Source organism: Mirounga leonina, unplaced genomic scaffold (assembly GCF_011800145.1).
Source record: "Mirounga leonina isolate KUSES-001 unplaced genomic scaffold, KU_Mleo_1.0 Mir_224, whole genome shotgun sequence".
NCBI lineage: Eukaryota > Metazoa > Chordata > Mammalia > Carnivora > Phocidae > Mirounga > Mirounga leonina.
Genome location: NW_023270615.1, coordinates 10,233,870 through 10,378,048, shown reverse-complemented (window position 1 = coordinate 10,378,048; position 144,179 = coordinate 10,233,870). Strand labels below are relative to the sequence as shown.

Sequence of the window (144,179 nt, the reverse complement as noted above, 5' to 3'; positions counted from 1 at the left end):
CATGGTCTTAACTGTCCAGAACTTTGGGGCTGCACACCCACCTGTGAAAAAGAAAGCAGAGTAACCAGGGTGCCCATCCTTGGTCTGGCATACCGTCGATGCTCCCCCCACCCAGTGCATCCTCTGAGAGTTCTCAGGTGCAGTCCTTGAGTCTCACAGTTCCAGAGTAGCGGGAAGTCTAGTCTCTCTTTCAGACTAGAATATGTCCTCAACAAAGGGCTAGTCCTCTCTTAGAAGGCTGTACCTTCTAGAAGCTAGGGAACACCACAACGCTGCCTGTAACCAGTTCTATCCAGTGGGCTGTGCCGTGGCAGGTGTGGGAAATGCAGAGAGACTTTCACTTTTCCCAGGAGAAGCCATATCACCACCCCATGTGGGCCTCCCCGGGGGGCGTGGGTGGACCTGGAGGTAGGGGTGGGGCTGGCCTTCCACCATCTAGCTTCCTGGGCCTTAGCAGCTCCTCAGCAGGGAGAGGACAAGAACCCACCCTCTGCGGGCTCCCTCAGCCAGGAGTTCTTCCTGCCCAAGTGGGCCTGGGGTCTCAGTGGCTCCGCTCTGTGGCTTCCTTCACATGGCTGCCCTGCTAGGCTCTGGTATAGCCCAGGGGGCTGGCTTGAGAGGAGACTGTTCCTGATTCTAGTCCTGCATCTTCATCCTGGTCAGCGCAGTCCATGCTGAGAATTTGAATAACCTAGTCTCAGGGGGTAGTGTGAGGGAGGGGATCTCAGTCCCTTCACTCCCCAGAAGTTTCCTGGGCTTCTTGCACAAATCTGCCAACTTTCCCTCGCCGTCTTCAAGCTCCTCACCATGAGAATCTCTATTTCAGAAAAAAAGAAAATTGTAATTAGGATGTCCTAGATTCCTGGATATGTGACTATGCAGGTAAGATGTATACTCATTAATATCAAAATAATTTCATTGCTTCTGCTCCGTGATTGATTGTTCCGTGGTAGCAAATTCAGATGCCACCAAGACAAGCGGCACATCTTCGATTAGGGCTAGTTTAAGGCAACAGAGCCCAGTAGGAACTCAGGGGGGACACTGTTCTCTCCAGGTATCGCCTTATTAATATAGGAGTCCAGGGTGGCCAGATTTTCTGGATTTTTAGAAATCTGGGTTTTCACATGAAATTTGATTTTTTTTTTTAAGATTTTATTTATTAGACACAGAGAGAGCACCAGCAGGGGGGTGGGGCGGGAAGAGCAGGCAGAGGGAGAGGGAGAAGTGGGCTCCCTGCAAGGAGCTGGACACAAGGCCCAATCCCAGGACCCCAGGATCACGACCTGAGCTAAAAGCAGATGCTTAACCTACTGAGCCACCCAGGTGCCCCCAAATTTGATTTATTTTACTTTATTTTATTTAAATTCAATTAATTGGCATATGGTGTATTATTAGTTTCAGAAGTAGAGTTCAGTGATTCATCAGTCTTACGTAACACCCAGTGCTCATTACATCACGTGCTGTCTTTAATGCCCATCACCCAGTTACCGCATCCCCCCATCTCCTCCCCTCCGCAACCCTCAGTTTGTTTCCTATGGTTAAGAGTCTCATGGTTTGTCCCTCTGATTTCATCTTGTTTTATTTTTCCCTCCCTCTCTTTATGCTCCTCTGTTTTGTTTCTTAAATTCCACATATGATAATTGTCTTTCTCTGATTGACTTACTTTGCTTAGCATAATACCCTCCAGTTCCATCCACGTCAATCCAAATGGCAAGATTTCATTCTTTTTGATGGCTAATATTCCATTGTATGTATGTTTGTGTGTATGTGTATATGTATATATCACATCTTCTTTATCCATTTATCTGTTGATGGACATCTTGGCTCTTTCCACAGTTTGGCTATTGTGGACATTGCTGCTATAAACATCGGGGTGCAGGTGCCCTTTTGGATTGCTACATTTGTATCTTTGGGGTAAATACCTAGTAGTGCAATTGCTGGGTCATAAGGTAGCTCTATTTTCAACTTTTTGAGGAACCTCCATACTGTTTTCCAGAGTGGATGCACCAGCTTGCATTCCCACCAACAGTGTAAGAGGGTTCCCCTTTCTCTATATCCTCACCACCATTTGCTGTTTCCTGACTTGCTCATTTTAGCCATTCTGACTGGTTTCACTCATATGTGGAATATAAGGAATAGTGCAGAGGACCATAGGGGAAGGGGGAGAAAACTGAATGGGAAGAAATCAGAGAGAGAGACAAACCATGAGAGACTCTGGGCTCCAGGAAACAAACAGAGGGATACAGAAGGGAGAGGGGGAAGGGGTGTTATTCTTGAAGTAGGGGGGAAGGGGTAACTAGGTGATGGGTATTAAGTCAGGCATGCGATGTGATGAGCACTGGGTGTTATATGCAACTAATGAATCGTTGAACACTGCATCAAAAACTAATGATGTACTATATGTTGACTAATTGAACGTAATAAAAAAATAAATTATAAAATATGGCTAGTACCCCCCCCAAAAAAGATAAAAACTTCTTCACAACAAAGGAAACAGTCAACAAAACTAAAAGGCAACCTACAGAATGGGAGAAGATATTTGCAAATGACATTCAGATAAAGGGCTGGTATCCAAGATCTACAAAGAACTTATCAAACTCAACACCCAGAGAACAAACAATCCAGTCAAGAAATGGGCAGAAGACATGAACAGACATTTCTCCAAAGAAGACATACAAATGGCCAACAGACACATGAAAAAATGCTCCACATCACTTGGCATCAGGGAAATACAAATCAAAACCATAACTGAGATACCACCTCACATCAAAATTTGATTTTTAAATACTGGCAGGAAAATGAATACAAAAAAAGCAAAACCTTGTGTGAAGGACTCCTAGTAATTGTTGGCTAGGTGATTCAATCCAGCGCTCCCTCTGGGGGAAAAAAAAAAAAAAGAGGCTGAAAGAAATATATACAAGCATTTTGGGAAAAGCATCAGTGACCAATGACCTAATAAGTTGGTAAGTCAAATAGGGAAAAGGTTGGAGCTCAGGGAAATGAGCCAGAGCATTCTCTATGGTAAGGTATTTGCCTGTCAAGGAGAGGTGCTAGGAGAAGCTGCTTTTGGCAAATTACATAAGGTGTGGGTGACAGGCCTCAGGTCCAGGTGGAAACCTGGTCTATTGCCATCTGTCCCTGCCACACAAAGGACTAATGGGGGGGGGCAGCTAAGAGGCACACTCATGTGGCAGATTGGTGTGGCTGAAGGAAAAATGGTTAGAGTTAAGAACTCACCCAAGGCAGAGATCCTGGCACACCTACCCCTGTTCTCCATTGTAAACTCAAAGGGAATCATCCCAAAAGTATACAGTACAGACTGCAGTCCAGAGCACTATAAATCCACAACTTTGAACAACAAGCTCCCTCCGAAGATGGAGGAAGCTATTCTAAGTCTCAAGTTATTTCTATAAGTAATTTTTCGAACAAAATAACCAGACCACTATGAAAGATGACAAGGCACTTGAAGAGACAAAGCGATGTGCACCAGAATCATTAGAAAATACAGAATAGAGGGTAAGCCACATGAAGGATACAGTGAGGTGTAACAGAGTTTAATTGGAATCTCGAGAGGAGGGACTGGGATATTGGTGAAACTGAAGGAGATTATAGCTGAAGATTTCCAGAACCAAAAGAAATCAACCCACTGGTTCTAGAAGCCCAAGCAGGATAAATAAATGCAAATTCACATCTAGACACGTCAGACTAAAATGGCAGAAAATCAAAGACAGCCAAAAAATATAAATCAAAGATACAGTTATCTGACTACTAATTTTTCAACAGCAACATTGCAAATCAGAAGACGAAAAGAACGGACAGTCAAGAAATGATCTTTCTAAAATGAGAGCAAAATAAAGACACTTAGACAAACAAAAACCGAGAGAATAGGCTGCTGTCAGACCCACACAAAAACAAGTTCTCAAGGACATCCTTCAGTTGGGAGGAATGAAAAGCAAAGAAAGGCTGAAAGGAAGGGTCGATTTGTATAAACATTGGCTGCATAAAACATTAATAAAAATGCCTTCCAGTGCTGAAAATATTTAGCATGTTCTAGTACTGAGAAGTGAAATTCACAGCCACAGTAGCTGTAAGCATCACAAGAGGAACCCTGGTTAAGGTGTACTAAGATGCTTGCGTAGCTGGGAGGAAAGTGAAGGCATAGATCATTATTAGACCTTGATAAGTCAAGGATTCCTCTTGCAATTTCTAGGTAACCATCACAAAGAATATAAAAGAAGAGGGTTTAGCTTCCAACCTAAGAGAGGAAAACACAGAGAACACAACTTAAAAAAAAAAAAAATCAGTCCAAGAGAAAAAAGAAAAACAGGTGAGTCAAAAAGCATATAAGATGGTAGATTTAAACACAAATATATTCATGCTTTCTTTCTTTTTTTTTTTTTTAAGATTTTATTTATTTATCTGAGAGAGAGAGAACGAGAGACAGAGAGCATGAGAGGGAGGAGGGTCAGAGGGAGAAGCAGACTCCCTGCCGAGCAGGGAGCCCGATGCGGGACTCGATCCTGGGACTCCAGGATCATGACCTGAGCCGAAGGCTGTCGCTTAACCAACTGAGCCACCCAGGCGCCCCTCATGCTTTCTTTAAATGCAGATGAAATAAATGCCCTGGGGAAAAGACAGAGTCTGGATTTTTTAAAAAGACAAAGAAAAGCTCATTACAAGAGACACATCTTAAAAAAAAAAAATAGAAAATTTGCAAGTTCAAAGATACATACAAATAAGCAGCTCTTTCTGCCCAGGGGTTCTGTCCTGTACTTTAATAAAAGGTATATACACATAATAACCAAAAATCTAGCTCTGTTTGTTTCAGATAAATGTTGAAAGTATTGCTAAAGATTAAGAGGAACTCTTTATAATGATCAAAGGTTTAATGCCCCCAGGTAGACCTAACAATCTTAAAACTGCAAAGCAAAAAATTGACAAAACCATAAGAAAAAATAGAGGAATCTACAACCCCCCTGGAATATTTTAACACCCCTCTTAGCAATTACTGGAACAAGTAGATACAAAAATTAATAAAACTATAGAATATTTGGACAACATGCCTGACTCAATGGGCATATGTAGATACCATACCAAATACCACTAACATATAAATTCTTTGCATGCCACAGGAACGCATCTAAAAATTAACTATATCCTGGGGAATGAAATAATCCAGAGTACTACCACAAGGGCAATTAAGATGAGAAAGTAATAACAGAATGGATAAGGAAAAGCATTTGGCAACATGCATTTTTATATCATCTATTCACGATAAAAATTTTGCCGCTAGGAATCCAGAGAGAGTCCTTTAACTGCAGAACAATCTGGGAGGTATGCTATGCATGCTGAATTTGACGAATTCATTTAGAGTTCAGATAGGCTGGGCCTCCAGAACTACAAGCATCAACTTTACATATAATTTGTGTGTGTAACTTTTATGTCCTTCCCGGTGATGGCTATGTTCCATAGTTCTTAAAAAGGTAGTTTTCTTTTTTTTTTTTAATATTTATTTGAGGAAGAGAGCACATAAGTCAGCGGGGGCTGGAGCGGCGGGGGGCGCAACAGAGGGAGAGGGAGAAGCAGGAAACCCACTGAGCAGGGAGCCTGATGCGGGGCTCAATCCCAGGACCCTGGGATCACGACCTGAGCCGAAGGCAAAGTTGCTTAACCGACTGAGCCACCCAGATGCCCCAAAAAGGCAGTTTTCAAATAGTGTACCTGGAACAGAGAAACTTTTAAGGCATGAAGACAAATTGTTTTTAAACTTTTTTGAAAATGAGAAGGTCAGTCTAGGGTACTGAGATACCCCGCACCTTTGCAATTAAAATCAAGGCACTGACTGGTTCGGAGCTTAGCTCTGCCCCTTGTCTGCTGTGTAACTTTGAGCAAGTTATGTAACATCTCTGAGCCTCTGTTTCCTCATCTGTAAAATGGGGATCATACCACTTACCTCATAGGCCTTTAAGAAGATTAACTCAAAACATGAATTAGAGTAGTGGTCTGAATGTAGTAGATACTCAGTCTCAGCTATTAAAAATTGTTCAGGGCACCTGGGTGGCTTAGTTGATTAAACATCTGACTCTTGATCTCAGCTCAGGTCTTGATCTTCGGGTCAAGTTCAAGCCACACATGGGGCTCCAGGCAGGGTGTGGAGACTACTTAAAAAAAAAATTGCTAAAGAAGAATCAAAACTTTAGAACCCAAGGCACAAACTATGGATGAAGGCAAAAGGAAGCATTTCTTCTTCCCAAGATTTTGGCAAAGCCAGTGAATCAATTCTCCATCTGGCTGTGGAGCCAACTCTGTTGCCTTTGACCTAAACCCAGCCGTGAAACATAACATTTTCTGGCTTCCAAGACTGCTGAGGCAAGAGCAGGCCTGAATTTGATGTTCGTGGGCTGAGGGCCATCCCTCCCACCCCCCACCACTCCAGCAACCCTCAGTTTGTTTCCTGAGATTAAGAATTCCTCATATCAGTGAGGTCATATGTTTTTCAGCTGTGTGGAAGCTGTGTATTTAGCAAGCAAAGCCTTGTGGCCACCTTCGGTGACAGAGCCCTGAATGCAGGGCTGGGGATGCTGCTGAGGGCCATGTTGTATCTCGTTTCAGTTTATGACAACCCTGTGAATCAGGAATTATTATTAGCCTCCCAATTTTAAGATGAGGCACAGAGAGATGAAGAACCTTGTCTAGTAAGTGTCAGAGCTGGAATTAAACCCACGCCTGACTGATTCATGCATTCAACCCACAAACTATGTGGTCTCCCATTCCACTTACGCCTGAGCTGCCTTTCCCCACCTAATGAATAGTCAAGCAATGGATCAGCCCAAAGCACTGTTGAGATTGCTTACCTTTTACTCTGGCCAGCTGTTATTGCTTAACAAATCACCTCCAAACTTAACAGCACACTACAACGATTTCCGCATGCACATGGTCCCTATAGGTCAGGAATTTGGTCATGGCGGAGTGGGATGGCTTACCCCTGCTCCATGATGTCTGGGGTCTTCCATGGGAAGACTAGAAGGTTTGAGAGGGACTTAAATGGCTGGGATCTGGAATCTTCTGGAGGCCTCTTCACTTTTTGGCCATGGGAGAGTCAGACTTCTTACACATAGCGTTGCTCAAGGCAATATGGAAAAGCTGCAGAACCTTCTGTGACCCAGGCTCAGAAGTCATATACCAGCACATCTGCAACTCTATTGGTTGAGCAAGCCTGCTAGGTTTCAAGGGAAGAAGGACTAGACCCCCACCTCTTAATGGGAAGAATTTCAAAGGATTTGAACCCATGTTTTAAAACTGCTACTTTGGAATCTTATCCTTCAAATTGGCTTCAGAATGTCAGATATAATAAAGATGGCCCCACACCTAAAAGCAAAAGATGGCTCAGCAGCATAGAGTTTCCAAGGCACATTCTTTTTCTTCCTACCTTCTGATTTGGAAATTGTTTTAGTTTTAGTTTTTTGTTTTAAAGATTTTATTTATTTATTTGACAGAGACAACAGCAAGAGAAGGAACACAAGCAGGGGAAGTGGGAGAGGGAGAAGCAGGCTTCCCGCAGAGCAGGGAGCCCGATGCAGGGCTCGATCCCAGGATCCTGGGATCATGACCTGAGCCGAAGGCAGATGCTTAATGACTGAGCCACCCAGGTGCCCCTGGAAATTGTTTTTGAAATTCTTTCCCCACTTCATTTTAGGGACTAGTGTTTTTATCCATCAGAATGGGATGGATAATGTCATGGTAACCAATAATTCCGAAATCTCAGTGTCTTAAAACCACCAGGGAAAACTAAGGTTTATTTCTTACTCACATTATATATTCACCACACCTTGGTGGTGCTCTCCTCCATGTTGCTTGTCGTCTAGGGTCCAGGCATCTGGAACATTGCTGGTTATTATAATCAGAAGAGATTTGACTGAAAGCGACCACATCTCCTCCACTTCTTTTTTATTATTATTATGTTAATCACCATACATCACATCATTAGTTTTTGATGTAGTGTTCCATGATTCATTGTTTGCGTATAACACCCAGTGCTCCATGCAGAACATGCCCTCTTTAATACCCACCACCAGGCTAACCCATCCTCCCACCCTCCTCCCCTCTAGAACCCTCAGTTTGTTTTTCAGAGTCCATCGTCTCTCATGGTTCATCTCTCCCTCCAATATCCCCCCCTTCATTCTTCCCCTCCTGCTATCTTCTTTTTTTTTTTTAACATATAATGTATTATTTGTTTCAGAGGTACAGATCTGTGACTCAACAGTCTTGCACAATTCACAGTGCTCACCATAGCACATATCCTCCCCAATGTCTATCACCCAGCCACCCCATCCCTCCCACTCCCCACCACTCCAGCAACCCTCAGTTTGTTTCCTGAGATTAAGAATTCCTCATATCAGTGAGGTCATATGATACATGTCTTTCTCTGATTGATTTATTTCGCTCAGCATCACACCCTCCAGTTCCATCCACGTCATTGCAAATGGTGAGATTTCATTCCTTTTGATAGCTGCATAATATTCCATTGTGTATATATACCACATCTTCTTTATCCATTCATCTGTCGATGGATATCTTGGCTCTTTCCACAGTTTGGCTACTGTGGACATTGCTGCTATAAACATTGGGGTGCACATACCCCTTTGGATCCCTACATTTGTATCTTTGGGGTAAATACCCAGTAGTGCAATTGCTGGATCATATGGTAGCTCTATTTTCAACTTTTTGAGGAACCTCCATACTGTTTTCCAGAGTGGCTGCACCAGCTTGCATTCCCACCAACAGTGTAGGAGGGTTCCCCTTTCTCCGCATCCCCGCCAACATCCGTCGTTTCCTGACTTGTTAATTTTAGCCATTCTGACTGGTGTGAAGTGGTATCTCATTGAGGTTTTGATTTGGATTTCCCTGATGCCGAGCGATATTGAGCACTTTTTCATGTGGCTGTTGGCCATTTGGATGTCTTCTTTGCAGAGATGTCTGTTCATGTGTTCTGCCCATTTCTTGATTGATCATTTGTTCTTTGGGTGTTGAGTTTGATAAGTTCTTTATAGATTTTGGATTTATCTGATATATCATTTGCAAATATCTTCTCCCATTCTGTTGGTTCTCTTTTGGTTTTGTTGACAGTTTCTTTTGCTGGGCAAAAGCTTTTTATCTTGATGAGGTCCCAATAGTTCATTTTGCCCTTGCTTCCCTTGCCTTTGACGATGTTTCTAGGAAGAAGTTGCTGCGGCTGAGGTCAAAGAGGTTGCTGCCTGTGTTCTCCTTTAGGATGTTGATAGAATCCTGTCTCACATTGAGGTCTTTCAACCGTTTGGAGTCTATTTTTGTGTGTGGTGTAAGGAAATGGTCCAGTTTCATTCTTCTGCATGTGGCTGTCCAATTTTCCCAACACTATTTGTTGAAGAGACTGTCTTTTTTCCACTGGACATTCTTTCCTGCTTTGTCGAAGATTAGTTGACCATAGAGGTGAGGGTCCATTTCTGGGCTCTCTATTCTGTTCCATTGATCTATGTGTCTGTTTTTGTGCCAGTACCATACTGTCTTGATGATGACAGCTTTGTAATAGAGCTGGAAGTCCGGAATTGTGATGCCACCAGCTTTGCTTTTCTTTTTCAACATTCCTCTGGCTATTCAGGGTCTTTTCTGGTTCCAAACAAATTTTAGGATTATATGTTCCATTTCTTTGAAAAAAGTGGATGGTATTTTGATGGGCATTGCATTGAATGTGTAGATTGCTCTAGGTAGCATTGACATCTTCACAATATTTGTTCTTCCAATCCATGAGCATGGAAAGTTTTTCCATTTCTTTGTGTCTTCCTCAATTTCTTTCATGAGTATTTTATAGTTTTCTGAGTACATCTCCTCCACTTTTAACCCAGTGGCTGGAAATTGTTAAAAGGCCCTACCTGGCCATAGAAGGACCTGGAAGCTCAGCCTTCTGTGTCAGGGAGGAGAGGAACACCAGGTACCAGTGTGTGCTCTAATGGGTACCAAAGTGACTGACTAATGCCATTAAAGAAATGGAGGTTACAGTTGTTATCATGAATAGTTTTTCTGAGCCTAGACCTGTGAGGGCTTTGGAACCAAATATTTGTTAACTAATCTTTTTGAAGTGTACAAATGTGAACTAGCTTGGGGGTGCCTGGGTGGCTCAGTCAGTTAAGCGTCTGCCTTTGGCTCAGGTCATGATCCCAGGGTCCTGGGATCGAGCCCCATGTCGGGCTCCCTGCTCAGTGGGGAGCTTCTCCCCCTCCCTCTGCCTGCTGCTCCCCCTGCTCATTCTCTATCTCCCTCTGTCAAATAAATAAATAAAATCTTAAAAAAAATGTAAGCTAGTTTGGATGAATGTGAATCAGTATGTGAATGTGTTCAGATTCTCTTACACAAACCAAATGTAAAAGTCCAGTGAACACCACACATCTGGGGATGTGGGGAGGCCAGTGGGGGGCTCCCAGCTGGCTGGGGTTTCATGATCCTGAAGTGCACCTTGAGGAAAAACCCACGACTACCTGTATCTAGGAATCACTGGTCTTTAGGGATACCCCCCATTGTCCTGGTACAGGTTGCATATTGGGCCCTGGGTTGTTGTGTAGCCATAAAGCCCAGATGCCCTTCCAGGGTGAAGAGGATGTAAGATATGGCTTGAGCACATCTTGAAGCCCAGTTGGGACCTTTCTGGTAATATACCCATAGATCTCTTCTCCATGTGAAGACACACTCAGGAGCAAAAGCCATGCTCAGAAGCAGCCCTGTGGATGTGTGTCACCCTCACACCCACACACCTCCTACCCACCACATGACTTAGAGCAGCCAGCTTCCTGTGACAGGGCATTCACCCCATGGCAAACCCTGGAGTCAGAAATTCAAATGGCAGGCAAATAACTCACCAGTGTGCATAGGACAGCCAGGCATAAAACAGGGAATTGTTGGTTAGAACTGGCGTGCCATCTAAAGGCAGTCAATTCATATATATATATATTTATACACACACACACACACACATTATGGGCTAGCAAAAATAAGAGATGGAAGAGGAGATTGGGTGGCCGTGGACTGCCACCTTGCATACCCCAGCGTGGCCTTGTGAGTGGCATGGCCGGTGCTCTGGGGTTAGCTCCATTCAGTTCCTGGTTTGGAGGATGACAGCGATGCTTACCCACCCCTGCCCCCACTGTGTGCCATGCCTGTTCTGAGTGTTTCCTGTTCATTAGCTCATTTCATCCTCACAGCTGCCCTGTGGGTCAAGGCCCCCTATTTTGTGTACAGAGCATGAAGGCTTATGGAGGGTAGGTGCCTTACAAGCTCGCACAGCTCGCAAGGAATAGGGCCCGGCCATTGGGCTTCAGAGCCCATGCTTGTAACCAACCTCTGGACTGCTCCTTCTAGAATAAGTAGCATGACACTTTTTAAGTGTGGTTTTCACACCTGGGTACACATCAGAATCACTTGAGCTTGCCGTGGCTCTACACTCCCTGACTGGTCCCCAGATGCACCAAGAGGACATCGCCATGATGGGAGCCCAGAGTAGCATCCATGATGCTTCTCCCCTCGTACTTAGGTAACAGTCTTCTGACCAACCTTTGGGGAATTTCTTTTGAAGCTTTTAACACATCTCTCAGGCGCAAGGCTTCCTGGGATCCAAATGCAGAAAGCCAGGCTGAACCTCATTATTGTTCCATCCCTAGGAACCATGTTTTTAAGAAGTAACTTATGACCTAGACCATGGCTTTTGGAAGTGGTTGAACAGAGGGACAAAGAGGAGGTGAATGCTTTCAAGGAGAGTCCTTTGAGCAACACCAACTGGACAGTGGTCCTTTTTTTTTTTTTTTTAACCCTGCTTTCCATCATGCGGTGTATTTTTGCTAACAATTCCGGGAGTGGCAGTAGCGGGGTGGGCAACCGTACTTTCCCTCTGAATTGGCAAGTGTGTTCCACATCAAGGAAACCTTTGAAGTCTGTTGTGAATATACCCAATGAAGAGAAATGTGGAAGACACAGTAGGGATGTCTGAGGAGGGTGGGCAGAAATTGTGGCGATCTGAACCAACTAGTCATTTCCCAGCCTGTCACAGTGTCTTTGATGGCAGAAAGGAGGCTTGAAAGGGAGAGGAGAGAGAAAGAGGGGGAGAGAAAGAGTGGCCAGGGGGCAGTTCTCTGAAATGTAAGTGGTCACATTTGCAGGTCGGTCTGTGTTTGCAGCACAGGATGAGGACGGGGCGCCAAGACTCTGCCTGATGCCTGTCATCGGTGCCAATAGATGCTGGCCAGTGGTTTGGCTCTGCCCCTTTAACCATCTCTGAAGATACTTCTGAGTCTGGAGCCAAATGGAGCTCACATGTGAACAAATAGGAAAATCAGCTTTGTGACTCCTCTGTTGTATTTTGGATTTGCAGTCTAGGGGCTGCCTTTCACCTCTTAAAGTCCACAGTCGCAGGAGTGGGGAGGGTGGTGGGGAAGGGGGCCGGGTCTGCCTGGTCAGTGTGGTTTCTAGTAGACTTGTCACTGTCATCCCAAAGGGCTCGTGTAATTTCCACTTTGATTGAACTTCTTTGGGAGTGTTTCATTAGCTGATATCTTGGGATGGCTCTCTGCCCCTCAGAGGAGAGCTTTTGTGGAGGCCGGGCTTCTGATGGTGACAAGATCGATGGTTCCCTCAGTGTCGGGCTCAAAATTCAGACCTACATGGTCATTTTTCACAGTCTCCATTTTGGCTAATTTTAGTTCTATTGTAGATCAAGACAGGTAGATGTGTTGCATGAAAAAGGAATTAAAGTCAGGGCCATGGTTGTACGGATTGTAATAAAGAGCAGAATGTTGCAGTGTTTAGCATTTCCACTTAATTTTTATTTATTTTTTTTAAATTTATTTTTATTTGTTTAAATTCAATTTAACATACAGTGTATCATTTGTTTCGGGGGTAGAGGTCAGTGATTCATCAGTTGCATACAACACCCAGGGCTCATCACTTCAAGTGCCCTCCTTAATGCCCATCACCCTTAATTTTTATCAGCAGAAACATTTGATTTTGTTTTCAGTAATAATTCCTGTTCTAGATGTTTCCCAAATGGGTTTAAAATAGCAGTCATTCTTCTTATCTAAAATCGGAGTTATTGTAGCCAGAGTGGCATCTAGCCTCTAGGGCACCCTTGTGCAAACTGTAAAAAGCGTCCAGGATGATGAGGCTGGTGGGTGGCATCTTAGTGGGAAGACAAAGGCACCCCTTCCTCTGGGAAGATACCGCCCCTCGCCATCTTCGAGATGGGCTTGGGATGGGTTTCCACCCCCACTTACCCCTATGGGCAGGAGCCCTTCTAAAGTGGGCTTGGGGATCACAGATCCCTGTCCTCGACTCTCTCTGTCACACTGTGTGAGTGTTCAGGATTTAAAAGGCACTATCATCAGAAAGTGTCTCCAATGCTCCGATGTATTGGAAACAAAGTCAGAGGATGACTCCAAGTTTATAATCCTAACAGGTACGAATTGCTCTACAACTCCTGGGATGCAAGAAATGTCACACTGCTCTGTTGTACAGATCAGACGGTCTCTAACTTGGTCACCCCAGCCTGAGTTGTCAGGAAGCTCAGCAGTGGCCATTTGGGGCTCCGTCCCTTTTCCGCAACATCGAAGACCGTGCAGAAGGGACAGAGGCCTGGAGAGGGTGCTCGCCATCCTGGGGAGAATGCGGGTTTCCTCAGCTGCTCTGTGACACCATGTCTGTGTGTTGTCCCCGCCATCTGTCTGAGGCATTGCTCTGGGCAGGGGCATGGGCTCTTTAACCCCGTGGTCCTTGCCACTGCCCACAGGCCTCCCTCCCTCCTCGGCATTGCTGATCCAAGGGGGCTCAGGTTTCCCACCATTTCCCGAACACAGAGTCCTTTTCCTCTCCTGTATTCCTGGGTTTGACAGCTTTCCTTTGCTTTCAGCTCTGGATGATGAAGCCTTCACCCCAGCCCTTGATCCACGTTAATACCTAGTGTTAATTAGAATCCCCCAAGAACCTAGTAACCCTTCCCAAGTGGAGAGGGGTTCCTGGTCTAAGAGACACGAAGCCTGGCCTCTCCCTTAGGTTGAGGAGCAGGCAGGTGGGGGAATTGATGGACAGTTTCATCTCTTCCTGCTGGATCTTCCTGATGAAGGGGTACAAACACAGGGTAGTTTCTCAGTAACCACACACTGCGTTAAACACTGGACAACTCACCTGATTACCTAATTTCCCAAACCCGCCATTTTCTTTAGCAACTCTTATGGGCAAGACACATATTGTAGGGAAACCAACATACGTAAGAAAACTCTGCCTTCCAGTAGCTTAGAGTTTAGTGGGAAGTGTGTAGAGGAAGAGAGAGCGGGGTAAAAACAACTCTACAAATTCCTCTAAGTGAAGATAAGAAGGAATCAGCCCAGAAGCAAGGGAGTGTCTGGAGAATGGAGGGAGCCTAGCTGGGTGGGGTGGGGTTGTCAGAAGATCTCAACCTGACAGATCGACCGTGTGGAAGTGGAGACGAGAGGCGGGTGGGCTGCCTCAATCTGGAAGGGGGGTGTCACAGTTTCAGGGGTGCAGCGGCGTGAGACAAGGGGCAGGCAGCGGACTGAGGAGGGCTCGTGGCAAGGAAGGGCAGCGTCATTTCCTGTGGCTGCTGTAACAGTCCCCCCAGACTGGGGGGTTCCAAACAATAGAAATGGATCTCTCCTGACGATGGACTCTGAAAAACAAACTGAGGGTTCTGGAGGGGAGGGGGGTGGGAGGATGGGTTAGCCTGGTGGTGGGTATTGAGGAGGGCACGTTCTGCATGGAGCACTGGGTGTTGTGCACAAACAATGAATCATGGAACACTTCATCTAAAACTAATGATGTAGGGGCGCCTGGATGGCTCAGTTGGTTAAGCGACTGCCTTCGGCTCAGGTCATGATCCTGGAGTCCCGGGATCGAGTCCCGCATCGGGCTCCCTCTGACCCTCCTCCCTCTCATGCTCTCTGTCTTTCATTCTCTCTCTCTCTCAAATAAATAAAATCTTAAAATAAATAAATAAAACTAATGATGTAATGTATGGGGATTAACATAAGAATAAAAAAAAATTATTGCAAAAAAAAAAAAAAAAGAAATGGATCTCTCCTGGCTCAGGGGGTACCATTCTGAAATCGTGGGGTCTGCAGGCTGGCAACCCCTCTGGAGGCTCTGGGACAGAACGCTTCTTGCCTCTTCCTCCTTCCGGCAGCTGCTGACGCCGTCGGACGTGGGGCTGCGTCACTTCCTCTTCCGGCCCCGCCTCCACTCGGCTCCTCTGTGCGTGTGTGTACGGGATCTCCCTCTGACTGTCTCTCGTGAGGACAGCCGTGATTGCATTTAGGGCCCAGCTGGATAATCCCGGAAAATCTCATCTCGAGGTCTTTAACTTGATCACATCTGCAAAGAAGGTCACATTTATAGACTCCAGGGACTTGGGCCTGACATATTGGGGGCTATTATTCTGCCCACCAGAGGGAGTGAGACCCAGCCGTCAAGGGCCTGACAGCCCTGCCGAGAGGGGCTGAGGTAGCCTTGGAGGGAGCATCCGGGACTCGGGAGGGAGCATCCGGGACTCGGGAGGGATCATCCGGGACTTTTACGTGAGGGCGTCGTGAATGAGTCTGGTCCGAAAAGCTCGGCGTAGTGAGGCCGAGAACAGGTAGGGGATGCGGGCGACTGTGTTGAGGGAGCAATGGGACGAGGAGCAGTGAGTGGATGGGGAGCCACGGTGGAAATATGAGCGATGGGTTTGAACGTGAGGGGAGAGAGAGAGACTCACCAAAGAGCACTTCCGGCCCAGCTGTTGGAGACATTAGGGGGATGCCCTGGTGCGGCCCTGAGCTGAGTTGGTGAGGAAATTAATTTGGGTTCGCAAGAAGTTCTGTTTTTATAAGGAAAGAAGCTTTTTCTCACTGGTGGTAAAAAGCTGGATTTGGGTGAGTTCACTGGATTAATGTAACTTTGTCTTAATTCGTTTTAAAATTTTGATTCGTTTTAGGACTCTCCGAGACCAAGGTTAGCTCAAGAAATCCAAGGTCCAGGAGACCAGACCCCGAGCAGAGTTACAGGCTCAGCCCCCTAGGCAGGAGGGAATGGACCTTTACTTGGGAGATTATTGGGATTCACACCATTCTTTTCTCTCTACCAACTCTTCATTATTTCCCTCTGCCCTCTGGTTTCTTTCTGCTTTCTTGCAACTTTCCGTCGTCTTTCTCAGAGTCCCTGTTTTCTTACAACCCCTGGATTACCATGGCGCCTTATACCCTCATGGCTAATCGATTATAACCTCGTGGTTAATTTAGCTCCCACTGCTAACTGGCTCATTGTTTCATTACCTATCAGTTTAACCGCTGAGGGAAAGAATCTGATCAGCTGGCTCAAGTTTTGTCCCTGGCCGTCTGGCAGTTGCTGGCCAGCCTCTGATGGCTGCCTAAAGGTCAGGGGCCCGCTCCTGGTCCAGTCAGCTGTGGCCAGGGGGTAGAATTGTGTGATGCAAGCAAGAAAACTGAGCCTGGGGCTGGAGCGAAGAAGCTAGACAGGTACAGGAATCAGCACGCCTTAGAGCAGTGGTTTGCAAAGTGTGGTCGCTGGATCCCCAACATCAGCACCACCTGCACCTTGTTAGAAACGCACGTTCTTGGGCCCTACCTCAGACCTCTTGGATCAGGAGCTCAGGGAGGGGATCAGCAGTCTGCGCTTCGACAGACCCTCCCGGTGATTCTGATGCGTGCTGAAGTTCGAAAACCACTGCCTTAAACGAAGCAAACAGCATATAGACTAAAACCAAATGTTGGGATGAAATCATGAGAGGAGGTCAGGCCGCTCAGTGGGGGTGTTGATGCAAGCTACCCTTAAGAATGAGGAGAAAGTGGCATTTGTTATAAATTCCTATTTTATTGGCACTAGAAGGTCTGTGTCTTCTGCTGGTGAGTGATCTGCCTTCTCCTGGGTGGTATTATCTGCCCCAAATGAGGAGCTAAGATGAGTACTATTATCCCGCACCCTTCTCCCCGCACCCACACTTCCCTGACCATCCGAATGCTCCCTCCTCCTCAAGGCCAGCCCAGCGCTGGGTTCCCTCCACAAATTCTGACAAATCTGGCTTAATAAATGATGGTGTTTCCAGTTAGGTTTTGTTTTTCTCCAAAAAATCCGTTAACTACTTACTTTGAGTCTTGGGATATTCAGATCATTTACACCTCTCCTGTCCATTGCTGGTCGGGGGGAGGTCATTTGGTTAGGGTTTGTTTTTATGGCCCTAATTTGCATGCACATGGATCAGAACCACCACCACAGCAACATAAAGTAAGAGGAGATGGGAGGAAGAGTGAAAGGAAAAACCCTCTCTGTGCTTCCAGGGAACACGAATAGGTTAAAACCTAATACAGGACCGGGCTTAGGGTGAGGTTAGCTAGATGCAAAATTTGAAGAGGCACTGAAACATGTCAGCAATCAAATGAAGTATTGCAGTGCAGTATTTTTAAAAATCAAAATCGATGCAGTTAAAACCTGTAATAAACAAAGCATCCAAATTTTAAGTCGAGACAGGCTCCTAATCCCTCTTTAGCCTGGTTGGCTTATTACCCGGAGATGGCAACAAATATCCTCCCAACTGTCCAAGATGGAGGAAGGACATTGGAGCCCGAGTGAGAGTGCTGTTGGATGGATACGCTGCCAACTCAGTTTGCCCCAAGAGGGGCACTCACCATTCCTTACTCTTGAGCAGAGAAAAGCTATGTCAAGTACTTCCTAGAAAGAAGATGCTACATTCCTAATTCATTCAAGTCTCAGTTTATTCTCTTTATTCACAAAGAGTGGTCTCGGAACGTCTAATACATTCATCTAACCAGCAATGCTCTCCTGTTCTTGGTCAGTGTAGATGGCTGGTCAGTCCTGTCTGACCCCTCCTCTGAGGTGGGACTTGCCTGGTGCAGTAGGTGACGGTCCCACTGTTCCCTCATCTCTCCTCCTTCACCCTTTTATCCACTCTGTTCCCCTCTCATTCCTTGTATTCTGGATTGTGGGATGGAAAGAGCAGTAGAGGAGGTGGTACTCTGTTCTTAGCTCAGCCACCAAACAGACATGGGCCTCTGGGCCCCTGGGCCCCTCATGGCTCCTGTCTGTGCTTCAGTTTCCTCGTCTGTAACAAGAGAATCTCAAAACTAGATCACCCCGTGTTCCTCTCTGCTTCTCAAGCTCTGTGCTTCCAGTTCTACCTCAGATATTTCACAGCCACAAGCTTCTGTTAACTCCTCGTCTCACTCCCGATTCTGAGGGCCTTTCCACTTGTCTCAGGATAATTCATCTCCCCTTGCTCCTTTCCATGATGGATGATGGATGATAGGAGAGAAGAGTCTGGGATTCCCATGTATCAAAGCTGTGATTTCTGGAGACAAACAGGACCGCAAAAATCCTGACACTGTTTTGCATTGTCATTATCTCTCTTGAATAGATTCCCATTCGTATTTCATCAGTAATGTTCACCTTTAATTTCTTTATAGTGAGCGGGAACTAAAAGACACTTGGGAAGCAATCTGAAGAAAGAATTTTCTAGACTTTTTTTTTTATTCCTCTCCAGTGTTTCACTGTATCTCACTCATATTAATTTCACAGGAGTAGCTAAGTGCCATTACCTAATTCTTTCCAGAACATTCAACTTAATTTTCATAGAAAGAACCCTTCCTGTGTATACTCATATCTCACTGGTTTACATGTAGTTTAAGTGCATATTCTGCAGAACTAGTGTAACTGGTGTTAACGTATTTAGGAACAAATTTAGCTGACTACTGATAAGCACATAACTCAGCTGCTGGAGGCAGAAGTAGGTGAGCATATTAGAAAGTGATGGACTGGTTCACAGACAGCTCCTGCGCTGTGGACATCAATCGGGATGTTTCACAGAAGAAATGGAAAGCAGAGCTTTATCATCCGAGTTCGGTGGAAATCCATTACAAGAACTTGGGCAGGGTTTACGGTATTGGTTAAAACTGTGCTTCCCTACCCTCTTGCCAATAGCTACCGTCACTTAAAGATGTAGAGTTGAAAGTCTTTGATGTTGAAATTCACAATGACATGAAACAAAACATGTCTTAATTTTTCAGTTCTTAAGTTTAAATTCGATTTCACTGCATTTTCTTAAATAGATGGGATAAAGTTTATCTTTATTTGCCCTCAAGGACCTCAGTTAAAGTGATTGATTTTTCACTTCATTCTTGTTCTCTGTCCTTATTTAATCTCCTTTATAGGTGTTAATGAAGAGTTATGTAGCCCAAAAAACCTGGGGGTGTGAGGAGAGGGAAGAGAAGACAGAAAAGGGAACGAAAGTTAATAATCTGATTTCCATACAAAATGGGTGCTTGGCTCCTCAAGGATCTAGATGCCCCTATATGGGCATCACTTGGAATATGGCCTTGCAAAATGTGCTAGTAAGAAATTTTTCTGGGCACCAGGAGGGTTATTAAAAGAACATAAAGCTTCCTATTTCTGTATATCATGTTCATGGATACGGAAGCGGAGGGAAGTGCACTTGGCTTGTGCACTTGTGATGAAATGGCTCAAGACTCTCATCTCCCTTCTAGCTTCCAAGATTATATTTGAGCTTCTCTGTCTGGTCATCTTCACAGAGTAAGATGATTTCACCCATTTAGCCATAAGTGTGTTAAATCTTGGACTTACCTCTAGAACAATCTTTCCAAAGCACAGCTCTGATAGTGTCACCCCTTAACTCAGACAACTCCAGCATGTCCCCTTGCCTAATGAATTAAATCCTCACACCTTGCCCTGGCATTTCCATCCCTCCAAACAAGGCTTGCTCACTTGTTACTCAGGACTGCCGTATGTCTACACTCCATTCAGGACACACGGGCCTGCTTGTGCTTGTCCTCGGACCCTGGGCCTCGGCTTGTGCTCTTGTTGTCTGCTTAGAATGCGTGCATTCCCTTCATCCCTGTACCTGTTAGGCTTAGGGGAGGGTTGCAAGTAGCAGAATCCCCCTCTCCCATCTCAAAAATGACAGGTTTTATTTTCCTCAACATGGTATCTTGGTTTCTTCCCTTTTGCTAGTATTTCCCAAACTTCTCTTCCATCAGTATCCCTGTATTAGTATTTGTCCTTTAAATGGACTTACATTGTTTTCACTTGAATCTGTTTATTTATTATAGAAAGTTTGCATCTATGTGAAAAAAAAAAAAACCCAGTATCCCTTTATAAATAAAATTGAATTCACAAAAGTGAATTCAATAAGATATACAGTGATATTACCTACCATCTAGGTAATGCTTGCCTGAGGCATGCTCTGTTTGGGTTCATGTATTAAAGATTGGCAGCCAACAGAGTTTCTCCTTGATGAAATTAAGAGGATGGAAGAAGAATGGAAAACAGGGTGACTTTCTCACTGTTTTGTAGGTAATGCCATGTCCACGAACCATCTAGAATAATCTCCCGTATCATCTGTGTGTATGTTTTCCACACTTTGGAAAACAGTGCCTCTCCTCTGTGAAATGATTAGCAGCTAGAGGGCAAGAAGTGATTCTCCTCTCCATGTCCTTTGCCTTTCTGAGAATCTACTCCTTAGGCTTCTAAACCCCCTCCTTCTGAGAGACACGGAGGCACCTAATGAACCACAGTGTTATTTGATGGGAAGAAAGGAGTAGATATTTCTGCAGCACTAGCCAATGGATTGGTCTGTCTTCTGTGAAACATCAAGATAGTAGGTTCTGCAGGCCTCTGGTCTTAGGCTGCAGAATGAGTGTGTTCCCTCAAACATGTGTGTACGTGTCTGGGCAGGGTGTACATGCTGTGGGGAGAGAGTGGGAGAGGAAGACTGTGGCGTTTTCTGAACTTCCTTAATTCACAAAGCTCTGAAATGCCCCAGTGCTCTGAGAGTTGAGTTGGTGGGTTCCTGTCTGAGATCGGTGTTTTTGGGGAGCTGGACAAAACTCTGGAGACCATCTCCTCCCCTAGCCACCCCCCACCGCACCCTACCCACTCTACTCTCCTTCTGTGGATGAGGAACCAGGGTTTAGGGAACAGGTATCCAGCCAGCAGGAGCTCTGTCTTTAAGCTGCAAATTGGAATTGAATCCAGATGCTTGTGACAGAAACCAATCACAGTGGCCCTCCTGTGACTGACGTGAGTTGTTCACAGACTTTTCCCCTCCTTTTCCAGGCTGTGCTGAGTCCTCTTATAGCCATCGCGCTGAAAATATCCCAGATTCATGAGAGAACCGGCCGGAGGGGCCCCACGGTCATCACCTGAATGGAGGAAAGATCAGTCACCAGGGCCAAAAGAGAGCGCTTGGCAGGAGACACTTCACCCACGCCTTCTTGCTACCTGTTTGTGCCTTTTATGACTTTGAAATACACACACACACACACACACACGATAATTTGCTGGTGGGTGGGGGAGGGGTGGGTGGGAAGAGAAAAAAAATCTGTTTTGTTTGGATTTGGGTCCGTTCCTCCAAATGCAACAGGGTCTTCAGTTGTCTGTTAAAGCTGCACTATCATTTGGTATCTATATTTTATCACACAAAGGACCCTCACCTTTTGAGAAAGAGTAAGTGGGCCGGGAAGGTGTCCATCATGGTGTTAGGTGAGGAAAGGTTCTAAACTCACGCACAGAGCGCAGTGCCAGAATTAGGCTCCCGCCATGCCACAGGTGCCGCTGGGCAGACCTAGGAAGACTCTCCTTGGCGTGGTGGAGGACTTAGCTTTTCATCCTGAGTCAGGTCTCCCAGGGGGAACATTGTGGGACTCCTCATGGCCTCTGGCCACCAGATGGCCCACTCCCCCTCCCTCCCATCCCCTGCCGAGTCCTGGTGCCACCTTCTCTGACATCGGAAGCATTCTACAGATCACCATGGCACACTTTCAAGGAAACACATCCAAGGGTGTTTACCTCTCTTGTTTTGTAAATAATACTATTCTAGCTCTTCAGCGGGCTGCATTCCTACAAATTCAGCCGTTCATTGTGCAGGTAGAAAGCCGTTTCTTGGCAAGACTCTGCAGATGAATGCCTAACATTTCACCGGCCCTCCCTTGACAACATCCCGTAGGGTCATACAGGGGTTTATATTCATTCCTCCTGGGAAGACAAAATACCACCATGTCTGCCATCTCTCTTTCCGCTCCCTTATCTCCCAGTAAGGGCCTGTTTTAAGAGGCCCTTACTGGGCCTGAGACACAGTTCAGATCTTACGGTGGCTCTACAAGGAGACCATGAAATGCTAGCAAAGTGGAGAACAGAGTGCTTGCTGGAAGAAGACCTTATTGGTGGTCGTTAAGGACCTGGTGAGATAGGGGTGGGGGAGGGCGGCACCCATGCCGGAAACCGGAAGTTCACAGCTGGCTCGCTTTGCCCAGGAGAAGGATACTGCAGCTCTAGCAGCCTCTGCCTGCACCCAGCCGGGACACTCGGTGCGTGGGACCTGTTTGCGTGTGTTTTGCTTCCTTGGGAACGACCCTCTCACTCACCCTGTCGTTAGCACAGATGACGTGGTGCACTTTGACTGTGAAGCAAGGGGCTTTTGCTGTAGTCAAGATGAGCGCAAGCAGGGAGACGTTCCTGGGAAGGGATTTGTGGCCACTTTCTATCTCTGCTTCTGTCAGAAACTTGCTCCGACATGTAGTAGCCAATAAAAAAGAAATTCCTGATTGCAACCTGACGCATGGATTGTGGATTTTTGCGTGTCTGTCTTGCCATGGGTGGTCACATTTTGATAAGTCTGTCTTTCAGAACACTGGCAAGGGCTGGCTTTCGTTGTTAGGACCTGGGAATTTATTACGTAAGTGGGACCAGAAAAGGCAGATGGCTCAAAACTGCCTTTGGGAGTCAGCAGAGACGAAATTGGCAACTGGTCTTTCATCGTAAGTATCTTCGTTTCATAATCACAGAGGGTGGCTTCGAGCAGAGATTCTAAAGTCATGGAATTTATCAGCCATGAATGTCATTTGCCTTAAAGCTTTACCTGGGGTCCATGGTGGCCATCCATTTACTACTCGGCTCTGTGTGCATCCACGCAGTTGGATGCGTTATAAAGCTTAGCTCCAGGTCAGAAAATAGGTATTTTTTTCTCAAGTTGCTGAATTTTGAATCATCTCTAGCTTCAAAGTTCAAATGTAAGGTAATCTTCATTTTAAAAATCTATTTTTTTTATTTCCAGCGTGTGCACCCAGCTGCCCAAGTATTCATTCATTCACTCATTCATTCAACAAATGGGCTGAACAACTACTCTCTGCAGAGTCCTGTTTGTGGTGCAGCGAGGAGATACACAAAACAGGATTCCTGCTTCTAGGAGTCTATAATGTGGACACGGGGGGCTAGGACATACATACGTGAAGAAGTGAGAGGACATGAATGTTCTACTAGAGGCACCAGCAATGTGCTATGGGAACACGCGGAGGGATTAGCTCTGAGATGGCAGGACACCAAGCACTTTATGGGTTTCCCGAAGAGTGGAGTTTCCTGAGACTTGTAATCATATATATGATTTCACGAGGGGTCCATGTAGCCAGAGCAAAGATGGAGTTGAGAGGTAGGATGGCTAGAGAGGATGCTTGCGTTGGGTCTCGGGAGAGAATGGCGCAGATGAGCGAGAGTGCAGGAAGCACAGAGGTAGAAAGAGCAGGTGGAGCACATGTTTGGGCCCAGCTATGGAAAGAAGCAGCTGCACGGCCACCGATTTTTACAGAGCTTTTTCTTAGGTTGCCCAAGGGAAGATCCTGTGGTGGCTCTGGGACACAGCCTTTCTCTCTGGAACCTGCTCAAATTCACGTTGCCAAGGTATTATTTCTTCTTTACGTAAAATCCAAGCTTCTCTTGCTGAGCTATGCCTGCAAGTCCTCTTGTCTTCTCCTCGGGAGAGGTGGAAGGCAGGAAGTCACTTTTCTGCATGTAATGGTCTTTATGTCTTGAAGCTCCAGCCACCAGTCTTTCTTAAGAGTAAATGACTGGAGAGGTCCGAGACTTTTGTGGGGACCACAGGAGACAATCCTAGAGGAGAGGGTGGATGGAGTGTGGCAACTGTCAGGCCACTCTTGTGATGGGCTAATACCGAGGGGTTCACTCGCGACACCATGTGCCCCCAGGACAATGACAAGCAACAGTGTCTACAATGCAGCGGTTCCCAACCAGAGCAGTGTTTGGAAATGTGTGTATACGTGCCAGGGAGGCATTTGAGGGGACGGGACCCCGGATTCTAAATACCCTACCAGGGGTCCGCCAGTCCCCTAGAACAAAAAATTGTTTTGCCTCATTCATGATTCTTGGGTTCATTAGCTGACCTTGAACATGGCAGGCAGCCATCATTAAAATGAGATGTTTATCCAGTATTCCTGATCCAAGGTGCAGCCTCTATCCACAGGATTCACGAACAAATAGTTTTTTATGGCATCTCAGGCTGAAGGGCTTGGACATGACCTGAAGGCTTTCTACACAGGAAGCCTCAGATCGATGACCAGTCCCACGGTGGCACAGTGGGCTGACGCTTGGCTGTGCTGAGCCAGTGTGCTCTGCAGATAATGTAGACATCCCCCGGGGAAGATGGTGTGCCGACTTCTGATTGGCCAGCTGTGGGTCAGTGTAAGGCATGGGATTTACTTTGGCAGTGATGGCCATCAGCCGTGGCAGGTGTGGGGAATTTGAAAAGCACCTGTGGGAGAGGGGAGTGCCCAACAGGTGACTCCATTTTATTGCTTGATCATGCATCGGGTAGTCTTGAAACACGTGGACACTGCCATCCCAGACACCTGCCTTGACAAGATTTCCCTCCCTGAGTGGAGAAGGGCTTGAGAAATCGTGCACCTTTCGAAATGATGTAACTGCCGGTAAATCAGTGTTTGGCCTTTCAACAGTTACAGACAGCAAGAGATGATCAGAGGTAGCAGAGCTTAGCGGATGCCTGTCCCACTCCCACCAGCTGGAGCCCTTATTGGTGGAAATGGCTCATGCAGTTGGCAGCCCACTTGGTATGTGAATCAGCCTAACCTGTCATGGAAAATTATAGAATATGATGAAGCTATGCATTATAAATCCACGTCTTTATCATTTTTTCATACTTTTAGCACCTAATAGGTGCCCTGCAATATGGGCGAGCTGGGGAGATACCTCACCGAAGACTCTGTGTTTAAGTAGAATCTTGAGGAATGGGTAGAACGGCCAGTAAAAGTACTTGTGAGTTTTGGAGTGGAGAGGTCAAAAATACACACGCTACATCTCGGATATGCAAAAGATGCAGCATAATGTATTCTATAACTGACCTTGTCATGCTCACCTTCTGGGGGATGGAGGGAGTACTTAGAGCCGCCACTCAGAAGAAGGTTATAAGATGAAAATAGTGGAGGAGCTGTCACCTCTGAGAATTTCCCATCATCGTTGACAGGTGAGCCTACCATTCCCGTGTGAGAGAAGGGAATGAGCAAAGAACTGTAGTGAATATTTGCCTCTTCTTCACTCTCTTACAATGTCTGTGCCCTCCTTGCCATTCAGGGAATCGTGGTTCTCCATCCATCACCTCTAATTGTACCATAAACTTAAGGAGGAAGACGGGATACAACTTACTCCTTGAGTAAGTACCTAGGGGTGGCCAGTGAATTCTTATTAAGCTCAACAGAACACTTTTGTTGTGACTTGCCCAGCGGGTTTTAATTGCTGGGCCTCTCAAAGATAGGATTTGTTTGGAGTGACACCCGTGTCCTTGATGCTGGCTTCAGAGTACATCCATTTTCAAAAAAGCAATAAATGTCTATTAGTAGTACTTCTTTTCAGAAAGCAGCTGGCTTATCTTCTGAATCAATAGTTGGTGTTCAGTGATGTTTGGGTTTTCAAAAAGAATGAACTCATCTGGATGGTTTGTTAGTTCTGCATGGAGAATCAAACTTTGACTTATGTTCCCCTATTGATTTTTTTTTTCTGATGCAAAACAGAGATGAAAGAGAGGGAAGTTTGAGTACAAAATTTACTGCAGTAAAGAGATCAAAACAATTTTCTTATGTAAACCAAAAATAACATGTTTCATATGACTACCAGAAGTTGGAAAAATCCATTTATGACCAATGCAAACTCTGGATGAAAGCCCAGTGACAGAGTTGGTTCAGGCCCCTGGATGTGTTCAGACCCCAGAGAAAATTTCAGGGTAACAGTCTCAGTAGAGGGATAGAAAGAGATGACAAGAGAGAAATAATAAATTGCATTGCTAAGAAATGGTCACCTTCCCATTGGACAGCCATGAGTGACCTTCATATCCAGTTATGCCCTTGAGGTCAAGGATTCAAATCCCAGATGCCCAAATGCATGTTTCATGTAAAAGGACCAGGATTTCCTTTCATGTGGCTTCCTGCGTATTTGTCAGGACATGCTTCATCTGTGCACTCGGCAAAAATGGGAAGAGGAGGCCATGGAGGCCCCATTCCATCTTGACAGCCCTTGAAAGCTCTTCATCCTTACCACCACTATTCAAACCCCCCTGTGCCCATTCACAGGGGGCTGCCTGTCACCAGTAGGAGCCACTATTCATCATCAATGGAATGATCAGAGAGAAGGAAACTGCACAAAGAGGTGGGGGCCAAGCTCCTAGGCAGAAAACATGGAGGGCGTATTTACATGTTAAAAGAGAACCTTATTATATGTCAACTATAGTGAAAAAATTTTAAGTCTTTTTTAAGTTAAAAAATATAAAAGAGAATGCTAGAGCAAGCTCTCTGGCTTCCCCAAGGGCTGTAAGGTATTGTACCAGTCCTGGGGCTCCACTTCCTGATGGGGCCCACTTTCTGAAGCTGGAGAGAAGTCCAGACTGCTCCGTGGGAGAAGGGAGCTAAGACAGGGCTAACCTAGCACAAATGTTTGAAGTAAATACACTCTCTCATGCCCCTCTACTGGAAACAACTGTATGCTATGGGCAAAGTTTCTCAATGCCTCAAAGTCTCAGTTTATGCATCTGTAAAATGGGACTAACCATTGCACTTATTTCTGAAGGGTATAATGAGGGCTAAACAAAAAGCACAAAACAGTTCCCAGCACAGAACCCGTCATATAAAAGACATTCCATAATTGTTAGATAACAATCCTAGCATAAATTCCTCACTTGATTGAGGAAGAAACTGAGGCCCAGACAGATGAAGATTCTTGTCCAAGCTCTAAAGCATCAGGCTGCCTCTCTTCCCACTGTCCTGCCACCCAACATGTCCTCGTGTGTTAAAACATGTAATAAAATATAATAAAGCTGAGGACGAATCAGTGGGTTTTTTAAAATAAATGTCCCAAGCCTAAAAATGCATATGGGTCTGTATCTTGAGACCCCAAAGAATTTTCTGTTAAGGATCAAAGTAGTACAATATAGTCTCTTTTCTTTCAGATTCTAGAGATTTGCAGGGGGGATTTGTTGAAATACACACGGATATTTTAATGCCTTTGAAGATTTATGTCAAAATCTATATTAATACAACTTATGGCTAGTACAGTTTTCCCCTCTGAATTCTGTGTCTTATGGATTTTTAAGTATTCTGTCTGTCCCACTTGAGTCTCCAAGAAACCTTGTCATCTCTGCTGTACAACCAACCCGTTTTTAAGATATTCATTGAAAATTTTGTTTGAGCCATTTTGAAAGGACATATTATAGTTGTTTTCCACGTAGAAGTAAAATACACATAATTAAAATTAAGTAATATGAAGTAACATTCATGGCTTCCAAGAGCACATCTCCCACAATGCGAATTACAGTGTCACTCTGGTAATATGGTAAATGGGGAGAACTGTGACACCAGCCAACAAAACCCACAAATTAAACCACAATGACCCTTCGTTTCCAGCCTGCTTTCCTTCTGCGATTGTTGGGTGATGTAGTGCCTGAAGGCGCCTGGCTGCCCCTCGAGCAGCACCTATTCCTTCCCCCCTGGTGCTGAGGTGTGGGAGGGGGTTGAGTGAGAGCCAAAAGCGGTCCCAAAGCCCACCTGGGCTGGGGTTAGTGCGAATCCTTTGAAATGTTGCCGGCTGCTGACCACACCCTTCCGGAGCCCTTTCAGGCCAAGCACATCGGTCGAACTGCATGGCTGTCATCCCCAGCATCTCCTCGGTGAGCACTCCTGGGGGTCCCGGAAGACACTTTCCCTCCCATAGTCCAGTGGCCACGTTTATTATCAGCAGCTGTAGCCCATGAAGGTGCATCCTGAGCACGAGGGAGTGTCCCCTGCTTCAGCATCTCTGGCTCTGCCTCTCAACATCCTGCAATGGTGTGGCTGCCGGCACCCCGCCTGCTACAGACTCCTCGTAGGAAGGTGGGGCCTCGGGGTGGGCATCCGTTGCATCCTCGAATTCAAGGCCCATCTCTGTGTACAGAGGTGGAGGAACATCCAAGGCGTCTCCCTCTGCAGGACAAGGTTGCTTCTCGGCATCAAGACTCTCTTCATATGCAGGAGGGTAGAAATCTGGCCTGGGGATCAAAATGCCACAAGCGTACATGTGTTATTTAAGTGGTTAACGCCAAAGAGGCATATGCCTGCCTCTCTCAAATCACATTGTGTGAAGTGAAACTGTTAAGAAACATTGATTTTGAAACAGATGTACTTCTTCCCTGGCATCACCAGTTTTAAAAAAATGTGCCGCTCTTCCAGCAAAACCCTCCTTATCAGCCATCAGATGTGTGCCTCTATAGTCCTGTTTTTCCCAGTGGGTTATTCCAAGCTATTCCCTCTCTCTCCCTCATGGGAACCAGGGACTCTCAGTGTGAGATCGTCACCAGGGGGAGGGATGCGGGGGGGCCTCAGCTGCTCAACTTCCCTACACCCAGTTAGTCCATCCATGACCTTGTCCCCATTCACACACACCACATTCGTGCTCACTGTCTCAAATCCTCCTAGCCAACAAAATAATGAACGAAAACCAATGTATAAACTTGTCAAATCACTGTTAAACACCTGAACCCAATGTAGCATTGTGTGTCAACTATAGTCTAATAAAACTTTTTAAAAACCCAGCTCTTTGCTGTCTCCTCAACTGTATCGGTTGCTTCTCTTTCTTCTCACTCTTTCAAGTCTCAGCGACTAGTTTCCAAAAATACATACTCGTTTCTCAAACCATTTCAACCAACAACTTCATGTAGATTTCACTGGCCCCCCTTTCCATGCCAAAAGGTCAATGGCGAAAGGAGCCATTCATGCCAAAGGTGATGTATTCATTGGTCATCTTGCCCAATGCTGCTAATTGCTAAATCATTCTGGCTTCTCCACCATGAATGGGACTGGGGGTGGTGTGAGGTGAGGAAGAGTGAAGGCGAGCTTGATTGAGTTGTGTATTTATAGAGCGAATCCCTCAGTGCCCACAGGGAGTGTTTATGGTGCGTAACCACAACAGAACAGAGCCCACCACTTGTAGCCACAGCTCCATGCCAAATATTACCAGGCGCAAAGCCAGATAGCTGAGGGAGTGGTCTACTGTACGGCATAAATCTCAGCCTTCACTCAGAATAGCCAAGGCAGTGTCACGGGGCACACGTGTAAAGACATTGAAGACAGAAAGGTGAGCTGTTTCCCTGGAGTGATCTGAAAGGCTCCAGGACGACTGCCACCTGCCCCCAAATCCCATCCGGCTCTTCCAGTCCCATCTGCCCCTCCCCCACCATTTCGCATTCCCAGTGCCCTGAGGTCCACCATTGCACGCTCATTTGCTCTGATACCTCAATATGGGTCCCCATTTTGAATGCATATGCTTCTGAGAAATGCAACTTTTTCTTGACTGACTTCCTGGCCATTCTGGGTAAGCTGGGCATCTATTAGATGCAGTAGGAAGAGACAGTTCAATGGGGTGTCACGATAGCCATATCATGGATCCCTTTGAAATAACTTGGCATGGTGTGATGTTAGTAAATTTAAGCTGCCTCCTGTAGGCAATCAGGTACTCTTCTTTTTGAAAAGATTTTATTTATTTATTTGACAGAGAGCACAAGCAGGGGGAGCGGCAGGCAGAGGGAAAGGGAGAAGCAGACTCCCCGCTGAGCAAGGAGCCTGACAGAGGGGTCAATCCCAGGACCCTGGGATCATGACCTGAGCCAAAGGCAGATGCTTAACCGACTGAACGACCCGGGCGTCCCTGCAATCAGTTACTCTTATCAGGAATTCACACTCTGGAGGCAACCATCTAACATTTGTACAAGAAAAAAAAAAGTCACTCAAGAAGCACCATCCGTGATCACTTTAGTTATTTTAATCTTTTATCAAACCCAGAGACCTTGCCAGTTAGTATAATAAACATTGGAAATGGGGTTTGGTTATTGTAATTAGTATTTTATTAATTAGCATAATAATGTCACAAATCAACCGTCATGGGTAAAATTATTTATGTTCAAGATACGTGGAGTAGCTAAGATATTTTAGATGAAGAGGGCAGAAGAATTTATAGAGTCTTACAGCCTGTGTCTTGAGGATGATGCCTGAAGTTTTATCCCTAAATGGTCCTGTGTTCAGCCAAGAATTAGGAGGGTTTGGTTGTCTGATACTGACCATAAGGTGAACTGAATTTTGTTTTATTGTAGTGAAATATATATAACATTAGATTTACCACTGTGTACAGATCAGTGTACAGATCAGTGGCATTCTGTACCTTATCCCTCTCCAGAACTTTTCCATCATCCCAAATTGAAACTCTGTACTCAGTAAACAATGAGTCCCCATTCCCTCCTCCCTGCTGACCCCAATAACCACTGTTTGCTTTTTGGCTATGAATGAATTTCACTGCTCTAGATATCTCATGTAAGTGGAATCGTACAGTATTTGTCTTTTTGTGAACGGCTTCTTTTACTTAGTATAATGTCTTCAGTGTTCATCCATGCTCTAGCATGTGTCAGAACGTCCTTCCTTTTTGTGGCCGGATAATATTCCATTGTATGGATAGACCACGCTTTGTTTATCCACTCGTCCACTGGCGGACAAACGGGTTGTCTCCATCTTTTGGCTATCATGAGGAATACTGGTGTATGAACCCTGGTGTACAACTATCTGTTCAAGTTCCCACTTTTAATTCTTTTGTCTACATACCCAGAAGTAGAATTGCTGGATCAAATGGTAATTCTGTATTTAACCTCCATGCCATTTTCCATAAAATGATTGCTCCATTTTACACTCCCACCAGCAGTGCACAAGGTTTTGGACTTTTTTTTTTTAAGATTTTATTTATTTATTTCAGACAGAGAGAGAGCCAGAAAGAGCACAAGCGGTGGGGGGAAGGAGGGTGGCAGAGGGAGAAGCAGACTCCCAGCTGATCAGGGAGCCCAATGCAGGGCTCAATCCCATGACCCTGAGATCATGACCAAAGGCAGACGCTTAGCCAACTGAGCCACTTGGTCTCCCCTAGGTTTTGGATTTTTGTATATTCTCGCTAACACTTGTTGTTTTCTGTTTTTATAAGTAAGAGCCATCATAATGGGTATGAGGTGGTAAAGTTAACTGAATTACCACTGGAATGTTAACTGCCTTGCCTTGAATAAATCTGTCATGCAAGGTGTGATCAGAACACCTAGAAAGACAGTAAGCTGGGACCTTACTGAGTTCATGAAGAGGTTGCAGGACTCATTCAGTGCCTGTTTGTTCATACAATGCCATTTGTATGGCAGAATTTGGTCTGGAACTTCCTTTCCTTATAACCTGGTAGCTGGATTATGGGCAATAACTCACCACAACCTGCCTCTAAGGACAGCTTCCATGATACAAAAAAAGAACCTAAGAGTTGGGCCCCTTCTATTGGCTTAGGTAGGTTTTCAATGTGGGGAGAAGTGGTTTTTCAGATCTAAATACCCTCTACTTCATGGTTTTCCCCAGAGGCAACACCATTCTTCCTAAGGACTAAGCCCAGAGTAATTTCCCGACAGGAAAACTTCAGTTGGAGACATACAGCCCTGCAGGACATGGGTATTTCTCCACAGTGGGATTAAGTTCATTCTGCTTTTCCAGAATCCGGCCCCATTGCAGCCTTCCTCATCCTCTGGCCTCCCCGTACATACCTGTCGACTGTGGCCAGGGGAAGTGCCCCATGAGAAAGTTGTCTTCTGAGCACATGGGAGAACACCCCTTTGCTTTCCCTTGCCTGGTGGTAGGTGCTCCAGAACATTCCACTCAGAAGGATCACAAACCCCAGTGGCAGAAGCATATAGGCCAGGATCAGGTTCCCTTGACAGTTGAATATCCATTCTGAGGAAATGAAGAAGGCCCCCAGGCAGATCATCAGGAAGCCCATCAGGAGGGCAAGGGCACAGAGAACGAGACTAGTTCTGTTCTGCATCCCTGCTCCTTTGGAACTCTTCCACTCCCCTGCTTCCTCGCTCAGAGAGAATGCTGTCATTAGCCAGCTCGAAGCTTTATATGCTCTGGGACCAACTGGCCTTTGGACAATTAAGTGAAGCAGGCACTTAGAGGCTATTCATTAACCATTGGAAGTTACCGTAATATCCTTGGAGGATTAACCTAAAAACACAGCATTGTGTAATGCAGGAAGGAGTGGCTTCTCATTGTGGGCTTGCTCTTCTGAGCTGGGTGGGACCCTTAGCCAACCCCAGTTATGTGAGGGAAGGTCTCTCATCCTTTGATTAAAAGGGCACTCATCTCATAATCCCCATGGTGGGTAATTCCCCACTAATGCTAGAGAAATTAGTGTTTTTTTATGAACTAGCTATCTTCTTTGTGGTTTGGCAAGGGATCCTTTCCTGATTTCTTCTTTCTCTGTACGAAAGACATTTTTAAAGCTCCTAACAAGTTCATCTTGCCTCTCTCAATGGAACTCTATTGCCTTCACCCTATGTTACTGGAAAAATTCCCAGAGAAAAGCCCATGGGGTGAACTCTCTGATTCCTTCTCTGTTGAAAAGGAAATGAGCATCCACAGGAGGAGGAAAGAGAATTCTGTAGATAAGGATTGTAATAGAGTTTCGGGAATTTGGGGTGGGGATTTCTGGGATGGTTGCAGAAGACGATGATCTGGGGGCGCCTGTGTGGCTCAGTTGGTTAAGCGTCTGCCTAGGGCTCAGGTCATGATCCTAGGGTCCTGGGATGGAACCCTGTGTTGGGCTCTGTTTTTAGGAGGGAGTCTGTTTCTCCCTCTGCCCCTTCCCCCAGCTCGTGCTTGCTCATGCTTGCTCGTGCTCTCTTTCTCTCAAATAAATAAATAAAAATCTTAAAAAAAAAAAAAAGCGATGATCTAGTGACTTCTCTGTTCCTGGTTTTGTATCTTTTCCATTGTTGGGCCCAGATGTTGAGATCCTAGAGTCATTTCTGGTTAACACATAGGTGTTCGATAAAAATTTTTGCTTATTGCTCAACTGCTGGCAACCATTCTTGGCTTACCTTTCCTGCTCTCACGAAAAGCACAGGTATTTAATGAAAGAGCGTTCCCTAAAATGTGTAGCATGTTTCCACCTCCAAGCAAAGCAAATCAACACATATGTGAGAAACACCACTTTTCAATCCCCACCCTCCCTCACACACACCTTAGAGTTGCATGAGGCACGCTAGCATATTAAAAGCTCTGACAAGTCCTACAAACCTTTCCCCCTCAGAAAACACATCTGAAGTGAAATTTGTTTTGGTAGCTGCCGCTAAAAAAATGTTCCCTGTCCTCTTCCCTGCACCATCTGCTTCTCTGCAGCATTGCCTCAAAAAAATCTTTACAGAACCACCTTCTGTTTCCTGTCTGGAATTTGTTTCCTTCATCTTGACTGTCTTTGGTTATAGACACCCTATTCCAGATCTGGTTCATGCCCTGATTCCTTCCCTTTTTTTATGTGATGTTTTGGCATGTCCCTGCCAAAATTCTCCAGGGACTCTGGGTCACTTTTGTGCAGAGAGATTATCTTCAGTCCCTCTTTGCCACTCCTCTACCCCACTACTCCATTGCTACTATTCCATTTACTTTCCCGATGGAAAAAGGAATTCTTTGTGCGGTGCCCTGGTGGTGCCATGTACACCCTTTAACCGTATCCCCACCATCTCTTTAACTCTACCTTCATGTTATGGGCTAAGAGAGAGAGAGACACTGGATCAAAAATGATATAAGGCACTTCCCTATTTCGCCTCCTAACCTCTACCTTTATTAGCTTCAATACTTACCCTGATCTACTTTCATCTAGTCTTGATATTATCCTTGCAATCTGAAAACAACCCTTTCTCCCTCCTTTTCCAATTGGTCTTGAGATTTTCAGATTTCTAAGATGGCCCCTGATGATCCCTCCCTGCCTTCTGGTATCTGTGTCCCCTGGAATGCGGGCTGGACATACTGAGAGTAGGCTAGATATAGTGACTTGATTCTAACCAATAGAATATGATGGGATGTCACTTCTGTGATTAGGTTGCAAAAGATTGTAACTTTGTCTCACTAGCAGACCCTTCCTATTGTCCTCATGGCTCATACCCTTTGAAGAAGGAAGCTGTCAGAGAGGCCCATACGACAAGGAACTAAGGGCAACTTGTGGCCAACAGCCAGTGAAGAACTGAGGACCTTAGTCCATCAGCCCTTGAAGAACCACTTCCTGCCAACTATCATGGGATCTTGAAATCAAATCCTTGCCCAGTTGAGCCTTGAGATGACTATACCCTAAGCGATAGCTTGCTTGAGAGACCTCGAAGTCAAAGACCCAGCTATGTCATGCCCAGATTCCTGTCCCACAGAAATTGTGAGATGATGGGTGTATGTTGTTTTAAGTTGCTATGTTTTGTGGCAATTTGTTAGGCAGCAATAGATAATCCAAACAGCTCCTTGGGACTTGGAAACCAAAGGGGACAATTGGGGTTAAGCGTTTGCGTAGTATCTGGCATATAGAACTCGTCCAGTGAAGGTCAGCTATAGTCATGCTCACCATTATTGTTATTGTCATTAATGCTGTAATTCCAAAGAGCTGAGAAAGACCCAGGATTTCCAACTGAAAGATCTGCACTAGGAGTTGGGCCCCAAGAGCAGGTAAGTGGAGGTAAGGAGTAAGGAGGGTAGCACTCTTGATGAGGACTGCCCACCCATAGGGTGGGGCTTCTTTGTTTTAAACCAAAACTGGAAGATGAACCAGACTGGGCATTATAATAGGTCGAGCCTAGTTCTTGTGATCACACAAGTATTTGAGCAAGTATCTCTGTTCTTTCCCTCCTCCAGTTCCAGTGAAGGATAACCAGTGCCCTACAGTTTGTCAGATGGGTTCTCCCCCTCCAGTACCCTTTATGGAGGTCATTACCTGTCATTCCAGAGCAGTGCTTTTTTTTTTTTAATCAGTGATGGTTTTTTGTTTGTTTTGGTGAGAAATTGGGTAGGAAAGAGCAAGATCCAGGAGCTAGCAGGAGGATGAAAAGACTTAGTTACTTTATATAAAATAAAGAGCAAGATCCTGGGCTCAGAATAGTTGAGGAGCTTATCTGGGATGAGGTGGGGCATCAAGGAGAAAGTACAGGAGGATCTGTAGTTTACGAAGAAAGTAGATGAGACAGGGAAAAATATCAATATGGAAATATGAAATATGGCTGGAAACCACGTGTCTCCATGATGGTTGAGACATCCTTGTGAAAGATTAATGTTGAAGTTACGTTTTCCTGTTTGTGTTATTATTATTAAATATATAAATTATTAAATAATTATATATATTTTTACTCTGACTCTGCCTCAGTCCTGAAGCACATGCATTACTGCTCTCTGAGCATGATTCCCCTTTGATGCCTCAAAAGTGGTGATAGTGACATAGCACAAACATTGAGGGAAAGTACCCTGGTCTTCATCAGTCTGAAAGGGGTAGAACCCCAAGCAGAAGGCCAGTTGTAATGACAGAAGAGAAAAGCAGGCCACATCCTCAGGGTTGGGGAAAAGTGAAAAGAATTCAGTAAAGAGCCGGTCCCACACCAAAACATCACCTTAAAGAGTCAGTTTCAGGACACCTTTGAGCCTTTGGCTGGGCTTCCTTAGGTTCTGCCTTACCTTCTAGGTCTACCTCGACCCCCAGGCCAATGTTCCTGTTCTTGTCCGCCTCACCACTCCCAGGGCTGAGTGTGAGAATGAGGGGCCAATAACAGTGATTTCATTTAAAGGTGGAGAAACTGAGAAAGAGGTTCCTTTTTTTTTTAAATTTTTATTGTTATGTTAATCACCATACATTACATCATTAGTTTTAGATGTAGTGTTCCCTGATTCATTGTTTGTGCATAACACCCAGTGCTCCATGCAGAACGTGCCCTCTTTAATACCCATCACCAGGCTAACCCATCCTCCCACGCCTCTCCCCTCCAGAACCCTCAGTTTGTTTTTCAGAATCCATCATCTCTCATGGTTCATCTCCCCCTCCGATTTCCGTCCCCTTCATCCTTCCCCCCCCTTTTTTTTCTTAACATATACTGCATTATTTGTTTCAGAGGTACAGATCTGAGATTCAATGGTCTTGCACAATTCACAGCGCTTACCAGAGCACATATCCTCCCCAGTGTCTATCACCTAGTCACCCCATCCCTCCCACCCTACCCCCCACTCCAGCAACCCTCAGTTTGTTTCCTGAGATTAAGAATTCCTCATATCAGTGAGGTCATACGATACATGTCTTTCTCTGTTTGACATATTTCGCTCAGCATAATACCCTCCAGTTGCATCCACGTCGTTGCAAATGGCAAGATCTCATTCCTTTTGATGGCTGCGTAATATTCCATTGTATATATATACCACATCTTCTTTGTCCATTCATCTGTCAATGGACATCTTGGCTCTTTCCACAGTTTGGCTAATGTGCACATTCCTGCTATAAACATCGGGGTGCACGTACCCCTTTGGATCCCTACATTTGTATCTTTGGGGTAAATACCCAGTAGTGCAATTGCTGGGTCGTAGGGTAGCTCTATTTTCAACTTTTTGAGGAACCTCCATACTGTTTTCCAGAGTGGCTGCACCAGCTTGCATTCCCACCAACAGTGTAGGAGGGTTCCCCGAGAAAGAGGTTTCTGAGTCACCTAAGTTCATATAGACAGCTCAGGACTGATAGGAAAAAGAATGTCCTGGAAAAGTATGGACAGAGGCCCACCTTCGATAGAGAAATATTCTGGGACCCAGTAGAAGCCAAGCCATAGTCCTGCTGTCCCAATGCCCCATCAAGAGATCCATCTAGGAAATGTCTTGCTTTTAAACCAGTTTATTTATTCATTATTATAATTCTTAAAAATTCACCAATCAGCAAAAGTGCCTGACTTGGCAATAGGCAGTAATATGTTATTTGGTTGACAGCCAAACTGTCTTGAAACATAATTACTCTTTCAACACTGTTCCTTTGAGCATGACTGACCCATGAGTGCTTCTGAACATTGAGTGCAGCCGAGTTCCAAGCACTGTTTTGCCTGAAACCTCCCCCTTCTTTCGGACTGCCCTGTGTAATGCGTAAATGCCTTGGAGGTTCTAACTGCACTCCAGCCTTTGTTCACTGGACACATGGGCCAGTGCCCTTCTCTTGAAAACAGAAAAATCGTATTGCTTTGGATGAGAAGCCAGTGGGGACTTTGGAAGGAAGCTAATGGTGTGTAGAAGCTGTTGCATAGGAGGGATCAAGAGCTGAGGGAGAGAGGCCAGATTCCAGAAGGTTACTTTGGTTTAGGAAGTGAGGCCTTGTGGGAGGTGGGGAAGGTGAGCATGTGCGTAACCAACCATGTCACCCCGGTCTACTTTCATGGTGGTGATTACTGAGTGATTTCTGGATTAGCCTTTCACACGTGTGGGTTCACTGAGCACTGGTCACTTCCTTCTCCTTGTTTTCTTTGCTTTTGAACCTTTCCCCCCACCTCTCTTTTTCTCCTCACTCACTCAGGAAGATTTACATGAAGGCATTTTTGGGTTGGCAGAGAATAAACAGCTTCTCAGAAAATGTGTGGCACCATGCGGTAAAGTGATATTAGACCAGCACATGAGGTTCATACTCACTGTGAAATGAACCTAGTGAGTCTCTAGGAAAGAGAACACCAAACAAGGCCAGGACTGGTGAGGGCTGTGAGGTACTCACTCAAAGTAAAAAATTTATGGGGTGCCAAAACACTTAGTAATCAAGATAAATCATATTTTTGAACAATGTTTTTAAAAAATCAAATTGGCAAACCATGGCTCATGAGCCGGCCACCTATTTCTGCAAGTGAAGTTTCAGTGAGGAAATTGAGTCATGTCTATGGACCAAGCAAGAAGACAAATTCCATTCTAGAAGGAGTTCAGCTTCCAACTTAATCCACAGATCAGCCAGAAAAGATGTAATTTCTTTGCAGATCTGTGGAAAACTGAAAAGAGACCATAGCCACTTTGGATCAGAGCAGAAGCTTAAGGCAGGGCAGAATTGGACGACCTGCTTTTCCATCACTTGGCGTGATGGTCAATGACTTGTAAATATGATATGGGTTCTGGGTTCCACCTCATGAAATTTTCTTTAATATTGAACTTCTGTTGCAAACAATGACAACCCAGCAGCAATGAGCATCCTCAGATTATTGTCTCTATCGACCATCCCACCAAAAAACCCAAACATCTTCGTAGAAGTGGCTGGTTCTAGGGCTCGGGCAGAAGACCCAGGAGATGTAATGTTGAACAGGAAAGCAAGGAAGTAAACGAGCACTCCAGAAGTTATGCCTAAGAGGTGCAGGAGCCACCTTGAAGGGGTCTCTGCTAGCTCAGGGTTTCTGATCCTCTGCACTATTCACATTTTGAGCCAAATAATCCTGTGCAGTAGGGACTCTCTTGTGCATGTGCAGTATTTAATAGCAACCCTGGCCACTGTCTACCCACCAGATACCTAGTCGTGGAAATCAATAATGTCTACAGGCATTGCTAAATGTCTCCTAGGGATCAAAATGGCCCTCGGTTGAGGAACACTGCACCAGCCCAAGATGAGACGATCTGAGCACCAAAATTTCAGAAACTGAAATAAATGGAAACAAATAAAATACACAGACATCCACAAGTTCATTATATCTCTTCAATACTAAACAACAGTCATCTCTGATTTTTTTTTTTTTTGTCATGTCCTATCTATTCCCTTTGTTCCCTCCTTTATCAACTCTTTAGATCCATGTGGGAGCTTTTGGAAATTTCTTTATCTCTCCACTGCCTTCTGGAAGAGCCCCTTAGCCAAATGTTCCAGCTCATTAGTTTAATATTCATCTGTGCCCATTTGGTTATTCAGCTCAGTTTTTAAGGAATGATGATTATATTTTTCATAATCTAGAAGCCTGAGTGTTTCTTTCACATGGCTGCTTTTCTATTTTATGGCTGCAGTAATCATCCCAGCGAATGAAAGCTCTCATGATAGGTGCCAACTTTAAGGGTGTGTTGAGTAGAATCTTGCAGGTGTGCAGGTAGATGATTTTGGTTTGGGAGGTTTCTCTGCCCAGCATGTGAGATCTAGGAACCTCTCATATCAGAAGCATCTCACACTCTCTTTTTCTTGTCACTTCTTCCCACTGTGATTCCTACTGTTGTATGTGTAGAGTTATCAAGTTCTGCTCTACTTCTCTGTCCAGAGTCAGCCCTTCTGATAGGACAGGCCCAGGTTCAATGTCTAAAGCAGTAATGAGGCTTTAACATGGAAGCAAACACCACTGTTTCCAGACGTTCGGCATATGAGGGACGTGGGCAGATCATGAAAGGCCCAGGAGTTCGTAATGCAATCTTTTAATTTATTGACCAGATAATGATTGACAGGGCCCCTCCCTACACTGTACCAGTTAACCCTGACCTTGAAGTTCCTCTAGTTAGTGTACAAATAGCTCTTACCTTTGTAGTATCCTTTTTATGACTTTTTTAAAGCTTTTATTGCTTTGTCCATTCAATTTTCTTTGTTGTGTTTTCCAAGAAATTGTCAAATTTTCTGATCTTCGATTGTAAGTTTTCTTGTTTGGCATTCCAGTGGAATTCAGGGAGGGAGGAAAAGTAGACAGGTGTGCTCAGTCTGCCAATCTGATCCCAAGTTTTTCTGAGTGTATAAGGACGTGAGTGGATATTATTTACAAAATTAGGATCAGGCTATCTATGTAATTTTGTATTTTACTATTTTTAGTAGAACAACATATGTTCTTGGAAACATTATTTTTCATGATTGCACATTTTTGTTTTGTTTTTTAAAGACTTGATTTATTTAGAGAGAGAGCACGTGTGTGTGAGTGGGGGGAGAGGCAGAGAAAGAAGGAAGAGAGAATCTCAAGCACACTCCATGCTGAGTGTGGAGCCTGACGCAGGGCTCGATCCCACAACCCTGAGATCATGACCTGAGCCAAAATCAAGCGTTAGGTGCTTAACCGACTGAGCCACCCAGGCACCCCGTCATGATTGCATGTTTTGAATGAGCCTTCATAGTTCATCAGGCTGGACTATAATTACTAATTTTCTTTATTTCTTCAGCACTGAATAATAAGGTCGTTAAGGACAGAGAAAAATGTCATCCTAAAGACTAACTGAGATATCTACCATGTAGTAGCTCTATTAGTGCTCCTAACTCAATCTGATTTTTTTGTCTTTCAGTTGAATAGGTCAGAACCAAAGCAGAGACTTGGGATAGGAGATGAAGGGAGACACAGGAAAGAAGGTTAGTTTGGAAGCAGAGAAGACTAATAGAGGCATTCTTGTCTTCTGACTTGATTTCCCCCTGTCCTACTTTTTGGTTCTAGTGCACAAGTGAATCCTAGTTGGGAAATACGGATGTTCAGCCTTTCCTTCCTCTTATCAAAGCCCTAGAAATAAGAACCTATTTTTGGAATACAGTGTTTCTTTCAGCACGTATCAAAATATGTATAAAGTATTTCGGAGGGGATGTGTTTCTACATTACAGGTTAACAAGTCTAAAGATGATGTGCATCTCTCCAAGTTGCTATTTACTGTCCCAGAAGGATGAGTCATTCTCTGTTTACACTGAGGGACTGAAGTTATGTCTGTTCACAGCCAGGAGTGTAATCAAGTTGTGAAAATGCCATGCCAGTAAGTTCTCAGGGGATTGTGACATGCAGAGTATTAGAAACCTTTATTTAAGTGTATTGGGATGAAGAGTTCAGTACACTTGAGCGAGTGTTGGAAATCAAGGCAAAAGACAACACTGTGTTCACAGAAAAGATTTGTCATCGACCCAGGATAATTTTTCAAATTTTATAAATATAACTGAGATTGTCACAAGCAGATGAGTCCCCTTTTCTATCCACAAAAACTGAAAAACAAATCCAGGGTCTTATTTCTCTCTCTCTTTTTTTTTTCAATATATCTATTTAATGTGAGTCACCAGTGTCTAGTACAGACTAGAAAAATGAATAATTCATTAAAACCAGTCCTATTTTTCAATGAGAAACTGAGATTTAATTATAAATTACTATCTCAACACATACAGTAGCCTCCCACACTTTTCCAAAAAAATCAATAAGGGCCCAAATTTGTTTATTTCTTGAAAGACGAGTGAAAGAAGGATGGAGGGACATCTTGCCCCTGGTCCATAGGAAGGGAATAACTTGGTTTAAATTGAAATATGTATAGTTTCTCACATTTCTCACTTTTCACATGGCTGGATGTGAAAAACATATCTAAAACAATTGTAATTGTAATGTGTTGAGTTCCACCATGTGCCAGGTACCATTCATTTATTATCTTTAATTCTCACAACAACATTGCAAGATAAATATATGCTCCCACTGGGATTGGAGGAGGCTGATTCTGCGGAGGACCAGCAGCCAAGGTCATTTAGAGCCAGTCTGCAAACCGACAGCTAGCTGGCTCCATATCCTATCTATATCCTATCTATCCTACCTAGATATCCTATCTATATCTATCTATATCCTATCTTCATCTTACCTTACTGATGCTTCTCTTGACAACTGACGTTAAGGCTGGCAATTTTACTTGGTTAGGTTACAATTGATAAAATTATGAACTGCTCTTTCTAATGGATTTTTAAAAAAATTATAGACTTGCGGTATTTATTGATCACCTACCATTTATAAGTGTATCACTCAGCATAGGCTAGGCTTTGCTTCATAATTTTTCTTCACAACCGGAGATGTCAGTGAGTTTAAATAATGAAAATTTATTTCTTGTTCACTCAACATGTCCATCATGGGTCAGCTGGGGCTCTGCTATAAGTTGACATTATCCCAGCAGAGGGAGGAGCTCTTCTCCAAAACATGCACAGTCACAACGGCCAAGAGAAAAGACAACGCTGAAGGGTCTTGCATTGGTCATTAGAATTTTGGCCCAAGGGGTCACACACTGCTTTACATACAACTCAGTGGTGACAATGGACTACATGTCTCTAACCAACCATAGGGGTCCAAGAAGGGCAAACCTACTAGGCCCAGAAGACTCTAATAGAAATAGTTAGTGAGCAGCACTAACTGTATCAACAGGTATGCAGCTAGGTGCTGGGAGGAACACAAAGAATAAGACATGGTCTTTGCTCTTAGAAAGCTTACTGTTGAGACAGGAAAAAAAAAAGCTACCTTAATGCAAAGAAGAGTAAGTGCCAAACTAGTAGAAGCATTGTGTGAGAGGAATATAGAGGAAAGAGTTCGTTTTTAATTGATTTAATTCCCTTGTTAATTTTAAGTGGCAAGAAGCCTTTGCAGGGAAGAATACAGATGAGCTTTAAAAGCTTGAAGGGTTTCAAAACATCGAAGGATATTTTAGGGAGAAAGCTATTCCAACTAAGGGAACTGCGTGAAAGGGGTTGGCATGTTCAAGCAAAGATGGGTATAGTGGTGGGAAAGGAGAGACAGGTGGGTAAGATGAGCAGTGAAATCAAGGACAGAAAAAGCCACTTGGAGGCAGATCGGGGAAGTGTCTGCGCCACATAAGGAAACTGTGCCTTTATACTGAGGTTGCTATATTTAATCAGAACCATCTCAGAGACTCTGAGATGAATCGATGTTGTCTCAAATGAATTGCCATCTTGACATATTCACCATTCTTAGAAGGGTACGTTCTCATGCCACTTAGAGTAAAATAATAACACTGTCAGAGCAGAGCGCCTGGTATGTAACAGGTGATCAATAAAGTTGGAGGAATGAATGAGGAGGAAGCAATTTGAGAAAGGCCTATGCATTAATCCTTTGACAGTCAAATTCTGAGTATCCCACCAATTTTTTTAAGTAGGCTCCACACCCAGCGTGGAGCCCATTGTGGGGCTTGAACTCACGACCCTGAGATCAAGACCTGAGCTGAGATCAAGAGTTGGAAGCTCAACCTACGGAACCACACAGGTGCCCCAACACCTATTTTTTTTAAACAAAGAATGAAAATTCCTGAAGAGAGCTGTTCGTTTTAAGCCTCAGTAAAGTGTCATCCAATTCTATATGCTTAATGCCTTCTCTGTCTTCCTTTCTTCACCTAAGGTATGTCGATTCTTTTAACATTTCCTTTTAGGTTCAATGCTCCAATTCTTTAACTAAATTTGTCTTTTCTCTGCAATTTTTTCTAGGCCCTCTGTGTGTCTCAGGATCTCAGAGCCTCCAATTCTGGACAAAGTCACTAAATGAGAGCTTGCCCCAACCCTTCAGATCTGCTGGGACCTCGGGGAGAGGGTTACCCCCACTGCTTGTAGGTAGGAGTTCTCATCTCAAGTCTACAATCCTATAGACTCAGTAAAAGGAACTATAGTAGGAAACAAACAAAATTTAAAAAACAAACAGAACCCACCAATCCTGCCTAGGGCTGTTCAAGAATATAGAACTTTCCAGCAGCCAAGGGACGTTGTCAGCCCTGGGCTAGGATTTTACACCTTACGGGAACAGAACAGGGTGACCTGAAGGAATAATATTGATGGCTTGAGTTGGTCACAGCCGGGAGCTCGCTGTGTTTATCCTAAAACACTGCTCTGCTTCCTTATGCAGAAAATAAAAAGAGGATCTGTTGGGTCAATTAAGCAAAACCTTGCAAAGCATGTGTCTGGGATTTGTGGCCTAAGAACAAGTGGTAGAAGGAATGAACAGACAGCAGGACAACAGGATGCAATCTGGTAGACACTGTAGGTCCTACTGCTGTCTCAGCCGGTGCTTCTCAAACTGCCGGTCCATGCGAGTCACCTGAGAATCTCGAGAACGTGGATATTCGGATTCAGCGGGTCTGGGGTGGGGCTTGCAATTCCGAAGCTCTAAAAGCTCCCAGGTGATGCCAATGTTGCTGGTCCCTCCTGAACCACACTTGAACTAGCAAGCAGTCTGGGTAACTGCTTCACCTAGCTTCTTCCTTGGTAGAGCCCTAAAGGTCAGGTGTTTACCCACGCTGTGTTCAGGGAGCGTAATCCCTCTGCAGCCTCACGGGATGAGCGTGAATTTGTTCATCAGCCTCAGCCCATCATGGTAATTGTACCCCCTAAGCCAGTGATTGGCTTGGGGCGAGTCATGTGAACCATCCTGGTCAACGAGATAAAAGGGAAGCCTGGGGTGGGGGAGAAGAGGAGGAAATGTTTCTTGCTCTGGTAAAGCGACCTAAGGTGGAAATTTGTCCCTTCCGGGCTCTGGAGGTTACCTGCTGAGGACGGGATTCTAGGAACTGCTGTATTCATCTTAGAAGTGTAACGGGGGATTTCCCTGGCCCCTTCCAGAACCTACCTCTTTGTTGGATCCTCTCTTTTTTCTAGACACCACCTACTCTAGTTGAGCCTTGAACAATAGAATCTGGCCAGGCTCTATTTTTGGATCCTCTTGTGTTCTCATCAGGCGTTGTCCTAATGAGAATTTTCAAACTGTAGAGTAGCAGCTGACAGGTCATTAAATCAACCCAGAAGCCTCTGACCTGCACTGGGAGAAAGAACAGAGTATCACAGAACATCACACAAGGCAGAGGTAAGAATTAGGGTAATTTTTGTTTGTGTGATAGGAAATGTATTTCTTATTGTAGGTCTTCTTCAGAAAGTTTGAGAGTCACAAGTCCTTGTGCTCTGACATATTGCTATGATTCTCAAATTTCTCTACCTCTGTTCCTATTTGTGTATCTTTACCGGTTCTAAACTTTTACCTTCCCCTGCCTACTCCACATGTGCTCTCAGAAAGCTCAGCAGTCCACAGTCCCTATGGTCACCCACCACCCACTCCAAACCTCCTCCCCCTCCTTGCTTCTTGCATCAGGAAAGGGCACTACCATCCACCCCCACCCAGGCAAACTGAACCTTGGGAGTCATTCTTGGCCCTTCACACCCAAAATACTCTGTCTCCAAATTTTGTTTATTCCACTCCTATGTCTCTTTCAAAAGGTATCTTTCAAGTATGGTTCCTGCTTCCCCATTAGTGCTAGGGTTTTGATCCAAAACACTGTCCTCTCCCTACCTAACTCGACCTTTCCATAGCCTCTTAGCCCTTTCCACTTTCCAATCTGTTCTGATGCTGGAGCCAGAGGGACCTATTAACCATGTCACTTCTCTGATAATTGAAGGGTGAAGCTACCAATCAATAACCCGGTGGGTTAGGAACTCCCTAACTGGTCCCTGAGCCATCTCCCTTGCGTGGTCCTCCCGCTTCCCATCCAGGGCTGCCCTCAACCTTTCCTACATACAGTATTGCCTCGTATTTGGGCCCCTGGGAATGCTTTTCCTTTCAGGAACTCTCTTCCATCATCTCTTAATGCATCAAACCTCCCTTATTTGTTGAAGTCTCAGAAGGCTGTTAACTCCTTAGGAGGTCCTTCTTTGGCTCCTGGATAAGAATAAGGTTCTTCCAGCATAAAGAGCAGCATAACTGGAATTGTTTACCTGTTCTAAGGTTCTAAGGTCTTTTTCTGCCTAAGACTATAAGCTTCATCAAGGCAAGGCCCGCATCTGCTTTATCTCTTTGCCCTGGAACCACAGCACCAAACCCAGTAGCTCGTATATGGCAATAGTTTCTTTTTTAAATAGATAAAAGAGGTGTTCGAGAAGACATTTCTTTGATTAATTATGAGGACCGCTTGTGATGTTCCAATTTTTTTTTTTTTTTTTTTTTAAGAACAACCGATTGCCAATTGAAATATTCTGGGAGGTTTGGACCTGTTTAATATTCCAAATAAGGGCTGGCAGCCCCAGCCGAAGGTCCTGTGTCTCACAGAAGCATACATATTCATAGAGAGTCTGATTTTTGCCATGCATCTGACAGTAAGACCCTGGCTAATCAGATTCCTACAGTGGTTCACTCTCAAGTTGACCTATCTGGGTATTATTCAGAACTCACATTCAGAGATGTGACTTTGTGATACCTGAAATAGTGTGATTCTCTCTCGTTTACACTGCCATTTGTCTTTTTTCTGTCCCTTCTGCTCCCCTGTCAGTGCCAGGCCTGCTAACAAGTCAGGCCCCTGATTTCTGATAGCGAAGCTCTGCTTACTTTGTCATGCCCTCCAACCCAGGATACCTCAGGATGTCCCCAGGGGATGCTACCCTAATCACCTTGGCCTTTCTTTGAAGTTGAGAATGAAAATGAGTTTCCTCCGGTTGCTCTTAAGTAATCTAGTTAAATATTACAGCGTGGTTGACCCCTGCCTCCCTACATCTCCCCCTGGACGTGATTCAGACTTGTGCTGACTGGCCTGCTGACCAGACAGACGTGGTCAAGCTGCAGAAGGGAGGTAGCAGGAAAAGAAAGGGACATACTTTACTTAAAAAAAAAAAAAAAAAAAAAAAAAACAATTGCTCGTGCCCAAAAGCCTTGGGACAGGCCATGGCGGTTCCCGTACTGCATCCTGCAGACTCGACCGAGGCCGGACCTCCCACAGGGCCCATCTCTTGTGCTCCAACCAGTGCAGTAGCCAGACTATGGGCTCCAGCCCGTGCAGGTGAGGAGGCACACGGCCGGTTCTCTTTCCTAACGAGCCTGTCAGGGTGTCAGGAAGGGGTGAAGTCTGGCGGCCCTTCACTCCCCACACCATGAGCTGAGACTCAGTCAGCACCTCCCAACACTTGAGGCCCCAGCCGGGCTCCACGGGGGGAAGCGTAGGTCACTGTGCTGCTGGTCCGTGCAGCCCTCGGTCCTGCATGAGGCTGTGGGGAGGCCTGTGCTCCTGGAGCAAGTTCAAGTTGTCGTCAAATCAAGTCCCCAGCTGTTTCCCTTGCTCTGTCCATGTAAGCTTTGGGGAGACAGAAAGGCCTGAGGGGGCTGCTGTGTCCTCTCAGCTTCGGGGAATGATCCCTGCTGTGGTGCTTGGAGGGGGTGGGAGGGCTGGGGGCAAGCTCCAGGGAAGTCTTCTTGCTCTTTTTTTTTTTTTTTAAAGATTTTATTTGTCAGGGGCGCCTGGGTGGCTCAGTCGTTAAGCGTCTGCCTTCGGCTCAGGTCATGATCCTAGGGTCCTGGGATCGAGCCCCGCATCGGGCTCCCTGCTCAGCCGGGAAGCCTGCTTCTCCCTCTCCCACTCCCCCTGCTTGTGTTCCCTCTCTCTCTCTCTCTCTCTCTGTCAAATAAATATATAAAATCTTTAAAAAAAAAAAAAAGATTTTATTTGTCAGAACGAGCGCACACAAGCGGGGGAGGGAGTGGGGGGGTGGCAGGCAGAGGGAGAAGCAGGCTCCCCCTGAACAAGGAGCCCGATGCGGGGCTCGATCCCAGGACCCTGGTATCATGACCTGAGCCGAAGGTAGACGCTTAACGACTGAGCCACCCAGGCGCCCTGGAAGTCCTTTTGCTCTTAATAACTACTTTGCTTCTGGGTACTATTTACTTTATTTCCACTTAATATTTCATACTCTCCCACTTACTCTCCCTCTTTTTGCTTGGTCCTTACTCTTCGGCTCTCATTCCTCTCCTCCCTTGTTCTAGTCGAATGCTTTTTGGTGAAATAAAGTGTTTCTCTGTCTTCACATGCTTCCTGAATGAGGGCCGTGCTCTATATATCAAACCAGAGCAGCCTTGGCTTATTTACATTGGGATCCCTGGGAACAGACACGGAGATGGAGAGCTGCACAGAGCAGGTTTCTAAGGAGTACCCTGGAAGGAAGTGCAGAAGGTGTCCTCAGGCAGGGGAGAAGCTGACCCACAAGGGGGCTACCACCCAGAGGTCTCAGCCAAGACTGCAGGGAGCTCTGGAGCTGGATGGCCTTCCAGAGGTATCCCACACAGAGGCCAGGGGCCAGGCTTCGGGAAGGGGATTATTCCCACATCAGGCAGATTGCTTCAGTGGAGGGGCTCCTGGGGGCTGGGAGCTGCCCATAAGTGGCTTTCCCAGCAGCTGCAGGGGGGTGCCCCAGCTCTGCCTCAGGGGCTACCCCTGTGTCTGCTACAAGGCTCCATCTGGTCTTCAGACACACGTCCTGGTTTTTCCCCACAAAAGTTGGGGGGGACTCAAAGTTGGGGGAATTTAATAAGGGGGATTCATGAGACAGTTGTTGGTGAGGCTGACAGAAAAAGGGATGTGTAGGTAGTAACTGCAGGAAGGAGCCCCCACTCCTGGAGCTGGAGGAAGGAGGGACCCAGTGGGGGTTATCAAAATCCAGAGGCTCGAAGAAGGGGGTCTGTGGAACAGGGGTCCCCTGAGAAAGCAAGCCCCAGCAGCTGTTGGTACTTTTGCAGGTGCAGCCAGGCTGAGTCTGGAGGGGGGAGGAGAGCAGGGATCCACCACCAGCTGTTGCTGCTGGGGTGAAGGGGGCAGTTGTGGTGAGGCTGGTGGTTCCAACAAGCCAGTTGGAGGCCTTGAGACCCTTGTGCCCTCCTCCTGCCATCCCCGGCGCCCTCTGGTGCCCCCTACTGGCAGAACCTGACACGAAGGCGGCGGACAAAGAAGACCCGCCCAGCACCACTCTGCAGAAAGCGGAAGGGTAGATAAGATCTTAATAACGGGCACATCTGGCAATTTGCTGTCCATGGTCGGGCACAGTACCCACCAAGGAGATGCACCTCAACCGCCTTTTTGAAAAGGGCCAGGTGCCCTCAGTGAGCCCGATCCCCACTAGCCAGTGTCTCGTTCCTTTACCTTCCCAGCCAGGTCCTGGTGGACATTTATTTGCCTGCTACCCTTGTATGAAAATACTGTTCTCCATGCCCACCCCACCCCACCCCCCATCCCAAAGATCAAGACCCTTTTTTGAGAAGGGATCCCAGAATGAGCATGAGATTTAATGTTGAAAACTTTTATTGTTTCCAGTACCACCTCCTGCTATTGTTTGTCCTGGGACTAAATTTCTCCTCTGTCTCCCTGCCCAGGCCACAGGCACCCTCTCTCGGCCCCTCTAGATGAGAGAGGTGTGAGGCCTTCCCATTCCTGATTTTTTTCTGAAACTTATATGCACCACTCCGCCCTGGGGTTTTAACCTGTCGCCCAGGCTCCTGTTTCGTTCCCCTCATCCTCATTCTCCTGTGAGGAGGGGGCTGAGAAGGCCAGGCCTTTTTCCACGCCAGGCAGCCCAGCAAGTTCTGTCTCTAGGGAATCAAGGGAATTTTGATTCTCTTGAGACAGAGCAAAGCCCTAAGTGGAACTATTCTCTTTGGTATGGATTTTTTTGGGGGGGGCGGGGAGAATTGATGTAATCAGGGTTTGGCAAAAAAGATCACATTTTTCTGGCCTTTAAGAAAGGCTACAACTGTTATAGCAAATTAGTAGATCGCATTGAAGCCAATACTTGTTTTGGAAATTAAGATCCTGGAGCCCAGCGTGGGGAACTAAGGGTTATAGGGCTTGAGTGTCTTGCAACTATGAGGGCCCTGGAGTGGCTGATTCAGGAGGAGACTGAGGGCACCGGGTGGGAGGAGCACAGTGTGGCCGGAGGGGCCTGGGTCTGGCTGCCTGTCACTGCTTATGGGCCTTGGGCAGGTTCCTACCACCCTGAGGCTCAGAGTCCTGACCTGTGACCTGAGGGGGGGAATGGATCCTGTGATCTCTCTTACTGTCCTACAGTTTTCAGATATTCAGATTTGAAGTTTCCTTCTCTCCTTACCCCCTACTTAGGACCCCCCAGCGGATGAGCAGATTCCTCATATCCTCAGCCCTCCAGCCATCACCTGTCATGACTGAATGTGATTTGTCACCTCACCCCCCAGCCTGCCCCGCCTCGGCTGAAGCAAGAACACGAGAGAGAGCCTGTGTGTGTGCTTACATCCAGCACAGAACTAAGGTATGTTAAGACATGACTTTTCTCTGCTCCCAAGAAGCGGCCGTTGACCATAATGATTTGAGTACCTACTGTGTGCTGGGCTTCCTGTATGTTATGTCTAAATCTCTGAGGCTTGTCTCATTTTGAGCTACAAAACTGAGGCTCAGGGCGCTGGGATGACCCAGGGACAAAATGGGGTTTGGAATCCAGAGTGCATCATAAGAAAATTACATTTAATAAGAAAATTATGTTTAAAAGTCTTTCATTCGTGAGGATTATGTTGAAGAGAAGGTTTCACTGTGGTATTAATGCTTATTTTAAGTTTTATTTTTTCTTCTTTGTTTTGTCTTTATATTTTGGTTTTGACGTATTTTTTAACACTTTTGTAACACCTTCTCTTCCCTCCCCACTTCCTCTTAACAAAGAGAGAGCAAATCTTTGACTTTGGCAGGCAAGAGAATCAAGCTAGAAGTTAATGACATTGTTTTGCATGTGTTGTATACATTTTCAGAGTTACCTCCTATTTATGGCAAGGGATACTGATTTCCCATTTACAGTTAGAGACATGGTTTCCTTTCGAAATAAACTCAAGTTAAACAAACTGCATCGGTATGCTTGGGTAGCTCCGTCGGTTAAGCGTCTGGCTCTTGATCTCAGCTCTGGTCTTGATCTCAGAGTCTTGAGTTCAAGCCCCACATTGGGCTCCACACTGGGCTTGGAGGCCACTTAAAACAAAAACAACAAAAACTTGCATCAAGTTAAAAATAGAAATACCTAATAATGAGGTGGTACTTGGTTATAACAAATAACATGAGGGCATGACCTTACATAACCTTTCTGAACATCTAGACGGTGTCTTTGTGATGCATCTGCATGACATTTAGAGCAGATTGCCATTTGCTTCCTGTGGGTCTCTGGAGGAAAGGCGCGCTGGGCAAGTCATGACAACCAGGGGCATCTAACTTTGAAATACACATTTATTGGTAAAAGCTGTGCCTAGTTTCCCACTGTTCTGTAAAATCGCAGAGTTTGGGGGAAATTTTACTGTAGTCTATGGTGATTAGCATGCAATTTCGCCTCTTTAATATTCAAATTGTTTATTACTATAAGGAGCTTACAGCCTTTGAAGTACTTTATTTTTATCACGCAAACCCTGCTGTCTCCTCCTCCACACACCCACAGGACACAGAGAGCGGCAGTCAAATGTTGGAGCCTTTACCAAGTACAAAGCTTATTACGAAAAGTCCAGGGACTTGTAGAGGACGTATCTTACTCTCGTGGGGCATAATGATGATGTGGTAAAGCTTTGGTGTCTTCTGAAACACCCAAACATCTGGAAATACAAAGTGGAATCTATGTGTAGAGGTGAACCTTTTAAAAGAGCTCATGGGGACTGATTTTGGTGTTATCGTGGAGTTTCAGGAGGAATTAACTTCCAACAAGCCACCATGTGATTTTGGAGGTTAATGGCTGGTGTGGGGTGTTGGTCGCAGGAGACTGAAATGAAGCTTCACCTGGGCTCTCAAGAATATCTGGTAGTCAAAGCAACTATTAGGTCTTCAGCATAGAAAGTAAAGGAGCATACTCCATGATACTTAAGGTTACAAGCATACCAAAAAGACCAGTATACAGAGACAGCTTAGTATTGCTCTTAGGGAATAATTGGCAACAGTAGAATTATGTAGGACAGCATGGTCTCCTGACCAGCATAGTCAGCATTCTCCAGGAAGACACTGTCAGGGCCCACCCCAGAACTACTGATTCTGGAACTCAGGGGAGAGGTCCCAGCGAGGTCCCACACAAGGTCCAGCTTGTGTTTTAACAAGCCTTTCAGGTGATTCTGATGCATACTGTAAGGTCAGTTTGCATTTTACACATTACATCTGTCTAAAAATACTTCTGCCACATGCTGACTGTAGACATAAGTAAACACAGAATGAGCATTAGCTCCTTTTTCCTTCTTCCCTTTGCATGCTGAAGAAAATAAATACAATCCTCTACTAGACTAAAGGAGGACAACTTTGCCATCCTGACTCCATTCTCTAGGGCAACCACAGTGTTCTAGAGCCCATGGCTTGACTCAGAATAAAGAATAAGAACATTGTGATTGTTATTTTAGCAGGTCAAGATGAAGGATCTGACACAGAAGAGGATTCCCGTGGAAAATGGTGGTCATGATGCTCGCCTAGACAGCTCATAGCTAGGCCCTGGGATGTGAAAGGGAGGACACACTGGAAGGCAAGCAGAGAGTGTGTCTATGTGTTAGTGATGGGGATGAGGCTGGGGGGTCCCCTTGCTTTGACAAGGGTGTTGCAAAGAGGTCAGGACTGAGCATGTACTCAGTTTAGCCATGGTTTTAACCCTTCATGGCTCTGCAACCCCTTCATTGGATGAAGCTCATTCTGTCTCTTCTCAACTCTGGGTCTCAATAAAATAAGAGAAAAGATACCATGGTGAGTTTAGCCTAGCCCCACAAAGGAAAGGGAGCCTGCTTTTCTTCCTCACCCTTGTGTCTCCAGGCCTGGAATACTGCCTACCTCATAGGTCATAAATATTTGAAAGTATCAGTGAGGCTGGTGGTAGAGTGTATTAAAAAGGTGAAAGGGCAGGAAAGAGCCGGAAGCTGACACTCCCTGTACAGTATCTTGGTCAATCCGAGGAAATCCAGGTAAGTGTGGAAGTTTGGCCGTCAGGGGTCAGGAGTTGGGCAGAACTGAACTTACACAGGATCAAGGGAAGAAAATGAGGTAAGGATAGTCTGGGAGTCCATAAATTATATATGAGCTATATGAACTACTAGTCAACAGTACTAAGTCCCAATTATGTCCAAGAGACACTTGTGATTTTGCAGCAGACAAAAATCCCTGTAATCTGGCTCCAGAGGGAATATTAATAATAGCTACTTAATGATTTAACAATATCAATTGGGGCACCTGGGTGGCTCAGTTGGTTGAGGATCTGGCTCTCTGCTCCGGTCTTCATTTTAGAATTGTAAGTTCAAGCCCTGCATTGGGTTCCATGCTGGGCATGAAACCTACAAAAAAACAATAAAATTAAAAATAATTAATGATTGCTTCCCATCTGCCAGGAAGTGTCAGCTTTCTCAGACTTCACCGTCTGAGGATGAGGAAATAGTTTGTGTGCTTCTATTCTTACACTGGATCTCACTTTTCCCAGGGTCATTCTTTAGACCTTGACTTTGAGGGGCACAAGCCTTGGGAGTGAGTAGAGTCAGAACTAAAGGTCTGGGATATTGCATTTCAACCTGGCTACTAATGTGTAGGCGAGTCACCTCCCCACTGAGCGCTGGTTACCAGAAGGCTGAACAACATGCGGCATTTAATGGAATAATAGATTTTGGTGCCGTGTTTATATGAATAATTAGTTGTAAAAAATAGCTTTAAAAGAAGGAATATCAAATGTTTTTATTTCGTGGTGTGTTGTCAGGAGAACATTAACAGTGAAGTATGCTATAAATTCTCTCAAAAACGACTTTTTAAAAAATAGTGCTGCTCAATTGACATGAATTTGGTTGAAAATTCCAGCCAGATGGTGATTACTAAAACAAACAAAAAACCTTACAGTTAAACAGACATACATTCTTGTGTAACAGTTTCCATAAAGAAGTTAAACGTATACATACAGAGAGAGATTCCAGCCAAAAGTGCCCATACCCCAACAGTTCTCCTAAATACCAAGTCTTTTCAGAAATTTTCAACTTTATCCAGGGGCTCTTACTGTTGCTCATACCTTCTACACCTAGAGTTTGCTATGCTAAACTTCATTTATTTAGTCATTAAGCTGGCAGAGGATTCCTAAATATCTGCACTGTTCTGGGTGCTGGGGCCACAGAAGCAAATAGGACACAGGACCGTTAATCATCCAGGGGGAAGACCTATCCTGAACAAGTACATCTCAAGCATTCAGAGTTGATCCAGAAAATAAGACCATATTTTCCGCTCACCTTAGGCAAAGGTCTACCTGGAGTACTCAGGTCCTGCATTTGGATTGACCCCTCCTTCCAGTGGCTGGGAGTCGAAGCATCCTTTCCATTCAAAACTATGAGCCCCATTCCAACCGCAGGGATGTGGGTCGGCCCTAAAGCCTGACAAGGCAATCCCCTTAGGGTCTGACTTGGAGGTTTTCATGAGAAGTACAGTCACAGTTGTGGATGGGCTCCCATCAGCCACACCATGCCCCATTCAGCTCCTATTCAGCGAGCTCTTTCTCACCCAGGAGTCCCAAAATCTTAGGGTCTAGTCTCACTTGGGGTCACCTTGAACCAGGAGAAGTTGGGGTCTGAGAGGTCCAGGTGTTGTAGGAGTCAGAATTTCCTGCTCTATCAAGGACTGTTTTAGCTATACTACAGTTGAGGAAGAATTGGAGCATTCCTCAGGGAGCTTCGTTCTATTTATAACATTGCTTCTATGGGAAAAAGTGTTCCAAGCGACAATCAATTTAAAACAGAATTCTGAGATCACGGCCTTTCCATTGCTGGAGGACTGCTGGTAACTGTTTCTTCACATGTAAAGATTACATTGAAGTTTTAAAAAAATTGCATCTAGAATAAACAAATAGAACAAGGAAAAAGCAGACGTTGATTCTTGCATTTTTTGGTGAGTTTTTAAATCAAGTGATTTTTTTAAGGAATGATGTTTATTTCAAAAGGTAACATTGATTACTGTTCACTGGCCACTGAACTAAAGTCTGTATGTGTATAGTCTCATGTAATCTTCACGATAACCCTCTGAGGTGTATAATAAAGAATCTGAGCCCATTTATGATGCTTAGCTGCTGACAGTCTTCAAGCCCCACCCTTCTGCCCCACATCTTGACGGACTTGTAAAGAAAGCTTGGGTGTTCCCTCCTTTTGCACTGGTTGGAAGTTGAAATCATGTAAACTCCATTTGCACGGGGAAATCCTCCCCTTAGACTCCAAAACCAGTGTCCTTTCCCTGCTCCCCTAAACCATTCTTGAACCTGCTTGGCTACCCGCCTAACCCTCCCCAGAATACCCCAGAAATTCTGTGACTTATAAACCTTTTTAGAGCCTCATGGAATCTGTGTGGCATCATCAGTCTCAACATCCAAACCACATTTTGGGTGGGGGTCCAGGAGGTGACCACAGCAGGTGGATACAGCATTCTCTGTTCTGCAGATGAGGACATTGAGCCTCAGAGATGAAATTGCTTGCCAGAGGTTATAGAACCAGATAATTGGGTCTTAACCAGTCTACTCTTGTCCTACTTCAGGTCAGATGAGTTTTACCTTTTGAAAATTAGTGTACAGGGGCACCTGGGTGGCTTAAGCATCTAACTCTTGGTTTCGGCTCAGGTCATGATCTCAGGGTCCCGGGATCGAGCCCCACATCGGGCTCCGGCAATTGGCAGGGAGTCTGCTTGAGGATTTTCTCCCTATCCCTCTGTCTCTCTCTTTCTCTCTCAAATAAATAAATCTTAAAAAAAAAAAAATTAGTGTACAGAGTTGCGTTAAGGGCTCATACCTCTTGATAATATTTAACACCTACCTGTCTCAAGCCCTTTTTATGCATTAACTCGTAGTGTCCTCTTACCCACTCTGGGAGCTAAATACCATTTATTATTATTATTATTATTATGTTATGTTAGTCACCATACAGTACCTCATTAGTTTTTGATGTAGTGTTCCCTGATTCATTGTTTTCGTATAACAACCAGTGCTCCATGTAATACGTGCCCTCCTTAATACCCATCACCGGGCTAACCCATCCCCCCACCACCCCTCCCCTCTAAAACCCTCAGTTTGTTTCTCGGAGTCCATAGTCTGTCATAGTTCGTCTTCCCCTCGGATTCCCCCCTTCATTTTTCCCTCCCTTCTCCTTATGTTCTCCATTCTATTCCTTATGTTCCACAAATAAGTGAAACCATATGATAATTGACTTTCTCTGCTTGACTTATTTCACGTAGCATAATCTCCTCCAGTCCCATCCATATTGATGTAAAAGTTGGGTATTCATCCTTTCTGATGGCTGAGTAATATTCCATTGTATATATGGACCACATCTTCTTTATCCAATTGTGTGTTGAGGGCATCTCGGCCAAATACCATTGTTATTCCCATTTTTGCAGATGAGGAAACTGCGTAATGGCACACTTCACTAACTTAGGCAAAATCAACCAACTGACTAATCAGTTCTTGGACTTGAACCCAGGCTTTGTGGCTCCGAACTGGTATTCTTAGCCACAGGGCTAGGATGCCTCTTACATGATGTACAAATAAAAAAGCTGATGATGAACCCAGGGTGCAAGGGTTGTATTCTTGCAACTGCTTAAGTGCAAGAGTGCTCTTGTTTAAAGGAAACCCTATATTAATGACACATTCACTAATTTCATTAGTGCTTTTATATTATCCATACATACTCCATCAGTACTGTAAACTTATAGAAGGAAAGCAAATAATTTGTTGTCTCTGACATCCCTCTCCCCTGCCCAATAACCAGGAGATTGCTTTTTAGACAAAGGGATCTCGACCAATGGCATTTAAATCGCTTAAAATCAGTGGGTGTTGCAGACAGAGTCCCTTTGGTTTCACCTCCAGCCTCCATACTGTGCTACGCGTCATTACAAATAGGCCAAGACTCTTCAGCTATTGCCATGGAAACTCTCTAGAATCCTTGTTCTCCGTCTTGTGCCATCTGTCTGAGTAAATGTATAGCAACAAAAATAATCTATAATTTTTCATAGGAAGGAGCCCCAAATTCACCAGGAAAGTATGTATTTTTAAACCATCTCCTTCCCCTCTAGGCGTTCCAACAACCTCTCTGCAGCTAATAAATTGTATGAAATTTTTCACGGTTGATTCACCCTACATGGCTACTAGCTCTAGAAACCCAGTTATTTGGAAGGGTAGGAAAAACTATGAATCAAAGAAAATCAACACAGATGACAACACTAAGGGTTGGCACAGATGAGAAAATTACTTCAGTCTCTGTACTGGAGGCAAGGTTTGCGAATTTTAAATCTTGGCCTTGACCTCATCTCCCTCAAAAGCCTTGGCCTAATAGCTAGTAAAATTTGCCCATGAACAAAGCTAGCTAATAATGGAGGGCTGTCAGGAGATAAAGGAGCCTCTGAAGGACTTTGAGGAATAAAACTTTACGTAACTTGTCAAATATGGTCACTCCTCTGAGGAAATAGATCAAAGCTAGAGGGTGAAGTGTGTGAGTTAGAAGGTACTTCATTCAGTTTGATGGTTTTCAATCTCCAAGGAACCCCTGAATTCCCTCTGATTTCCCTCTGGAGCTGCCAGAGGAAAAAGGTGAGTGCAATCATCCCTAGACTCATCTACCCAACTTTCCCAGAACACCTCTATATTTATTTGGTTTTCACCGGAGGATTCTCATAAAATTGATTCTAACAAATAGTCTGAGAAACTCCTGATATAGTCCCTCTTCTTCATTTTAGACTTGATGTCATAGAAAGCCAGAAGGGTACGTGATTCAGGTTTAGCCAAGAGTAGAACAGTTCTTGGAGTCCCCAGTCTAATCCTCTCTCGTTGGTCTTTTTGGCTGGAAATAGAATGTTAATGCACATCTGCCACTCAAAGATAGAGTTCTGAAATCTTTTCTCAATCCCCATCCTGAAATTTATTCTCTTGTTGACTAACTTCTTGCTTCTCTGATTTTATTTTCATCTGGCCAATAGCATTGGCTGCCTAGTACATATTTTTCCAACAAGATCCTCCTTGCTCTCCAGGTAGTTAAATAGTGTTTATTTCCTGAAAATTCCCAGTGCCCTATGTCTTGGGAGAAATAAAGCCTGCAGAAGCCTATCAGCAAGGTTCTAGGTCTTGATATCTCCAAGAAATGGTACTCCACTTCAGAGAAAACACTTTTTATTGATGGAGCAGGAAAATCCTAAAATCTCTCTTTGACAGAAGTTAAATAGCTAAATTCGTCAGGCCTCCCAGGAGAAAAAAAATAATAATAAAGGAGAAAAGCCTATGTTGTCTTTGTTAAATGGAATAGGCTGCAGGTGATAGCATTGGTACTGGAAGAGACCATGGAGATGTTGATTTCTCCTTCAGGAGAATCTATGGTTTCCAGTATCCTCCATCATCATCATCATCATCATCATCATCATCATCATCATCTTCAGCAAGGCTGCCATTTCTTGAGCACTTACTGTGGACCCAGCAACTGTGCTAAGCTCTTTACCAGCGCTGCCATTTAATCTCCATGATCTCTCTGGGTATTATTATTCCCCCGTTCTTCAGGTATGGAAATTAAGGTTCACAATGGTTGAATCAGTGCCCCAGTGTTGCACAGTTACATGGGACGTCACTCTGTCTTGTGTGGATGGTGACTCCCCGCCTCACGGAGCTGGTAAATGGCTGATCAAGGAATCACACCAGGACTGTCAGGATCCAAAGCCCAGGTTCTAATTGCTTATGCGAACATCTGCTTCAGAAATCCATACGTGTCCTCAGACTCTGTGAGTCTTGTATTGATAGTTGTTGATAATTTGTTGATAATTATGAGTCAAGAAGGAAGTAAGCTGGCTATTAATTAGAGGGTGTGGCTCAAATCCAAGACAAGTTCCCAAGGAAACTATTCATTGTGGATTTCTTTTTCCAGATATCAAATAGTTTTAGTTTCATGGTATAGGGTTTTTTGTTTTTTGTTTTTTTTTTTTTAGTTTGAAGCAATTTCAAACTTCGAGGAAAGTTGCATTAAGAGTGAAGAATTCCCAAACACTTGTTACCAGATTCAGCAATTATTCACATTTCCACATGTGCTTCTCTGGTTTGCGCTCTCTCTCTCTCTCTCTCTGTGCATCACATATACACCATATATAATTATACATGTATACATTTTAGTTGTCCTTCAAGTATGGTCCCTGGGAACCAAAATCACCTGAGTACTAGTTAGAAATGCAAATTTCTGGACCTTACCCCAGCATTGCTAAACCAGAAATCCTTGGGTGGCAAGTTTAATGGCCCTCTAGGGGATTCTGAAGTTCACCCAATTTGAGAACCACTGTCCTGTGGAAGAACATTTGGTGGGGAATTGTTCTAAGCACTTGCCCTTTTTCTCATAAAAGGAGAGAAGTTGGGAAAAGTTGGGAGGTGTAGCTTAGTTTTTCTAGGGTTGACCATGGCATTAAAAAAAACAAAACAAAACATTGTTGAGTTTTTCTCCAGCCCCTTGACTTGATTCATATGAAGGGACTCTATCGGCTAATAGAAGTTCTAGGACTTAGTGTTCTCATAAAGCTTCAAATAGGACTTTCCAAATTATTGCCTGGAATGGATTCATTTCTGTGTACTTAATCCCTCTGAAACTGTTCTTTCCTGCTCATACAAAAGAGATCTTACAGAAATACAAATATAATCATTATAGAGAGGCTTAATTATATATAAATTATATATATGATTATATATATGATTATATAAATGATGCTCACCAAAGTGGTTTATTGTAATTTTTGAGGATGAGAGTTTGAGTTGAATCTCCCTTTTCTAGAACGCAGTTTAATAAGGCTGACAAACTTTGAAGTGACAGATGAAATCATCAACCATGTAAAATTCACATTTCTCCCTGTAAATAAGTGATTCAGGGTTTACAACCTGCAGAGTGAATATCCCCAGCTTCAAACCGTGTGTGTGGCAAATGGAGCCTTGGTCTTACAATAGGTTAACATGGTTACCAACAGTTATTTATTTCTGTACTCAGGGTCAGTTACCAGCCATCATAAGACCATGACTGTGTATATAGAGCAAGGGATAAACTTCCATAGAAGGAACCCTGGAAAACATATCTTTGGGCTATTAAAGTCTGAGTATATCTCTGTGAAGTAGTCCTTTTAGGGAGGTTTCTTCTCAGTTAATATGACATTAAGTCATAATAAATTGCTGAACATATAAAGCCTAGATGATCCATTTATTTCAGACAGAAGTCCGTAAAGAAGAGGGGGAGAAGGCAGAATTGGGGGCAGTTTCTCAGAGTGTTTTAAAATGAAATCTGACCTGTATTTAGAATTTGTGTGTAGAGAGGGAGAAGGAGGTTTAATATTCATTTCCTGGGATTTGCAAGCTATGGAATTTGGATGGTGTTTGTGTATGTTTATTCTAAAACTTCAAAGAGCTCTATCTCACAACATCTCAGCAAAGATGAGAGAACAAATGAACAAAGGACACAACCTAATATATTTTTGCATTTTTATTCCTCCCCCACAGGCAAGGTAATCTTTTTGGAAACTGACCATTCTCAAAAATCCCCTTATAATTTTGGTGCTATGTCTCCTCCTCCAACAATCCTAGCCATCGGTTATAGTTAAAGTCTTGCAACCCCCTCCTCATACTACCCTCCCTTGCAGCTCTCTCCCCTTAGAATTGACTTTGATATTTGGCAACTCCTTTCTCCCTAACTTCAGGTCCCAAATCCAGCATATGAAGTCTTGTCACCCATGTTTTATGATATGCACCCCAGAAATACCCCATTTCTGATCAATGATCCACGAGAATTTATCAATATAGCTTCTATGGCAGTGTAATCCCAAGAGCTCTGAACTTGGGATCCAGAAACCTGAATTTGAGTTTGTGCTTGGCTACTAATTAGTTTGTAACCTTGGGTTTGTACTAAAACTCACTGTTCTCTTTTGCAGAATGAAGAGGTTGGAGTAGGTGACCTAGAAAATACTCTTGACTATTCAGCTTCTATGATACCTTTTTTCCCGGTTTTATTGAGATATAATTGACATATAACACTGCATAAATCTAAGGTGGACAGTATAATGACTTACCTGTATTGTGACATGGTTCTTACAATAAGTTTTGCTAACATCTATCATCTCATATAGATACAAAGAAAAAAATGTTTTCTTGTGATAAGAACTCTTAGGATCTACTCTTTCAACAACTTTCAAATATACTCTATAGCAGTGCGAGCTGTAAGTCACCATGTTGTGCATTACATCCTTAGGATTTATTTATCTTATAACTGGACGTTGGTGCCTTTTGACCACCTTCCTGCAATTCCCCTTTCCCGCCGTCTGCCTCCAGGAACCACAAGCTGATCTGCTTTTCTATGAATTTGGTTTCTTCCTTTTTTTCTTTTTCTTAAGATTCCACATATAAGTGTGATCAGACAGTATTTGTCTTTCTCTGACTTATTTCACATACCATATGCCCTCAAGGTCATTCATGTTTTTGCAAGCGGCAGGAATTCTTCCTTTTTATGGCTGAATAATATTCCTTTTTGTATATATACCACAATTTCTTTATCCATTTATCATTGATGGACACTGATGTGGTTATTGTATGAGCATGGGGATGCAGAAATCTCTTTGACATAGTGTTTTCATTTCCTTTGGATATATTCCCAGAAATGGGATTGTCGGACCATGTAATAGTTTTAATTTTTTTGAAGAACCTCCGCACTATTTTCCAAGTGGCTGTGTAGGTTTACATTCCCACCAACAGTGTCCAAGGGTTCCCTTGTCTCCACATCCTCACCACCAATTGTTATCTCTTGTCTCTTTGATGGTGGTCATTCTAACAGGCGTTAGATGATACCTCATTGTGATTTTGATTTGCATTTCTCTAATGATTACTGATGTAGAGCACCTTTTCATGTACCTGTTGGCCATTCATATATCTTCTTGGGAAAAATGTCTATTCGGGTCCTTTGCCCATTTTTTATATTGAATTATTTGGGGTCTTTTTGTTACTGAGTTCTAGGAGTTCTTTATGTATTTTGTATGTTAAGCCCTGATTGGATATATGGTTAGCACATATTTTTTCCCATTCCATAGGTTGCTTTCCACTTTGTTGATCATTCCTTTTGCTGTGCAGAAGCTGTTAATTTGATCTGGTCCCACTTGTTTATTTTTTATTTTGTTCGTGTGCCTTACGAGTTATATCCAAAAAATCATTGCCAAGACCGTATCAAGGAACTTCCTTCCTTTGTTTTATTTAGGAGTTTTGTGGTTTCCAGTCTTGTCTTGCACTTAAACCTTTAATCCATTTCAAGTTAATTTTTGTGGTGTGAGATAGGGGCGTAGTTCCATTCTTTAGCATGTGAATATCCCATTTTCCCAGCACCATTTATTGTAAGAGACTGTCTTTTCCTCATTGAGTGTCCTTGGCTCCCTTGTCAAATATTAGTTGAATGTCTATGCATGGGTTCATTTCTGGGCTCTTGATTCTCTTCTGTTAGTCTCTATTTTTATGCCAGTCCCACATATTGTTTTGATTACTGTAGCTGTGTAACATAGCTTGAAGTCAGCAAGTGTGATGCTTCCTGCTTTGTTCTTTTTTCTCAGGATTGCTTTAGCTATTTGGGGTCTTTTGTAATTCAATATAAATTTTAGAATCTTTTTTAACTTCTGTAATAAGTGGAACTAAAATCTTGATAGGGATTTCATTGAAGCTATAGATAGCTTTGGGTAATGTAGTCATTTTAACTATTAATTCTTCCAGTACATTAACATGAGATATCTTTCCATTTACTTATGTCTTCTTAGATTTCTTTCATTGCTACCTTGTAGTTTTCAGTGTAGAGATCTTTCACCTCCTTGGTTAAATGTATTCCTAAGTATTTAACTGTTTTTGATGCTATTGTAAATGATATAATTTTCTTTATTTTTCAGATAATTCATTGTTGTGTAGAAATTTTGTATATTTTGTATTCTGCAACTTTGCTGAATTTGTTGATTAGGTCTAACAGTTTTTTGGTAGAGTCCTTAGGTATATGTATGTGTGTGTGTATATATATATTATATTCATGTCATCTGTTAATAAAGACCATTTTACTTCTTTTTAAGTCCTGAATGCCTTTTATTTCTAGCCTGTTGCTCTAGCTAAAACTTCTAGTTCTATGTTAAATAGGGGTGTGAAAGTAGGCACCTGTGTCTTGTTTTTGATCTTAGAGGAAAAGCTTTCAACCTTTCACCATTGAGAATGATGTTAGCTATGAGCTTGTCATATATGGCCTTTATTATTTTGAGCTACATCCCTTCTGTACCTAATTTGTTAAGAGTTTTTATCATGAACAGGTGTTAAATTTTGTCAAATTCATTTTCTGCATCTATTGAGATGGTTATATAATTATTTTCTTTTATTCTATGAATGTGATGTAGCAGATATATTTGTGTATGTTGAACCATCCTTGCATCCCAGGGATAAATCCCACTATATCATAGTAAATGATCCTTGTATTGTGCTGCTATATTTGATTTGCTAGTTTTTTATTGAGAATTTTTGTATCTACACCATCAGAGATATTGGCCTATAGTTGTCTTTTCTTTTTTCTTTTCTTTTTTTTTTAAGATTTTATTTATTTATTTGAGAGAGAGAGAATGAGAGAGAGCAAGCACATGAGAGGGGGGAGGGTCAGAGGGAGAAGCAGACTCCCTGCCGAGCAGGGAGCCCGATGCGGGACTCGACCCAGGGACTCCAGGATCATGACCTGAGCTGAGGGCAGTCGCTTAACCAACTGAGCCACCCAGGCGCCCCTATAGTTGTCTTTTCTTGGAGTGACCTTTCCTGGCTTTGGTATCAGGGTAGTGCTAGCCTCATAAAATGAATTTGAAAGTATTCCCTCCTCTTCTGTTTTTTGGGGGAGAATCTGATAAGTATTGACATTAATTCTTCTTTAAATGTCTTACAAAATTCACATGTGAAACCATTTCATCCAGAGCTTTTCTTTGATGGTAGATTTTTGATGACTGATTCAATCTCTGCACTAGTAATTGTTCTGTTCAGATTTCCTATGTCTTCCTGATTCAGTCTTGGTAAGTTTGTATGTCTCAGGATACTTATTCACATTATGTCCCAAGAGCTGCAAATATAAATTTAAGAAATAATAATAAATAGCACTTGAAAGGGAAACTAACATTTTAAAAACTCAATGTACCAGAAAGTATGCCAAGTGTATTTCTGTGGATCATCTAATGTTATCTTTACAACAACTGTGCAAGATATTTTGGTTTTATTTCCATTTTATAGAGGGAAGAGTGAATTTCAGAGCAGGTAAATAATTTCTTATTAATACATGGGCTTAAAGTGCCAAATCTATCGTTTAAACTCCTTGGGTTTTAGACCAAAGAGGTTTGAGTCTCTATTTATAATTTATTAACAGAATAAGACTTCCACCAGTTATCATATGTGACTTCGTCTATGGATATATATTTTTGGGTACACATATTACTTACTGATGAGAAAGCAGAGCCAGACTCCACAACCATTTTAGAGAGTGAGAAACTTGACACAGAAGAAATAGGCAACTTGCTTAAGGATAAATGTTCTGGTATGGAATCCGAAGGGAAGGGATTTTTCATAAGGCTCTTCTGGAGTTTTAGGAGTTAAAGATCCCACAGTGGGAAAGATAGAAGTTACAGAGCTGTACACAGCCTTCTAGGGAGAATGAGAGAAATGTACACTCTGTACTAAGCTTTTTTAAAATTCAAGTAGTTATTTAATAAGTTGCAAATATTTATTTTGTATCCTATAAGAGATGCCCCTCGAGGGATGTGAGGATGGCATCACCTTCCTGAGAGCCCTAATAGCCATGCAGAAGCACCAATCCCCATGGTTCGGGATATTTACTCCCTAAGCAGTGCATGGCAAGCCTGACTTGTTCCTTTATGAAAATGTACCATTCACTTAAAGAAAGTGAAATTCTTGTGCAAATCTCTGCCAATAGAAGGTGTCACCCAAAAAAGACAGTGTCAAAGTAAATGTTTCTGAACAATACTGGTCAGTAAAACTTACCTGCCCATGTCCCCTAGACCCCTGATCTTTGCCAAGAGATGGGATTTCCTTTTGGTTAATCAAGTGAACAACCCCATGCTGTTGAATGAACCAGTCAATGTTCTGTGTCTGTAAGTGAGAAACATCTTGGGTAAAATGCCCAAATCTAATGACTCATAGGTATTTAATGTATGATCGTTGAATTATCACTGTTTTCCGAAATTTAAAGAATAATGGCGGCTAATGCCAACAGCTTTCGGGTTCTGTAACAAAGCAGTGGAGGAGATATTTGGGGGCATTTCGGACTTTCTTTTACCACGATTCTTATTAGGGCCAAATCTCTGTTAATTCTACCTCCAACAGTCAAATGCTATCTAAAATCAATGTTAACTTTAGGTTCTTTGGGTTCTTGTTTTTGGCATAAGCAGCAAGAAGAAACCCTTGAAAAATTGTGTTTTGAAATGTTTCTTGTCTAATTGTGCTTTTGTACACACAGTTGGACAAAACGTCTGGTTCCCTTAGGGAAAGAACCATTCACATAAACAAAGATAGTCAAGCTGCTTTTTTCATTTTTGCTTTTATTTCCTTCTTTCATGCATCTGTGTAATGACTCATGGAGCACAACACTTACTGGATGCCGGAGAGTACAAAATGAGAGAAACATAGTATCTGTCCTCAGGAAGTGCATATTTGTCTGGGTAAGACAGATGGATAAATAAATAATTACTACAATACGTGATAGAGGAATGTATTTGAGGAAAAAAAGATGACTCTGAGAAAATGAGGCATTGACCCAAGCGAGGGGGGACAGACCAGTGAGGGCAGTGGTGTTGCTCAGATCAGCCAAGCAAAGACTGGGAAGAGGAGGAAGGAGCAGAGAATATTCTCCTGGGGACTGAGCTCCTATCTAGAACCCCTCAGTTTTCTATTTGACGTGGGCCGGAGAGAATCTATGGGAGAAGGAAGGGGAGAACCACTGCGGAACCTGGGGATCAGTGTGGTGTCCAAGCTTGAGAGAGAGAGAGAAGAGAGAGAGAAGGAAGTGTTTGGTGGAGGGCCAAACTCCTAGTCAGGTAATAAATGGGTCAGGGATTGGGACTGAGTGTCCAGAAATAGGAAGACGAAATTAAAATGCCTTCTACTTTTTCTTTTAATCTTGATTGTTAATGATGAGCTGGGATGAGAATGGCTTTTATCCTTTCATTACAGCAGTTGGTGGATAGAGTATTCAATTGTGAATTTTTTTTTTTTAAAGCTCAAGTCAATTATGTGGTTATTTGGCTACATTTGAAATTTTGGAGGATTGAAATTTGCCATTTTCTTCCATTTAGTGTCCCAACTCCCTCCCCCAAGAGGGCACTCTGAACCACCCACACAGTCTAAGATAGCAGTGGTGGGAACGCTCTCATGGACTCTGCATGTGCAAATATGGGATATAGTGAAATGTATCTTTTAGCATTACCTTGTCTGTCAATGTATACCCTAGAGCAGAGATGAAAAGAGGTTTCAGGTACCAACTCTGACCTGTAGACTAGCAGGCTTTCCAGAAAGCTCCACCGTGCAGGATTCTCAGGCTGTGTCCAGACCTAGAAAAGATGAATGCCCTGATTGAGAAGCTGTGCATGTTGATTGTGGACCCTGATACCACCTCTAGCTTTGCCCCAAGGTAGTTGTATGACCTTTAACAAGTCATTTCACCTTCCTGGGCCCCAGTTTCGTCACATCTAAAAAATGGAAGCTGGGTTATTCTTCCTCCCAGCCTGACATTCAGATTTTAAGATGCAGAGAGTACTTTTTGCTATGGAAGATGCAGAGAGTGCTTTTTCTATTACAGATTCATTTCTGAGTTACATCTTGTACAGTCCAGTAAAAAAAAAAGCGGGGGGGGGGGCCCTGGATATACCATTTTAAGAAGAAGAAGTAACTCACTTAAGCCTTAAGCTGATAGTACATTCTATTTTGATAAAGTGGCATTAATAATTTGACAGTAATACACAGTTCATTGTGACCATGTTTGGGCTTTTAAGGTCTGATTGGGGGTTGTAGCTGGGCCAGGACCTTAGCTGCCACTTAGCCAGGCTTCTCATCCTTCTCCTCTTTCCTTATATGTCGTTTCTTCTGGCTCTAATCCTTTGTTTGCTCTACTTAACCACCACGTCCCCTGGAGTCACGAGGGGGCTGGAATCCTGCCTTGCTGGAGGTCAAGGTCTAATTCTTATCATTTGGGTTTGGTGGTAGATAGAACTGTTGGAAGGTGGGTAGTTCGATGAGGCAAAATGTTACAAAGACATGTTTAGATGGAGTTCTCAAGGCAGTGTCTAAGATTAGCACCAGCCGGGTCCCAGGAAATGAGCCAGGTTTGGAGAAGTCTGAAGGAAATAGATGGGTTACTACCAGCAACACCCCTGGAAGTATCTTCTCCAAATGGGGCCTCCCACAAAGTGTACTTGAGGGCCCTTCCTGTAGGCTTGTTTCTCAGGGCTGCCTCTATTTCTTTGGGTTCCAGAGAGCAGCAGTGAGCAGCCTGGTGATCCTCAACCCCTCTGAACAGTAGACTCTTTAGGGAAGCTTTTGAAAAATACTGATGCCCAGTCCCTACTCCCAGAGGTTCTGGATTAATCCGTCCAGGGGAAAATTGCAAACTCATTTATGGGTATATTTGAAACTCCTTGGGTGATTCAAATGTACAACTAAGGTTGAGACTCACTCCTCTAGGACCTCAACCTTACATATTTACTTTAAAAGCCGTGCATGAAGGAAAGCCTGGTGTGCATCCCAGGGTATACATTGGCAGCCCATGGTCAGAATTTGGACTGCAGATGTGTTTTGTTTGGCCAACACAATTGTTAAAACAAAAAGCAAGCAAGCAAATAAACAAAAGTCCCTGAATTCGAATGCCTTTTCAGGAGGCCTGATGCTCAGCAGGCTTTTATGATTTTTGTTACTTGCATGACTTTTGTAGGTATTTGGTTAGACAGCTCCTGGTCTGCTGAGACCAGTATATACACAGCTGGTTGTTTTCCTCTCATACTGAAGAAGAGAAGTGGGAATAATGGTGGTGGGGATGGTGGTGGGGTGGGGGGTGAAGAGGGGGTGTAGGGGTGAGGAGGTTGAGGAGGAGGAGGAGGATAGCAAGAAGATAATCAGAAACTTGCAGACGATCTACCTCAAATTATGACTCCCACTTCCCCTTAGTTCCTACCTTATTGCCATATTTTTGTGACTAGAGTTGGGCTCCAGCCCCAACTATATGACAGGCTACCCCCAAGGAGAAGGAGTTTTCATAGAATGGATCAATTTTAAGGACATCCATAGGGCCAGGGTGCTCAGGGATGATGGAGGGGAGAAGCTCACTCCAGTGGACCTTGGTTGGTACACTGAGTTGGGTCTGAGCAAGGCTTTCAAAAATGTCATTGCTTCTGGCTTCCTCCAGCAGCCTTTGTGGGCAATGAGGAATATTCCCCAAGGTCAGGTGCAGGAACTTCGCTTCCTTGCAGAAAATCAGAAGGTGTGGGCGGACTCCCTCACTGGTGGTTTTCCTACCCACTGCGGTATTTCTCAATATGTAGAAAATCTCTTTCTGGAAAAGTACTAACACCCTGCATCACAAACTCTCAATACAGAGAATGGTACTAATTCATTTTTAACCCTTCGTTTCCACCACAGATGCTTGCTTCCATTTTCCTGGGAGCAGGGGTTCCGTGGTGTAGCCCGCCGCCCCTGCTCCAGCGGTGCCCTCCTGGCTGAAGAGCAGGGACTCTGGTTCCCATTCTCCTCCAGGTGTGCTCCCTCGGTAATATCTGTGTACTTCCCTTTTTCACTATTTGGGAAACCTTTTCCCGTGAAACCACCACCTTGAGCAGCATCCTGACCTCCCCACCAGCAGGGGGCAGTGTTTCCCATCCAGGGAGCGGGATCCGGGCACCCTCCCAGGGACGCAAAAATGAAACCAGGGCTGCTTCCAAAGCTCCCACCTCATGTGATCAGCTGCCCACCCCAAGAGACGTCCTTTAACTTCCTTTTAACTCATTCCTACCCACTGGGTGGGGATTACGAGGCACTGAAAGGCATGCAGGTGTTCAGAGAGATTCGATATTTTGCAAAGAGGGGGAAAGTTCAGGTGTTTGACTGGAATCCATTTAATTGCTGGCATAAAGCAGAATTCTAACAAGCTCTGTTACCTCATTTCTGATTACACAGCAGATGAGAAAGAAGGTGGGTGAGCCGTGGTGTTAGGGATGGGCAGCGAAATAGGGAGCCAACAGGTATAATGGGAATAGAAAGAACTCAGGAAGGATGCAGGATGCAGGCAGCTCACACATCAACCACCAGCTCTGTCGTGGAGAAAAAGTAGGAGAACTGTACTCAGATCTCAGCCACTGCCCAGCGCTTTATTGCTCTTACTTATGGGCACAGAGCTGATTTTTACAGGGAAAAATCAGAGTCCCAGAGAAAATGGTTAATGTAGGTCATTGTACTCTGTTTAAGAAGGCAGCAAAGAGTGTAATGCACTTTTTAAAAAGGTTTGTATTCCTGGTTAAGTAGTAATAGTTAACATTTGCTAACTAGTATAATTGCAGGGTTATGCTCATATAATTTTCATATTCTCCTTTAATTGTCAAAATAACTCTACAAAGTCGGAACTATGATCCTCCTCATTTTACAGGAGAGGAAAGTGAGATTTGAAATTAGGTTAAGCCCGGTGTCTGTCTGCCATACAGTTGGCATGTGGCATAACCAGCCCTGGGACCGGGTCTGTCTGATCAAAGCCCACACCTGTAATCACTGTCTTCTGTCTGCAGAACCTCACAAATGGGTTAGGGGCTCAGGGGTACACCATCAGCTCTGCGGAGCAATCCCTCTATCCACAGACCACACCTGAAAACGGGGCTATATTGTGTTTCTTAAATCGGCTAATTTCGAAAGAATGTTCCTAAGTAACAGGATAAATAGAACAATAACAAAAGGTACATCAAAAAGATCTACAATTTAATCATCCCAAAAGAATGAAATAATTCGATTAGGCGCATCAGCAATCTCTGGTGGGGATAAAACCCACAAACTCAGGCGCGCGTGACTCAGTTTTTATCAGTCCTTCAGATCGTGTGTGTCTTTGCCAGTCTTCTAGATTCTCCCCCGCAGCCTCAGTCTCTGCCTCCTGCCCTCCACAAGAGAGCGCTGGGTTTCCCAGGACACGTCGCAACCAGCTCCCAGGGATGACACGATTTGACACGACGTGACCACTAGAGGGAAGCAGGGAGGCCCCTATGCTTCATTTTTCTGTAGGATTCAAATCTGTGTTTGTTTATAAAGCCATCATTTTAAAGACGCTTTCATCCAAGTGACATACTTTATCGTGCGTGGTTGGTGCCAAAGAAAAATGTGCTCTGCAGACCATCAGGACACATCATTTCCATCTCACCAGGCCTAGTCTGATAGCAGCAGGTAACTTTGCCGGAGGCCCCAGGTATAGCTTACCTGGTAGAAAAGGCACTTTCTTCCACTTGGTCCATTCATAACATTTTGCAGGATATATTAAATCCATTAAAGTTTGCCCCAGTTCAGGAACTCATGTTGATCACCAACAACTGCAAAATATCTGATACTTTTCATTTCTTTTTCGAGGGAGTTGTGTTAACCAGGAGTAGAGGCAAAAGGAGGGGTCAAGTATGGACAGAAGTCGCCCACACGCTCCCCAGATGAGTCACCTGTGTTCTGAAGGAACTGTACTGACTAATAGCACCACCTAAAGACTCTTTTGGGAAGCCTGCAGAATGTTCCATTAGGGTGTGTTTTGAAAAGAGCTCTGTACTTATTAACATAATGACAATAATGATTACTCTGGGATTTATTTTTCAAGTACCCTCGTTGTACATGTGACTAAGAACACATTGCTTGAATGGATACGCTTAAGGTTTTTATACAAATAGCAGTGGGGGATTGGAGAAGGTTCAAGATGTTCTTCAACATGGAATAATAAGCAGCCATTTTAAATGATGCCCAGGAGTATATTTATTGATAGGGAAAGATAGTCACAATATATTAGGTTTTCTCAAGTAGGATCTAAGTCAGTATGGGTCCATTTATGTAATATGTAGTTATATACATACATTGAAAAAGTCTGGATGATGTATTGATTATCGCCGTACGGTTGATTTGGAAGTGTTATTTCCTTTATGTTTTTCCTCCTTTTTGCTTGTCTGTGTTCACATTTTTCTGCCTGGCCATGTATTATATGTATCATTTTTTTTTAAGTTTACCAGAATACATTATATCATTTGTATTTCCAGGGTTTGTCTGATCTTTTTACACAGGATATTCTCATAATATAATTTTCATCCCTCTTAATCATCTACTTCTCATTCTTATGCTAAATCCACATGGCTGAATTAAGAACAGGCCAGGTGGAATGGCTGCTTTCTCGCACTGTTATACTTGCTCTCTCTTGCTTCCAGAATGTGATCCTGTGCCTCTGAAATATCCCTGCTCAAGACTCTGGCTCCTCAACACCACCCCAGTCACCTTACCTTTCCTGTCTTCCTGTACTTCCCAAGCTCTCTTCTTAGACTTGACTCTTTCCTGTTTCTCCTTTTCCCTGATGTGGGGGGAGGGGAGGGCAGGCCTTTGTCTCGTGTACCTCATGACCTGCTCTTCCTTCTCCTTCTGGTCTCATCTGTCAAAATCATCTCGGTGCTTCCATGCCCCTTTCAAGTGCCTCTTCCCTCAGAGCTGGGAGCTCTCCCATGTTTGGGAGGAATGGTGAAGCCAGGTGGTACGCTTGTGGTCCCCTGCTTTCCCCGGGATGCCAGGGTCCTTCTCATGAACCGTAACCATGTCTGCAAGCCACCAGCAACCCCCACCACACTGCACTCGTACCGTGGGCATTTATAAGGTCAGGTGACCTATCTTGACCAAAGATAGACACAACAAACAAAAGTTAGACTCAACATGTTCCATCACAATTCCGAGATGGTTGAGGAGTGAGAACTTTAAAAGTATATCCAAGCATACCTTTCCTTCTAGAATCATAGGCAAGGCTTATCCAGAAATGGCTCTTGGCTCCTGACACCACTGCTGATGTAGGACAGCAGGACAAGGTGTTCTGGACCATGACCCCTGCCTGGAGCCCCCTAATTTAATTCCATTCCAACTCCTATCCATCCTTCAAGGCCAGCTAAGGTCTCCCTCCCCTGGGGGTTCTTCTGGACCATTCGCACCCCCAGAGTGCCCACATCACAACACTGGTTCTCACTAGTGTTCGTGTAGTCCCAGGCATGCTGTGTGAGTAAGCACACGGGCTTCACAGTCGTGCTGCTGGGTCCCGGGGGTGGCTTGACCACCTGCAGGCTCCGTGGCTCTGAGCCATGTACTCAACACCAGCTTCCTCAATCTCTTCATCTACAAAATGGGAACAACCCATCGTGCCTACCTCATTGGGTAGTTGTGAGTATTAAATGAATTAGTTCCTGTCACATAGTAAGAGCTTACAGATGTTCATTCTTCTCTGGATAATGGGTATTTTTCAATTTTGTCTATTGTCATTTAGCTTTCGATAGTCGACATCTTCTTGATGGGATTACTTTAGGTGCTGTGGTTGAGCTATCTGTCTCCTGTGGCTTTTTATAATCTTCGTAGCACCCAGCCAGTAAGGTACACAGAGTCGAGGGTTAGTAATTACTTACTGCTTGACATAGGTTACAAATTGGCAAGAGCAGGGTCTTGTGGTCAGCAAAATAGATTATACCAATCTGCAAGACATGGGTCATTGTGCCTCACTTTCAAAGGCATCCTGTTTTGGATATACTTGGCTACAAAATGAACTATCCTAAAACATGGTGGCCTAAAAATAATGATTCATTATTTCTCATGCTTCTGTGGTTTGACTAGGGAGTTTGTTGGTCTTGAGGGTCAGTGGGGCTTAAAAGTCTAAGATGGCCTCATTCATGCCTACCAGTTGGTGCTGGCTGTTGGCTAAGCTTCTTGGTTCTTCAACACATGACTTTGCACCCTCTAGTAGGTCAGACAGAGCTTCCCCACAGTAGGCTGGGGGCCTCAGGAATCTAAGAGTGTTACAGTCAAAGCTCTGTCACAAAGTCTAGGCTCTGCAACTCCCACTGTCACTTTCACCATATACTGTAGATCAAAGCAAGTCGCAAGACCAGTCCAGATCCAAGGAGTGGAGAAATAGCCTCCGTCCTTTGATGGGGGGAATGGCAGAGCCGTATTGCCAAAGAGGTGTAGACACAGGGAGGCCTGATCCATTAGGAGTCAGTACACTAACCATCAGCCACACATCCGTAGTAAGAGGTTTGGTGAACTCGTGAGGTAACAGTCTTGCTAACCCTTCTCTGTTGTGTTTTACAGTCCAACAAAGGTATTCACAACCATTTGCTGTTTTGACATTCACAGCAATGCAAAATTCTTCTGAGGCAGGAAGGAGAGGAATTGCTATCTTTATAGCATAGACTAGAAAGCCGCAGTTAGACAGCTTCCCCGGACTCACAACCAGCTATTAACAGAATTGCACTATTAGAACTGTTGCCTCTTTTTATTATGAAATATTTGTCCCACAAAAAGCATGGAGAATAATAGAAACACCAACACATATGACTCCTACCTAGTTTGAAGACTGGAATGTCAGACATTCTTCTGAAGCCCCCTGTGCCTCCCAGCCCAGCCCCGTACCCCCCATTTCTACATAACCACGCTCCGGGATAACAGCCATCTTGAATTTGGTGTGTATCATTCCTGTGCGTACTTCTCCCATTTTACAAATACATTTTTATTCAGAAATAGTATCTACCATTTTCCATTGTTTCTAAGGCACACTCCCCCCCCCCCACATTTTAATATCTCTGAAATCAGGATGCTTTTATAATTAATGACGTCTTACAACAGCTGTCGGCCGGGTGGCAGCTGTGACAGGGCCAGACTGCCAGCCCATCCTCCAACATCAAAGGTGTCAGGAGAATGCTTGCGGAAAATTGCGGGGACGATAGAAGGGCACTTGGTTTACCCTTAGGAACAAAATGGTTGCAAGGGGAGGGTGGGGGAGGTGGCAAATCAGAAATGTTTAGCAATGTTCCGAGAGCAGGAATCTAAAGGTTGGCTCTACCTAGTTGCAAAACTAGTTTAAGAACTCAGTGCCAATGACGGTTAGTTTTTTTATGGGTTCTTTTCAGAAATATTAGATCACCAGTCCTCTGGTTGGATGGAGGATGGGGAAAACAGACATGAGTAACTTTGAGTCAAAAGACTGAGAAGAGAGTTTAAATGTGGAAATTAAATGAGGAATTCTTTAACTGATTTATTCCATTTACATTTTTCTTTTTGAATGCATGCACAAAAATAATATATGGTAAAAAAAAAAAAAAAAAACCTCTACTCAGATAGAGGGTATCAAATTATGAGACAAGAAAGTGTTTTTCAGAGTTTGATTTTCAGCATGTTTTGTCTGAATGGTGTACAAACTAATGGTATATCTTATCAACTTTATGTACAGCGTGTCCAGTTGTACCTGTATTTCTGCTAACCATGGTTGTTTGCTCAACATGATGCTTCTGAAATTTTTTAATCTGCTAAACGTAGCCCCTGTTCATTCATCTTTTTTTTTTTTAAAGATTTTATTTATTTATTTGAGACAGAGAGAATGAGAGACAGAGAGCATGAGAGGGAGGAGGGTCAGAGGGAGAAGCAGACTCCCTGCCGAGCAGGGAGCCCGATGCGGGACTCGATCCCGGGACTCCAGGATCATGACCTGAGCCGAAGGCAGTCGCTTAACCAACTGAGCCACCCAGGTGCCCCCCTGTTCATTCATCTTAACTGCTATATAAGATTCTCTTGTATAAATATGGCACATTCTATGTATCCATTTTACCCATTCTCCTATTGATGAGCAATTTAGATTGCATCCACTTTATTTCAAAGAACACAGTTATGAGCATCTTGTTCATACCTTCTTGTGAACAGAATTTCTGGATCTCAGGGCACACACATCTTCCACTCTACTAGACATTCCAAATGGAATTGAAATTGGTCTCCAAAAGCATCTGTCTGATTCCCATCCTCACTAGTAGCGTGTGAGAGGTCCCAATGCAAGAAAGCCTTAACTGGATTCCCCTTCTCCTCTCTGAATCCCTCCAACTCACTCCCCTACATAGTCCAAGTGACCCCTAAAACACAAAGCAGAGCAAGTCACAACTCCACTCAAAACCTTCCAGTGGGTTTCCATTGTGTTCCTGACAAGATCACATGGCTTACCTGTTGGCCTTAACTTAGCCCTACAGCCTGAACAGGGAGCCCAATGAATGACTTGATCCTAGGCCCCTGGGATCATGACCTGAGCCAAAGGCAGACACTTAACTGACTGAGCCACCCAGGCACCCCAAGATTTCATTCTTTTTAATTGCCAAGTAAGATTCCATTGTACCTATATACCACATCTTCTTTATCCATTCATCAGTTGATGGACATTTGGACTCTTCCCATAGTTTGGCTATTGTTGATAGTGCTGCTATAAACATTGGGGTGCACATACCCCTTCTAATCAGCTTTTTTGTATGCTTTGGATAAATACCTAGGGGTGTAGTTGCTGGGGATCCTTTTAGTTCCTAACACGAGACATGCCTTTTCTCTCCCCCTGACCTCTGCACATGCCATTTCCTCTCTGGAATGCTCTCCCCAATAAAACCACACCTGCCCCACCCAACTCCCAGTTTTGCTGACTAATTCTACTCATCCTTCATGTCTAAACTTACCCATGTCTTTCTCCTCAGAGCCATTGATCATCCCCACCTCCACCCCCCTGGATGCCTCTCAAGTATATACTGTAGCATATTTTATAGCAACTTCCCCCATGTGACATCACATGCTGAAATCACCACCTCTTTGCTTTAAGCCCCCCAAATTGGTGATGGAGGGGGCAGTGTCTATCTTGTTCGCTATCTTCTCACCCAACGGATAGTTTATATGGTGTTCAAGGAATACTGTATCTGTTGTATAAACAAGAGCATAATCAAGTCATCCCTTGAACCCAAATTATTTGACTGCTGGTTGCTTGCACAGCCTACTACAGGTGCCCATGCCATCCTGGACTATTCTTCTTCCTAAACCTACCAATTACTAGCAGAGGGCCAGGTGGGCTGCCCAAGCCACCATGAGGAGGAAATCCCAGAGGAGAAATGGAATTTGGGTGTCAAATTACAGAAATTCCTGTAGGTTCATTGCAGCTGGCAGTCTTCCAGGCAGGCTCTTGAGTCTAGGCATGTGGGTGTGCAGGACAAATCCGTGCTGCGCAACAGGGGAGGGAAGGAGGAAGTCCTCTGGGACGGTCCTGTCTTCAGCCACCTATGATGCACAGCTTGGGTGATGGAAGGCACATCTGGAGATGTTTGAGAAGCAATTAGACATTCTAGAAATAAAATGGAAACAGAATGGAGAAGGTTGAAGTTAACATAGAGATATTAAAAATAGTCCGGGATTATTTTGAAAGAACGTGCTCTAGTTTTTCAGTATGTTTTCTAAGACAAGAAATGAATCTGGCAGATCCTGACAGCCCTGTGCTACATCTCAAGAAAAAGGCAAAAAACATTTAGTGTTTAGAATGTCTATACTGACTGTGGATTTTTGGCAGAATAACACAATCCTGAATTTAGGAACCCATCATCTTCTGAGTTAAACAGCATAGGCTGACATCTCCTAAATCAGTGGCTCTTATACTCTGGAATACATCCGATTAACCAAAAGATCACAAATGGTTGGACCCCACACTCAAGAGTTTCTGATTCACTCGGTTGTTAACTCTAGACCTTTCATCTGCCCATCTCCATTGCTCAAACCGTCTACTCTGGTCCATGTACCTATACTATGGGGAGTGGGAGGATCAATGGTTGCCAGGAGCTAGGGGTTGCTAGAGGTGGAGGTGAGGGTTGACTACAAAGGAGTGCGGCATTGGAGAATTTGGAAGAGGGGTGGAATTGTTCTATATCATGATCATGGTGATAGTTTCATTATTGTATTCATTGGCCAAAATTCACAAAATCGTAAACAGAAAAGGATGAATTTTATTGCATGTCAATTATGCCTTTATTAAAAAATAAAAATAACTATGAAATCCAAGTCCTTCCCCAAAATATTACAGTTTGTTTGTTCTGGGACAGAGCCCAGGGATTGTTTTATAAAAGTTCCCCAAGTGGGGAATATCTGCTTCTGTCCAAGATGGAGTAACAGGGAGCGGGTTTTTCCTTCACACCTGAGAAAACTGAAAAACAGAAAAAATACATGAAACAGTAGTTTTCAAGTTGTTGGACATCAGGCAACCAAGGACCATGAGCCCTGCAATTGGAGGGTGATAAGTTGTTTATCATCTTGATTTTGGTGATGTTCTCATGGAGATATATATATATATAAAAATTTACCAAATTGTTCATTTTCCTTATGTGCACTTTATTGTACATCAATTATACCTCCATAAAGATTGGGTTTCTTTTTTTTTTTTTTTAAGTTCCCCAGTTGATTCCAAGAGTATAGGTAGAGTTGAGAGTCATCAGCCCAAACATATGACCTTACTTGGCCCTGAGCCTTGTTCCTAATAATTTAACTCCAATGGAACGTGGCTAAAGAACATAAAGTATTAAAGTTCATTAGAAGACTTACTTAAATGGAACTCATTCTGGAAAATAAGTTTGCACTTGCAGGAATAATATTTTTTGCTAATGATTCTTCTGATAGCTCACTGGGAAGAAAGAGGAACTCGAACTGCCATGAAGAATTTTTAAAGATTAGTACAAAACACATTAATAATGACTTCTGGGCAATTTACAGTATGTATTAAAAGCCTTAAAACTGTTGATAACATTCGACTCAGAATTTAAACTAAGGAAATGGGAAATGGGCTCAGGCGTGGCATTGTGGCAGTGTTATAAATAGCAGAACACATGAATGAACTCAGTGTGCAAACAGAGGGAAGCAGTTGCACAGATTATATGGTATGCCAGTCAGGATAGAGTAGGTCTGGTTCAAAGAATGCTGTGGAAGGATACCTAATGACAAGAAAATGGCTGCCAACTCTGGAAAACAGTATGGAGGTTCCTCAAAAAGTTGAAAATAGAGCTACCATACAATCCAGCAATTGCACTACTGGGTATTTACCCCAAAGATACAAAAGTAGGGATCCCAAAAGGGTACGTGCACCCCGATGTTTATAGCAGCAATATCCACAATAGCCAAACTGTGGAAAGAGCCAAGATGTCCATCGACAGATGAATGGATAAAGAAGAAGTGGTGTATATAAAAAAAAAAAAAAAAAAAACCATCAAAAAGAATGAGATCTTGCCATTTGCAATGACGTGGATGGAACTGGAGGATATTATGTTGCGCGAAATAAGTCAAACAGAGAAAGACGTGTATCATATGACCTCACTGATATGAGGAATTCTTGATCGCAGGAAACAAACTGAGGGTTGCTGGAGTGGGGGGTGGGGTGGGAGGGATGGGGTGACTGGGTGATAGACACGGGGGAGGGTATGTGCTCTGGTAAGCGCTATGAATTGTGCAAGACTGTTGAATCTCAGATCTGTACCTCTGAAACAAATAATGCAATATATGTTAAGAAAAAAGAAGAAGAAGAAGAAGAAGGTAGCAGGAGGGGAAGAATGAAGCAGGGGAAATCGGAGGGTAGACGAACCATGAGAGACGATAGACTCTGAAAAACAAACAGGGTTCTAGAGGGGAAGGGGGTGGGAGGATGGGTTAGCCTGGTGGTGGGTATTGAGGAGGGCACATTCTGCATGGAGCACTGGGTGTTATGCACAAACAATGAATCATGGAACACTTCATCTAAAACTAATGATGTAATGTATGGGGATTAACATAAGAATAAAAAAAATTAAAAAAAAAAAAGAAAATGGCTGCCAGATAGCATGCTTTTGGTCACAAGTAGCAACAGATCATGAACCACAAAGCTGTTTATCTTACCATGTGATAAGATGCCCCATGTAGGAATGGTTGCGAGGCGGGTGAACTCAGAAGCTTGGCAAGGAGCAAAAGTACTAGTTCTGCCAGTCTTAATTTTCCTGGCTGATCCTCTCAGGCTCACTCCTTACCCTCACCAGCCTGCAAAATGGCTGCCCTGGTTTCCAACACCTCCAGTGTGAGAAGCAGCCTCTCTTTGCAGCTCCGTTTTTTTGGTTTTTGTTTTTAAGACCAAAAGAACGTTCTCCAGAAGCTTCCGACAGACAAACTTCCCTCAGGTTTCTTTGGCCAAAATAATGTCACATGCTTATTCCCCAGCCAATCACTGACAAGACCGGGGGAATTATCTGGAAGGGCTTAGACCAATTAAGTTTTATTCTCCCAGGCTGGAGAAGATCCCAGCCTTCCCTCCGGCACAAGGCTGGCCTATATCTGAACAAAATCAGGGTTGGCTGGTAAAGCAGGAAAGAGAGAAATGGGTATTAGCTAGGCCAACGCCCGCTAACACAAACAGTGAATGTGATAGAATTCCATTTTTAGAAATAAAAGTGAATGTAGATAGGCTCAGGAAGAAAGAATGAAATGCTATATATTTTTAAATGTTATCTCCACTTGGTGGGATTACAGAGAGTATTTGTTTTTCTTATGTCTGCATTGCCTTTTGTCCCCTAAATTTTCTGTAACGAATATGTAATGCATTTGAACAAAGGAAAAACCTCAAGAAATATTATCTTAAAATATTTACAGCCCTCCCAGGGCTTTTTGAAAAGTAAATAGAGCAGTTACATAAGACCAAACCCAGGGCATTGAGCTGAGCTTGCAATCTGTATGGTGCAGCCGCCAAAGCTGGGGCCTCCGGCACCCACGTGCGTCACACTAGCATCCGGGGGCCCCACGGAGATGCCAGCAGGTCTGCCTGAGGGGCTGCCCCTGCTGCTGGCAAGACTGGGACCAGTCGGTTCTCTTCCCATACCAGAGTGCTGGGCACAAACCAGATTCTACGCCAGTCCTCAGAGCCTGGGGGCAGAGGAGTTACTGTAGACCATACTAGAAAACGGGGTTACCCAGGGACCCCTGGCCCCGCCACAAGCCGGAAGATAGGGCTGGAAGAATGGAAACGGAAGGCATGAAGAAGAAGACAGAAAGGAGCAAGGTCACTGTGCCCCCAGAGCACACTTGCAGTAACTTGGCCCGGAAGCACATACATGTGGCCGCTTCAGACTGGAATGGTATCCTGGTGTACCCTGAGCATCGCGCGTGGTCCCTTCTCGGTCCATACCTGGGACTCGAAGGGATGAAGGAGACCAAGAATGGCCAGAGTTGGCCAATACTGAGAAAAGGCATTCAACAGCCAAGACGTTCTGTGACCATCTACATGTAGTCACCAAACCTCTGAGCTTCTCTCTCAAACCCAACCAAGCCTGGCCTTCGCATCCAGCCCAACGCTGGGGGAGATGAGCGAGGTGGCCCCAGGGGAAACCAAACCCACCAGCTCTAGAGTAACTCAGACCTCAGTTCCTATCGGACTCCAACTCCTAGTTGTGCACATTTGGGCAAGCTCCTTCACCTCCCTCTGCCTTCCCCCCCCCCACCTGTAAAATGGGGATAAGGCTGCTTAAGGCATTAAATGAGCGAGCTCGTGCAAGGCGTGGGAAACGCCAGCGCCGCCTAAGTGACAATGCTGGAAGGGTCACAGGTGCACCGCCCACCTCCACGGGTGCAAGAAGTCCCCTCCCTCCTCCTCACCGTGGGCTCTGAGCATCGACATTAATCGAGTGCTCTGAGGCCAGGACTCTGGAGTTGTCAGAGTTGCCTTTCTGAATCGAGGTTCTAATGGAGGCAGATCACAGGGGCTTGCTCTGGCCAAAAAATAAATGATTTTTGGAAACTTATATCTGGCTAACTTCACCTGCTCACAGCCGGACCACCTTCCGCCAGGGAAATGAGCTCTCGCTCTGGGGAAAAACAAATTGTGCCCGAGGGGCTGAAGGGAGAAAGCCCGTTTAAGGGCACTTCCATCTGGAAAGATGATGTGGGCCGTGGGAGGATGGGACCAGAAAAGGAAGAAAGAGAAAGCAACTGGAACCAGGCGCGGGAGTGAGTCCTCTGGGTGAAGCTGCAACTTTGATTTCTTTCCTTTGGAAACGTTGAGTTCTTTGTTGTTCCTGGTGTGGAGGGTTAGCCCAGCCCAGGGAACAGCTCATGGGAGCTTGAGGAGAGGTGGATAATAAATTCTCACCAGTGAATATTTCTGGACCATCAAAGTGCTTCATTCATTCCACCTAAGATCCCTTAGTCCCGCAGTAGACACTGGGGGATCTCTCCAGTGGAGAAAGTAGTTTTGGTTGCCTACCTGGACACTGAATTAGGGTTCAATAGCTATTGTAACTGTCTTGGGGAGAGGGGTTACCTGGGGCAGGTGAAGATGAGAACTCTCAAGGTCATGTTTGTTTACCCACATTGCATCAACTGAAAGTGGGCCCCTACAGAGCTCGCCCGGCTGTTAAAAAATGCTCCATGACAAAATGTGGCCAATGTATCAGAGCCTTTGTACTCCCCGGACTTTTTTAACCTAAAATGTTTTCACGTGTTTCTGTATTTTATCTAAGAAAAAGAGTGCATTTGTAAAAATATGGAGTGGTGTTTTCTAGGTTTGCATTTGATTAATAGTGCGTTTGAGATTCCAGAGATCATACAGTTAGTGAGTTTAAACACATGGGGGAACTGAGACTCAGAGGTAAAAGGGCTTATCCTGGGCCACAAAGCTTTCTGGTTTCATGTAAATATTTATGGATTTAGGTGTGTATTTACTAGTCTATACTAGTTTATAGTGGTAAATAATCCCTTTACTAGATCTGTCATTTGCAAATATCTTCTCCCCTGCCTACCCCCCCAATTGTAACTAATCTTTATTTCAGGGTAATGCATGTCCATATTTTAAGGAGCCTAATAGCACTACTGAATTTACAACTGGAAACAGTGGTCCACATCTTTGAATGCAGCTCCTCGGAAAGAGCCACCTCCTAATCTGTCACCTGCTACCTCTGGCTTGTGCCTCCATGTTTTTAAATAATCAGCTAATGCCGAATCTCTTTTTTTTAAGATTTTATTTATTTAGAGAGAGAGCGCATGTGCGCGAGCAGGGGGAGGGGCAGAGGGCGAGAAAGAGAATCTCAAGCAGACTCCGCACTGAGTACAGAGCCCCATGTGGGGCTTGAACCCATGACTCTGAGATCATGCATGACCTGAGCAGAAATCAAGAGTTGGATGCTCAACCGACTGAGCCACCCAGGTGCCCCTAACACCAAAATTTCTTAAGTTACCAACTTAAGGCATAATCTACTGATTTCTTAATTTGCAAGGTGAAGATTTAGTACTTCACTAATCCCGCCTCACCCCTGACCCACCTATATTTGGCAGTTATTTTTAAATTTCTAATTAAATTGAGAATTAGCAAATAAATTATTACAGCCATATAAATATTCTTTCCTACTGAGTCAAGTAATATATTATGATTTTATTTCTGTTTTCAAAATTTTCTTGTTCTTGGAGTTAATAGTAACCTTATATTTTAATATTTCCTTAGTTATCCAGATACTGTCATTAATTCTTGAACTTGCCAATGGAATATACTTTCCCACCAGCCCTATTTTCCACATACATCAGGTTTCCTTCCAGTTAAATATTGTTCCTGGCTGGGTCTCCCCTGGAACCCCATCTTTCTGCTCCCAGCCAGCCAGGAGCTCCCTAGGCTCTGCCTGGACATCAAGCCGGGGCTGCCCTTCACCGGAAATCCTTCTGTCTTGAGTTGGGGTCCCCTGTTTCCTAACGCTATGTATTTTTTCCTGGATGAATAACTTACTCATTTTGGTGGAGTACCTTCAGAGAAGTGGTGCATGAGATGTAAAAATTTTTTGTGCAAATGGCTGTATTCTACCCTCAGACTTAGTTGATAGTTTGGCTGGGCATAAGCTTTTCCTTTAGAATTTTCAAGGCATTGCTCCTTTGACGTCTGGCTTCCCATGTTCACATTTGGAATATCTGAGGCCACCGTGACTTCTAATTTTTTTCTATGATCTATTTCTAGGGATCTTCTCTTTATCCCTTTACAGGGGAAGATTATATTGAGCATCCACTAGATAGTAGACATTTTATTAGAAGCTTTACATGCACTCACCTTGTTCATTCCTCACCAAAGATAAACAAACAAACCTGAAATAGAAATTACTTTATCTCTTTTCTAATAAGGTAAATGAGACTCGGAGAAGGTGAGGGAATTACCCAAAACATGGGGCCTGTCATAGATTATCTCACAGAAATTTCTCCTATCATGTCTCTATCATGTGTCCTACCTGATTGTCTGTGGGCCCTGCTTCTCACGGTCACTCATGGACCCCAGTTCCTGAGGCTTTAACTAAGCATGTGCTTCCATGATTAATGCAGCAGCAGGAAGCGAAATGACAAATCTCATAATGGTCTCACAGCTTCTGCCTGAAGGTTTCATTGGCCAAAACCTGTCACATGCTATACCTTACTTTCAAAGGCAATAGAAGTATTTCCATGGGAGAATTCCTTCCTGGCATTTTTCCAGAAATGCTTATGTGGTTTTGTTTTTGTTTTTGTTTTTCCAAATCTCAAGTCCCAGTAATATTTAGCCAAGAAATTGGGAAAACAGGAAAAAGTCGTGATCTTCCTGTGATATTAAAAACAGAAGAATCCACATAGAGAGGTTACTGGTTCAGAGGACTGACTTGTGTCAAGTTAAAAGCAAGACCAAGAAACACTAATGCACAGAATCAAAGGTTAAGGTGACTTTTCCAGGAACCAGGACAGTGGCACCCTGGAAGCCGGGAGCATCTAATGAGTCAGTCTTGCTAGCTAGTATTGTTGTGTTATGTGTGTTCAGGGCCCTGGCTGCTACATGAGTCATTCTTACAAACAAAATAAATATCAATAAGTTATGCATAGTAGACCTCATACAAGTCCTATGAGTTATGTTGGAAGAAATCAGGTTTGGAAACAAAATATATCCTTAAATTGGCAATTTCAACACATGCTCCTATTTAGTGCTGTTAACTTTGGTAGGAGAGCTGACTGTTATGTTACTGGAACACAACCCAGTAACGTTCACTGGTGTTTTCCAGTGTTTGAGTGTTCCCTCCAGGCTACAGGTCTTTGTAAACACTTTAATGGAAGAAATGCAAAGAGCAGATGATGTGAATATTGTGGAATACTCTGACGGGAAATTAGAAACTGAACAAAAATCCGAATTAGTAAAAGCAGTATCACTTTCAACAGCAAAATCAAAGCCAAGGCAAGAAGAGAAGAAAAATAAATATTTTTAATTTTCATCATTAAAAAAGGAAATAAGCTTATAGGAAGCTATATGTACTCTAAAGCTCAACTCAAAGGTGCTTTTGGATGCACTCCTAACATTTGAACAAATGTCAAGGCAGAAAAGGAAATTGGTCAGGAGTTAATGCCTTGTGTGTTTTAAATTTTCATTTTAAAAATAATACCTTATAGAAATATTTGTTGCAGCTACATTCCATTTTTATAACAATTTTTATTTGACATTTATCTTGTGTCTCTTTTCCCTTCTTTTAATATGTTCTCTTGTCAAATGTCTACATAAGGAAAAGATTATTTTTATGTGTTATTGAAACATATAATCTTATCATAAGAAACTGATTCATAATAATAAACCATGCACTTATTATTTTTAAAAAATATTCATTTATTTTAGAGAGAGAGAGCACAAGCAGGGGGAGCAGCAGAGGGAGAGGGAGAAACAGGCTCCTTGCTGAGCAGGGAGCCCAACACAGGGCTCCATCCCAGGACCCTGGGATCATGAGCCGAAGGCAGATGCTTAACTGACTGAGCCACCTAGGCGCCCTATTGTTATTTTTTAGTGAAAACCTCCAGCAGTGTGATCCTATTACAGAAAAATGACTTGATGGTCATTATGGTTACACATTATTTATTAAGTGTCATGAAAAATCAGAATAATTTTTGGTTTCAGAATTCCTGGGAATTCTCATTTCTTACTCCCAAATCCCCAAGACTGATGCCTCTCAGGAATTTGGAAATACTAAACAGTGGGAGATAGAACTTACCAAGAACCTGAAATGACCATAGTTAGAAATATTTGGTGAATTGTACTAAGTACCACCCAAATGAGGGAGCAAGAATCCAAATCTTTCTTATTCCAGGACTCATGTTTTGTCCTCTACCTGAAACTTCCTCTACTATCACTGGGTATTGATATTCATTCATTCATTCATTCATTCATTCATTCATCCATCCATCCATCCATCCATCCAACAAGAATTTCCTGGACCCCATGTGTGCAGGAATCATACTGGTCTAGCACAGAGATGTTCAATCAGTATTTGTGTTGACTGCCTGATTACCAGGCACTGAAAGGTGCTCTAGCAAGAAACACTGGTTCTGAAGGAGTGACACATAGGATAGCCCCCTTTTGATGGGGAGTAGAAGGTAGAGTCAAGAGAACAACAGGGTAGCTGGAATGGAAAGTATGGAGGATGGCTGGTGGAGTCCCACTTAGTGCTGTAAGTACTCTTGAGACAAAGGGAGAGAAGGGGGAAAGTCCTGAAGTAAAGCCAGTGGGCTTCTGAGAGAAAGATGAGAGCTTGCCAAGACACAGGGCACACATGGACTTGGACATCTCCTAGTCCTGAATTCAAATCCTAATTCTGTGGTCATGTCAAATTGCTAAAGTGCTTGGAGTCTTGGTTTTCCCATTTGGAATATAGGAACAACAATACTTAACCTCAAAGCGTATAATGAGAGTTAAATATATCTATATTTACTTAAAATACATCAAACTCTTGGTACAGCCATTGTAAATGCTCAGTGAGAGCTATTTATCATAGTTTATTATCATTTTGCCTGATCCACAATATTCTTGAGAATTTTCAAATATTTATGAGTAATGTGCCATATGAAAATTTAGAAAGTTCTAGAAATTTCATCAATGAATCAAGAGTTCTCGCCTCAAGGGAGACTATTTAAAGTGTAGTCTGACTTCCTGGAGGAAAAAAAAAAAAAAAGACCCGAGCTTTCATATTTCCTTTTGCATTCAGTGATGGGAAAGGTTTTTCTTAGCCTGTTTGTCCTGAAACCATGGATACAGCATAAAAATAAAAGAACGTGGCTGCCCTGGGATTTGAGATGCATGTGGTACTCAGAAAGCATAAATAAATATATCTGATATGTTTCCAATATCTTTTCTTTCAAGATAAATGTGGAACCCATCGCTCCTCCAGCCGGTTGCGGGGTCATGGCGCGCCCTCTGGTGGCCCGTCTATGAGCAAGCTTGAAGGAACTACCCCCTGGTGAGTACTTTTCTCTTCAACTAAGAAGGAGGATCCACAGTTTGGGGGCTGTTTTCTACAGCCAGAGTCCTGGAAATGGCTAGGTCAGATCTGTTTCCATGATTTTCTAAGGGAAGATTGCCTTGTGGATGAACATTGATGAGTTTTATTTTTTTCAAGAACACCTTCCATATATATGTCACCTTATGCCTGTCTTGATCTGTCTGGCCAAAAGTGAGGCTAGTAAGTACGTAAGTTAGTAAGTAAGTAAGAGGTGGCGCCATGATGACAAATATTCCTGGCCAAGTGGGCTGTAGGGATACCATGGTAGGGAGTTGAGACATATCACTTTAACCAAATGACCCTTACTACAAGGGGGAGCTGCCGAAAGGTTTAATGACTGGGAAGGTGGAAGGGCCATGATCAAATTTATAGTGCAGAAAGGTCACTCTGGCTGAAGTGAGAAGAATGGATTGTAGCACACAAAATTTTGGAGATCAGAGGACAGTCAGGAGGAAATTGCAGAAGAGCGGGTATGAGACGATTATAGTCTGGACCAGGTGGTGCAACAGGGCTGGAGAGAAGAGGATGAATTCCTGGAGATGTTTGGAAGGTATCATTATGCAAGACTTGGCTGTTAATTAGATGTGGAGAGTAAGGAAGAGTCAGGAGTAGAGAATGTTTCCCAAATTTTTGGCTTGGGCAACAGGGTAGATGGTGGCAGTATTCAATGAAATTGGAACTTGTGGGGGAGACCCAGCTTTCAGGGAGTGACCCCCTCAGAGGGGTTAAGTTTAGGACACGTTCAGGTAGAGGAACCTGTGGAATCTCCAGGTGGGGAATGCCAGGTCTCCTCCTCATCTGACTTTTAATCCAAGCTCTTTCCACTATGCTTGGCTGCCTCATCCTCCAGACATGGATCAAACTTTGGAATGGTGGGGAGTAGGTGCTCTCAGGAACCTTTGAATTGCCCAAATGATTTGCCCTGGGTATCCCTTTTGGTCTTAGGGAAGGAATAATGGAGAAGGAACACAAGGAGGAAACCTCAATATTACAATATTCCTTTTTCGAAAAGCATCTACCCACCGTTGTAATACTGTGTAATACTGTAATTAATTCAGGCAAGGGTCATCAATGGATGCTAAAACCAGTTTGTTCATAAACTCTCCACACAGTCTAAAAGTATCTCTCTAAAAAAAAGAGTTACGTTTAGAGTGAAGAAACCTGGTAACACCACCAATGTCCATTCACAGATTATTAATTATAAAAAGGAAGGATTTCTCGCAAGTGGAGAAATCACCCAGATCCTACTGAAGCCCATGATCAAAGTTAATGTCATCAACAGTGGGACAAACTGACGAGGGTGACTCACAATGGGATGTGCTGAGAAGGACCCAGCATGTGCATAATTTGAACTCGTCCAAAGGAAACACCACACAAACCAAATTCAAAGGACATACTAGAAAACCATAGGTCTATACTCTTCAAGAATATCAGTACGATGAAAAGACAAAGTTGAGGAACTTTTCTGGAATAAAAGAGACTAAAGGAACATGACAACGGAGTGTAAATATGTGATTCTAGATTGGGAAAACATGTTATAAAGGGAAATATCAGAGAGACTGGCAAAATTTGAATATGATCACGTTCAGTAATAGTATCGTATCAATGTTGAATGTCCTCACTCTGATCATTATACGGTGCCCTTGTTCTTAGGAGACATCTGCCCACATGTTTATGTGGAAAGGGTCAGGATGTCTGCAATTTACCTCAAACATTTCCTGTCTCAGTCCATGCAGGCAACTGTAACAAAATACCACAGGCAGGGTGACTTTTAAACAGCAGAAATTGATTTCTCCTCGTTCTGGACGGTGGAAGTTCAAGATCATTGATCACTGTGCCAGCATGGTTGGGTGAGGCCCCTTCCAGGTAGCAGACTTCTTCTTATACCCTTATGTGGCAGATGGGCTGGGGAGCTCTGTAGGGTCTCTTTCATAAAGGCAGTACTCCTCATCATTAGTGCTCTGTCTTCATCACCTAATACTTCCCAAAGGCCTCACCTCCTCATAACATCCCACTGGAGGTTTGAATTTCAACACATGAATTGGGGAGTGGGACACAAACATTCAGCCTATGGCAGTTCCTGACAATAGTATTAATATGTGGGGTGCCTGGGTGGCTCAGTCGGTTAAGCATCTGCCTTCAGCTCAGGTCTTGATCTCAGGGTCCTGGGATTGAGATCTGCTTCTCCCTCCCTCTCTGCCCCTCCCCTCTTGTGCTCATGCTCTCTGTCTTAAATACATAAAAAATAATAATATTAATATGTATATATGTATATAGAGGCATAAAGCAATAATGATAAAATATTAATAACTGGTGAATTAAGAGAATATAATGTTCCAAGTACTCTTTTTGCACTGTTTCTGTGGCTTATTTTTTTTTTCAAGATTAAAAAAAGAGAAGTCTACCCAACCCATACACAAGTAGAGGGGATTCTGAACACAGAAATTGAACCAGTGTGGCTTTTTTTAAAGTCAAATACAGTAATATTATCTTTTATAGCCACTAAGTTCCATCTTGATGAAATGTCAAAATAGGAAACAGATGAAGGAGTAATTTCCTGTGCTGCCAGGCTCTTAAGAATGTACAGTATTTGCTGTCAATCTAGAACCTGCAGGGTTTAGAGAGGAATTTGTTGTCTGTTAAATTGAGACACCTCGACTGAAAGCTCCCGAGGGCCAAAGAGCAGCCAAATAAAGCATGCACTGCCCCGGGCAGGTGTCCTTGTCCTCCAGCCACGCGGCCGTGGGCGGCCTCCAGAACCAGGCAGGTTGCAATCGCACCAGCTGTTCCTGCTTGTGGGGCGGGGAAGAGGGGAGAGCAGGGGCTCTTCCTGGATCTTTCTCACTGCCCAGGTGAGCTGGCGCAGGAAGTCAGGGAATCAGAGCGCTGAAATGGATCTTGGAAAGCGTCCAGGCCATCTCTCTGCTGCCCATCTGTGGCTTCAGTCTCCTCTACACCATCCCAACCGACTGGTCAGCCAACCTCGGTCATAGCCGGTGACTCAAAGCCCCAGACAGCCCCACGGTTTTCAAAAAGCTTGAGTCGTTTGAACGTCATTTCTCTTAAAAAGAGGTATCGGAACAAAATGTCTACTTCAATTTTTCAAGGCAGCTAGTAAAAAATTTTTTATGTAAATGATGTCAAAACAGGTTAACTAAAATTGACTTACAGTCAATAAACCCTATTGACTGTCTATTTCAGATCCTTCCGCAAGGCATCTCTGGTTAATATCATTCAGAAATAAGAGAAATTTACATATCAGGGCGCTTCTTCATAGCCTCCTGAGACATGCCCATTTTATGAGTCTATTTTTTAATAAAAGAAAAATAGGCAAAGCAAAACTCTATGTACACATAGAGTATGCATGTGTACCCTGTATGGATAGCATGTTTGCACGTGCAGAGGTAGGAATGGGGGAGGGTACGCAGGGCATTCCAGGGAGTGGGTGTGGGCGAGGGGAGGGGAAGAGGAGAAAAGAGGAAAGCTTTTGCTTTCCGCCGTATATGTGTTGTTACTGTTTAAATATTTTTTTAACGAAGAGCATGTGCTATTTTTATCATTAAAACACGTTTCTCAAAAAATTTTTAAAAACGATGAGAAAGAGAAATCACCTAAATGAGCTGAAATCTGATTGCCTGGAGTTTGCATTTTGTACTACCCTGCGGGTAACTCGCAATAAGCCTGTTCCTTCTTGCACGTGGCAGCAAGTCAACTATGTGATGCCACCCCTTGGGGCCCTCATGTTTCTCTTCTCCAAGCTCTGTGTTCCCATTTCCTTCAGCTGTCGATCAGTTGACAAGGTTTCAAGTCTCCTTGACTTCCTGTCACCCGCCACTGAGCTAAAGCATATCAAGTGGGCTCAGAGAGAAATCCATTCAGAAGTCAAATGGCAGCTGGTCACCTGTTGAAAATTAGCAAGCCTGTGGTTCCCTGTGTTTGTGCACTAACTTGGCCTAACTTTGTGGGGTCTTGGGTGCTCTATCAAGAGATGCATCAGTGATGGACAAAAGCAGGTCTGCAGGGCCCTCATTATCAATACCACCACAAGCTCCAACAGCACTTAGAAAACCTGGCCAATTTATCAATGCGAACTCAGGACAAGAACAGTGGAGGTGTTGCATGATATCCTGGTCAATCTTACCCAGAATAAAACCTGTGTCAGAGCTTGAAGTTCTGTGTTCATTTATCATTGGAGTGCCCATACCTTCTGCTCGCCCAGTTGAGTCCTGATTTAACGCTAATTTGTCCTGGCATAATGCTTAATAATGTCCCTTTTACTCTTAAAAGTGGTGCAATTTGGATGATGAGATATATGGTCACCCACTTATCACATATCGTGATAATAATACCTCCTTCACATGGAGATTAACATTAGAAAAGGAATCACGTACTGCATGGAGCATTGGGTGTTATACGAAAACAATCGATCGTGGATCACCACATCAAAAGCTAATGATGTATGGTGACTAACATAACATAATAAAATTTTAAAAAATAATAAATAAAAGGAATTTCTCCCTGGCTTCAGCAACATCCAATGCATTTGCGAATCTTTCAGATCCATAGATGCCAAATTTCAGGAAATGAGACAGCTTCCTCTCTGAGGTTACATAACCACCTCTGAAATGGCGCCCGCCTCCCCAACTTTTTTCTGGGGAGCCAAGAACTAGATTCCATGAGACAACTGATTTCAACTGGTTAGCCTTCCCAGCCCACTGAGCAATAAGCATTCCCTTGATACTCCATCCCCACCTCACCCACCCAGGAAAATGTCTTCCCCCAGGAATCAGGAGCATTAACTATGGTATAGCCAAGAGGTGCACGTGATGTCAGTCTATACCAAAGATGAGAGCACCTAACAAAGTGGTCCAGAGTACTGACTCTGCTGTTTACTTGGGCAGGTGTCTTAACTACTCTGTGCCTCAGCTTCACCATCTGTAAAGTGAGGTTGACAGTGATCCCTACCTCATACAGCTGACAGGAGGTTTAAATGAGTTATATATTTTTTTGAGTCTTTAAGGTTTTTATTTAAATTCCAGCTAGTTAACAGACAGTGTAATATTAGTTTCAGATGTAGAATTTAGTGATTCATCACTAATATCAACACCTGGTGCTCATGACAAGTACCCTCCTTATTCCCCATCACCTATTTCTTGCATCCCTCCCCCACCTCCCCTCTGGTAATCATCAGTTCTCTATACTTAAGAGTCTGTTTTATGGTTTGCCTCTCTCTTCTTCTTTTCCCCCTCTATGTTCATTTGTTTTGCTTCTTGAATTCCACAAACGAGTGATATCATATGGTATTTGTCTTTCTCTGACTGACTTATTTTGCTGAGCATAATACTCTCTAGCTCCATCCACATCGTTGCAAATGGCATGATTTCATTCTTTTTATGGCTAATATCCCACTGTGTATATAAACCACATCTTCTTTATCCATGCATCAGTAGATGGACATTTGGTCTCTTTCTGTAATTTGGCTATTGTTAATAATGCTGCTATAAACATCAGGGTGCACGTATTACTTTGAATCAGTACTTTTGTGTCCTTTGGGTAAATACCTAGTAGTGCAATTGCTGGATCCTAGGGTAGTTCTGTTCTTAACTTTCGGAGGAACCTCCATACTGTTTTCCAGAGTGGCTGCACCAGCTTGCATTCCCACCAACAGTGTAGGAGGGTTCCCCTTTCTCTGCATCCCAGCCAACACCTGTCGTTTCCTGACTTGTTAATTTTAGCCATTCTGACTGGTGTGAGGTGATATCTCATTGTAGTTTTGACTTGTTACTATTTTAAAGCAGTGCCTGGCGCATGACCTGCGCTACATAAGCATTTGGCAAATGATAAATAGAGTAACTTGACCTTGAGTGCATGGCGTAAGACTGGAATGGTCAGAGGCAAGAATATAAACAAGAAGTGTCTGAGTGGATCTGCTTGGGAAATTTGAGAATCCAACTGGGCTCTGTTTAGGAAACATAACCGAAGAATAGAGTTTTATCAGCTGAAGCATCCTACCCACGACAAACACGGAGAAAATTGTCCTTTCGTAGATTAGTGCTCTGGACACCTGCCTGCCATTTCTGCCATGTCAGTGAAGGCTAAGATAGACCATCCTCATTAGTGCTGGGAGGACATGAACAGTTAAATAGTTGCTACACCGAATCATGTTCAAAGACACAATGTCAGAGGAAGAAACAACAGCTATGCCTAGTTACTGACATTCCTTCATTTACATGAAGTCCCCTTGGGTTTCTCTGGGGCACGCAACTGGAGTTCGCTTCTTTGCCATTCTCTCCTATGATGTACCATCAATGTTTGTGCACGAGGCAGGTTGGATGTTTCAGGGAGTCAGAGTTCTCACTGTGCTGGACGTCATCAATAATAGACAAACTATCCTTGAACCAGGTCTTCTCTAAGTCTGAGCTATCCCCCCATTCTCTTGCTTTTCCTCCCTTCAGCTGAACGCCCCCTGCCCCCACTCAAGCAGTACAAGCCGGCACGGCCCTAGCCTTCCTCTTCAAGCTGGCTTTCCCATGCTCCGTGGTTAATTTACCCCCTTTCTTATCCTACCTTCCTTTTGTGCATGAGCTAATACTGCAGATTTTCCTGGTCATATAGCTGTTCTGGGAGGTTTCAATGACATTATGAGTCAATTTCATTAATTCAACTCCTAGAGTTGAAGACTCGACTGTGTGTCTTTTTTTAGATACTAAGGAGACATCTTACTTGGCCTCCCATGTGCTACTGTCTGCAACTGATTATAGATTTTGCTTGTTTTCTTCTCTTAAATATATACATATATATGGTACTTTTATGAAGGAAGATAAAAACAAGAAAAAAAACACTCCTTTTGCTCTGAATTTAGAACCAGACTCTAATTCCCATTCCAGACTGTCATGACCACAAGGAAATGAGGAATATCCTCCCATAAAATGTTTCCCCTCCTGATTTCTTTCAGATGCTTCCAAACAGTCAGAAGTTTTAAGTCTTTCTTTGGCCAAAGTCTGGTTCGGGTCATATATTCTGTCTGTGCCTGAGGCTGGGGCAGGTGTAGAGAACAAATAACATTAGACATCTGTGCTCCCTGGGGCTGCCAGATTTAGCAAAGAATTTTTGAATTTCAGGTAAAAATGAACACATTTTTAGGATGAGTCTGTGCTGTTCAAATAGGTAGTATCTGTAATATATGGGACAGACTTAGACCAACACATCATTTCTCGTTCATCTGAAACTCAAACTTAACTGAATGCCCTGGTTTTGTTTCAGTTTTTGTTTTTTTGGCGACCCTAATTCCAACTCACAAGGTCAAAGCCATTTGTCAGTGGTCCCTGTAAGCATATACAGAGCACACTCATGCTCTCACACAGGCTTTTCCTTGTTCCCCTTCAGCCTCTCCACCTTGTTAGCATCTAGATATTGCAGAGGCTGAGGGGGATGTATTTCCCCCCAGGGACTGATTTCTCATGTGTGAGGCCTGAGTCTTGAAATTCCCCAGGGATGGGATAGCATCTGTTAGATCTCTATGGTCTTCAGCTGACTGTCACATCAGCATCTGGTGACGGGACCCAAAGAAGGGAAGCTGAAGAAGACTCTTCTCTTCCATGTGTTTTTAGGATGCGTTTGAGGTTTTAGAGTTAAAATACAGTATCCTGAATGGAACAAGGAAAAAGTGCCAAATAGGATACACGGTAATTTATCTGATAAATTAGAATTATGTGTGTACTCATTATTCACAAATGGAAATGACTTTGAAGGCCATCTCCTCTCCTGTCAAGTTACAGATGAGAAGACAGAGACTCAAAGCACTTTCTTTTGGAATGAGGTGGAAGGGGTGTGTGTCTACCTACGTGAACGCATGTGTGTAGTGGGAGGAGGAGGAGTAGGATGAGGTAGGAGAGGAGGAGGAAGAAGGCGCAAAGGAGAAGGGGGAGGAGGAGCAGAATGGGGAAGAGATGGAGAAAAGAAAGGAGAGGAGGAGGAGGAGAATTGAGGCAAAACTCCCTGAAGTCCATATACCTTCCCGCTGCACCTATCCTACCCCAAGTTTGTGTGTTTCTATAACTTTAAAAATATTATGTAACTAAAAAATGAAATCTTTCCATTTACAACAATATGGATATACCTTGAAGCCGTTATGCTAAGTGAACGACAGAGAAATGTCAGAGAAAGACAAATATCGTATGGTATCATTCATATGTGGGATCTAAGAAAGCTAAATTCACAGAAATAGAGAGTAGAGTCATGGTTACCATGGTCTTTGGGGTGGAGAAGATGAGAAGAAGTTCGTCAAAGAGTACAAAGTTCCAGTTAGGAGATGAGTAAGTTCTAGGGATCTGATGTACAGTAGTGTGATTATAGTTAACAATACTGTATTATACACTTGCAAGTTGCTAAGAGACTAGATCTTCAATGTTCTCACCACATAAAAAGAAATGGTAATTATGTAACGTGGTGGGAATGTTAGCTAACGTTGGTCATCACATTGCAATACCCAAGGGTATCAAATAAACACATTGTACAGCTTCAACTTAAAAAGATTTAAAATTAAAAAATAAAAGTATTATGTAACTAATGCACATCACTTGGAGAAATTTCAGAAATACTTGCAAACGAAAAGAAAACTCTTCTAGAAACCCAACACACACATATTACTATTGTTACCATTTTGGTGTACGGAGAGAGTGTGTTGATGTGGGTGGCCCAGCCTTCATTCTGCCTTCTTCAGGGAGCCATACCCCTATTTGGCTCTGTGATTGGCCCCTCAATCAATATCATGTCTAGTGGGACTGCCAATCTGGATGTCACAACCTCTGCTGTCACAACCTCAGTAGACCGGTGAAGAAGGTGGTATTTCCGTCTTCAACTAAGTGAAAATGCTGGGCTTCCTTCCTCCTGAGAGGAGAACAGTGAGGAGATCACCCATTAGTTTCCATCACCCGGACACGTGGCGCATCCCTGGGTCTTGGGCCTTCTGAGAACTAATCTTCAGCTTTCCCTCCAATTCTTTTATGGTAAATTGATTGCATTGATGGTTCCAACTGGTGGCCTTCACATTCATGCCCATTTCAGAGGTAGAATCCTATGGAGAGTTGGAATCTAGTCCCGTACCCCTCGGATCTGGGATGTCTTGTGACTTGCTTTGGCCTGAATGCTCTGGTTTTGTTTCAGTTTTTGTCTTTTTGGCTAACCTAATTCCAACTCACAAGGTCAAAGCCATTTGTCAGTGGTCCCTGTAAGCATATACAGAGCATGCTCATGCTCTCACACAGGCTTTTCCTTGTCCCCCTTCAGCCTCTCCACCTTGTTAGCGTCTAGATATTGCAGAGCTTAGGCTTCCCGGGGCACTGTGTGCTCTTTTGCGCTCTCTCCCAGAACCCTGACTCACTTATAAGAACAAGAAGGGTCTATGCTCCCGGGGGATGAGAAAACATTTGGCGGAGAGCCCAGGGCCTTAGGCAACTAGCTGCCCTGAGATATATGGGGAAGAGCAGCCTTACTTCTGAGCCAAATAAAATGATTTTTTTTAAGCCACTGCATTTGGGGTGGTTTGTTATGCAGCAAGAGCTAACTGATACTTCCACATCTGTCCAATAAATTATTTTTCTTGTGAGCCAGAGTGAATTTCGGTGGCTGTAAACAAATAAACTGACACTTTCCATTCTTCTACCAGAATATGATCATACTCTATCCTCTTTTGTAATCTGCCTATTTCACTTAGCAACTGATTTTGAGCATCTTCCCTTAACAATAAATTGGGCCTAGTAAAGAAGGCAGATCTACTAAATGCAACTTCTGAGCCTCTGCCCAAATCCTTTTCATCCTGACATTATGGCCATTGGCCAAAATACCATTCTTAGATGGGCCTAGCTTGACCTGTTCAGCAGGAAATGCCTTTGTTCAGTGAGATTATGGGACAGTACAATGATTTTTCACAGCTCGATGCCCAAGAGAAGGACACAGTCATGCCTCAGAGGTGCTTGGGAACATTAACATTTCCAGCCACTGTCTACCTCTTTGGAAAAAGAAGATGGTAATTTTACTCAAAGTGTTCCATTCTCTTCAGAAGGATGAGACATGTACAGAAAAAGAGATATTTCCTACAGTGACTTTATTTTCTGAAAACGAGTCTGAGTGATTAAAGTTCTCCAGTCCTTTTCTTTTTGATCATCCTATTTCCAACATCATCTTTTTCTTTTTCTTTCTTTCTTTCTTTCTTTCTTTCTTTCTTTCTTTCTTTCTTTCTTTCTTTCTTTCTTTCCTTCCTTCCTTCCTTCCTTCCTTCCTTCCTTCCTTCCTTCCTTCCTTCCTTTCTTTCTTTCTTTCTTTCTTTCTTTCTTTCTTTTAACAAATGGTAGCTTCAACTTGATGTATTGTTTGAAGGAGTAGGACAAAGGGAGAATGCAATGCTTGTCTGATAAGCTGAGTCTTTACGCTAATGGAAATATATTAATATTTCTCCCCCCCCCAAAAAAAAATGAGTGTTTATCAAGTGCATCTCCTGCAGCTCCATACATCTTTCTCTTGGAGGGAGTTTCCTGAATGCATTATCTGCTTTGGTCCTTTCCAACATGGTGTGCAACTGGAAGTGTATTCTTATTTTGAGTCCTTTTCCTTTGCTTCTGGTTTTGCGCTGATAATAATAATAGCTAGCATTTATAACATTGCCCATGGCATTTCACTCACTGAATCCTCACAAAAGCTCCACGAGGGAAGTGTTATTTCCCCAAGGTTTAGGGAAGGCAAATCAATGGTGCAAGGGCCCACAGGTAACAAGTATCAGGAGCTGAGATTTCAACCCTAGTTTGTCAGACTTCTGAGTCAAATTGCTTTAACTTGATGGTGCACTGCCTCAGTCACTATGGGATTCTAAATAAAGACAAAAAAAAAACAAAACAATGCCCACATTAAACCATCAAAGTATGGAACCCATGCTTTTTTTTTTTTCCAAGTAGAAAGCAATAAGTGGTCTTCATGAGCCTCTTTCCAATCCTACAAGGGTATGATGTTGATATCATACCTGATCTATCCTGTCTTTCCACCCTAAGCAACTTCCCCAGTTTTCCACACAAGCCTGAGGGGACAGGAGACAGTATCTCTCTGAATGAGATCACAGGGGACTCTGGTAGTTAACCTCACTCTGGAACTTGAGAAACATTCACAGTGTTACCGCAATTATGTAGGTACTCGAGGGTGAGAAAGAGTACATGATATGCTGAGCAAACTCTCTCATTTTTGAAGTGGATTTCATCTTAAAGGGTGAATACTTAGGGAAAACACAAGAGCACCAACAAGAAAAGCCAAGACTAAGAATTGCAGCCCAGTCTATCGATTGGTACTATGCAAAAGAACTTTCTGTGATTATGGAAATGTATTCTATCTGTGGTGTCCAGTACAATAGCTACTGACCTCGTATGACTATTGAGCCCTTGAAATGTGGCTAGTGCAGTGGAGGGGACTGAATGTTTAATTTTCATTAATGTTAATTTGTTAATTTTAATTAGCTAAAATTTAAATGGAAATAGCTACATGTGGCCAATGACTACTGTATTGGATGCTACAGCTCCACATGGCCATAGAAGAATGTCATAGGTGGGGGTCATCAGGGAAGGTTTCAAGACATATTTTGAGCGGCTTCCAAAGTAGAATAGGGAGGGAAGAAAATGTAATTGGAACGAAAAAGAAGAAAAGAGAAGAAACAAAAGCTCTGTCCTAGTAGAACACCAGAGGTTATAGATTCAAATGCCTACTGCAAGGACCATGAAAGTCATGTAGAGAAGGGAAATAGGTTGGTGGTAAGAGATAGTAGGGCATGGTGGGGACTATGGAAAATTAGACACACTACCTTATCTAAAGCATTAGTCATTAGTCCACTCCAGCCAGTTAATGCCATACAGAAAGTCAGACCCCGTGGTGATGACTGTCTTCTTAATTTTTTTTTAAGGGAGTCGGAAATCCCAATTTTTACATTGTCATCTAGTTTTGAACGTTGGCACCTATATCAGTCCATGTGGGCTAAATGTTTTCAGCAGACACTCTTGGTGCCCTCCTCACGTCTACTCAGCACTTGTCTCTGCACCCCAGGCTGCCTCCTGAACACAGCTTTAACTCTCACTGAAAACACCATATGCACACTTGGAGGTCGTGCAGGTATGCGCGGAATGTTGAAGAATTCGTGCGCTTGGTGGCAGCATTCCACCAATGACAGATGCAGAGGGAGTGCACTGATACCCCAGTCTCCTCACCTCTCCATTGAGATAGCTCTGAGGTGGCTTCTGTGTTGTCCCCCACAGTTGCCCTGTGTGACTGAGCCCCAGCGGCCCCCAGCAGAGACTGGTGGACAGTCTATCATTCCTTGGATTCCACTCCTGCCCCATCCCATGTCCCCACTCCCCTACTGATGTTTCAGGGGTCACCTTCAAATAAACAACTTGCACACAACTCCCTATCTCAGAACCTGATTTTGGAGGGACCTAAACAAAGACACAGTTGTCATACACAAACTCAATATCTCAGGGGTGAACTCCGTGAGGGTCGGATCTTCCCTCCAACCACAGCCAATGCAGGTCATGGTGGAGACTCTGTCACAGCCTTCAGGGACACGGGCTCTTTTCTGCATGGGGATCTGCATCTTCTATGATATTTTCTCTCCATGCATTCAGCTGCAGATATAAAGAGCGAGCCTGGGAGAAGGATTTTCATTGACAAGACCTAGAAGCACCCATTCCATTGGCAGAACTCCGTCATGTGGTCCCTGCTCCATGCTAGGGAAGCCGGGAAATACAGTGTGGCTGTGCACCATTATAAAAGGGGCTTCTGCCCCCGAGGCTGACTCAAATTTTGTAAGACGCTGCCCAGGCCCAAGAGAGCATGTCAATGGACCACAGTCGGTTTGCTGCTCACCAGCACTGGAAATTTTCACCCACACATTGTTCCCTAAAATCGAGAAGAAGTTGCTAGTAAGTCACCCAATGAGTTCTTAACTGACACAGAAACAAGAATCACACCTTTTACCCCATTGGATGATAAAATAAATGTGTGGAAATCAAATCAGTTCTTCACTGACTAATTTTATAATTTCAGGGAGAAAATTATTTCATCTCTGATAGTTCTTCGGTGAACAGAGGCTCCCAACATGATAGCTTTCCTTGCTTCCTTCATTCTCTGTGACGTGTTTATCTATCTGTAAAGAAAAGGTCAGTTACGTGTGGTCTTACTCCCACTTCCTCTTTGACTCCCCCCACCCCCTCAACATTCCACTCATACTGTCTGTTTCTCAAACTTGCCAAACAAGGGTCCCTGGGGAACACAATCCATTAAACATCTCACTCTTGGTTTCGGTTTGGATTGTGATCTCAGGGTTGTAGGATTGAGCCCTGGGGCTGGCTCTGCGCTCAGTGGGAAGTCTGTTCGGGATTCTCTCTCCCTCTCCCTCTGCCCCTCTGCCCCTCTCATGTGCGTGCGCGCTCTCTCTCTCTCTCTCAAATAAATAAATCTTTTAAAAAAACCAGCCAAATATTTGCCCACATCCCAGGCTTTGCAGACACTGTTCCCTGTTCTAGGAATGTATTCCCTCTCTCATTTCTTCCTGTTTCCCCATTCTTTACCTAGCTGGTCCCCCATGTATCAATCAAGTCTCAGTGTAAATATTCTTTCCTAAGAGACGCTTTCACTGACCACCCAAAATCAAGTCCCTTTCCTCTGCCCACTGTTATTCTCGCTCATTCCATCTATGACAATTTGGAACCATATTTGTATATTTCATTCCAGGGACTGCTCACTTCAATACCATACACACAGTACCCAGCCCAGTGTCTGGCCTGGTGCTCAAAATAGGTTCGAATAAATAAATGGATACCAAGAAAAGTCCACTGCTTTAAAGAATGTTGTGAGGATACCTTTTATAATTAAAATAGCATACCCCAATCTGTTTTGAAAGTTTAGTTAAGCTTTATTGGGATTTGAGAAAGAGTAGTATTTGTACAACAAATGCTACCTGAAGCAACAACATAACATAAAAATTCTTTCTTTATCCCAGAAATCCATGAACTTAGTCTTTTCTAAAACTAGCCTTGATAAACTCACTGTGATCATTTATCAACAGGAGGGTAGGGTTGAAAGCTCTTTGAAAAAAGCAAAGAGGCATTACAATGCAGAGGGTTATTTCCCAAAAACATAATTGGCCTACCAAGATTCTCCAGTTTCTACCAATTGACCTATCAAAACATAAATGATCTACCAAGTTTCTCAGGGGGGAAAAATGCTTGGAGTTAACCTCTCTTCTTCCTTTTTTTTTTTACCCTGTGCATTCCAATCCATCCATCATTCTGAACTATACTCCCAAACGTAGTCCCTTTTCCCTCCAGAGATAGTGGCCTGTATGAAAATAAAATAGGGATATTACATTACAAGATTGTGGATTTTTTTCCCCTGAGCATTTTCTTCTTCGTGTCTGTGCTACATTTTGTCTTCAGTTGTTCGAAAATGGCCCTGGGGGCATTACACAGTAATTAGAAGTCAGCTGGTCAGACATTTTGGTTCCCGGACCCAGCATCTGCCAACTGAGGCCCTGAGCAAGTCCCACAGTCGGGTCTCAGCCATGATCCCTTGTGTGTGAAAGAGGAATATTGGCGCCTCTTTCATAAGGTGGGGATGGCCATGCATGAGGATTGCAACACGCGAACACTTTAGAAAAGGGGGGAAAAAAGAAAAAGAAAGAAAGCCTTGCCTTGAATCCACTATGAACTCTTTATATAAACATAAACGTACCCTAAACTCTCTGGGATGCACCTGTTTTTTCTAAAAACATCAAATGAAGGGGTGCTGGGTTACAGGACCTCTGTTGTGCTTTGGTGTTGACATTCTGCAGCTCATGGCAAATGACAAAAGATCCGGAGGTTCTGCTTTTGCTCAAGATTGTGTCACTCCAAGCTGCCAAGTGTACAATGAAGCTGTCTATCTAAGAAGCAGTTACTTGTTTAGTTAGAGATGCGGTTTTTGGTTTTTGTTTCGGAGGGATCTGTTGCCAACTGGTGGGATTTGAAAGTGTTTTCCCTGTAGGAGGCAGATTCGGAAGTCTAGCCTGCTAAGACGCTTTTGGAAGCTGAAACTAATTAAAATATTTATTTTAGCCCCCCGTAGCTAAGAGGCAGCAGGGGAGAAAGTCCCACATTCATTTTTATGGAAGTGTAATTATATTCACTAACCTTTTGTGTACCCTGTTCAGCAACTGCCTTGGGGCCACCCCACCTGCTCAAACACCTGCCCAGTGTGTGAGCATTTGGTAGAATAGTACTTAATGCCTGAGCTGAGGGCATGTGGGCTTCCCCACCCCCACAAAGGACAATAGGGCCTTGTTACACCTTTCGTCACCTCTAGACTCACCTCTGGGGAAAGTATTTTCCTAGTTTCACCTTCAGTGAGAGCGATAAAGCTATGCAAAAGAGAACACGAGGAGGAGAAAGAGAGAAGCTAAAAGACAAAGTAATGTCCTTTCCTGTGCAGGGTATCACAGAGGTTGAGAAAGATAGGAGACTATGTAAGAGTCCCCCCTACTTCCTGACTGCTTATGAAATCCTTGAAAAAGTGTAAAGTCACATTATAAGACAAGCTAATGTAAACATGCACTGTTTTTGAATGGTGAAAACTAATAATGATGGCACTTTCACTGAAAACAAGAGTCTCAGGGGATGAGACCGGGAGAAGACCAGGAACGAGGAACACACACGACGTCCATGCGTCAGCTGGATGGTTGCCTCGCATTACCCTGTTACTCCTCCCTACTCCCCACCATCGGTGTTGCCATGAATACTTTACAAATGCAGAAACTGAGACGCCAGGAAGATCTGTGACTTGGGAAGTAGTTCTTAGTAGTCTGAGAACATAAACTGAGAAGGTCCCATGGACCCCGGAGGTTGGAGCTCCACCTCCACTAATGCGAGCAGCGCGACTTTGGGCCAGGTACGTAGTCTCGCTGAACGTCCATTTCGCCATCGATAAAAGGGAGGTGATCACGAATCTTCTTGTGAAGATTCAAGGAGTTAATAAGTGTAAAATACCCAGCACATCCCCTATCATGGGAGACACGGTGTTGTTATCACCATCCTCAATGACTGAACACAGCGGGCAGGTAGCAGAGCCAGGATGCCAACTTGGGTTGTTGTAGTCCACTCATAAAGCTTTTGTGCCTTCAGTTTTCACAAACTGAGTTCAGAGAAAGTCAGAAGTTGAAGAAGATGGACAGAGAGAACACGAGAACTGAAAAGAAACAGTCCTCTCGACTCTGGAACATACCCTACGTGGGTCCTTTGACTCCTATCCCAGTCTTTAGAGAAAACGCTGTTTGATGAGTTCAGAAGTATTTGTTTTTATCAAGAGAAGAGACTCTGTAAGGCTTCTAGAATTCCCAGCCTTGATGATGAAGAGGAATTACAATGTACATATTATATTAGGACAGGCAGACTCTCCATTTTCTTCCCCCCAAGACTTCTCTCACACACGTTCACTCTCTCCCCTTCTCCACCTCTTTATATCACCTCATTCTTCAAGGGCCAGTTCAAATTGCACGCCCTCCTCACGATTTCCTGATCTCCCCTCTCTCTGGATGCTGATATGTTTATTTTTAGTTTAACACTTAATTGATTTTTCTGTTTCATCTGAACTAACCTCCCTCAAATAGATTGTGTGCTTCCTTTGTCTATCCCATAGGGTTTGATACTAAGTTGAAAATCCGTGAGGCTCTAAATAGAAACGTGATTTGTATAAATTCTCGTGGAGAAGTGGACTGATTTCAGCCTTTGTGAAACACCCGCCTGGCAGTGAAGACTGAACCATGAACTTGGCACGGAATTTGAAGGCTTGGTCCCCACCCTCAAAGAACGTTCATCTCTAAAGAGAACAAAGCTCACAACATCTCATAACTGGGAGATACTGTGGCAGAGAGAGGTGAGCAGCATGGGATCTAGTTAATTTCCCTTGCTTTTCTTAACATTAAAATGGACATAATAGTCCATGGGATCTTCGTGGGCTTAAATGAGATCATGCAAGTCAACCTCAGCGCAGAGCTTGGCTTACACGAAGAGTTCAAAGTTGGCTATAGGTTGGTTCAGAAATGAGAGAAGTGATCATCCAAGGTAGAGCAACAAACACTCAAGAGGCTTACCTGGACGTATACCAGGTAGAGCTCAAGCTACTGTCAAATTCTTTTTAAGGCATTTAGTGCTAACTATATAGCTCACAGTAGGAATAGACACTTCTTGCCCAGCCATTTCTGTGCAGTGGAGCAGACAGAGGGAAACAATGTTAAAGAATTAGAAGGGAGCTCGCTTCTGGGTCTGGGAAGACGCAGATGGGAGGTGGCTCTGAAAGTCATGGCCGTTTATTATTGGGTTTTTTTGTTTGTTTGTTTTTTTCCTGCCTGAAATGGAGGGATGGGTAAATTGGAGACACATAAAGCAATAGAGTGCCCATCACCCAGTTGCCCCCTCCCCCCAGCCCCCTCCCCTCCAGCAACCCGCAGTTTGTTTCCTAGAGTTAAGAGTCTCTTATGGTTTGCCTCCCTCTCTGTTTCCCTCTTATTTTATGTTTCCAGAGGCCCCATTTTAATATCGACAACATTTCCTTTTTCTAAGACTGCTCTGAGGGAAGCAAGCAGGCAGATTTGATAGTACGGAGCTAGAATCATCTGGTCTCCGAGGCATCTGGGTTGGGAGCAGTGGTGTCCAGCCCTGGCACGGAGGAGGGAGGAAATCAGCTCTCCCGGAAATGCGTTTGGTCCACACGAATGTGCTCTCCTGAGGAGGGTCCAGGAGTCCTTGAATTCGTATTGACTTGGTTTCTTCCAGTTGGAAGCCCCATCAACCATAAAATGAAGCTCCCCAGCAACTGCACTTAGCATAAGGGTGCCACAAATAGCAAAAAGGGGGTTCTGGTTCAAAAGCTCCTGTTCCAAATTTAACCTGTGTTTTTGGTGAGCTTGGGGGGGGGGGGGTGGACACCTGCCTAGAGGGTCTCAGGTGGATCCTATTAATATGCATTCCTGCAGCTGGGGAGGCGACAGTGCTCAGTTGTACTTGGTTGAACGATGGTGATCATGCTCCTCGCCTGAATGAAGATAAAAGAGAACCGCCTACGAGGACAGATTCAGCAGAAGCGGGTGTTGAAATACACAGGGGAAGCTTTGCCAGCTCAACAGAGACGGGCTGAAGAGAGGAAGGTGAGAAGGTAGACGCCCTAATCACAAGAACAGCTATAGGGAGAGCGTTTCCTGCTCGCTCCCTCTGTGCCCTGCACTCAGGACCAGACTTGCTGGTCCACACGGTTCCTCACGCTGTGAGGTGGGGGCTCTGATCTTATTCTCTGTTGCGGTGCCCCAGGCGTTGAGAGGTCAGGTGCCTGCCCAGGGTTACAGGACCCGAAAGTTCAGAGGCAGGACTTGAATGCAGACTGGACTGATTTCAGAGTCTCCACTCCTTCCACCACGCTGCCCCTGCTAGTCTCTAATACAGGCTTCGCTGACACCAAACGTGTTGCACACCTGCTGTGGGCAGTGTACAAAATTCCTGGGGCAGGGTGGCGGCGGTGGGGGGTGGGGCATGGAAAGAAAGATCAAACCAAGTGTGCCTGTAAAATAGTTCTGAACGTTCTCAAAAAAACGATCAACTATTTGTGCGGTCGCTAATTGATTGAGAATAAGGGCTACCTCCCAAAGAGAATCATAATCCATCCTGGGGTGGAGACCCCATCTGCTTCTTATCCAGAGCACTTTGCTCAGAAGCCTGCATCTAGAAGGTGTCTTCGGGATTCTAGAAGCCTTAAACTGGTCAGTTCTCATTTCAGGGTAGATCATAATTACCTGTTTGAAAGCCAGAGAGGTGAGGGATAGGATCCAAACTTCTGTCCAGCTCTGGTTCGGTGAAAGTAGCCTTTCCATCTTTCCTCCCTCTAAACTCCGCTGGTTTCCTCCTCCACATGGCTCTCGGTACCCAGGGAATGACAATTCCTGGAAGCCTAGTGGTCAGGACCCAGGGTCTGGATTGGGAGTTCTTATTATGAGAGATTTCTTCACCAACTCTAATACCATTTCCTGAGCAGAAAGAACAGATAATAGTACCCACCTTATAAGGTTATTGAAAATATTTAAATGAGGTAACTTCTATAAGCCCAGTAGCTGGGAAAGAATTATAGGCTATTATGAATATTATTATTATATTTACACTTACCACTACTATGTAGTTCCTGGTTGTCTTCTACCAACCTCACCCCCTGATACACTTGTTTTCTGTTAAAGTCCAATATCCTAGAAAGAGCTTTTAAGGCCTTGGGTCAAGGTTAGTGAAATCAATGAACTGAAAGTCACTAAAAAGTTCTAAGGCAAATTGCACTCCTGGGTATTTACCCCAAAGACACAGATGTAGTGAAAAGAAGGGCCACATGCACCCCAATGTTCATAGCAGCAATGTCCGCAATAGCCAAACTGTGGAAGGAGCCGAGATGCCCTTCAACAGATGAATGGATAAAGAAGATGTGGTCCATGTATACAATGGAATATTACTCAGCCATCAGAAAGGATGAATACCCAACTTTTACATCAACATGGATGGGACTGGAGGAGATTATGCTAAGCGAAATAAATCAAGCAGAGAAAGTCAATTATCATATGGTTTCACTTATTTGTGGAACTTAAGGAATAACATGGAGGACATTAGGAGAAGGAAGGGAAAAATGGGCGGGGGGAATTGGAGGGAGAGATGAACCATGAGAGACTATGGACTCTGAGAAACAAACAGGGTTTTAGAGGGGAGGGGGGTGGGGGGATGGGTTAGCCCGGTGATGGGTATTAAGGAGGGCACATACTGCATGGAGCACTGGGTGTTATACAAAAACAATGAATCGTGGATCACTACATCAAAAACTAATGATGTAATGTATGGTGACTAACATAACATAATAAAAAAAAAAAGTTCTAAGGCAAGAAGTCAGAAGCATTGCCTTCCCTGGATCCAGCTTTTCTCCCAATGATCCAAATTGAAAACACAAATTAAGGCAGAAATAATCTGCTTTACAAGATTATGCATCAGCGACATTGAAGGAATTTTCTGTTCTATAGCCCTTCGTTTGAGAGTACCGGAAAGACCTTTTTTTTTTTCCTTTTCTTTTCTTTTTGGTAAGGCGGTCACTATCATGTACTATAAATTGCCTTACATTTCCAGGCTTGCCTAATCCCAACGCCAAGCCCCTGTCATCCCCCCCAACAAAAGGACACTGAAAATGATTACAAGCATTCTGAAGTTTCCCGATTCAGCCTCCAAAGGAACTTCGACACAAATGTCATTAACTGTTTAGAGGATTTATAGGTTTGGGGGAAGTTTTTCTTTTGGGGTGGAGAGGAAGGAGGGAAGAAGGAAGGCTAAAAAGCATTTCTCAGACTACCAGAAGTGGTGATGGAGACTCCCCACCCTTGAGGCTTCCTTTTTCTCTAGAAAAAAACAAAACAAAACAAAACAATGTTCCTGGTGTTTCCCAGGAGAGCCCAGAGCCTAGCCCCAAGCGGACAGATGTCAGTGATTCTACCCTCCATTTTGCTGGCCAGAGTCACTGGAGCTTAAAGAAGAGGAAGTAAATGAATTCATGCACACATCCTGATAACCTGTAGCCACAGGTCGAATTTCGCCAAGGTCAGTTAATAATGACTGAAGATTCTTCTCTTAGAAAAACATCTGAGCAGCCATTTTGTCTCAGGGAAGCTGCCCGGGGCCAGTGCACAGAGTTGGATAGGCCTTGGTTGTATATGGCATTTCCTTGAAATAAGCAGCCCTCTCTGGAAGAGATCAGAGGGCAGAAGGAAGGAAAGTGCTTTGCGGTGAAGTAGAAACTGTCTTAGGGTCTACGGCCATACCACCCTGAACGCGCCCGATCTCGTCTGAAACTGTCTTAGGCCCTGTAGATACTTGCCCTCGGGCTACACGGCAAAAGCCTGGAAATCCCAGAGCAGCAGCTTGGAAGTCCCACGTGCTGCATATTTGAGCATTTTTATGCTCGTGTCAACACTTGTCCTTCTGTTTGTGCAGATTAACTTTAAATAAACTTGTTCTCCTTTTGGGTGGCATTTCTTGCTTCATCTCTCTTGATTTTTTTTCTCCCCCTTCCATTTCATAATCATTTCCATTCCCTCGGTGACACTTCGAGAGGAGAAAACCTTTCCCGGAGGGATGATGTCGTGATCACCTTGCGGCCACGAACACGGGGGTTTGTCTGGAGTGGGAGGATGCCTGCCTCCCTGCTCCCGCGGGCCCTGACTGAGCTGAGGCAGGGAGGCTTGTAGCCCAGCATGGCAGTAAGGACCCCACAGTAAGCAGATGACACCTGGAATCCTGTCCGTACCCGTGAGCATTCCATAATCTCAGACCAGCTGCTCAGCCCCTTAAACCTTGGTTTCCTGGTCTCCAAAAGTAGGACTACAGTAGCATCTGCCTCACAGGGATGTAATAAGGGTTACATGATTTCATAAAGGTTCAGTCAACCCTAACTTACTTAGGTCTCCTCTACCTAAATGTCTGAGAGAGAAGACGAACTAGAAGTGCTTAACGTCTTAGGACATCTTTAACGCCATCTGCGCTTTCCATAAACATTATAATGCTTTCGTGACTTCTGGGGAGGGAGGATGAGGACAAGAGGTTGTCCATCTTGAACTGTACTACCCTTCTTTCTGACCCGAATCCCTGTCTGTCTTCTAGTTCTAACCATACTTGCCCTTCAACCTCCTTGGGGTCACCCCATGACCTCTGCTTTGGATCCCATGCTCTCCCACCTTCCTTCGGAAGAAACCTTCGATATGTCAATGATCCCTTCTCTCGTCTCAATGAGGTCCTTCCCATCCAGGGTCTGACCCCCTCTCAGCACCTCCATGTTAGAAAATAACCTCCCCGAGCCACGTCCCCACTCCAGCTACTACTCCACTTCTCTCTCTCCCTTCAGAGTCCATCTTTTAATAAATTGTGATTCATTGCTGCCATTTTTTCATATCTAATTCACTCTTCCACACATTATAATCTGGTTTCCAGCCCAAACATTCCTCCAAGAGTCGTTAAGGTCCCTGATGCTCTCCCTGTTGTTAATCCAAAAGACATTTTCGGTCTTCATCTCATTGATGACTCCCTCGATGTGGTCCCTCCTGTTGGACTTCCTTGGCTCCAGAACATCGGGTCTTGCTCTCCCTACCACCTCTCTACCTGCTCCTATTTTGTCTCTGTTTCTGGCTCATTCTCCTCCCGCTTTCATTAAATGTCGAATTTCCTAGAGTCTCAGTCCTAGATGCTCTTCTCACTGTGTGTACTATCTCCAGGAAATTATTACCAGTTATGATTTCAATGATCCTCTCCATGTCAGTGAAAACCAACTTATATCTCCAGCTCAAACTGCTTCTCTGTTACCCAGACCTACATGCCCAACTACCTATTACATCTCCATTTGGAAGGCATTCCTCATCAACATGTCCAAGGCCAAGTTCATGACCTTTCCCAGCAAATCTGCTCCTCTTCCTTTGTACACAATCTCTCAAGGAATAGTACTGTAGTCCATCCTGTGTGTATCAGCCTCTTTGTCTCCCTCTCCTTCACTCACCATAGCTAATATATCACCAAAACCTACTATCTCTTCCATTTCAGAAATATCTCTCAAAACAATCCCAATTCCTATACTGCCATCATGTTCTGTTTTCCTGGACTTCTTCCCCATTTGTTCTGCTAGCTCAGCCCAGTTCCTTTTGCCACTGTAGCCAATCATGACATGTTCTTTGAGGAAACTTCTCAGTGACTTGCTATTGATCACAAGAAAGTAACCAAAATCCTGATATAGTATGGCAAAGACTATTTTTCCATGATATCCATTCCCCCCCTCTTTATAAAGATCTGATATTGTTGGCATGGCATTGTATCTCCTTACACACCCAAGACATTTCTAACCTCTTATACAGAGAGGAATAACCTGTACGATATAAGCAGAAGGTGTTAAATGGAGTGGCTAGGAAAGCCCTTTAAAAGAACTTCTAACCCTTCCTGCCTGAAATGTGGATATGATGACTGGAGTTCCAGCAAGCATGAGACCTTAAGGATGGATGCTAGAATGGGAATGGTAAGACAGAAAGATGAAGGAAGCCTGTGTCCTGGTGACATTGTAGAACCACCATGTAAGACTTAACTGTCTACTTCTGGGCTTCTATGTGAGAGAACAAAATCCTCAGTGGTTTAAACTCACTATTGTTGGATTTCTGGCTCTGGCAGTTGTACTCGGTTTCCAGTTGATACCCACAGGATTTACAAGGCCCTCCATGGGCTGGTCTCTGCTCTACCTTACCAGCTTTCTTTGCCCCACTCTTGCCCTTCTGTTCTGCAATGCAAGCTGGCCTGAGTTCCATTGTTCATATACATCATGTGAGCTTTCCTGACCAGGGCCTTTCTCTACTCTTCTCTCTGTCCATAGGACTTTCCTTCCTGACCCTTTATCCTCCCACCTAATTTACCTCTAGTCATCCTTCAGATCTCAGTTGGAGCAGAACTTTCTTAGGGGAGTCCTCCCTAAAACTCCCTCTTTTCCTCTTTACTTCCTCCCTCCTTCCACTAATCTAGAATAAGTTCCTTGTTAGGTGCTGTCACAGAACTATAATCTTTTGCTTCAGAAGACTATTCTTAGGGTTAGGAATGATTCAGTTATGTAATTATTTGATAAATATCTGTCTCCCTTATTAGATTTGAGCTTCATGAAAGCAAAGGCCATGTCCGCTTTTGTTTGACATTTTATTCCCAGCTTCAGGTACAGTTCTTGGTGTGTGTGTGTGTGTGTCCGCATGTATTTGACACCTAATAAATACTGCGAAGTGAAGAAATGAAGACCTCTAGTCCCTTTCTCATAATCTGTATCAAGACCCCTGATTCTCTTTTGCCTTAACCAGTTTCTTGCCAAAATTTTCACTTACTTTGCACTGACATTTTCATAGTGTTTCACGGCTTCAGAACACCTTCATACCAGTTATCTCATTTTCAGTCTCTCCAACAGCTCTGTAAGATACTTAGAGAGTAGCAACTCTTTTCCTAAACAAGGCTTTCAACGTAAAATCTGTTATTACTAATCTGTTTAAATGGTCACCCGAGTTTGTGACCTCATTCCCTCTCATTTAAATCTGGAGCCTCAGCAATAAATTGCAATTTTGAGAATTTTTCAACAGGTTTGTGACCATCCATATATATATATATATATATATATATCTCAAACTGAAAAAATGTATATACAATATATATTCAAATTCAAAAAATATACACATATATATATATATATATATATATATATATATATATATATATTCAAGCTGAAAAAAGACCAGCTAGACAATAAACTCTTAACATCACTCCCCCCAATCCAAATATGGCTTTCTTCATCCAATTCACTTCCCTTGACCTCAGATCCCAGGAGATGCTGATGCTGCTGGTTCAGCATGCTTTGAGAACCACTGTTGGAGTGGCTCCTCAAGGAAGGAGGATGTGCTTGTATAAAGGAATCCGGCAGTGAATGATTTGCTGCTGGGCATATCATAGCAGCCTGCAGAGCATGTCAACTTGGGTATAATTTCTAGCTCCCCGAGGACAAAACAGTAGAGTTGTGACAATCCTGAGAACCACTGGGCCATTGCATATCACCCTATGGGTAACGAGGAAGAGACACCATCATCCAGCCCTGGGAAAGCCCTGGTGGGTGGGCGGCTTGCCCAGTTTCCTGAACCTACCCTTCTCCCAGGGCTGCAGGTCTCAGGAGAGCACTGCAGTAGCTCTGTGTGCTGATGGGCAGCCTGTCCCTCAGCTTCCGTTTCAGCAGCTGCATGAGCACAGGCCCACCACGACTGGTCCTTGAAATACAAATGGCAAGGAGTAAGCAGGACGGCATCTCTGGCTCTAATTCTACTGTGGCTCATAAACTGGAACCGTTTCCTCGGTGACCCTAGCCATCCAGCATAGTCTGAACACCTCGGCAATCCTAATATCCATGCATCTAACAGTTTCTCCCACCAAGGTGCTCACCTTGTTTCACAGTTTCGTCCTCCATGTTCCTCCTAACATAGTCTGGGCAGATTGGTTTGTTCCTGAAGGATGGTTGTGTCTACTTTTATAATTGATGTTGAAAAACTGTGTTGGGTGTAAGGTCTAGGACCCAAATTAAGCCTAGTGAGGTTTAACTATTTCTTTCATCCATCCAACAAATCTTTATTAAGTCCAGGTGATGGGATACACCAGGATAGACAATAGACACACCAAGAAAGAAGAATGTCTTCAGTGCCCTTAAGGGCGCTCTCTAAAGAGTCCATTTCCCCACCTGGAAAATGAAGGTAATAATGATCCTCATCTCATGCAGTTGTTAGTAGTTAAGTTAGATAATACATAGTTTTAGTAGAGTGCCAATACACCATACACACTCGGGACAAGCTGGTTGTTAGGAAACTAGGTAGAAAGGTAATAATACCAGTGTTTCTACCGATAGGCAAAATATATCATGGCTTTATCACAGTTTGAATAAAAAAGTACTTATAGGGGCACCTGGGTGGCTCAGTCGTTAAGTGTCTGCCTTCGGCTCAGGTCATGATCCTGGGGTCCTGGGATCGAGCCCCGCATCGGGCTCCCTGCTCGGCGGGGAGCCTGCTTCTCCCTCTCCCACTCCCCCTGCTTGTGTTCCCTCTCTCACTGTGTCTCTCTATCAAATAAATAAAATCTTAAAAAAAAAAAAAGTACTTAAAGAAGAAAGTGTAAAATTTTGTTACATCTCCCATCACCAACATTACCATTCTAATGTTTAGTTATGTGATTACCTCAGGGCTTGCTTAAGGTGGATTGTTTATCACCCCTCTTAAGCAGTATAAGTGTATCTTTACGACCTTACTACCTGCTACATGTACGATTATTACCGCCATCAGGTAATAATAACCACTAACACTTTCTGAGTGCTTACCGTGTACCGGGCATTATTCCTAAATGCTTTGCAAGTATAACCTCATTTAACCTCCTAGACTGCATTAGGAAATAGATACTAGTTTTCATCAGGTGAGGAAACTGATACCCAGAGAGTTTAAGTAACACAAAACTTCACGTGGCGCTTACTATAAACATACATAGTACTTTTCAGCCCTGTGCATGCATGTGTGTCGGAGGAAAATGGGGTCACTCGTGTAAGTGTTCCAGATCATACGATGAAAAACATTCTGCTTCTACCTGCTCTGTTTCTTTGCCTCCTCCACCCACGGAGGTAGGTCCCAGCCGGCCAGGTGGTCCAGACTTTTGTGCTGCGACGTGGGTAAGATGGATGGAGGAAGAAAGGAACGAGTGAACTTGAGTTCGGGTGTGAGAGGAGTCCGAGGAGCATTGAGGGAAGAGGCGTGGGTGTTGCCGCAGTGTGTGCCGAAAGTGGGTGCGAGATAAAAGAGGAATTTTGAGAGCTGTGCATTCTAATGTGTTCTCAGAAGACAAGTAAATATCTTGGGTTATTTTTTGAATGGCTTTTTTAGATGCCAGTCTGGGTTTCTTTAATTGAGAGAATGCTTTGAAACTAGATGACATGGATGAACAACTTATAAACATGATGGGTGTATATTTAAGATGTTATAGCTATCAAAATTCTCCCCATTTTATGTGATTGCATTATCATACAGTCGGTGACAATAAAATTTGAAAAACTTTGTTCTTGGATACTGTTTCTTACATTTCTCATGGGTCAGGACACGTAGAAATAACACTGCCCTTTGTAAAATGCCATGAAATATTGATAGGTCTAATTTCCTGATAGAATAACTTTAGTAAAGTGATCAGGTGGGCCGAAAACAGATTAATGGAATTTGAGAGCTGGAAAGGACCTAAAAGAGAAGGAAACACTCAGGTTCATAGAAAAGTTTACTTCCAACAATGAAGACTTTATTATATAAACTCTGTGCGGGTCTCTGCATCTTCACTGAAAAGCGCTTTTATGATATCCTTAAGAAACTAAGTTTCTGGGTTTTATGCTACTCTAAGTTTCCTATTAATTCATCTATTTTTAAGTAATAGCCAAAAAGTAATTCTGGGTACATACATATTAGAAATCCACTGTGGGGAAATTTTTTTAATTGAGAAAATTGGTATTTATTACCTAAGAGTTCTGCAAATTGGGGATACGTAATATTTCATATTGGTGGTAGAACATTTTGGTTCAGGTCACTGAGAACTAGTGTTCTCTGGGAATAAAACATGAGAACCACTGTACTAGGAATGAGGGTGGTTATAAAGAAGTCAACTTGGGACCAGTGCCTGTTGAAGTAGGGTAATGATGTGCCATTAATCATGTAAATGTTTTGAGTGTGCATATCTGATTGTGAAATGTAGTTAAGAACCACCATTTTCACTCGAGAATCCCTGTAATTATTTTCTCCAGGGGAATCATAACGTTTAATGATGTTAACAACCATCCCTCAGAATATCTGATCCACATGACACACCAGTATTTTTCCAGTCAAAGGCTAGGTGTTTTGACTAGCTTGTGAACTTAGATATTTACAATAATATGGATTCAGATGAGGTTTTTGGAACAAGTAGAATTAGTGAATTTCTATGTCTGACATTATGCCAAACTACATGGCCAGAAAACATAGAACACATAGAAATTTTAGATAAACTATAAAAACATTCTCTTAACTGGATGGCGCTATCAAATGATAATAATAATAACAATAATAATTTAATAAAAATAATCAAGGAAATTATCAGCGACCAAAAATAAACAGGAAATTGACAACCAGAGGGGTAAGCAAATAGACTGACACTATGGGAGTTTGGGGAAGAAGGATTTCAATTACTTAGGGTCTTGTTTTTTAATGGCTTTGGGTCCCTGCAAAGTGGGGAATTGAAAATAAAATCTCTGCATAAAGCCAAAACCCCTAAAGAGCTATAACTATGCCCAACGGCACAGGGCAACAATCAGGAAACTTCTTGATTTCAATCTAGGTCCTGGTGGAGGAGAAAAAAATTGCCCCTAAGAATTTATAATCACAGGAATGTCCTCATAGGGTTAGGCATGAGTTCGAATTTCAAATTTGTATGACCCACATGACTTAGGAAGCCTTCAGCTGAAAAATAAAGATCAAAGTGGTTTTGGGTGGGTCACGCCTCTGTAGTAATTGGTAAATGCGCAGGCACGCCCTCTCTGGAGGGACACACAACGGGAGGAGACTCCCAGGGTTTCAGATAACAGAATCTCTGTTAGTGCCTCTAAATTTTTTAATAATTAAAGTTTAAAAGAAAGAAGAAATATATGAAAACTATGAAAAAATTGAAAAATTGACAAAAAATTTCTAAAAATTTAAATGTAGTCAATAAAATTTAAAAAAAAAAACTTGAGGGAATAACACAAGTTGAATGCAGGTGAAAAGAACATGAACAAATTGGAATATAGATCAGAAGAAATTACTTCAAAAGGAGCACAGAGAAAGAGATTAAAAGTATTAAAGCTGGGGTAAGAATAGCATTGAAAGAATGAGAAAGTCTAACACATGTAGCCAGGTTCTTCAACAAAAAAGTTTCCAGAGGAATAAAAGGAGGAGGGATCTATAGATTAAAAGAAATTTGGGAGACCTATGCAGCAATTGCCATGAATAGATCTTATTTGATTCCTTATTCAAAGTGTTAAAAAATACACAATCATGGGCGCCTGGGTGGCTCAGTTGGTTAAGCGACTGCCTTCGGCTCAGGTCATGATCCTGGAGTCCCGGGATCGAGTCCCGCATCGGGCTCCCTGCTCGGCAGGGAGTCTGCTTCTCCCTCTGACCCTCCTCCCTCTCATTCTCTCTCCCTCTCAAATAAATAAATAAAATCTTTAAAAATAAAAAATAAATTAAAAAAATATAAAATAAAAAAGGCTGCAGATATATTGAGAGATTGTACCTACATCTAACGAGGTTAAGATACCTCCTTACTTGTTATTAAAAGAGTCAATCTAGGGCACCTGGGTGGCTCAGGTGGTTAAGCAACTGCCTTCGGCTCAGGTCATGATCCTGGAGTCCCTGGATCGAGTCCCGCATCGGGCTCCCTGCTCGGCGGGGAGTCTGCTTCTCCCTCTGACCCTCCTCCCTCTCATGTGCTCTCTCTCTCTCATTCTCTCTGTCTCAAATAAATAAAATCTTTAAAAAAAAAATACACAATCAGAAAAATGTAAACACAGGCTGTTTGGTGATATCGAGGTCAGGGGATTATTATTAACATTAGGTGTCTTCATTTCTCTTGGGAAGTTAAAATATACACACACGCACAGTCCTTAAAATAAAGTATCATGGCTGAGCATAATTTGTTGTCTTGTTAGTTAGGACATCAAAGACACCTAGGAAACCCAGGAGAAGGTAGTGGGAATGACATGTATTAATTAGGCAGAACAACATATAATGACCACTGAAAGTAGCTATTCTTACGTTCAGGAACAGCGATGAAGAGCTGCTTTCTAAGCTACTTAGGAACATGATTACTGGGGAGAAATCCTCCTTTAGAACAGATCTCTTAAACTTATCAAAATACACTTTACGTGGGTTTATTACAATGGTGCTTTTAAAAAATGGTAGTCCATGGTAAGGAAGTGGCATTCAACTTGACATCCTTTCAAATCATGATTAGGAAAGCTATGAAGGCATGATAATAAGGCTCTCAAACTAAAGGAATCTTTTGCCAGGGGAAAAATGAACACAGATTATGTTTTCAAATGTGTAGCAAGGTGTCCACTTTAGATCTGTTTCATTTTCAACATCGTATAAAATGCTAACTTTAAGAAACTAGAATGATTTAAAATATTACATTTGGGATATCAAGATGGGGAAAATACCATTTAAAAAGCATTCAAGTAGGGGTACCTGGCCAACTCAATTGGTAGAGCATGTGACTCTTGATTTCAGGGTCATGAGTTCAAGCCCCATACTGGGCCTAGAGCTTAGTTTAAAAAAATTTTTTTTGTGGACATCAACAGATGAATGGATAAAGAAGGTGTGAGACATGTGTGTATGTGTGTATATATATATATATACACACACAATGGGATATATATATATATATATATATATATATATTGGAATATTACTCAGCCATCAAAAAGAATGAAGTCTTGCCATTTGCAGTGACGTGGATGGAACTAGAGTGTATTATGCTAAGCAAAATAAGTCAGAAAAAGACAAATACCATGTGATTTCACTCATACATGGAATGTAAGAAACAAAACAAATGAACATAGGGGAAGGGAAGGAAAAATAAAATAAGATGAAAACTGAGAAGGAGGCAAACCACAGAGACACTGAACTCTAGGGAACAAACTGAGGGTTGCTAGAGGGGAGGTGTGTGGGGGGCGGGGTAACTGGGTGATGGGCATTAAGGAGGACATGTGATGTAATGAGTGCTGGGTATTATATGCAACTGATGAATCACTAAATTCTACCTCTGAAACTAATAAAAAATTTTAAAATAATTAAATAAAATCAAACAAAGTATTCAAGGAAGTACATGCAAATTGCAGAAATTATGGAACCAAAAGGGGAGGATTCAGAGTTAGAAAAATACTGATATTGCCTCTTTAAATTATTTTGGGTTGATTAATTAACAGCCATACGTTAAGATTGTTTTCTTGATTTGTCCTTAAATATTTCTGTCTTATAAAGAGCATTTTCTTTTATGAATTGAAGTGTTTTTTATAGTTACCAAAAAGCACATCCTTATGATGTGCTATTGTTCATAAATAAAATTAAAAAAATTTTAAAGAACAGATTTGTATTCGTGGTCAAAGAGGAAAGTATACTGGAAATCAGAATTATTTAAAATGAAACAGTGGTCATTTGCAAATGTCTTCTCCCATTCTAAAAGTTGCCTTTTGGTTTTGTTGACTGTTTCCTTCACTGTGCAGAAGCTTTTTATCTTGATGAAGTCCCAATAGATCATGTTTGCGTTTGTTTCCATTGCCTTTGCAGATGTATCTAGTAAGAAGTTGCTACAGCTGAGGTCAAAGAGGTTTCTGCCTGTGTTCTTCTCTAGGATTTTGGTGGTTTCTGTCTCATATCTAGGTCTTTCATCCATTTTTAATTTATTTTTGTGTATGGTGTTAAGAAAGTGGCCCAATTTCATTCTTCATGTTGCTGTCCAGTTTTCCCAACACCATTTGTTGAAGAGACTGTCTTTTTCCCATTGAATATTTTTTACTGCTTTGTCAAAGATTAGTTGACCATAGAGTTGTTGGGACCATTTCTGGGTTTTCTCTTCTCTTCCACTGATCTATGTGTCTATTTTTGTGCCAGTAACATACTGTCTTGATCACTACAGCTTTGTAATAGAACTTGAATTCTGGAATTGTGATGCCTCCAGGTTTGCTTTTCTTTTTCAGGACTGCTTTGGCTATTCAGGGTCTTTTGTGGGTCCATACAAATTTTAAGATTGTTCTAGCTCTGTGAAAAAAAAAGCAGGTGGTATTTTGATAGGGATTGCATTACGTGTGTAGATTGCTTTGGATAGTATAGACATTTTAACACTATTTGTTCTTCCAGTCCATGAGCATGGAATGTTTTTCCATTTCTTCATGACTCTTAACTATAGAGAACAAACTGAGGGTTGCTGGAGGAGAGGTGGGGGCAGGTAGCTTAAATGGGTGATGGGTATTAAGGAGGGCACTGGTTATATTGAGCACCGGGTGTTGTATGTAAATGATGAATCACTAAATTCTACACCTGAAACTAATATTACACTGTATGTTAACTAACTGGAATTTAAATTACAACTTGAAGGACTAGAGTTTTAATTTCACTGACTATTGTACATGAAGTAATCCAAAGAAAGAGGGAAGCACATAATACAAAAGAACACAAATTAATGAAATTGAAAACAGAAATGTTTTTGGAGCTTGAGAGAGCTGAATAAATGACTTTGGTGTTCTCTAACTGAATCCATTGAGAGATCAACAAAACGTCACAGATATGACAATCAAATTATCTCCTTTATTAATGATAAACTACTTAGAGGGTATGACTTAGAGTGAGAGCCAAATGGGTCTATTAGTACCCTCTGCCCAGCCTCCATTTGTAGAACTTGGAACTACATGCTAGAGAGAACCAGATGCAGTCACCTAGGATTGTTATCTTACACTGGTTTGGAGAGTAGAAAGAGATTCAATTCCTGGTATTTAATATTGTTGATGGTTTACATTCACTCAATCAAGAAATGAGTCCCAACAATGGATATTCAAGTTCACCTCTGTGCAGAGGAGTAAGGAATGAGGGAGAAAGTCAGGATCACTTAGGTAAATCTAATCACATGTAAACCATAAGTATTTCCTTCTATTAATTACAATAGAGAGGATCAACCAAATCAGATATTGTAAGTTTAATAGAGTAGACACATTTTGGGCAAAGTTGAAAAAAAAATAAAAAGGATAGAAATAGAGCACAGATATATGTATTAAGATGGAACAGGGAATATAAACTAAGATAAAACAGGTATTAAAATAATAAAGGAAAAATGTGAACTTTAAACAAATAAATTTAAAAGTTTAGACAAAATGGATTTCCCAGGAAAATATAATTTTGTATAACTGATCCAGAAAAAAATAGAAACGCAAATGGACTTAGAACCATTAGAGAAATTCAATCTATATAAAAATCTACCCAACATTCCCCCACCCCCCACCAAAATGAAGAAGAAGGGGAAGAAGGTAGATAGAGAAAAAGAAGACAAAGAACCATTACCGGATCCAAATAATTTTAGTGGTGAGTTCTACCAATTACTGGAACTGGTAAATCCAATCTTACACAAAAGGTTCCAGACAATTAGCACCACTCAGATTTTTCTCAAGTATGACTTAAATTTCTTCTCTGACGAAGGACAATTCAATTTTCCTTTAATTTCTTGAATTTTCTTTGGTAACGTTCACTTTCTTTTCATAAAACCTTCAAAGGGAGGGGAATGGGTTACAAAAATATTGTTCTTTCATTTATAGAAAAATAGCTAATGTGAAATAGGAGACTTTGTGTATAGCTCCATAATAAGGAAAATAGTCAATATTTCAATATTAATTTAAAAAGTGTATGTGTGTGTGTGTGTGTGTGTGTTGGCGGGGGGGGGGGGGGGGGGGGACCACTACGCACCTATTAGAATGGCCAAAATTCAGAACACTAACAATACCAAATGCCAGGGGGATATGGAGTGGCAGGAATTCTCATTCATTGCTGGTGGGAATGTAAAATGGTACAGCCACTTTGGAAGATAATTTACTGGTTTCTTAGGAAATGAAACATTCCCTTACTGAATAATATAGGAATCATGTACCTTGGTATTTACCCAAAGGAATTGAAAACTTATTTTTACACAGAAACCTACACATAGAGGTTTATAGCGGCTTTGTTCATAATTCCCAAAACTTTGAAGCAGTCAAGATGTCCTTTAGTAGGTGAATAGATTATAAATAAACTGTGGTACATCCAGACAATGGAGTGTTATTCAGCGCTAAAAAGAAATATATGAAAACGGTGAATCATGGAACACTACATCCAAAACTAATGATGTACTGTATGGTGACTAACATAATAAAATTAAATTAAATTAAAAAAGAAGTGAAGTTTCAAGCCATGAAAAGACATGGAGGAAACTTAAACACATATTACTAAGTGAAAGAAGCGAATCTGAAAAGACTATATGTTATATGATTTAAACTATATAACATTCTGGAAAAAGCAAAACTCTGGGGATAGTAAAAAGATTAGTGGTTGCCAGAGGTTCGCAGGAGGGAGCAATGAATAGGGAGAGCACAGAGGATTTTTAGAGCAGTGAAACTCTTCTGTATGATGCTATAATGGTAGATACAGGTCATTATATATTGATCCAAGCCCATAGACTGTGCAAGACCAAGAGTAAACTCTAATGTAAACTATGGACTTTAGGTGACAATGATGTGTCAATTTAGGTTCATCAATTGTAACAGACGTATCTTTGATGAAGGATATGGTAATGGGGGAGATTATGCATGTGCAGGGGCACATGTGTACTTCCTATTTGATTTTGCTGTGAACCTAAAAGTGTTCTAAAAAGTAGTCTCTTAAATTTTTAAAAACAAGAGACAGTGTACCCATACTTAAGGTCAATTCATTTGAGAACCTATCTGAGGCAAAGTTCATGGGATAAATGGGAGGAAAAGTTTGTTACTCCTTCAACCAAGAAAAGCCAAGGAGTCCAATTCTAAGCCAAATACCATATGATCACATTTCTTAAAGAGACGAAGATGATCTATAGATGTTAATTCTGCATTGCCAGCCTGCATGAACACTGAAAACTTTCCCTCTAAGATGCAAAGCAAGGATACCCACTCTTGTCACTTTTTTCAGCAGAGTACTAGAAATCCTTGTCAGAGCAATTAGACAAAAAAGGGATAAAAGGCATCTAAATCAGAAAGAAAGAAGTAAAATTATCTCTATTTGCAGATGACATGATCCTATACGTAGAAAATCCTAAGGACTCAACCAAAAAGCTTAAGAACTAATAAATAAATTCAATGAAGTTGTAGGATACAAAATCAACATTCAAAAGTCAGTCGCATTTCTATATACAGTGAACTATCCAAAAAAATGAAATCAAGAAAACAATCCCATTCACAATAGAAAAAAAAAAAGAATAAAATACTTAGGAATAAACTTAACCAAAGTGGTGCAAAATTAAACACTGAAAACAAATAAAACATTGATGAAGGAAATTAAAGAAGACACAGATAAATAGACATTCCATGTTCATGGATTGGAATAATTCATATTGTGAAAATGTCCATACTACCCAAAATGATCTACAGATTCAGTGTAATCCCTATTTAAATTCCAAAGGCATTCTTTATAGAAATAGAAAAAAAAAAAGTCCTAAAATTCATATGGAGCTAAGATCCTGAGTAGTCAGAGCAATCTTCTTCAAGAACATAGCTAGGGTATTTATTACTTAGCCATCAGAAAGGATGAATACTTACCATTTACATCGACATGGATGGAACTGGAGGGTATTATGCTGAGTGAAATAAGTCAATCAGAGAAAGCTAATTATCATATGGTTTCACTCATATGTGGAATATAAGAAACAGCGCAGAGGATCACAGGGGAAGGGAGGGAAAACTAAATGGGAAGTAAACAGAGAGGAAGACGAACCGTAAGAGACTCTAAACTATAGGAAACAAACTGAGGGTTGCTGGAGGGGAGGTGAATGGGGGGATGGGGAAAGCAGATGATGGGCATTAAGGAGGGCACGTGATATGATGAGCATTGGGTGTTATATGCAACTAATGAATTATTGAACTCTACATCTGAAATTAATGATGTACTATACGTTGGCTAATTGAATTTAAATTAAAAAAAAAAAACATAGCTAGAGGCATATTCCCGGATTTCAAAATCTTTGTAAAACTAAAGCAATTAAAACAATGTGGAAGTGGCATTAATACACACACACGTACAAATACACAGACCAATGGAACAGAATAGAACACCCAGAAATAAAGCCATTCATCTATGGTCAACTGATCTTTGACAAGATCACACAATAAAGAGTAGTCTCTGATGAACAAGGTTAGGAAAACCGTATATTCACATGCAGAAGAATGAAATTAGACCCTTATCTCATACCGCATACAAAAATCAACCCAAAATGGATTAAAGACTTAACGGTAAGACCTGAAACCATAAAACTTCTACAAGAAAAATAGAGAAAAGCTTCTCAGTATTGGTCTGGGTAACGACATTTTTGAATATAACCCCAAAAGTACAGGCAACTAAAACAAAAATAGACAAATGGGATAGCATCAAACTAAAAAGCTTCTGCACAGCAAAGGAAACCATCAACAGAATAGAAAGACAACCACAGGTTGGGAGAAAATGTTTGCAAACCATATATATTTGATAAGGGGTTAATATCCAAAATATATAAGGACCACAACTCAATAGCAAGAAAAGGATCCAATTAAAAATGGGCAAAGGACCTGAGTGTACATTTCTCAAAAGAAAATCATAAAATGACCAACTGGTATGTGAAGAGGTGCTGAACATCTCTAATTGTCAGGGAAATGCAAATCAAATCCACAATGAGATATCACCTCATACTTGTCAGACTATGTCATCAAAAAGACAAAAGACAACAAGTGTTGGCAGGGATGTGGAGAAAAGGGAACCCTTGTGCACTGCTGGTGGGAATGTAAATTGGTATAGTTATTATGGAAAATAATGTTGAGTTTGCTCAAAAAATTAAAAATAGGGGAGCCTGGGTGGCTCAAGCATTAAGCAACGGCCTTCAGCTCTTGTCATGATCCCGGGTCCTGGAATGGAGCCCCGCATTGGGCTCCCTGCTTAGCGGGGAGCCTGCTTCTCCCTCTTCTCTTCCCCTGCTTGTGCTCTCTCTCGCTCTCTGTCAAATAAATAAATAAAATCCTTTAAAAAATTAAAAATAAGACTGTCATATGATCCAGCAAACCCCCTTCCGGATATTTATCCAAAGGAAATGAAAGCAGTATCTTAAAGAGATATCTATCCTTCCATGTTCATTTCAGCATTATTTATAATAGCTAAAATATGAAAACAACTGTGTATTAATGGATGAAGAAAATGTGGAGAAACTGTATATCTCATATGATACATATGATATGTATATCTAATATATAGATATATAGGGAGAAAAAGTAATATATATAGAAAATGTTATATACATATAAATATAATGAAATATTATTCACCCCTGAAAAATAAGTAAAATCTGCCCCTTAGAACATGGATGAACCTGGAGGACATTATGCTAAGTGAAATAAGCCAGACACAGAAAGACAAACAGTTCGGGTCTCACTTATATGTGGAATCTAAAAAGGTCAGACTCAGAAACAGAGAATGGTGGTTACCAGACACCAGGGGAAAGAGGTTATGGGAAGATATTGGTTAAGGGGTACAAAGTTTCAGTTATGTCAGGTAAATTCTGGAGATCTAATGTACAACAATGTTGCTATATAGTTAACAATATTGCATCGTATAATTGAAATTTGCTAAGAGGGTAGATCCCAAGTGTTCTCAGCATGCGCTGAAAAATTATAACTGTGTGAGGTGATAGATATCTTAATTAGCTTGATTGTGGTAAATATTTTACAAGGTATACATATATCAAATCATCAAGTAGTATAATCTAACTATATACAATTTTTAATCATCAGCTGTATCTTGATTAGATTTAAAAAAAAAGATTCAGTTGTGGCATCAGCTTTGTGGCTACTCTTTTCAGGGTCAGAGTAATATCCACTGGGATGTAATATATGCTCTAAATTACCAACCAGTATATAGTGATGTTTCTCTGATAGCCAGGCATCAAGAGGTGGAGATGGGAGTGGCTCTTTTCTCTACTATCCCTGGTGATCCATTAGTAAAATGTTTGGTTTTTGCCCCCCCCCCCCAAAACTGGGATCTGTTGATTTAGAGACGAATCCCAAGGGAGAAATGCTTCCATCAGGAAACACAGCAGTGGGTTTTTAATTGGAAACTGACATGTTCTACTGATCATTTTAGGCAACTCATGCCAAAGAACAAACTAAGCCCCCCCGCCAAAAAAAAAAGTCTTAATACTTACTGGCTGGGTGATTGATTGATTTTGACCATCAAGAAGAAGTGGTGTTAGGGAAGAGTATGTCTGGAATATAGGACATTTTTAGGCTGCCTGTTAGCCATCCTGTGTCCTGTGATAAATGTTAAAGGAAACCTACACACCCAGTACAACCAGGATTGCTCATGACCCAGACCCTTCTGGAATGAAGGCTTGATTCACCCCATCATGCAAGATTATGACCAGCTGCACTGCGTGCTGAGGGAAAAGAAAATATGGACTGTGGTAGTGAAAGAGAAAAGTAGTAAGTACCAGCTAGGATGATGTGACCAGTTGTAGAAATAAGGACTGCAGTATTGATGTTTGTTCCTTGCTTTGATATAAACATATTCATAATAAACACTATACAGTGTATACGTATACAATCTTTTCTAATTCTTCTACTTTTAAACATAGGATGTGTTAATTGCAATTAACTTTATATATCAGTGTTTTAGTTAAGGGCCTAAGGTGATGTATAACTCAGGTAGGAGAGCTTGGAACATCATCCAGTGATGAACAAAAAATGACACATGAACTTCTGTGTATACTCTTTTGGGGAAAGGGTTTACATCTTCCAGCCGTGTGAGAGATAGCTGCCTCGTGTTATATGGAAAAATGATTGCACTATGTCTTTACTTGAAAATTAAATGTGGTTTAAGAGAGAGAGACTTCTTTTATGCATGGCAGGTGATGAAGAATGGATTGTGGTGGTTTATACTGCACCACCTTGGTTAAACTTGGAGCTAGATTTCCCAGTATTACATTTGTGTATGGTTCCAGGTTGTAGTTGGCCAAAAAAGGAACTTGTATGAAATTTAGGAGGCAGTGGTCATTAGTCTCTAATGGTCACTGTGTTGTCCAGTATGGTGACAGATGGATGCAGAGGTGTCCAGCAGTTTCCAGCTGTAAGTCACTCTCTTCTTTTTTTTTTTATTCTTATGTTAATCCCCATACATTACATCATTAATTTTAGATGAAGTGTTCCATGATTCATTGTTTGTGCATAACACCCAGTGCTCCATGCAGAATGTGCCCTCCTCAATACCCACCACCAGGCCAACCCATCCTCCCACCCCTCTCCCCTCTAGAACCCTGTTTGTTTTTCAGAGTCCATCGTCTCTCATGGTTCGTCTACCCCTCCGATTTCCCCCGCTTCATTCTTCCCCTCCCGCTACCTTCTTCTTCTTCTTTTTTTTTTTCTTAACATATATTGCATTATTTGTTTCAGAGGTACAGATCTGTGATTCAACAGTCTTGCACAATTCACAGTGCTTACCAGAGCACATACCCTCCCCAATGTCTATCACCCAGTCACCCCATCCCTCCCACCCCACCCCCCACTCCAGCAACCCTCAGTTTGTTTCCTGCGATTAAGAATTCCTCATATCAGTGAGATCATATGATACATGTCTTTCTCTGTTTGACTTATTTCATTCAGCATAACACCCTCCAGTTCCATCCACGTCGTTGCAAATGGCAAGATCTCATTCCTTTTGATGGCTGCATAATATTCCATTGTATATATATACACCACATCTTCTTTATCCATTGATCCGTCGATGGACATCTTGGCTCTTTCCACAGTTTGGCTATTGTGGACATTGCTGCTATAAACATCGAGGTGCACGTGCCCCTTTGGATCACTGCATTTGTACCTTTGGGGTAAATACCCAGTAGTGCAATTGCTGGATCATAGGGTAGCTCTATTTTCAACATTTTGAGGAACCTCCATACTGTTTTCCAGAGTGGCTGCACCAGCTTGCATTCCCACCAACAGTGGAGGAGGGTTCCCCTTTCTCCACATCCCTGCTTAAGTCACTCTCTTCTATTGTATGTCCAGCTCCTCTTCTGAACTTCTGGGCTGTTGACCAACAGCAGCCACTGACTCACCCCAGATTGGGGGTGATTAGGATCCCCAGAGGTGATAGCAGCTTCCTACAGAGCCTTTCATGAACTCCTCCTTCTCAGCCCCCCTCCAGTAGCTTGATGTGCTTGGCTTTTCGAAATGACCAGTTGGTGACACCTTCTCTGACCCTCCAACTCTCTACAGCTCTTCCCATACAGTGTAAAGTCTATTTTTCCATAATAAATCCTTTATCCCATAACATGCATAATGACTTGTCTCTCTACCAGACTCTCACTGATACAGATGAAATCAGAAACATCATGTGTAACTTCTTGAAAGTATCCATAAAAGAAAGAGACTTCTTTGTCCATTCCTTCTTCCTAATGCTGGAATGCAGAGGTAATGGCTGGGGCTCTAGCAGCAGCTCTTAGGCCATGAAGGAGCAGTCACATTCTATGGATGGAGGAATAGCAAGAGAAGAAGCCAAGTTGATGATTGTTGAGCCACCCTCTCAACCTGCTTACCTCTGGCTTTGTTTACATGAAAAGAAATACAGTTCTGCTTAGGCTATTCTAATTTCTGCTTTTATATCAGTCATAGCCACTCTAATTTCAAATTTTCTATCACTCATAGCCTAAATTAGTCTTAACTGAAATACCACCTGAAGATTTTTTTTTCCTTTTTATTTGCTGCATATTTCATCAGATTAATACATCATATTCTATTTAACCATTTCTTCTGTGGATGGGCACTGAGGTTTACTCCAATTTTCTGATATTATAAATAAGGAGGCAGCAAACATCTTTGGGAATACATCCTTTGCCCTTCCTTATTTACAAATCTCCACTGATATGTAAAGGGAATTTTGTTGTCCCCATCTTTGTATCCCTAGTGTCTGGACCACTATTGTGCTCCAAGTATGTCTGAGCAGGAATGGATAAATAAATGGGTGCTACACAGCTTTGGTCAGTGTTGCAATGCTCAACCTGTTGCAGCCCTTCCTAACTGCTGGTCCTGCTAACCAAGTTCTTACCTAGGGGGCCCCATCCTACCATCACCTCAAGCCCAGAAAATACCTAAACCACCCCAAGACGCAAGCTAATTTTTGTCTTAATATCAAGTCCATGCCTTTATGCCTTCATCCACCCACCCAACCAGCCAGCCAGCCAGCCAGCCAGCCATTCATCCATCCAGTTCTTCAACAAACATTTATTGAGCCTCCCTATAATGCATCAGGTATAGTGTATGATGCTGGGATGCAATAATGGAAAAGACCCAGTTTCTCATCTCAAAGAGATGAACAACCTAGTTGGGAGACCACTGGGGAGGCAACTACAGTGCAGAGGGACAAATCCTCTGGTGGGATAAGGTCTAGGTGTTACAGGTTCATGGGAGGCCCTTCAACAAGGTCAGGGCAAGGGGGAGAGAGGATGTAGAATTCTTCAAGGGGTGAGCTCCTTAAAGTGGTGGAGGAAGGTAGAGGGCATTCCCAGGAAAGGAGAACAAGGTCCATTCGTGGATAGTATGTCCTTCTCCCACTGCCAGTACTTCACTATCTTGAGTCTGGTCCCTGACCCCCGGTGAATCTGAGATACATGGTGTGATGGTTCAGACTCCCAACATCACTTCCTGCTGTGTTCTTTAACCATATTATGTTCTTTATCTTTACCCCTCTCACTGCCCCATCCCTCTCCCCAAACTTGGACTTAAGGTTTCTTATTGGAGTCTTATTAGTTTCCTAGGGCTGCTGTAGAAAAGCACCACAAACAGTGGCTTAAACAACAGAGATTTACTGCCTCGTAGTCCGGAGGCTGATGTCTGGGATCAAGATGTCAGCAGAGTTGCTTCCTTCTGAGGGCTGTGAGGGAGAATCTGTTCTCAGGTGTTCTTTGGCTTGTAGATGGCATTCTCCTTGAGTCTTCGCAATCCCTTCCTTCCATGTGTGTTTGTCTCTGGGTCTAAATTTCTCTTTATAAGGATCCCATCATATTACATTGGGGCCCACCCTAATGACCTCGTTAACTTGATTATCTGCAAAGATTATTTCCAAATAAGGTCATATTCAGAGATAATATGGTTAGGACTTCAACATCTTTTGGAGGGATACAACTCAACCCTGAACAGAACCCAAGATCTCAGCTCCTGTCTAATTGTTCCTGCTCTCTCCCACCTCCTGCAAGGTGACAGTCAGGAAAACCACCACCATAAGGTTCTGATGCTCATGCTTGGGAATTTTTTTTTCCTTGTATTTCATCATTAAGGTCCCCATGTTGTTGTTGGTCCATTCCTTAATGAAACTGACCACCTTCTCTGTGAGCTTTAACTATAAGGCCGAGGAAATGAATAACAGAGAATCCAATCTGATGTGGTAGTGAGGTCATTTCCATTTAGCATTTTGCCGATCCCCACCATGCACGCCATTCTCGCAAACCATGGAATTAAGCAATGAGCCCACTGGGTCAGGCCTCGCTCGCTGCTCACTATTGTCAAAATGAACATAATGATAGCTACATGCCATGCACAGTTGAGGCTGTGTTCAGCTGTGCAGGCTGGGTATGATCTCAGCATGGATTTCTATTATAGGCTGCTGGGGAGAGGGCTCACTTGAACGTCTGCTCAAAAAATTAGGCCTGAGAGTGCAAGCAAACTATCCACTGCTTGAACAGAAAAGCAGGCTATTGCAGCTGGAAGTCATATCAGTAAATCTATCCCAAAGACTCTTAACTACTATGCATGGATGAGATTTCCAGGATCTAAGTCAGTGTGAGTGTCCCCCACCCACATGCCCTGGGGTTAGCTTCAGCTTCAGTGAACAATTCCCATATACCTCAAAGCCTACTTAAACACCTGTCTCTTCTGCCTTAGGGCTTTCTGTGGCTGGAGGACCATGCTTACACAAGAACACAGCAGGCTAAGACAGGTGGAGGATTAACTCCACAATTCCAATGTATGTTCTGCACATTGTCTCAGAGGATCTCCAGCAGAACTGAGCCTCTATTATCCACAGTGGTACTTGCTAATTAACAAACTCATCATTTCTTGGGTTTCTTCCCTTCTCTGGTCTACCTCTTCATGTTTCCTGGGATTACCTCCCAAATAAACTACTTGTACCCAAATACTTATCTTAGGGTCTGCTCTTGAGGGGACTAAAATTAAATCAGGGCATATAAACCCCAGAAACTCTATGCAAAAATATGTGTGCCTGTGTATTTTTCTGGGAAAGGGTACATAGTTTTCATCAGATTCTCAAAAGTTCTTACCCAAAACCCAAATAAGGGTAAAAAACCTTGCTCGTCATTTCGTGGATAAGAGTTATTTCCTTCAGGTTTAATCAAATCATTTTCAGCCTGGGAACCAAAGGAATGGAGTCAATATTTCAACTTGTTGACAGATCAGCATGATGGGAACCGGGGTGTGTGGGAGTTCAGAACAGGAGAGTCTTTACATACAACCCCAAGTGCTGTTACAAAAAGCCAGTGATTGTCTAAGGCCAATCTGGTGTGTGTATGTGCAGGGAGGAGCAGGGAGCAGTTATTGTATTATTTTATGTCAAAGGGGGAAGGGCCAATCACAAAAAGTCAAGAACTGTATGATTCCATTTATATAAAATACCTAAAGTAGTCAAGTTCATGGAGACAGAAAGTAGGATGGTGGTTGCCAGGGGCTGGAGGGAGGTGAGGATCAGAGGGAATTGTTCGATGGGTATAGAATTGCAGTTTTTCAAGATGAACAAAAGTTCTGGAGAGTGGTTGCACAACAATGTGAATGTTCTTAATACTATCAAGTTATACACTTAAAAATGGTTAAAATGATACATTTATGTCTATCTTACTATAACTGTCAAAAAAATGTTGAAATGCCACTGATCTCAATAAACAACAACCAAGAAAAGTACTGTGAAACCCTCCACCGCCGCCATATTGGCACTGTCTTTTGAGAGACTGGTGCTCACCACAGTGTGTAGTAAGGACTTCAGGGACTCAGCAAAGTCTAGGGGAGTGAATATGGAAAAGAAGGTGAGAGGGGTGGCCTCGGTCCCTGGCCTAGGAGTGACTTCAGGCAAATCCCTTGATGTCTGTGCCAACATTTCTTGTGAGTTGAGGAAAACCCTCGCTGTTGTGAAGCCTCTTGGGGAATTGCCCAGAGAATGTCCACTCAGGAGGAAGAGGGCCGGATTAGGCTGAGAAGTTGCTCCAACAGGAATGACAGAAGTGAACAAGAGGGAGGAGAAAAGTCAGTGTGTTGTGTGAAGAGTGAGCACTGGGGACGCAGAGAGGAAACAGCAACTGGAGATTGGAAATAGCCAGGAAGGAAGTGAAGATAAAGAAAGACCAGTGACTACTCCTGGCAAAGATACTTTAGACCAATGGTCTCTCAGCTGTGGTCCTTGAACCCCTAGAGATGTGCAGGCAGATTCTTAGTTCTCAGTGCTCAATAAGGATATTTAAGTGTTACTTTTTTCTTAATATGATAACCCCAAAAATGACTTAAGTATGTTTCGCATAATACGGCGTTTGTGTGTATGTAATTGCTGAGCAATTCTCTCGAGTTAGAGAATTTGAATTTTATTGACTGCTAGTGTCTGGCCACTGTTAGATGGATCAGTCATTGCTCTGTGTCTGCCACTGTCCTGGTGTAAAAGTCCTGTAGGGTCAGAATTTGCCCTTGGAAACCTTTTTCCAGCGTAAGATTTTAGTCCCTCTGTTATTGCATTAATGGAGGCTTAAGTTGGCCATTATGAAAATGACGGGGATTTGTAGTAACGTACTATTGTGATTTCTGCCAGTGGGTGTAAAACGTAAGTGAGTAAGAGCCAAGGAACCAGCAGAGGACATGTGACTGTACCAGCAAAGGTCTCGTAGGAGTTTGAACATCCTAGGTTGAAGTCCTAGAGATTGTGATATAAAGAAAGCTTGACTTGAGATCAAATTGGTTTTAAAATATCCTATTTCTCATATTTACAGGATTCTGTCAACATTCTGATAGTTAACTCTTTAGTAAAACCAGGAATTTGTTTTTGACATCTGCTGGGGAAAAAACCCAAAAAACTTGAGACACTATTTTCCTCTACTGATGCCACCAATTAGATTAGAGAAATGCATTTGGTCCAGATTTTGGTAATTCAGGTAGAGCTAACAAACTCTAAGTGATATGATAGCTTTTCAGAGTTTATAAAGCAATACAACATTAAAATTGCCTTTTAATTTTGGTTAAATATAAGATATGAATACCCTCAATTAATTAAATGTAACATTGTTATTAATACAATTTTGTACAAAAAAACTTTGCAAATAAGCATTATTCACATGGATATTACTGAAATAAAAATTAAGAGCAGGATAAATACAGATCTGGGCTTTTTTGTGTGTTTACCAGTTTACTGTAAGGATATAATAAAGGATACAGAAGATGCCCAGGCACTGAACTATCATGCTACACCATTTCCTCACCATCAGAAGAAGCAGGGAAACAGTCTGGTCTGGAATTCCCAACAACCCTGCCAGGTCTGGTTCTGAGGCTTGCTCTGTCTCTTCATATTGTGGTTTTTTGCCTTTTAGTATGCCTTGTAGTTTTTTCTTGATAGCCAGACCTGATGTACCAGGTAGAAGGAACTGTTGCTGTAAATAGGTATTTAGTAGTGTGGTGGTGAGATGCAGGGGAGAGGAAGCATTCTACAGTCCTGTGATTAGTTCTCAGTCTTTTAGTGAGCCTGGGCCTCTGGACTCGGAACTTCAAGTGTTTCTCAGTATTTTTCCTCTCTTAGGTGGGACAGCATGGCTAGACTGGCCTGGGGTTGGGTATTTCCCTCTCAGGTCAGTTAGGCTCTGATAATGCCCTGGCAGGTCAGGTTCCTGAGGGCACACCTTGTAAAGAACAGAGTGCTCTGGAGGCACCTGGGGGGCTCAGTCAGTTAAGCATCTGCCTTCGGCTCAGGTCATGATCTCAGGGTCCTGGGATCGAGTCCCACGTCGGGCTTTCTGCTCAGTGGGCAGTCTGCTTCTCCCTCTCCCTCTCCCTCTCCCTCCTTGGCTCTCTCTCTCAAATAAATAAAAATCTTTAATAATACTAATAAAAGAACAGAGACTCTGGTTTATTTCAAAATGGTTCCTTTTCCCTTCCCCCTGCTGGAACCCCCAGGGGATTTTTCGCAGTAAAGTGGGAACCTACTTGAGCTCCTAGAGGTAAATTTCACAGTATTGTGGAGACCCCCAGCAGGTCCCCCTGGAGTGTTTAACTCTCAGATTGGTGCACAGTGAGCCTCCAGCGGCTCTAATGACAGTTCGGGTTCTCCTCCCCGGGACCAAGTCCTGTGGCGGTGTCCCCTTGTATGTCTCGGCTTTGGGAAACCATGACGCCCTCTACACCCTTGTCTCTCCAGCCCTGGGGGCAGCAGTTTGCCCCGTGTCCTCCAAGGATCCAAGAACAGTTGTGAATTTTTCAGGCTGTACAGCTGTTTCCTTGTTGGGCAGAGTAACAGAGTAGTGACTCCCAAGCTCCTGACATGCAGATCTGGAAACTGGAAGGTTTCCTCACTGCTCTGGGATCTGAGGAGGGCAGGGAGAGCAGAAGCTTGCACTGAGAAAATGTGTGTGAGGGGGAACATCAAAGGGGAGGTGGCCTATAAGTGCCTTTGTGAAAAGCTGAGACTGAAGGCAGAGATATCTCATTTCCAATGAGAATAATAATACCTTTCTCACCAGGTTGTGGTGAAATAACTATGGAAAGCCTTCAGTAAATGTTGGTCACCTGCCCCCAGCTACTCCATCCTCTCCCCTCCTGAGCTGGTGTTAAGCCATGGCCACAAATTCTTTGATGCTCTTTCCATTCAGAGGTGGAGTCTCTATCCCCTCTCCTTGAATCTGGGCAGACTCTTAACCACTTCAGCCAACAGAGTAGCTGGAAGTGTCCTTATGTGACTTCTGTGGTCATTAAAGACGATGCAGTTTTTCTGCTTATTCACTGGAACACTTGCTCTCAGAGGCCTGAGCTACCACGTAAGAAGCCTGGCCACACTGAGGCTGCCATGCTGGAAAGCCCACGTGTAGATGCTCTGGTGGACAACCACAGCTGAACCCAGCCTTACAATTGCTCCCACCAAGGCACCAGGCAAGTAGTAAAACTGACTTGGCCCCCTTTCTAACCAGCCCAACTGCCAGGTGGGTACCACAGAGTGACCTCTATTGATGCCACATGGAACAGAAGGATCACCTAGCCAAACCCCATCCAAATTTCCAACCCATAAAATTGTAAGATACAATAAAATAGTTGTTACAAGCCATTAGGTTTGGGGGTGGTTTGTAACCCAGCAATAGTTAACTAGAACAACCCCTTTTATCCCAGTCCTTTTATCTTCAGCCTCCTTACCTAAGATTGCCAATCCTGAGTATATTCTGATTTGAATCCCATTCTTCCTCGTATCTCATTATGCGAAATGTGATTTGAGGGCAATTCATTGCATCTGCCTGTGCCTCCTTCCATCCTTCCTTCTGTAAGGTGTTTCCACAGTGTTTCCACGGTGTTTCCACTGTGTTGGATGCAAGATTGGGCACGATCCCTTTCCTCTCCGTCAGGGATCAGCAAACTTGTTGAAAAGACCAGAGAGTACATAACTGAGGTTTTGCAAGCAACTACCCAGCTCTGCTTTTGAACCACAAGAGCATTCATAGATGGAAACAAATAGGTATGGCTGTATTCCAATAAAACATCATTTAACAAAAACAGGCATCAGGTTAGATTTTCTCCACCAAGCCAAAGTTTACTGACCCCCCTGCTCTAGGTGCTTAACACCTGGCCAGGAACATGTTACCTCTGCAGATGTCTTGTGGGGCAATGGAGTGGTATATGTCTGCACTTTCCAGGAGGCAGAGAAAGAGCGTCCGCTGCACCACCCCCCTTTTAACTCTAATAGGACCTGGGATGCAGCTGAGCCTTGACTGACAGGGGATGAATGTTCAGACACAGAGATCATGTCACCAGATCACGTAGCCCCAGAGCACAAACAAGGATGTTGAAGCATCTGATTGAGCAGCAGATGAGAAGGGGCCTAGAAGAAAAGTGATAGATAAGGCAGGAGTGCTAGAGGACCTCATTTTCTGAAATTGAAGGAATGCTTCTGCGACTCACTCCTTTTTCTCTCCACAAAGAGTTTTGAGGACAAATCGGATAAGGTGAAGTGGCTGTGAGCTTCATAGACGCCTGCCAGGTGTTACTGAGGCGATCGTCTTTCCTTTTCAGGAAAATAGCTTCTTCAAGTAGACATCTTCGGAACATGGTGTAAAACTTCCCCTACCTCCGGCAGAGCTGGCGTTCACAGGAGGAAACCAGAATAGCATGTAATGTTCCATCAGCTCTTCCAGGAGTGAGACTAAATACACATAAACTATTGCAAATTTATATCTGCTGTGAACACGAGCAATGACACAGTGTTGATCTGCTCTGGGGCTCGTCTGGGCAAATCACAAAGACGGGATATGCACACTCCATCACTTTCGTGACTCTTCCAACTTCAATATCATACCTTTGTAACAAAAAAAAAAAAAAAAAAAAAAAACCCTCTGGCTTCACTTTTATTCTCCTTTATTTGGTATCTCTGTCATGAAGACAGTGAATCCAGATTGAGAGCAAAATTGGAAAATCACCGGAGATACAATGCAGGTTTTTTCTGGCTATCTCAGCTTTGTACCTTTAAATCAGCTTAGTCTATTTCAGTTACAGGGGTTTATTGGGAGGTTACACAGGGAAGTAAAGATAGCAAGTTATCTTCTCAGAGCTGCAAAGCCAGGCAATCTCATGAAGACCTAGCAAAATGTGGGATACAGTGGAAGCTCTGATCCTCCATCCAAAAGTCAGGGAGCCTAACAGTGGTGGCTTTGTCTTACTGTTTTCTTACTGTCTTCTTCCTTAGTGTCTTTTGGTTTCTACCCCCACTGCCAACTGCTGACCCTTTCTAGGTCTCTCCTTCACACTCCATATAAGAAAGAATGTGATTGGGGCACCTGGGTGGCTCAGTTGGTTGGGCATCTGCCTTCGGCTCAGGTCATGATCTCAGGGTTCTGGAATCGGGCCCTGCATCAGGCTCTCCGCTCAGCACTGTGCTTCTCCCTCTGTGCTCTCCCTCTCTCTCTCTCTCTCAAACAAATAAATAAAATCTTAAAAAAAAAAAGAAAGAAAGAGTGTGATTAGGACAATCAGTCCTGTAAAAAGTAGAACACACCCATGTGAAGAACATTGCAGGGCTACAGGACATCCTATAAATGATGGCTTGGGATCAGTTTCTTACCTTTGGTTCCATCAGCTGAGGCTGGTGGGTGGGGGCCACATGGTACAAAGCCTGATGATTTAACTTGACTCACAGACTCCTCTCCGTGACCTACCTAAGCCCTAGTTTCAAGCCATGGGCACCAAGAGGCAATTCTCTAGGACCTCCCTAACTTGCCCCCACTCTCGTCCTGTGTCCACCAAGTTCCTGACTCTCAGTCCTCTCTTAATCATGATTTCATGCCTGGCCACTCGTATTTGTTTCAGTTTCTGACTCTTCAAGGACCTTCAAAGGCTTTGACTCAGCCTTACTGTGCCAACTCTCTCTGTTTCACTTTGCCTTGGAAATAAGTCCTAACCCAGTGGGGCTTATTGGCAGTGAAGGGTACGGGCTAAGCTGCTGCAAGCAACAGACCTCAAGAGTGCAGAGGCTTCAATAAATACAAGCTTATACCACGAACACATGGCTTCCTTCTTTGGGTCCCAAGGTGGCTGCTTCCATTAATGCCTTTTGCCAGCCAACAGGAAGAGGGGAAAGAGAAAAAGGGGAGGGTGTACCCCCTTAGAAAAGGAAAAACCCAGCAGTTGCTCGTATTACTTCTGTTCACATCCCACTGGCAAAATCTTGGTCACACGGCCCCCTCCTGCCTTCTGTCTAACGAGGTTGGAAAGTGTGGTCTCTAGATGAGCAGTCTAGACAGCAACAAGTGGGCTCAGCCACAGCAAACAACTTTTGGCCCAAGCCCAGGGGCAGATCCAGATTTCACGGGACCTGAGGCTTACGCAACTCTTGGGGCCCTCTTTTAGACACAGAATGCAAACTGAAAACCACAAAATTATGAATACAGGACCTTGGAAGAGGCCTTTTCTAGTGAGGGGCCAGAAATCGTAAGATTTGTCAGCTTCCTGGTAAACCTGCTTTGGCTCAGCTACGTGAATCATTGTCTCGATCAAATTCTCCCAACTTGCACACATGGCACTTTAGCCCATCTCTGGAGGATGGATTTTATACACTTTCAAAGCCAGCACCAAATGTGGTGGCAGCAGTTTTCTAAATGATAACAAAACGAAACAAAACATATCTTAAATTTTCCTCTTCCTGGTGCTTTTGCTGTGGTCTCTAACTAGGCAATGAGGTTTGCTGGTGGGCTCTCCCCAGCAAGGGCTGAAAAATGTTCTGTCTCTAATGGTGTAACGGGGTTATAGTCATAAAACCTGCTGCTGTGATTTCTCCTCGGGTGCAGTCTACTTCCCAGCCCCTGATTGGTGGAGAGACCTCCTTATTTATGGGCAATTATTCTGTGCGGATAAGATACCATAAGAAGCCTGTTGGGCAGCTGCTCATGGAAACTCTTACTGTGTCTTCATTTTCATATCAGTGAGCACGCTGTAGGAGACAAAGAACAGACTGAGGACTATGGCATTATCCGGCACACAGTCAATCAAGACCAGGCTAATTAGATTTTCCAGGTGCTTGGATACGGTGGGACGGCATATTACATAAATACATAGATAAACATTCCCCAGCCACGAGGACCAAAGAATTGCTGCAGAAGGCTGCAAAGCAAATCTTTAGAAAAGGCTACAACTTTCTTGTTGCGTGTTCTCTCTCTTTTAGGAAGTACAATGAAACTCCAGTACAATTGAAATGCTTGGACTTGTGTATTATTAATGAGTTTTATGGAGTATAGCAGTGTTCCCCGAAATGAGCATCTGAAAATATACATGCCAATGGCTAGATGAAATCAACTATATAAATACTGGCACATTGAGGAAAATGTTCAAAACAGTTTGATGCAAGGGATAATGATTGCTATTCATTTCTGCATTCATACCATCCCTTGACTACATTTAATCTCCTTGACTTTATATTAGAGATTTTAAAAAGAAATCATGTTCTTCATTCATTAAAACTATTCATTGAGAAGCCATGGGTCTACCGGTAGACGTGAGGCTCATACACAGCACTCCTGTTCTTCAGTGGCCTTAGCCTACCCCTCCTCCACAAAGGTTAACATCAGTATCTATATATCTAAGAACACTGTGGCTCTGTGCCTTCTTTTCTGTGAATATGGACATGTGGGCATTTACATGGTCACTTTACTAGCATTTCTTCTTACGTCTTGTGTGGATATTCCTTAGGGGTCTGTCCCTTAGTCCTTCCCTCCTCTTCCTTAACGTTCACATGTTGATGATTTTTCATGCTTTATCTCCAACTCAAAACTCTCCCCCCTGAACTCTGAATAGATTCTATGAAGTATCTTCTCTTAGATGCAACACTAGCCCGCTATCTCAAACATTTCCAAATATGAACTCACTGTCCCTCCAACCAGTTTGGTCTTCCTCACATACTTCGTATCTCCATGAATGGCTCTGTCAGCCCATGGAGCTGGGAGTCACACTTCACTCCTCCCTCCTGTTTATCTCATTCGCCATATTCAGTCACCAGGCTGTGTTGATTCTACGTTCCCCGCCACCCCCCCTCCCCGACTTTATCTCCTATCTGCCTACTGCTCGTTCTCCACTGTGGAACCTTCAGCCAAAATTTCATTATCTCTTGCCTAAAGTACTGAGCAGCTTCTTGTCTCCCTGCTTCCCACTGCCAGGGTGATTTTTCTAAAGACACATGTCAGTTGTATTACTGCCTGGTCTGAAATGCTTCACAGTTCCCCACAACTTTTAGGATAAGGCCAAAGCTCTTAAGCATGGCAAACAGCATGCTTCATCTTCCACCTCTGACTTATCTATTTGGCAAAATCAATGTACTTTGGAACTCCGAAAAGTCAGTACTTTCTTTGTTCTCTGAAAATGTAGGTGCTCTACCCTTCTTTACTTGGAGGTCTCACTACTTCTGAGAAGCTTTCTTTTCACCCTGTCACACTGGGTTTGGTGCCTCTTCTCTGTGCTCTCATCACCCACTGTGTTTCCCAGGCCCACGGTTCCCGCATATTGCATGTGGACTGCCTGTTCTTACTGGATGCCCCCACACTTAGACTAAGCCCTGAAAGGACTTGATCTTATCAGAAATAGACATTGTACCTTGTTCTTTGTGTTGCCTACATCTTAGCAGGGTGCTGACCCATAATAGGCATTCAAGAAAAGTCTACTAAATGCGTGAGTTTGTTAAAAGAGAGTCAAGTATTAGATGGGTGATTGGACTCCATAGCTGGAAATGTCTAGAAATTATGCCTATGAAAGTCACTGGGCAGATTCTACTGTACTGTTTGAGGAATCACTTTCCATACTCTCAGGTCCAGGTTTCTCATCCCTTAAATCATAACTAAGTGTGTGATGAGCATCTATTACGTGTCAGAAATGTCACAGTGCACCAAGGATATCTAGGATGTAAAGTTGTCTGTGGCATTCTCTCTCCCTCAAGTATCTCACAGTCCAGGTTAGACACACGGCTAATAACAACTAATTATATTGCAATGAGACAGTTGTTATTAATATAGGTGTTATAGAAAGTCAAAGAAAGAAACACCTTATTTTTCAGAGACCAAAATAAGGAAGAAGTGATATTCAAATCTTGAAGACTGGGTTGGTGTTTACCAGGATGACAGAAGTTTGAGCGTGAGACGTTACAGGGGGAATGATCAGCCCCAACATTAGGGTGTTTGACTAAATTCTGGGGATGGGAGGTGGAGGGCTCAGCCGGACTAAATCATGAAGGGCAATGCCCATCATGCCAAGAAGTTTAGATTTTGATTTCTAGGAGATGAGGAATCATTGAAAGGTTTTAAACAAGTTTAATCCAATTTGCTTCATTGAGGGATCATTTGGGTAGCTATATGGAGAATTTGAGAAGAAGCAGCAGGAGTAGCAGCAAGATTAGTTAGGAGACTCTTGCAGTGTTGCAGGCTGGAGATTATGGAGGCACCGTATCCCAGTAATTACAACTGTAGACCCCTGCCTTCACATCCCAGCTCTGTTGGCTGCTAACTTCAAGTGACTCAACTTCTCTGTGCCGCAATGTCCTCGTCTGAAAATTGGGCTTCTAATAAGACTAATGAGATAGCCATCCAAGATTAAATGGACATTAATACAAAGTGCTTAGAACAATGCCACCCCAATTCCACGAGGGCATGAACCAAAAAGAACACAGAATAGAGGAATCAAGTCCAAAAAATATTTAGCAAGTAAAATTGAAAGCATTTGGATTATAATAACATGTGAAGGTACAGAAATGGATAACTCCAGGATGATTCCCAGGTTTTTGGCCTAAGGAACTGGGTGAGTGGTGGTGTCTTTCAGAGTAGGAAGAACAGGAATTTTTTTTTGAAGGTCACGGGTTGTTAGTAAGTTTGATTTTGTAAATGTTGAGTCTGAGTTTCTTGCGGCACATTCAGAAGGGCTTATTTAATGGGCTGTTGGGAATACAGATTTGGGGTTCTGGGCTGAAGATGAAGATTTGGTCCTGTCAGCATCCAGGTAGTAATTGAAGCCATGAAATTGTGTGGCCAAATCAAGACAGTACAGGTTAAGAAGGGGGTTGAAGGCAGAGCTTTAGAGGACACTGACATGGAAGCAGTAGCTGGAAGAGAGGGTCCCAAAGAAGGAGGCTGAGCAAGACAAAATAGAGGATCAAGAAGAAAATCATAGCGGAATAAATTAAAGAATGGATAAGGTCACCTGTTACTCAGCGACATCATGAACATTAGGTGCCTGATAATACACTGTACCAGGGCAATGGCCCCAAATTCCAAATCTTTTGAAAATTATGTGTCAGCAGCTGGTTTTGTGGAGTCCAGCCTCAAACCTCTGAAGCTGCAGATTTGTACTAATTTGCATAAATAGTTTGCATCCCAGAAGCAAAACAAGACTATGATATTGTAGCTGCAATACTTCAATTTTCCATTTCAGGAATCAGGCTGTATGTAGCTCAGTTTTCTAACAAACACTTATTGTTTGTTAAATTGAGCTAACACACCTACAAGGATTAAATCTTTGACAGGGCAATTATACAAATGATGAGGAAAGAGCCACATGATTCTTTAGTTCACTCTTTTGGTAACTCAGGAATTTAAAACAAATTCCCTGGTGTGATTCATTTGAACCAACACCTAATCTATCATTAAAAATATATATCAGTAGGTTATGAGGAATTCTTAATTGCAGGAAACAAACTGAGGGTTGCTGGAGTGGGGGGTGGGGTGGGAGGGATGGGGTGACTGGGTGATAGACACTGGGGAGGGTATGTGCTCTGGTAAGCGCTGTGAATTGTGCAAGACTGTTGAATCTTAGATCTGTACCTCTGAAACAAATAATGCAATATATGTTAAGAAAAAAAAAAGAAGAAGAAGAAGGTAGCGGGAGGGGAAGAATGAAGCAGGGGAAGTCGGAGGGGTAGATGAACCATGAGAGACGATGGACTCTGAAAAACAAACTGAGGGTTCTAGAGTGGAGGGGGTGGGAGGATGGGTTAGCCTGGTGATGGGTATTGAGGAGGGCACGTTCTGCATGGAGCACTGGGTGTTATGCACAAACAATGAATCATGGAACACTTCATCTAAAACTAATGATGTAATGTATGGGGATTAACATAAGAATAAAAAAAATAAAAAAAAATATGTATCAGTAGGTGATATTTCCTCATGAGAACACCAGTGAGCATTATGTCATAGATTTCTTGTAATTAAAATTATTCTACTGAGGGTCTAATAGAAAGTAGGGTAAAATGTCCACCACATTTTAAGACTTTAAGAAATCCCAATTCAATGATAGACTATGCAGTGTGAACCTGTGTGTGTAATTTTTTACTTTGATTTATTCATCACCTAGGTATTGAACACCTGTTTTTCCCTGGCACTCTGCAGAGGGCAGGGCACACAGTAGCACTCAAGGCAAAATACCCCCCATGCTTTCATGGAGTTCATAGTAATGCAAGAATATCAGCTCAAAAAATAAACAGAAAAGTATACAAAAATTGTTTTAATTTGTAATAAATGCTGTGATGGAAAGAAGGGGCTGAGCATGGGGCTTACAGATAAGAAGGAGATAACCCTTAAAAGAGTGAGGGGGGGGGAAGCATTCCAGGAAGTGGTAATATCACACATGCAAGGAGGGTACATACTGCATGGTGCACTGGGTGTATACGAAAACAATGAATCATGGATCACTACATCAAAAACTGATGATGTATGGTGATTAATATAACATAATAAAATTAAATTTAAGAATGTCTGCTTAGAAATTAAAGAAAGAGATGCTCTCTCTCTCTCTCAAATAATAAATAAAATCTTTTTAAAAAAAAAAGAATGTAGGATTCTCTAACTAGACTCATCAAGGAAAAAAGAGAAAGGACCCAAATAAAATCAGAAACAAGAGAGAAGTAACAATGGACACCACAGAAATACAAAAGATTTTAACAGAATACTACAAAAAATTATATGCCAACAAAATGGACAACCTAGAAGAAATGGATAAATGGATAGAAGCATACTGTCTTCTAAAAATGAGTCAGGAAGAAGTAGAAAGTCTGAACAGACTGATTATTATTAACAAAATTGAATTGGTAATAAAAAAACTACTGAAAAATAGAAGTCCAGGACCAGATGGCTTCACAGGTGAATTCTACCAAACATTTAAAGAAGAGTTAATATTTGTTTTCCTCAAACTATTCCAAAAAGGAGAAGAAGAAGAAAAGCTTCCAAATAGATTGTATGGAAGTTTCCATCCAGCCAGTATGGATAATACCAAAATCAGACAGCCACCAAAAAAAAGGAAGGAGGGGGAGGAGGGGGGGGAGGAGAACTAAAGGCAATATCCCTGATGAACACAGGTGCAAAAATCCTCAACAAATTATTAGCAAACCACATTCTGCAATACATTGAAAGAATTATTCACCATGATCAAGTGGGATTTATTCCAGGGATACAAAGATGTTCCAATATTTGTAAATCAATCATTGTGATACACCACATCATCAAAACGAAGGATAAAATCATATGATTGTCTCAGTAGATGTGGAAGAGCATTTGACAAAATCCAACACCCATTCATGATAAAAACTCTCGATAAAATGGGTTTAGAGGGAACTTAACTCAGCATATTAAAAGCCATAAATGAAAAACCCACAGCGAACATTTTACTCAATGGAGAAAACCTGAAAGCTTTTCCTCTGAGATTAAGAACAAGACAAGGAGGTCCACTCTCACCACTTTTATTCAACACAGTACTGGAAGTACTGTCCACAGTGATGAGACAAGAAAAAGAAATTAGAGGCATCCATATTAGTAAAGAAGAAACTAAATGGTCACTATTTGCAGATGACATGATATACATAGGAAACCCTAAAGATTCCATCACAAAACCACAAGAAGTAACAAATGAATTCAGTGAAGCTTCAGGATACAAAATTAATACCTAGTAATTGATGCCATTGCTATACACTAATAACAAAGTAGCACAAAGAGAAATAAAGAAAATAATTCTATTTACAGTTGCACCAAAAAGGATAAAATACCTAGGAATAAACTTAACCAAAGATGTAAAAAACTTTTACTCTGAAAACTATAAAATATTGATGAAAGCAATTGAGGATGACACAAACAAATGGAAAGATATATACCATGCTCGTGAATTGAAAGAATGAATATCGTTAAAATGTCCATATTACCTAAAGCAATCTACAGATTAAATGCAATCCCTATAAAAATACCAGTAGCATTTTTTACAGAACTAAAACAAATAATCCTAAAATTTGTGTGGAACCACGAAAGACTCTGACTAGCCAAAGCAATCTTGAACAACAAACAACAACAACAACAACAACAACACAACTGGTGGTATCACAGTTCCAGATTTCAAGGTCACTATAGGGCTGTAGTAATCAAAACGGTATGGCCCTGGGACAAAAAATAGACATATAAGTCAATGGAAGAGAATTGAGAGCCCAGAAATAAACCTACACCTATGCTCAATTAATTTATGACAAAGAGGCAAGAATATTCAATGGGGAAAAGATGGTTTCTCCAACAAATGGTACTGAGAAAACTGGACAGCTACATGCAAAAGAATGAAACCAGACCACTTTCTAACAGGACACACAAAAATACACTTAGCATGGATTAAAGCCCTAAATGTGAGACCTGAAACCATAAAACTCCTAGAAAAGAAGACAGGCAGTTATTTCTCTGACATCCACTGTAGCAACATGTTTCTAAATATGTCTTCTAAGCTAAGGGAAAGAAAAGCAAAATTAAACTATTGGGACTACACCAAAATAAAAAGCTTCTGCACAATGATGGAAACCATCAACAAAACAAAAAGGCAACCTACTGAATGGGAGAAGATATTTGCAAATGACATATCCAATAAGGGGTTAATATCCAAAATATATAAAGAACTTACACAACTCAACACCAAAAAAAAAACAAATAATCTAGTGTAAAAATGGACGGAGGACCTGAATGGACATTTTTCAAAAAAAACAAAAACAAAAACACAATAGCCAGCACACATGTGAAAAGATGCTCAACATCACTAATCATCAAGCAAATGCAAATCAAAACCACAATGAGATATAACCTTATACCTCTCAGAATGGCTAATATCAGAAAGATAAGAAATAACAAGTGTTAGTGAGAATGTGGAGCAAAGGGAACCCTCGTGCACTGTTGGTGGGAATGGAAATTGATAGAGCCAATATGGAAAACACTATGGAGGTTCCTCAAAAAATTACCATATGATTCAATAATTCCACTGTTGGGTATTTACCCAAAGAAAATGAAAACACTAATTTGAAAGGATTTATGCACCTTTATGTTTATTGCAGCATTATTTACAATAGCCAAGATATGGAAGCAACCCAAGAGTCCATCCATAGACAAACGGACAAGGAAAATGTCACAGAGAGAGGGGGGAATATTACACCGCCATAAAAAGATGATATGCTCTTTGCAACAACATGGATGGACCTAAAGGGTATTATGCTAAGTGAAGTAAGTCAGACCAAGAAAGGCAAATACTGCATGATTTCACTCATATGAGGAATCTAAAACAAACAAAACAACCAAATAAGCAAACAAAACAGAAAGCAAAATCAGACCTGTAAACACAGAAAACAAACTGATGGGTGCCAGAGGGGGGTGGTGTGGACAAAATGGGTGAAGGGCAGTGGGAGACACAGGCTTCCAGTTATGGAATGAAAAAGTCACAGGCACAAACAGCACAGCATAGGGAAGACAGCGATGTTGGAATAGAGTTGCGTGGAGATAGATGGCAGTTACACCTGCTGTGAGCATCGTGTAATATCTAAACTTGTCGAATCACTGTGCTGCATGCCTGAAACTCATGTGACATTGTGTTTCAACTACACTCAAATAAAAAATAATGATT

General features: G+C 43.0%; 2 protein-coding genes and 1 long non-coding RNA gene across 4 annotated transcripts in view; 2 read left to right on the top strand and 1 right to left on the bottom strand.

Moving 5' to 3' along the window:
• The window catches only part of PGM5 (phosphoglucomutase 5), a 196,160-nt gene extending 173,491 nt beyond the window's left edge, over positions 1 to 22,669 (top strand). Inside the window, exon 11 of the mRNA XM_035029099.1 lies at positions 21,172 to 22,669. Within this exon, the coding sequence (XP_034884990.1) occupies positions 21,172 to 21,261 (90 nt within the window). The 3' untranslated portion in view covers positions 21,262 to 22,669. The remainder of the gene's footprint in view (positions 1 to 21,171) is intronic.
• A 5,344-nt stretch (positions 22,670 to 28,013) lies between these two features.
• On the bottom strand, positions 28,014 to 32,275 carry TMEM252 (transmembrane protein 252). Its single transcript, XM_035029100.1, has 2 exons — positions 31,991 to 32,275; positions 28,014 to 28,429 (listed from the first exon to the last, which is right to left on the bottom strand). Exons 1-2 carry the CDS (start codon positions 32,266 to 32,268, stop codon positions 28,192 to 28,194), a joined length of 516 nt encoding a protein of 171 aa, XP_034884991.1. The 5' UTR covers positions 32,269 to 32,275; the 3' UTR covers positions 28,014 to 28,191.
• A 6,867-nt stretch (positions 32,276 to 39,142) lies between these two features.
• LOC118026322 lies at positions 39,143 to 86,116 on the top strand. 2 transcript variants are annotated; one of them, XR_004683528.1, is made up of 4 exons: positions 39,143 to 40,545; positions 43,414 to 43,536; positions 49,836 to 50,001; positions 85,943 to 86,116. It is a non-coding gene; the product is annotated as an uncharacterized LOC118026322 (long non-coding RNA). The 2 variants fall into 2 exon arrangements; XR_004683529.1 differs by lacking the exon at positions 39,143 to 40,545 and having other exon boundaries at positions 43,186 to 43,536.
• The last annotated feature ends 58,063 nt before the right edge of the window (positions 86,117 to 144,179 follow it).

Excerpts from the sequence above, each read along its gene's own strand:
- TMEM252 (XM_035029100.1), bottom strand. The coding sequence starts at position 32,268 with ATGCAGAACAGAACTAGTCTCGTTCTCTGTGCCCTTGCCCTCCTGATG. Across the intron at positions 28,430-31,990 it reads CCCCTGGCCACAGTCGACAG|GCCAGATTTCTACCCTCCTG; the intron begins GTATGTACGGGG and ends TTTGATCCCCAG.